Source organism: Melospiza melodia, chromosome 6 (assembly GCF_035770615.1).
Source record: "Melospiza melodia melodia isolate bMelMel2 chromosome 6, bMelMel2.pri, whole genome shotgun sequence".
Taxonomy (NCBI): domain Eukaryota; kingdom Metazoa; phylum Chordata; class Aves; order Passeriformes; family Passerellidae; genus Melospiza; species Melospiza melodia.
Window position 1 is genome coordinate 47,581,978 of NC_086199.1, and position 144,179 is coordinate 47,726,156.

The 144,179-nt window shown below is 38.4% G+C and overlaps 1 protein-coding gene across 1 annotated transcript; it reads right to left on the bottom strand.

Annotated features, from left to right (window-relative positions):
* Window positions 1-23,073: 23,073 nt before the first annotated feature.
* On the bottom strand, window positions 23,074-103,757 carry METTL15 (methyltransferase 15, mitochondrial 12S rRNA N4-cytidine). The gene is given in 6 exon segments (XM_063160541.1): window positions 23,074-23,642; window positions 31,342-31,520; window positions 34,287-34,478; window positions 72,949-73,085; window positions 103,388-103,706; window positions 103,708-103,757. Coding segments are annotated over 6 exon segments (1,323 nt in total). The 3' UTR covers window positions 23,074-23,196.
* Window positions 103,758-144,179: the final 40,422 nt, after the last annotated feature.

Below are 144,179 nucleotides of genomic sequence, written 5' to 3' on the forward strand. Positions count from 1 at the left end.
ATCTTTGCACTGCCCTGAGACCAGGGTCAGCCCCCAGGCCCCTGGGGAGAGAAAGCTGCACCCTCCTGTGGTGGTGTTCACAGGACTCCCAGGACAAGGGAAGAGATGAGAATCCTGACCCCATGTTTCAGAAGGCTGATTTATTATTTTATGATATATATTATATGAAAAGAAAAAGCTATATTAAAACTATACTAAAGAAAGAGAAAGGAGATATCAGAAGGCTAGCAAAAAAAGGAATGGAATGATAATAATCTTGTGACTGACCAGAGTCCCAACACAGCTGGACCTGTGAATAGTCATCAAGTAGAAACAATTCACATGAGACCAATCAAAGATGCACCTGCCACATTCCACAGCAGCAGATAATCATTGTTTACATTTCCTTTCTGAGGCCTCTCAGCAGAAAAAACCCTGGAGGAAGGATTTTTCAGAAAATACGTCTGTGACACCCTCCATGTGTGTGTGCCTTGGACCTGATCATCTCACCACATGGCTGAATTCAACATCTGTGGATACCATGCAAAGGTGCTTTTTGCTTCCTTACCCTGGACCATGCCAGCAGCAATTCAGCCTGCTGCAGTGATGCCATGAGCAAACACATACAAGAGATTTCTGATCAGGATTTCCTGACTTTTCCTCCTCTGCCCCAGGAGCTTGCCCTAAGCAGAGGCAGGGGACAGCAGAGGATTTGCAGCCCACTGGTGCAAGGTGACCCTCACAGTGGTGCTGAGCCCTCAGTTAGAGCTGATGCCTGCTCTAACAGCCTGTGAAAATCCCCTTTTAGCTCCAGAGCCTTGACAGGGCTCCAGTGCACCCCCAAACAGGTAACTCCAGCTTTTAAAAAACAGCTTTCATTTTTCTTGCCTCTTTGGGCATGTGAGGCATGTGCTTGGATCCAGTCTTGCCTAGGGCTGGAGAGTTCCTCAGTAGCTGGGTACATTTCCTTAGGCACTCCAGCAGCCTTTGAGTGGCTGCACACCTGAAGGGGTGAATTAAAAGTAAAATATTCTCTTTTAGTGGCATGTAGCATGTAACCATGCATCTTGCTGTACATTTAGTCATCCCTCTATGTGTGAATAAGCCCTCCTGTGAAAGAGCTGCTCTACTCTGGGCATATTATTATGATTGACAGGATCTGTCAAAAACCATGGTGAGGTTTTTGGCCTCTTTTCCTCAACTTACATGTAGCAGAAAATGATTTTTTCTAAGTAGTAGAAAAGTTAATAAAGCCACTAGAAAGACAGCTGACATAAAGAAACACAGGCACTATATTTTACCTCTCAGTACTGGAGAGTCTCAAATTTGGCCAAGCAAATCTTTGTCCAACTCATTCTTTTTTAAACAAAGAAGCTTTACACATCTGAAATAACTAAATAATTCCATAGAAGCTTAGATTAAAACTAAATGAGGCTTAGATGTGTTTCTGAACTGATTTTTTTCTCCTCATCTGGTTAGTATCTGGAGTCTTAGAAATGTCCATGTCCCAGTTGCTTAAGGCAATTCCAAGTCCCCAAATTTTGACAGCATCCAAGATTTCAAGCCACAATCATAGAGTAGGAATTTATTCTCCTGAATAAGAGCAACATGAAGCAATCAAGTGTTCTCAGCCTGCTGGGTGCATACAGATTTAAAGCTACTTCTGCCTTGGAATTTTTGCGTCCCAGCAAGGATGGGTTATTCCATAGAACATCAGCCAAAGCAGGGCATGAAGTAATTGTTCACACCAAAGCACACACAGTGAAGATTATTGCTAGCCTTTCCATAGTCTTCTCCTTCTTTTTGATTGATTTTTTTTCTCAAGATCTATAGCTTTGTTTTCTCAGCTATCAGGATTTTCTCAGGTTTTTTGTCATTTGGCTACTTCAGGCTTACCTTTTCAGTGCATTGGGTGCCCCTAGTTTCTCCACCTCTGCAGCTTTCAGCCCAATGCCTGCTCCCAGCAGATGAGACCAAGATAACTCAGCTAACAGGTGATGAGATTGTTGTACAGGTTGATGCCATCTGCAGCTGAGCTCACCTGTGAAATTATTTCCCCAGAGATGTAAGGAGTCCCTCTGAAACTCAGCCACAGAACACACAGGCACAGCACAATTCACAGAATATTCTGAGTTGGAAGGGACTCAAAGGGAGTCCAGCTCCTGGTCCTAGGCAGGACACCCCAAGAGTCACATCTTGTGCCCAAACACTTGGCATTGTCCAAGCCCTTCCTGAGCTCTGCCAGGCTGGTGCTGTGAGCACTGCCCTGGGGAGCTGTGCCCAGTGCCCAAACACCCTCTGAGGGAAGAACCTGTTCCTGATATCCAATCTGAACCTGCCCTGCTTCCAGGCCATTCCCTGAGTGCTGTCCCTGTCCCACAGAGCAGAGATCAATGCCTGAACCTGCCCTGCTTCCAGGCCATTCTCTGGGTGCTGTCCCTGTCCCACAGAGACCAGTGCCTGCCCCTGCCCTGACTGAGCTCCAGCCATCCCTGGGTGCTGTCCCTGTCCCACAGAGATCAGTACCTGAACCTGCCCTGGCCCACAGAGATCAGTGCCTGCCCTGCCCCAGCTCCAGCCATCCCTGGGTGCTGTCCCTGTCCCACAGAGCAGAGATCAGTGCCTGCCCCTGCCCTGGCCCACCGAGATCAGTGCCTGCCCCTGCCCTGATTGAGCTCCAGCCATCCCTGGGTGCTGTCCCTGTCCCACAGAGCAGAGATCAGTGCCTGCCCCTGCCCTGGCCCTGGTGAGGATGCTGAAGGCCACCATGAGCTCTGGCCTCAGTCTCCTCCAGGCTGAGCAGACCCAGGGCCCTCAGCAGCTCCTCACACTCTGCCCCCTCAGGGCCCTTCCCCGTCCTCGAGGCCTCCTTGGGATGTTCTCTAATGGCCTCATCTCTTGTTTATCTTGTGGCACCCAAAACTGCCCCAGCACTCGAGGTGAGGCCACCCCAGCTCAGAGCAGAGCAGGACAATCCCTCCCTTGCCCTGCTGGCCATGCTGTCCCTGATGTCCCCAGGTCAGGGCTGGCCCTCCTGGCTGCCAGGGCCCAGTCCCAGCTTGCCATGGACCAGGAGCCCCAGGTCCCTTTCCATGAGGCTGCTCCCCAGTTTACACATCCAGCCAGGGCTGTCCCAACCATGTTGTCTTATAGAGCATTTGTTGTCTTAGATACCAAGGGTTCTATTATCATTATAGTGCAAGGATTCCATATCCTCAGAGTTTTGTACCTCTAGATGTTTCTTGCAGTCACCTCCTCTAAGCACTGACTGCTCATGATCCTTACAGCAGCCGGATCCCACTCTTTTACACCACTGTTCTTATTGGCTACAGGTGTGGCCTGTTAAGATCAGGCCTGCTCCTAATCTTTAGTAATTGGTCCAGCTGCAGCTCACTGGGGGTAAGATTACATTCTGCATTACCTTAATTTACCCATACTATATCCCCCTACACCACCAGGCGCAGAAATTGGCACTGTCCTTGCTGAACTCCACATGGTTTGTGATCGCCCATCTCTTCAACACCTTGAGGTCTCTCTGCAGGGCGTCCCTGCTTTAGGAGAGTCAGCAGCTCCTTCCCATTGTGTGTCATCTGCAAACTTACCTGGTTTCTCTCCGAGTCCTGTGTGCAGCTCTCCCCAGCACTGCCAGCAGAGGGTCAGGGCCAGCGTTCCACACACACCATCAGTGCCCATGTGGATCCTCTTCATGCACATCTCTCAGCACCAGGCTAGAGCTGACCAGCTTTGCAAGTGGTCTGGAGGACAGACAGCAGGATTTATGTGTCTGTGGTCACCCTGCTTTTCAGAACCCAGGACATTGCTCTGGCTGCCCTGGAGGACTCAAGACCCTGGCAGGGGGCTCAAAAACCTTAGCATGGAGTCACAAACACCTGTGCCTTTGATTTTAACCCATGGAAACAATTACCAACTTTGTGTGAGGATTTACCAGCCACAAGGGTTTGAATAGAAAAAGTAGAATTTTAGAGTTTTAGAAAGAAAGTTCAAAAAGCAAAATAAAAAAATCTAAGTGTCTCCTGCCTTGTTCTTGTCCTCCATCTTCTGCTGTAATGGTGGCACCTTTAGATTAGTTTAAGATAGAGACAAACTATTGGGAAATTATTGTAAATAAAGTACAGTTTTAGTATAAAAAGTTTATAAGTAAGTTTTAGTATAACAAGATAACACTGCCCCAAGGGCGGTCAATGTGCCTCAACCTGGCCTGCCAGACAGACCTCCATAAGTCTGAAAAAGAATGTATTAAAGAAGAGAAAATAAACAACCTTGAAAACCAAAGCTGAAGAATCCCAACTTCTTCAGATGCAAAGCTAAGAAAAAAAAACTCTTTAATACCTCGAGAGTCACTTCCAGCAATAACAAACCCAAGACCTGCTGTCACACACAACTCCCACCTGAACCTGCCAGGAGTGTCCAGGAAGGACCTGGGCCAGGTTCTGTGCAGACACATCCAGAGAGGCTCCAAAGCAGCAGCTAGACCAGGCACAGCCTCACCACGTGAGGCTCCTGCTGTCCAAACACAGTCTGTTCATGTGTTTGACCCTGAAACATCAAAGCTGCCTTGCTGCAGAGACCACCTTCACCAGAATCCAGGTTGCAAAACCTGGAATATTTGGTTTTTAAGGTCTACTTTAAACACAATATATGCTAGCGCTATCAGTGCCTTGCAAAGGTGTGCAAGAGACTCTTATAATTTGAATGATCATAAAAAATACTTTCAAAAGTGTGTGTTATCATTTAGAAAAATTTTAAAAAGCCAACAAAACAAAAAGACACAGAAGAATGAGGTTGTAGTAATATACCAAATTATATCATTTAGTAATAATATACTATCTTACCACTGGATAAAATAAAAAACCTGATCAAAGTAGTCTTTGAAAAACACTGCTAAAAAGTTTGGCATTTAAAGTGACAGTAACCCTCAACATTGCTGGTTTTATTCCTACATATTTTTTTTCCTCTTAAAGCCATTGCAAATTTGTAGGACAAGATGGGAAGAACCTGCAGGAAAATACTTTGTAACATATGAGCTATGCAGGCTATGTAGGCTGATTTCATGTCTCTTATTTTAAAAGTCTTAGTGATTCACATTAGATTACTTTCTAAATTTATTTGTTGATAGAAGAAAAGCTAAAAAATCTCCAGAAAACAGCCTGCCACTCAAACCCCTGAAAATGAAGATAAGAGCAAGTGTGGATCATCAGGGTATTTAATTCTTAGTTTTTACCAAACTTTTGCCAATAAAATTTTAAAAATTCCAGCTCTTCCTTTATTTCACTTCAGGTTATTTAATGCTGAAAAATCATGACTGGAAGGTTTCATGTAGAGTGTTTCTTAACTTAATCAAATCAGCTAATGAGGAAAACATCCCATGTAAGTCTGAAACGAATTTTTGGGTTACGAGAAGTTCGACAGAAATTTTGAACTTCTGTGGTTCCTGTAAAGCTGAACCTCTGAACGAAATTTCCAGATTACATTTTCAATGTACCAATAACAAATGTGTTTAAAGGAAAGTGCCAATTTAAGAATTGCACCTGAGATTACAAGCACAGTGCAGCGTGGTCTCCTCAAGCATCACCCCGAACATATCCTTCCCTGTTCCACAGCTTTTCTGAGTCCAAGCTGTGATTCAGAAAGAGAAGAATAGTTCAGGGGCAAAGGCAAGGCCTGAGTCATGCGGGCTCTGTGGAAAGAGTTGGTGTATCATTAAGCAATAGAGGAGGAAAGGATAATTGATACAGCCATGGGAGGACAGAGCCCACATCTGTGCTCTGTGACTCAGCAGCGGCAGCGCTGCACACTAACAGCTCCAAAACAGGTGGGGTCTTTCCAGAGGAGATTTGGCAATTTCTTACAGCCCAGAACATCTCTGCAGCATCACTCACATGTCAGGGGAAGTGATTGCACTACAGGAGAGAGTTTGAGAAAACATAGGGCCTCTTTGTGACTTCTGTGTGCCATGCAGACTACAAACTTAGCACTACATAAACAAAAATCACCTCGTAAAGGGGAAAGAAAATTTGAAGCATCACAGACAAAGAAGCTGGAGTTTAGCAATGCCATTTGCCACCTCAGTTCTGCCATTTTAGTTGCAATAGTTCCATTATTTTCTCCACACCCCTGTTCACACATGGCTCTTTCAAACCACGGGCACATCACACTGCAGCAGAAACACAGACATTGACTCATCTTGATTTCAACTAAACATCAGCTGAACATGGACAGGAAACATAACAAACTCCTTGGCTTTCTGGGAAGAAAATGGGTGTGCTGGTTCCCACTATTTTCAAAAGAAAACCCCAAGAGAACACGGCTGGGAAGAAGAAGGTGACTCTACCAACATTTTCCATTTCCAGCTACTGAGGAATCAAACATAAATACCAGAGGTCAACGCAATCTAATGACCTAAAATGAGAAATTGTCTTCTTTTATTTCATCCCCCTGTAGTACAGAAGAAATCTTTACATGATAGTTGCCATTTCTTCATCAAGTCTGACTGGAAAAGCCACCTATGCATCACCTTCCGAAAAACCTGGGCAGTGACATAACATTCACCCTTACATCTATTTATGCTAATTTTTTTGCCTTCAAACCACCCCAGATTTGCTTCCATCTCTCTCTTTTTCCACGTTCCAATTATTTCTATTCCAACATCACAAATCTCTGCAATGGTCATTTGTGAGCCAGTCTCTCAGCTGTCACACGGGTACAGGTGCAAGACAATATTGCAATAAATGGATTTACAAGTGCAGTCCATTACTGTTGTTAGTGGCTTGTAAGCCCTTACATTTGAGGGCTTACAAGCCACTAATATAGGAACTTTCCTTCATTAGCCTGGCTTCTTCCTCTTGAACTAAGGCCTTGTCTTTTCAAGTACCCTAAGGATGGCCATGGTAAATAATGACTGTCACATTCATATTTTCTGAAAAATCCCTTCACCCAGGATTTTTCTCCTGGGAAGCTGAGAAGCTTCAGAGAAAAGGGAAAACAATAATTATCTGATTTGCTTCTCCTGTGTTTTGCTGCTTTGGAATGTGTTTGGAGATTGTTTCATGTGAATTGTTTTGACTCTTTGGCCAATCGTTGCCAAGCTGTGTCAGGACTCTGGAAAGAGTAATGAGTTTTCATTATTATCTCTTTAGCATTCTCTAAGTATCCTTTCTGTATTCTTAAGCATAGTTTAGTTTAGTATGCTTTAATATAATATAGTATCATAAAATAATAAATTAGCCTTCCAAGAACATAGCCAGATTCATCATTTCTTCCTGCCATGGGGCACCACACAAATACAACAAATGACAAAATATTTCTTCATGGTGTGTGTATATGTATGCACATATGTCTGTATGCATACCACACCTGCATACACATACCATTAGTTTGGGTAAAACAGCACAGATATAAGAACTTTGTGTCAGGTAAACAAAAAGTGCAGAATTCATCCAGAAAAAAATGAAACAGAGATGGAGGAATGGCCAAAACCTCCTCCACTTATTTTTCCTGTATCTTCATTTTGGGGTACAGAAAAAAACCAGCAGAATTTTCTTTGCTTCTACTTAAAATCTGAAAAAACCCCCATGCTTGTTTTCAAACACATAGGCAACTCTATTTCAGCATTCTGACCGAAAGTATTTCACATTTTCCAATGGTCATCATTTGGAAGAAGTGCAATATTCTCATTAGCGACAAGCTAAGAGTTTCCAACAAGCTGTGCCTTAATTCAGTGACATGAAGGGAAGAGAGAAATAGAATTTATGCAGGGAAAAAGGAGAATTTGAGAAAAAATGCCCTGCCTCTTGGCAGGCAGCAACTAAATGGTACAACCACGTGAAAACTGCTTTGTGTAAGACAAAGTGTTTATCCCCTCAGTTTGCATCTAAAGACTTTAGCACCAATAAAGACTTTAAGAGTGGCAATTAGCATAATTTCAAATGAGTTACTTGAGCTTGGATTTCACTGCCTAAGTGATGCTTTACTCAACAGAAGGTGTTTCATACACACACAAACCAGAGTTTTATTAGAAATGTGGTGGGTGTTTTATATTACAGACAAAGTAACATGCTAATAAAGCTGGAGTTAGAGCTATAATACCATTTTGAGACTGTGCTGGTGCCACAAGAGTTTTGCAGCAGAAACTATATTGTAACTATATTAATAACAGCTCTGCTGTCAGTTAGCTCTCTATGTGCTTGCCACTTGTAAATAGCTATAGATATGTGTAAGCCTACCCATATTTATGATCACTACATATTTCTGCTATTTACCCTTTTTCCTCATCAGAAATGACTAAAAGGTTAAGGAGATAAAGTGCACCAGAAGTTTCCTCATCCCCCTAATAAACACTGGAAGGTGAGGGAATTTAAAAATACTCTGTTTGCTATTTCAGATAACTCCAGCCCTGTGCAATAATCAGTACCACTTTTAGCAATGCCTCTCCACAGATTTTTTCCTCAATCTGACAACTTGACTTCCCCTGTGAGAGGAGGACAAGCCCCATTACAGAGCACTGGAAATATCTGCAGCAGATGGATTGTTATTAATGGGAAGACCAGAATTTGTTTATAAAGGCAGAGGTGGCACAACTCTATTTTTAAATACAAATTTAATTCATTTAGAAAAGAATACCTGCAAGTTTAAAGAAAGTAGACTGCTGAAACAGGTGATAACACTGTTAGTTTTAAGACCTGGAAAACTTTAAATAAAGAAAGATACAGTTACTTAAACTCTGCCAATATGATAAAAGAAAACAATAATAAATTTCTGCACGAACATATTAAACCCACACATGAACTACATTTCAAGGAAAGGAATCTTTCCCAAAACAGCCACTTAGGTTAAATGGGAGGAAATTATGAAACTGAATCACAAATCTGTAGGCCTCATGTTCATATTAAAAAGAAAAATAATAGGAACCAATCACCCACTCTTTGCTTTTTGTGATTGCTATTGCTTATTTATTTTTTTTAAAACCTAAGCAGGGAAAATTAAATTTTTCTACTAATGAGTATGTGTTGTCTCCTGTGAAACTCTAGTGAGGACTTCTCACAATGTTCACCACAGCTATTTTAAATTTACTGCGTGGGCTCAAACATCCTGAATGACCCCTTGAATGACCAATGAAAACACTCATTCTGAAAATACTTTTTAACAGTTTCAGCTTCTGTGCATCTTTAACACCCAGATAAGAGAAGCTTGCTAATAAACCTTTTTCCTTTTCCAATTTTCTCTTCACCAAATGTCTTGCTGTGGGTTGAGCGAATTATTGCCACATTAAAGCCACCTGCAGTGCTGGGCTGTACTTGAACAGCAGCACCTACTTACCCTGGCTGTTAACACCACTGAATATCATCATAATGCTCTTGGAAATATCAGTATTTAACCTAATTTATCCATTTGTGCAGAGATAGAGATGGGGACCTTTTCACAAGTCCCTTTCAAAGACTTGTGTTCATCCCAATGAAGTTTTTTAATTGATTCCCTGCAGAAAGCCAAATAAGGAACAACCACAGGCAAAACACTCACCAGAGCCCAACCTGCATTTTGCAAGCAGAACTGGTTACTTCTAGTAGAAAAGTTGGGTCAGCAAAGTCTGGATGGACAAGGAGAAGGAGAGGATGCCTGGGTGAGCAAAACAGCCACAGGCAGCCTGCAGCACAGAAAAGAGAGGTCATAAAAATAAAACCTGGCAAAATGCATTAAAAAAGGGGTTAAAAATTTAAATAATATGCTTATTTCTGCATGCAGACACACATTTCATAAACTGCTTGTTGAGCATCAGATAGAATCTCACATGGGTATTGAATTAGATTCTGAATATTTTTCCCTACACATCCTGGTGATCTGGAACATTTCCAAAATATTGAGATTATCAGGTATATATATATGGATATTTGGATATTTTTGCAAACAGGATTTTAATCTCATTTTTTCTGCATGATGGGCCTTGCCATGGACCCACTGGTGGAGAGATACACCTTCCATTTATTATTGCAACTTGTGCAGCTCATTGTGACAATAAAAACCAGCACGGCTGAGGGCTTTCATCCCTCCATAACCCTGGGTGGATTTCTCCAGGCCAGTGGTTAATTTTTTTTACTGAGACTTTGATACGTCTTAAGGATCTGTACTTTGTCCCTTAGAAACAGCTTTTTAATTAACTTATTTATTTATTGGTGAGTGTAGATGAGAGGAAAGAAGCAAGGGTAATAAGGGAAGCACACACTCCCAGCCTATTAACCTCTGCTATTGAGAAATGCTCCAAAACCCTCTTAACTTTCATCTTTTCTCTCTCTAGATAGAAATAACCCAATGTTTTACATTCTGTATGGAGGAGAACTGACATCTTTGCCAGCTAATATCTGCATAAAATGAACCCTAGATCAATAGGGTTTTCTATTTACAGACATCTCTCCCAGATGACTGATTCTCCAGCAGATAAAACTCAGGAGAGATGAGAAATAGTTGTTGAGATGCTGCTGGAGAGGGGCTCCATGGCCATTTCACATGAAAGACTACAGGGTTCTAACAGTCTTGAACCTTCTTGGACCAAGGCCTAAATCCCTGCATTTGCCAAAACTGTGCCTGTCAACTTCTTTCTGATTTATTTTAACGTGGTGCGCTCCTCTGCTGCTCATCACACACTATAAATCATTCTAAATAGAGGGATAGCTGCCATGACTGCTATAAAAAGACAATTGCAGGCATTGCAAAGAAAGCAGTTGAAGATAAAACATGAATTGGTATTTAATGACATTTTGACACACTTGCAAGTCAGCTGAGGAGCTATTTGAGTAGAATATCACTGGTGGAAACCCAAGCTGCCCCAGTCAGGTTAGCCTGTTCAGGAAAAAAAGGTTGTGAGGGAGACATGGTTTCCCCTGCTGCAACATAGCCAAGCTAATAATTTTTGTTGAATAAGGATTAACAGCTCTGCTTTAACTAAATTGCTCTCATTTCCAGGAGTAACATTCATCTGCGCAGCTTTTACTAAATGAGCTATTAAAACAAATTCACATCAAGTAATTACAGATTGTGTGTATTTAAGATCATTATTTTAAGTGAAATCACAGCTTTTCCTGTCACATTCAGGCATCTCAAAACCCTTCAGGCCTGCCTAAGCTTTATCCCTGGATTTTGCTGCAATAAGGAAAATGTTATTGTTGTGCCATTGCCCATTTTTGCCACCAAAAGCTGTCAGGGCATGCAGTGGGCTGCAACTCCCTTGGGATTTGGAAAGGCAGCAGTGGCCGCAGTGAATGCAAATAGAGGTAATAAGAATTATTAAAGCCAACTGGATACCAGTCACACACATTCTAACATTTCTCAACTTTTCTCCCAACAACACTTGAAAGCCTTAGAGCATTTCAAGCTGCTGGATTTAACACAGGGACAGATCCCATATAATTGCCAACTGCCCACCAGCATAGCATGATTTGGGGGAAAAAATGGCAGCATGACTCAGGCAATTTGAATTCTGTCTCTGGAAGAGATATTCCCAAAGAAGCATCTTTCAAGTGAAACATTTCTCTCCACTGCAGAAGATATACCCCTGCAATTTACCCTGCCCAGGAAAAGCTGAGTAATGGACACAGCTTTTCCTGAGAGTGATGAAATGATCCTCCTCATCCAACAACAGCCCTCAGCCTTCATGGCTACCCAAGGTAACTGTAAATTGCGCAATCACCAATTGCACCACGTCCTGTCAGAGGGATCCTCAGCACCACTGAGCAGTCCTGGCAGGCTGCAGCTGTCTCTGGCATTTCCCTGCTTTGCCATGCAGGATTGCTTCAGGGACAGCGTGAGGGGCTGCTCAACTGCAGACCCCAAATCTCCAGCTGTCCCCAAAGCCAGTCTGGTTCTGGCAAAGTGCCTCCTGTTGTGGTCACCAATTGTTGTGGTGTTGCTGAGGGTCCCCACGACGAGGCGAGAGATGAGAATTGACTCCAAGTTCTCAGAAGGCTGATATTATTATATTATATTATATTATATTATATTATATTATATTATATTATATTATATTATATTATATTATATTATATTATATTATATTATATTATATTATATTATATTATATTATATTATATTATATTATATTATATTATATTATATTATATGGAAATGCTATACTAAAACTATACTAAAGAAAGAGGAAGGAAACATCAGAAGGCTGGACAAGAATGAATAATAAAATCCCATGACTGACCAGAGTCCTGACACAGCTGGCCTGGGATTGGTCATTAAGTAAAAACAATCCACATGGAACCAACCAAAGATGCACCTGTTGGTCAGCAACCTCGAAACCACACTCCAAGCAATCAGATAATTATTGTTTACATTTCTTTTCTGAGGCTTCTCAGCTTCTCAGGAGCAAAGGGATTTTTCATAAAATACTACAGTGACATCCTGTCACTCAGCAGCCTCCTCTGGAAATGGATTGACCTAGCATTCAAGACTAAGGAAATTGCTCATTGGGAAAAATTGTGATTACAAAGCTGGATTGATAAATCTTTTCACACAGTCCTTTAAATTCAACAAGAACCTTACTAGGATATTGTTGGAGTCTGAAATGCAGGGAACTCTCAGAACTTTGGGCCTGTAAGCCAAAGCTTAGAATTAAACCCAGGATTTGACCTGAGAGCTTGGAAAAGGCTTGCAAAGCTTAGAATAAACCCAGGATTTGATCTGAGACCTTGGAAAAGGCTTCCAAACTCAGGTGCTGGAAAGGATTTATAATTTAAAGCAGAAACGTAAGAAGCTAAGTAAAGGAAAATTTAGAGTTTAAGATATAGAAAAAAGTAGTTACAGAGGTAAACAAGGAGTTTAGCACTGTAGGTTTGTGTGCCATAACATGACTGGCTAAGAAATCTTACACTGTAACATGGGCCCATAAGATGAAATTTTGGTGTATTGGGTCAAAAGTATAAATATCCTTGTTGGCAGTGTTTTATTGATCAATAAATCCTTAAAAGATCCTATAGCTGAAGATCTTGTGACCTTCTGAGCCATAGAGTGAAGTTGTGAGCCTTCCTGCCTATGTAGAAGGTAAGAAAAATAAATCCCATCATCTAAAAAAACTCAGAGGTCCTGTCTCGAATTCTTTGAAATCTCCTCACAGGATACAAAGTATAAGAAATACTTTCAAGGATGCATTTGTAATGGCTTACATTTAAGAGAGGCTTTTATGCTTCAAGGAGCAAAAATTGGTGTGTTGAAGATGACCTGATCAGCTGATAAATCACACATAAGCAGGATGTAGCAATGAGCCTTTTTCCTCCAGTTCAAACCTTTGCATACGTCTCCTGGAGTGGAAAACACAGGGCAGGGGAGGATGGAAAATCAGAAGCAAGGGGCCAAAACTCCTAAAAATCAGAATCAAGGGGCCAAAAATGCCATGGCCATCCTGAGGGAAGCCAGAGGGGATGGCGGGTGGAAAGGAGTAACGTGAAACTTAAAGGAGGGAAGGACAAAGGGGGAAAATAGAAAAGGAAAATGCAGAAAGATTCTACTTGACTATCACACATAGTTCTGGGAAAGATAAAGGGCTTGAATTTGCATGGTTTTCTCTGCTGCCATGAAGGCTGGGATTCAGCTTTAATGTTTCAGGAAAATTGATATTCTCATGCCCAGGGGAAAATGTGAAGCACCATTAACAACAAAGGTAATGAGTGGTGTCAGCACTGAATCTGATGTGGCGACTTGAACACAGCAACAATTCATAACTTTACATGCAAGAATAAGCAGAATTACAAGTGAGGCTTTTTCTTAGAGAAAAGAAAAGCCAAGTTCAGCACAGATACTGCACAGCATCACTATCAAACGAAGGGGAGCAAACTGTGAGTGCCTGCTGAGGAATGCCTGATATTCTGTAGGCTATGGGGAGTGCCGGGATCAATGGCAGGTCAGGTGGCACCCTGTGTGAGGGGGAACATGAATGACAATCACTAGTTCTATTGAGCAGGCAGCATTAATTCTGCATCCCTAATACAAATAATGAATTACTTCAAAGGAGAAACCACAGCCCGAATTCTTAGATGTTTATTTCTTCATCAAAGTTAAGAATAAAACAAAACCCCAAACAAACAAACAAACAAACAAACAAACAAACCCCAAGCACTAAACAAAACAGTGCAAAGTTTTCTTTGCTGAAGACAGTATTTGGAAAAAAAATGAATTGTCTAATTGTCTTTTCTCTGGAAACCCAACCACTTCGTAACATTTTATTCTGTACAAAGGGTGCTCAAAGGAAACAGAATCCTGAAAACAGCTAAAACTTGACTAGGTCAAATGAAATATTTGCCAACTGCAACTATGGGAGTGTATAAACTGTGAAAGGCCATTTTAAATATGCTGTTGAATTACTGAGCTATTGGGAAATGTGGTATTTAGGGAGGGCTGTGCTCCCTTTGGTGTACAACTGGATCTAATGGTCACTGCAAGTAGATTCATTAATTATTTTTGTCTCAGAGACAAATGCTGACTGCTGCTGATTGTATCACTTAATTTCAATAGAACAATAGCCAGCTTGCCTGGAGGAACAAAAGTTACCAGGTTCAACCAGCAACCAGAAAAAGCCCCCTATGCTGATCCTGCCTTTTCCAAATAATTTGAGATTTATTAATAAAGCCTAAAGTCAGCGCTCTGAAAAGTAAGATACTGGCCCACTGTAGGGGAGGCTGAGATTTTAATCTCCCAGTCAGTCAGGCAGTCAGCCATCACACGGATGGCTCCAGCAGTGCTCCTGCCCAGGTGTGCAGGCTGCAGCCCAGAGCTGCTGGGTTTGCTTCAGACACAGACCTGAACAATGGGCAGGGTGCTGGGGAAAGGCTGGTGTGACAAATCCCCAGCCCTCCCTTCATCACCTTGGCTTCTCCAGTGCAGTACAAATACATGGCAGGGCATTTGCCGAGCTCATTTAATTCATCTGCTGTGGTGGTGTTCACAGGGGTCCCAGGATGAGGGAAGAGATGAGAATCCTGACTCTATGGTTCAGAAGGCTGATGTATTACTTTATGATATATATTATACTAAAACTATACTAAAAGAATAGAATAAAGGATTTCATCAGAAGGCTAGCAAGGAAAGGAAAAAAATGGAATTATAATAAAATCTTGTGACTGACCAGAGAGTCTGAGACAGCTGGACTGTGATTGGCCATTAATTAAAAACAACCACATGAGACCAATCACAGATGCACCTGTTGCATTCCACAGCAGCAGGTAAACATTGTTTGCATTTCCTTTCTGAGGCCTCTCAGCTTCTCAGGAGAAAAGATCCTAACAAAATGATTTTTCATAAAATGTGTCCATGACGATCTACTATTTTACAATTTCACATCCCCTGTTAGTTTTTAACAGCCTGAGTAACAGGGATAACCACAGGACGTGTGCTGCTGAGGTACAGACCTCATGTTTTTTACAACAGTGGAAACTTCTCCTATCTGTAATAGGTGCAGCAACACCAGAGACTAAATACCCTTTTATCTCAAATAATTTTTCTGTCATACTCCTGCTCTTCCAAAGAGAGGCAGGAAAAAGAAATATACAAGCTTCAATTCCAAGGAATTTTTAAATTATAACTTTCCTAACTTTAGTTTTCTAAAACCCACAAAGCCATTCTAGAATGCACTATACACCTGTGAACCTGCCTCCACATCCAGAACTGGTTCAATTCAACATCATCACGTTCAGTCACTGTCACACACCTGCTGGCAGTCAGCCTGCACTGCCCCATTCTCAGCAGAGTTTGTTTTGCAGAGTTCCAAGTCCTTTCTGCTTCCAGAGAAGCCCAACATCAGCCTACTGACCTTAACCCCTGCTCTGCCAGCTCTCACTGCTCACCAAGGTTCCAATTTCCATTTGGGCCACTTTAGAAAGAGGCATTCACATTGCCAGGCACTGGAGCAGGCTGCCCAAAGGAGTGGCTGAGGGATTTAGAGACATGTCACACCTGCTGTGGCACTGGGGGGACGCAGTTTGGGGATGGACTGGGCAGTGCTGGCATGACCGAAAGGTCTCCTCCAACCTCCACAGCTCCATCATTCCACAGCAAGGCTGCACCCACAGCTATGAGCTGTGCAGGTATTGACAGGCAGGCATGTCTCATTTCTCCTGAGAATGTGACTTCTGCACTGTATTTCAAAACAGTTTCATGGAATCTCCATTTTCAGACACTTATCAGCCAAGACTGTCAATACTCATTTCAGTTCTTAGCAATGTCTACAAGAGATGCTCTTCAGTGTGAAACTACTTGATGAAAAAAAATGTATATCTATAATTTACAAGAAAGATGTGGAGAGATGAGCTTAAAATACTGTTCAAATTAAAAAAGAATCTTTCCTGGCCTGAATTGTTGATGACTAAGTGATTACTAAGCTTCCACAGATTTTAGTGTACAAGCTATCACGATGCTTTGAGTTTTTTTTTTTTTTACAGCTACTAACTTGTGCTATGACCTTGTTAATGCTGTGTTTCTGTGTTAATATCATTAGTATAATTATAGCTAATAGAAAGTTCTAATAACATGGTAAGTCTAGCAGAAACCTATTCTGAGCTCTGGTGTACCTTCAGTACAAATATATACCACAGACAGATAATATTTTCTATAGTTTCTTTGCCAGAATCACATCCACAGACTGGAACTGAAGAGATGACAATGGAGTACATAAACCCTAAGTTTTTATTTAGGTATTCCAGCATGTATAAATTTTAAGATGTGATTTATTTAGTGTCATTTATTTTCATTCCAGTTTCTCTCATATTCAATAATGTTTCACTAATGTTTGGGCATATTTTTTAAATGAATGGTCAAAACCATGAAATGTATTTGCCACTGTTATGTCTGCAAAAATTGTATAGGCACTAAAGAATAGACAAAAGTTTTATACATACATATTTCATTCTAATAATAATAATCTTATTATAAATTTTGAGAAACTGCACAGGTTTCTTTTTCTGTGTTTTAATTAGGCACCTCCATTGAAGTATTTTCAGCTAAGAACACGACCCTTTTGCTCTTTTAAAATTCCAGTTAAGGTAACTTAAAACAACTACAAACTTGTAAAACAAAGTTATCCCCATGTTGTTGTCATGTTGGCAATAAAGACGCTCCCCCCCTGTGATCATTTGCAGGTGCTCTCAAAAGACACCAGAGGCACTCCCAGGACAGACAGAGGGAGCTGTATCTCCAGTTTTCCCCTTTAAAAAGACATCTGTACACGAGCTGTCAAGTTTGAACTTGCAACCATAAAAACAAATTAAAAAACACCCTCTGGCTTGTTTTTCACCATTACAGCCAATCAAATTAAACTTGTAAAAGCAACAGGAAGAATAAGATTTGCCTAAAGATCATGGTACAATGAAGAAAAGTTTAGCTTTTGTAAATATTGCTATGTCATTAAGAAATTTAGACAACTGATGACTTGCTCTGTTTTTTTAGCTTTGATTTCCCATGAACAAATATTTGCCCCTTTTCCTGATTTAATGATGTAATGGCAATACTAAAACACATGGCATGTCATCAGTGAAACATGTCAAGTACAAAAGTATTATCTAGCATTAGTTTGAATAAACTTCTAAGGACAGGTTTTATGCTTCACCAAAAAAAAGAAAAGCCCTTCCCTCTCATTCACCTGAAACAAGCTTAAAGAGGATCCAGAAAGGCAAACACAACTCTAACTGCAGAGGAGACAGAGGGAAAACACAGAGATCATATTTAGAAGCATGTATCCCTTGCCACTATTCCATCTTTGTGCATGAGGAGCCATGCTCTGCATCCACGTGCAGACACTGAGCTCTCCCACTGCTGCTCTTTGTCCCCAAACAGGCAAAACCCAGCAATGAACAGAAAAACTAACAGAATACTGCATATGTGAATTTCTGTTAAAATTGGAGATCAACCTCATAAAGAAAACTTTTAAAGACTTTTCAACTTTACTGCCTATATCTTTTAAATTCAACATACTTTTCCATTCTATCTTCTACACGGTCTGGGTGAAGGGGAAGGGAAAAAGCTGTTCTACATTCATTTAAATTATTTGCAAGATTCACTTGTAGCAATGAAGTCTTAATTAATCCCCAAAATCCTGCTTTAATTGCAGTATAACTCCAGTGTAAAATGGCCTCTGCATTTAATTATATTTCTGAAAGATTTATAAACTTAATTTCAGATTATTTTAACTCACAGATAAGTTTTAAGCAGGTGCTTTATGAACAAGGAAATGTGTGGATATAAAGACTGACTTCTATCCTCTTGAAAACCCTGCTGTAAATGGTATTACATCTACTGAAGGGCTCTTTCTTGAGAAGAGCATAAGGAAACCAGGCCTGAGCTCCTTTCTTGCTGTGCTAAAGATGTTAAGCAAGGTGGACAGCAAAAAACTGACTTATGAGTTCATTATTTCTCTGTTTATTCAAATTTGTCTCATTTTTCACCAGTACTTTTGCACTAAAACCAGTGAGTCACAACTGATTACTTAAAACAACTAATTTATTTTAAAATTTAAATTAATCAAATCACCAACAATCTGTGTCTTGGGCTTCTTATTGCCACGCTCCCACCCCCTGCACATCAAATTGCCTTTGCTGCCCTTTCCTGAGGGCACAGCTCTGGTGCTATACAGCTCTCCAGTTAACACCGTGCCTTCCCCTGCACAAAAAGCAATCTCAGAGCAATTAAATGAATCATTAATAACCACAGACACGCTGCTCTAGGAAGCAGAATGCCAAACACCTGATAGAACACTTGCTGCTGGAGGAGGCACTTGCTGAGGGCGCTCACTGAAGCCAGCATTTTCCCATTTGTGCCCCATTAGGAATCCTTCCCCTCCAGCTTCCATTGCTCAAATACCTCCACACATCCTCACAGAAACTCACCTTCCAGACTGGGATTTTGTTCAAGTCAAGTGGCAATCATAACTGTAAAAGACACCTGATAAAATACTGAACTGTGAAAGCTAAAAATAAAAAACCCCAAATAACCCAAACTGAAGAGATATTAATTCCTTCTATTACTTGCATTATGAAACAATGAAACTCATTATTTTTCTTCAGGAAGCAATAATTGTCAGTAGGCCCTCACTGGCTGTAAATGCAGACAGTTGTGTTTATACTGTTAAATTATGTTTTAAATGTACTGATTTTTTATTTTAAATGTCATAGTCACAGGATAAATGTGCCTACTTTTCAAATAATTATTCTGTGCCAATTTCTTTACCAGGCAGGTACTTCTGATGGCATATCAACTCCTACAATAACTTGGATTAACTAATTAAATCCCATTATCTAGTAAATTCAATAGAAAGCATGTTTGCATTGTATACAAACAGTTTTATAGCTGGGTTTCATCCTTTTAATTTTTTTCCCACTCTTTTAAAGTACTAACCTGAAAAGATACACTCTTCAGCAAAGTGCTCTGCATGCACATATTGAATGGCACCAGAGCTGCCACATGATGCTCTCCACAATTATTGCATTTTTCTATATTATAGAATATTGCATATTCTGTATTATAGAATATTGGATATTTCTACCCTTCTTGTTGTGTACAGGACCACATTCTTGTCACATTCCCTGCAAACACAGCCCACAACCTTTTTTTTCTTGATAGATAGATGACCTTGCATTTAGCTGTATGAAAATGTGCATTGCTTAGGTGGGATGGAAGTTTCTAGAAATGATCACCTGTACCTTGACAGCAAGCCTTGGATTCCAGCAAGACATTTAAAAAGAAAATTATATTTAAGGTTGCTGTCTCCTCCTTAATTAAAATTTTCAACTGTGCCAAAAAACCAGTTAGTTTTAGTAACATGACATACACACACAACATCAGAAAAATTTAAGGTATGCTCTGCAGACTTGTGTTCTGCCAGCAGGATCAGTGTCCAATACCCTGCACAGAATTTCATGTGGCTCACTAAGTCACACCATCACAGAGTGGTTTGGGTTGGAAGGGACCTTAAGGATCATCCATTCCCTGTCCCCTGCCATGGCAGGGACACCTTGGTCACTCTGATATTTTCTGGAAAAATCCTCTTTGCCCAGGATTTTTCTCCTGAGAAGCTGAGAGGCCCTCAGAAAAGAATGTAAACAATAATTACCTGATTGATTTGGAAGGTGTTCTGGAGGTTGTTTACCAACAGGTGCATCTTTGATTGGTTCCATGTGAATTGTTTTTAATTAATGATCAATCTCAGTCCAGCTGTGTTGAGGCTCTGAGGAGTCACGGGTTTTTTATTATTCATTCTTGTCTGGCCTTCTGATGAATCCTTTTCTCTTTTTCTTTAGTACACTTTTAGTATGCAAATATAATATAATAAATATAATATAATTATAATATAATAAAAGAATATAATATAATTATAATGTAATATAACATAATATAACATACCACAAACATAACATACATAATATAATATGACATAATATAATATGACATAATATAATATGGCATAATATAATATAATATAATATAATATAATATAATATAATATAATATAATATAATATAATATAATATAATATAATATAATATAATATAATATAATATAATATAATATAATATAATATAATATAACATCTCTAATATAATATATCTATATTATAATAATAATAATAATAAATAAATCAGCCTTCTAAGAACTTGGAGTCAGATTCATCTCTCACCTTGTCCTGGGACCTTCACAAACACCACACACCTCCCACTGTTCCAAGCTGCTCAGAGAAAGGGACCCTCTAAAGGGGAAAAAATAAAATCAACACATTATGTACTGTCCTGGCTGTGCAACTCCAACCTAAAGGCAAAGAAAAGCCTCTTTTCCTAAATCAGGGAGCATTTACACAACCCTGTATGCAGTCGTTCAGTTATCCTAAGAAACTGTGCCTTTGAATTTAGCTGTGAGAAGTGTGGATTTTAAACAGTGTTTTAAGCATAAGGAATTTTAATGTTTTCATATAATTTCTGAGGTATCAATTCTGCTATAATAATTGGATGGTCTTTCCCTGAAGTGTGTCCTGAACAAGGCACAGCATGGCACTACAACTCTTCTGAGCCTATGCTGGAGGCACAATTTTTCAAATCTACAAATGAAATACATTCCAGTATGAAATCTCAGCTAAAAATAGCCTTAGCTATTTATATTTAATGTTTGCACAAAAAAAAAAAAAATCTGTCTATTTAGGGTACAGTGTGTTGTCTCAAAAATGACAAGAGTAAGCAACATTATTTGAAGTGGAATGTTTTATTTAAACAGCATGTATAATGAAGCTAGTGGAAAAATATTGAAATTTCAGAAAAGAATGAAATGCCCATCATCATTTAACTGTTATTTCAGGTTTGTGATAGATGTCATCATCTATTGTATTTGGGTGGTGCCCCATGGCAGGAAAGAATGATGAATGTGACTCCATGTTCTTAGAAGGCTAATTTATTATTTTATGATGCTATATTATATTAAAGAAGACTAAACTAAACTATGCTAAAGAATACAGAAAGGCTACAGACAGAAGGCTAAAAAGATAATAATGAAAACTCGTGACTCTTTCCAGAGCCCTGACACAGCTTGGCACTGATTGGCCAAAGAGTCAAAACAATTCACATGAAACCAATGAAACAATCTCCTGTGGGTAAACAATCTCCAACACATTCCACATGAGCACAACACAGGAGAAGCAAATCAGATATTTATTGTTTTCCTTTTTCTCTGAGGCTTCTCAGCTTCCCAGGAGAAAATCCTGGGCCAAGGGATTTTTCCAGAAAATATGAATGCCACAATCATCTATACCTAAGAAACACATTATATGACTTACCTTCACTAAGGAATTAAATATCCAGCTATTTCACTATATTGTGTATTAGACAGTGAACCTAAATATCAACTTGTGTCAGTATGACCCAAAAAACCACCAGGAAGTCATCATTTACATCAACACAAAGAGGATGCTTGGTCAAAATCAAGTTCAGAATGATCCAGTCAGTTGCTCAGGAGCCAGTGTAGTGGTCATTTAGCTGAGTCAGAAATTGCATTTTTTCATTCTACCAACCAAGTTTCAGACATCACAAATGAAATCCTGGTACCAATTTGATTATTTAAATTAAGACTTTTTCCTGAAGAGATGAGTCAGAGGTCAAAGAAGTTGAAACTTGTACTATTTTCCATTCATTTGTAGCAAATAAAACTAGAAAACCAGTGGCCTCTTAAGATAAAATATAAACCCCAAACTAAATTAAATTCATAGTAACTAAACAAGAAATTATGTTGAATGTTCTACAGCTGAGTATAGCACCCAAACAGAAAGCTAGTGTTAAGAGTGAGCCTTTCCTAAAATAATTTAATACTTACCTCTTAATAAATGATCACCAGCAAAGGAGAATACTTCGTAAGGCCCACAACATTGCTTTTTTGATGGATTAATTATAATTCCATCAGCACCTAAAAGTTTTAGAGGATCTGTGCAAAGGAGTTATGGCTGCAGGAAGAAATTCAGATGATCAAGTACAAATCTGACTATTTTACTGTAGCATCCAAGTGCCAAAAGTGGATTTTTCATTACCCTTTTTTCACACCCAAGACACATGTATTATTTATCATTAAACAACCAGGTGATCACTCAGACATAAATACTTACTTTAAAAAAGCTAAGAGTCCATTTACAAACTGCTGGACAGAACATGGGACGCTGAAGTCACTTTATTTCAGAATTACCTCTTGTTCCAATGGCATTGATGCAACAAGTTAGCTGGGATACAGAAACAGATATATAAACAATTCTTAGGTTAGTTTAAACTTACTCTAGACTAAACTACACATCTGAATCAGGTGTGTGAAATCCACCCCCATAAAAATATGTCTCAATTAGCTACTGAATTTAGACTCTTAATGCCAGGATTTTGAAATTAATCTAAAGGGAATACTATAAATACATCAAACCTGCAAATTTTATAAACTTGGTGTTTGATGGTCTTTTAAAAAATGATGTCTTTTTTGTATAATTAGTGACACCCACTTATATGCATATAGTTTACATTTTCATGCTCTATACTACTTCCTAAGCAAAGCACAAAGAAGCACAAAGGTAAGAAAAAAAAGTTTTCTCACAGCCTTCCTTTTATTTTTTCAGTTTGACAAATATCAGTTTGACAAATGTCCAGTTAGCATTCTGGAAAACAGAATTTCAGGAAATGATACAATCACATAATCATATATTTTCATTTAGAGTTTAATAGCAGCTCTTAGCTTGGCCGACCTTCCTCTTGGGTTTGTTTGAATATCCTTGGCCTGGGGTGTGAGAACTTTTTTGTGCATAGAAATCCACTTGGAGTTGGATTTTCCACAGGGAGATCCTCGTGTGTCTTCTCCTTTGGAGGCATTTTTCAGAGCCTGTCTGATCTTCTGCTTTGAGCCAAGGTTGTGTTTCTCTGTCATGTCAATGCCATGAAGGAAACGTTTGATGATTCGATCTTCCAGGGAATGAAAGGACAGGGCCACAAGGCGACCTCCAGGCCTCAGGAACTTCTCAGCTGTCTTCAGCCCTATCAGGAGTTCATGGAGCTCATCATTCACAAATATCCTCAGGCCTTGGAAAGTTTTAGTAGCAACATGCACAGGTCTCTGAAGCAAGTCCTTCCGTGCGTAGAGCGCTGATGCTGGAAAAGCACCTGTCACACATTTTAAAACATGCATGTTAATAAATTCTTATTTCTACATCTTGACATCCACTCGTGCAAGATGACTTTAAAGGAAAGCATAGTCAAAACTGAACCTTGAGCAGTGAACTTCCTTCTTTGTAATACATCTTTATTTTATGTTTTGAATTCATATCTCTGAACACGATGTCTATTAAACTAATATGCTTTGTGGTTGGGTTTTTTCCCTAGAATCTTTTAGAGAAGTTCCTTCTCCAAAAGCATCACCAATTTAAACTAAAAAATAATGGCTGAAATCCAGATAAAGAAAAAAAAAAGATAGGACAGACAAGTCTCACTTTACAGCTCAGTGTAATCAATGTCAGCTTGGAATTTGTGGTTGTGTTACACTTTTAAGGAAAAAAAATTAATGTACAATGGACACAATCTTACCTGTGGCTTCCAGATAACTGCATTTCTTCACAGGCTGAAGAATGTCTACCTGGCAATAACTATCTTTCAATGAACTACCTGAAGTTTAAAAGAGGTATTCTTGTTTGGAAATAGCAATTGTTGAACTCTATGCCTGTGTTTCTTCAAATGTTCACAAAAACCCCTCGAGAAATTTAGAAAATGCAGCTGACACTGCTTTGTTTTCACGTGCCTACACAGCAGAATGTGTAAAGGTTTGTTAGACCTAAAATCACTAGCTTAAATATTTTTTTATTAGATGCACAAAACTCCCTCTTCTTTTCCTCAAAATTCTTATGAGTTAAGTTTTTGTAGAGACCAGAATTTTGATAGAAATTTTCATATATCAAAATTTAATGTATTTTAAGCTTGAACTTTCATTATATGGATACAGAACAAAAAGCTAGAGAAGCCTGATTTGATGGATTTTAGAGGAACTAAAGTGCAAGAATCCTGTAAGATCTGTGAAACCAGAGTAAATTTACCATCTATTACCTAAGTGATCACATGAGTCTGGTAAAGATAAATTTAATAAATCATGCTAGCACATAAGTGGACAGTTATTTTTCTAAACAAGAGGCAATAAAATTGGTATCTATGCATTAGAATGCCCCAATTTCATGTCAGTGCTAAGTTACAACATATTGAAGCAAAGAGTTTGAAGTAAACACAGCTCACAATCAAGTAACTGATATTCTACAGAGTGAAGTGAAAGAGGGGAATACTGTACCTCTGAAACTAGTTGTCTAAATTCAAATTTGCATGGGTGATTGAAAAAAATTAATAGAGATATCATTATTGAGAGGCTCTCACAGAAGAATTTATTAGTGTAACTCTTGAGAGTTTTAAAGGTCAGATTTTTCTTATGTCAGAAAGTGTAAGAGTTCACAAATCATATCACAAACACAAAAGCAATCTCAGTCTTCAGCAAAGACAGAGGAAAATAATGGGATTTTAAAAGTCAGTTGTTATTAACACAGCCATTATCACATATGCTATGTCCCTAAGATATGTTTCTGCATAATTGATTTTCCTACCCACCTTGCTCCTCTGATCTCCAAAGCTAACAGCTCCTGAATTCACTGAAGAGACCCTGTTGTAGCTGTGGCTACTTCCAGTCCTTATAGTCTGAATGCTTCAAGACAGAAAGTGGCAACAGGATTGACTTGTCCCAGCCAAGGAGTGCACGTGAATTTGTGGCCTGAAGCTGTCTCACAAAACAATAAATAGATGCAGCCTGCAGGAGTGAGGCTTCTCCATCATTTACCAACTCCAGAAAAAGCTACACTAGCTGGTCAATGTAATTCCTGTCCCTGAGAACATAACTTGCTGTACTGACCATGAATCACAAACAGAATGTGTGCTCTCATTGATGAGAGGTCACAAAGCTCGTTTTGATGAGAGACCTCAATTAAAAGGAGAGCTAAAAGCCATAGAGCATGAGGAATCCCAAGAAACCCACACCAAGCTCGTGCCTACTGGCAGGCCTCTGTTTCCATGTCTCTTTGCACACCTAAAAATGGGTTCTTTGAAAATGGAGCCCTTGGAACAGCCACTGAGTGCCAGCTGTGTGTGATGAGAACTGTCTGATAGCATAAAGGAAAATCATGCCAGGCAAAACAAACACAACTTTGTTGAAAGGCCAAGTAACAGCCACCAGCACTGGTGGGATGCTCACAACTATGGAATGAATCAGATTAGAAGAAATTCTTCCCTTTGTGGATAGGGAGGCACTGTAACAGGTTGCTCTGTAGATTCCCCATTCCTGCAAATGTCCAAGTCCAGGCTGGACACAGCTTGGAGCTCCTTGGTCTAGAGGAAGGTGTCCCTGTCCATGGCAGGGCAGTTGGAACTGCATGGGCTTTAAGGCCCCTTCCAACCTAAACCATCCTATCCATCTAAATTCAACTTCCAAAGGCTTTGTAAAAATGTAAATGGACATAGTATGCTGATACCTGGGCAGGTTTTCATTGGTCTGCTCATCAGCACTGATATTTTGCAACTGCAGTGCTGAACAGATGAATAAAAGAACAATGACACTGAGGCTATTAGCATGACTAGGACACTAACACTTTGGGAGGTTCTTCCACTAATCCTGCCATGGCTGTTGAGTGCAGTTTCCTCCTACAATAACCTTCTATGACAATTAACTCTGACATTAATTTACCACTATGAATAATTTATCACACACTGAAGAAAAATTAATTAAAGCCCAGATATATTCTGTAAGTATAACTCAACCTTACATGCCTCAGATGAATATGCTCAAAGAGCACTGCAGCTCCTGTAATACAGCACAGAATACTAGTATTCAGGAAATTGGTAAAGAAATGCAGCTACTTTGCAGTTTTATGGAACCAAAACCTCCCAGACTAAAACCAAAATCAAACTGTTTACATGTTCAAAGACTTACTGGTCTACTGTCAAAGACTGGAATTAACTCATAAATGGAATCTCTGGTTATTCCAATCTGGTTATTATTATTATATATTAAATTTAATTCAGGAAATTGGTAATGTTTATTATTATATAGTAAATGTAATTCAGGAAATTGGTAAAGAAATGCAGCCACTTTGCAGTTTTATGCAACCAAAACCTCCCAGACTAAAACAAAATCAAACTGCTTGCATGTTCAAAGACTTACTGGTCTACTGTCAAAGACTGCAATTAACTCATAAATGTAATCTCTTGTTATTCTGATCTTTTATATATTATAAAATTACATATTAAATAAATTATACATTAAATGTAATTTCTGTCACACTGGTCTCCAGCTTTTTAGCCAAAGCAATAGATTCTGATCTATGTTTCACAGGTGAAAAATTCCCCTATCACTCTTAATCCTCTAGTTCAGTTAAATCAAAATCTATTTGTGCTTTCTGCTTAGGCGCATCACTTCTCACCCAGGCCCCTCCAGTTACCAAGACACTTAAAGAAAATCCTTCTGGTAACTGGCTGTTCAATGCACAAAAACATTTTAAAAATTAAAAAAAGAATCTGTATGGGAAGCTTGTAAAATGAATTTCATTCATAAAAACACCACGCTTTTGGCTAGATGAGTGCTTTAGAATCCCAGTGAGAGAAATATCCATTTTTAGTTTCAGGATGCCCTGATGATGGTTAGCACTTTAAAAAAACAATCTAATAGACTCTCACGTTGAAACGTATTGAAATTTGAAAAGCTTGTGAATGGAATTAGCAGTGTGCTGTGCCTGTCAGTAGGAACTATGCAAGTCCCCAGAGTGTGAGGGAGTGGGAGAGTGTAAGAATGAATCCAGAGGCTGCACCTGTTGGCAGGAATTCGTCTGTTGAATTAGCTCTGCATTTAATAAGTTGCTGTGACGCAACCAATGTCCTTTTGTCTGGGCTCCCTCAGCACAGTGCTAATTCTCACCCAGCTGAAATGCAGGCAATATTACAAATTCCAAACTGATAATTAAAGCCTGTAAAAGTGAGCCAGTCTGAAAGAAATTGACTTCACCAATTAAAGCTCTCTTTAAACTTTGAAAAATTTTTTAACATGTCATCAACTCCTTTCAAGTTAAGGCCAGATGATCACATGATCTCAAAATTGTCTGTTCATAGATTATGTGCCTTAATAATGCTCAGAAAAAATAAATTTTGGACAAAAATGAATAGAGAAAAAGATATATTGCCCCCTGAAAAGAAATCAAAATAGACCATTAGTTGTACAGGAAAAGCATATGAAAATTACATCCTAAAAATTTCACCATTTTTAATGAGTTTTCCTGCACATGCAGTCAGAGCTAGTATTTCCAAACAGCTCAATGAAGTACAACAACAGACATGATGAAGTGCTTCTTAATCAACTTTCACACATCTATTCACTACTCTTCAGCTAAGAACTACTGATTTTCACTATTTACAGAGCACTCAATGCTGTAAACAGCTCTGTGAAAATTAGAAACAGTGAGAAGAGTTCCACTGTGCTGCAGGAAAAGATGCTGTTCCCCAAACTCCTCCTACTGCAGATTCCACAGCTCCTAGAGATCCTATTTAACCAGATCAGAAGCTTTTTGGATAATATTTATAAACACCAGGAGGAAGACAAAATTTTTAATGCTGTTTTGTTTTCTTGGGGTTTTTTTTAAACTACATCCTTCACTTCTATCTCCCAGTGGATTAGGAACGGCAACATGTGTTCTAAGCTTTTAGGGGGTGGTAGGAAAGACCAGAAATCTAGCATTCTATCAAAAGAAATTAAATTTTCCAAGCTCAGGTTAGTCCAAGTCTAGATTCACTGTGATTCTGATGATCAGCTGGACCTTAAGATAAAACTTGGGAGCTCTGGAACATCTGAAGCCACAGTAATCAATAAGAGGAGAGAGAAATACAGGCACTATACAGATTCTCAGATGCTGACACCCAGCTTCATAGGCTAGATTGTTTAGCTTGTGTTCTGGTTCCTGTACCAGGCAAAAATGATGACCCTGCTCTGGAAGATAATCAGGCTTGCAGACAATCTGCAAAATCTAAAACACAAGATTTTTCTCTTCTAATTAATATTTTATTTTTTAAAAGACATAACATTTAACTAATAGGTCACAAATCTTACTCTGGTCAAGTCCTGAATTAGTCAGTGGTTTTTTGGGCTGTGCCATCATGAGGTTTCTGTAGCTGTGGTCTCTGGCACTGTAGCTCTGGCTTATCACAATAACTTCACCAATATAATTCCATGTAAGAATATATGTTAATTACAGATGATAAATGAATCAAAATATTGATTATTTTGAAATAATCAATTATTTCAAAAAAATATAAAAATTATGAAAAATTTCTTAAGGTTTTCTCAATCAGATAAAAAACTGATAGGATCCACCACAGTGCTTCCTTACTGGATAAACCAAATTAAAACTGGAGGAAGTTTTATGCAAACAGGGATCAGTGTAACAGCTCTAAAATTTCTATAATTACATGTGTACTCCCAGAAAAGCACACCAAACATATATATTTATTGTCTTGGATACCTGACTTGTGGATCAAGAAGCTCTGCAAACATAGCAGGGAATTTAAAGGGAGGACAAAAAAAGTCCTTCTCATTGTCACAGCAAGGGAGCATCAACTGCTGGCTCACATGAAACATGAAGGGATCTCCAATTGCTGCCTTGCATACACCTGCATTTTCATTCCCTTACTTTCAGCTATGGCACCAAATTATTTCAGAATTACTGAGTTGCTTGTGTGTAACAGGTTATCTCTTTAACACAGTGGGACATTTGCTTCCAGCTCAGGGGTAGTACATTGCCTTGTCAACACTATTTCAAAAAGCATGGAATATATTTGATAAAGCTCACAATTGTTATTTCAGGATATTGCTAATGACAACATAAAAAATTTAAAAGCTTATAAAAGCCACATAGTGCTTTGTCTCTTTTATTTTTTATTTTGTTTTAAGATAGGTTATATTCACTGTATTTATAGCAGGGGCTTACAACAGCAAGCAGTGTCTTCAGGTCCTTTTATCACATCAGCTGAACTTTGAGCCTTGGTTGACTGGGCTAAAGCATCCTGACTTCTACAAATCCAGACTTTCTAATTTCTCCATCGTTAAATTTAAGTGCCTTAGACTTCCAGTTTAAGTAATACAAATTTTTAAGAATACCATAAAATTTTTAATCGTCTTCAGGATACCAATAAAATATTTTACACTGTTCTCTGGCAAATGTTAAATTTGGATTAGAATTTTAAAGGTCTGTATTCAAAGTCAGCAGTTTAGACTTATTTGTGACAAGATGTGGTGATTTTCATCATTTGGGTAATAAAAAAATAAAAAACATCCTGATGCTACATATTATGTTAATGAACAGGATTCGCGTGTCTTATGAAAATTTTTACTTGAGAAAACAAACAAAGGTTCTTGATGCAAACATGCTCCTGCTTAACTGCATTTTCTTTCAGCTGTTTACAGTGAGGAGCAAGGAAGATGAAGTGTTTCAATAGTCTCTTCAGGCTGATCTAGTTGGCATGCCCAAGGTGAAGCAAGCCATGTATTGCTTTGTGCTTACTGATTCTTTAAAAGACAGAAATTATCTGATTTTACTGGTAATTGGAAACTGCCATGGTACCTCCCCTTAAAATATTAAAATACAGACACTTAAAACTAGGACAGATATGACATATCTGGTATTTGAAAGGATCAATAGCCAGGGATAAAGAATACCCAAGGCTGCTGTCATTCTGTGGTGTATGAAATGATAAATCACTTCATGTTAAATCTATTATTGAACTAATTGTCAAATTAAAATTAAAAAAAAAATTTAAAAAAAGAAAAAAGAAAAAAAAAAAAAGAAAAAAAAAAGAGATCTGACATCAGAGCAGAAGGGGCAGGATTAGACCCCGCACTACTCCAAGGACAAATAGATCCCTCTGCGACTTGGCAGGGATTAATATTTCCTTCCCTCCTGTGCAGAGTTAACAAGGGTACCTGTAGGGGCCTGAGTAAATATATGTATTGTAAATATATGTATGGCAGTAAAAGATCTCTGTATTGTAGAAGTGACCCTGCCCTGATTCTAGTTATTGTAAATGGGCTGCAGCTGTGATGTGCTTGATTGGGCAGCAGCTGTAGCCTGTGGAGCTAGCTGGGATAAAAGGGAGTGAGGCATTCAGAGAGGGGCTGGAGAGGAGCCCTGACTGAGGAGACAATAACAACACTGCTGTGAAGATTACAACATCTGGTGACCCCGACGTGATGGAGAACACGCAGCCATAACAGAACACCGAAAGAAGGTATGGGACCCCCTGACATGATAGAAGACAGGACAGCTGAGAGCTGTGGCAGCCTGAGAGCTGGGACTCTAGAATATAGTATGGCCTTTGAATCAAGGAGCTGTAACAGCAGAGAGCTGTAAGACTATGGCCTTTGAGGAAAAGAGCCTGGGAACATCTAGGGATTTGTATGTATTCAAGACAGCCGAGAGCTGTGGCAGCCTGAGAGCTGGGACAAAAATGTGTATTGTAATTGTATAATTGTTAAAAGAAAAGGGGGAAATGTAGGGGCCTGAGTAAATATATGTATTGTAAATATATGTATGGCAGTAAAAGATCTCTGCATTGTAGAAGTGACCCTGCCCTGATTCTGGTTATTGTAAATGGGCTGCAGCTGTGATGTGCTTGATTGGGCAGCAGCTGTAGCCGATGGAGGTAGCTGGGATAAAAGGGAGTGAGGCATTCAGGGAGGGCTGGAGAGGAGCCCTGACTGAGAAGATAACAACACTGCTGTGAAGATTACAACAGGTACCTGCCACGATGCTGGCCAGCTGCCTGGTGCTGGTGATGGGGTAGATGCTGCGTGCCTGCACGATGGCAGAGGCAATTCTCCTGGCGTGCCGCTCCTCGCCATACGCGCTCAGCACTGCCGCCAGCGCCCGCCGGTCCAGCGCGTTCACCACGTCTGCGGCCGTGGCCATGTCAGGACACCTGCACACACAGCAGCAATGGGTCCAGTTAGTGCCCTGAGGGTAGCTGCCAGGCACCAGAGGTGAGCTTCCATGGAGCCACACAAACACGCTGCCTGGGAGGGGTGCACGTTGGAAGGGCTAGCGCTGTGCAAACAGCTCGCGCCTTCTACATCCCCTTCTCTTGCTGGTTGAGGTGGAGTTTGTCCCTTAACTTCAGTTAGAACAGTTTTAATTACCTAGTGTTGTTATAAACCATGCTTCTGCCTTTAAAAACCCTTTCTCTCGCTGGTATAGGTAGAGTTTGTTCCACAACTTCAGTTAGAACACTTTTAACTACCTAGTGTTGCTATAAACCATGCTTGTGCCTTTCAAATCCCCTTTTCTCACTGTTCTAAGTGGAGCTTGTTATTCAACTTCAATTAGAACAGTTTTAACTTCTAAGTTTTATCACAAACCATGCTTGCGTCTTTTACATCCCTTTCTCTTTCTGATCTAAGTGGAGTTTGTTCCTTAACTTCAAGTAGAACAGTTTTAACTTAAAAATTCTGTTATAAACTATGCTTGTGCCTTTTAAACCCCTTTTCTCTCTGATCTAGGTGGAATTTGTTCCTCAAATTCAATTAGAACAGTTTTCACTTCCAAGTGTTGTCATAAACCATGCTTGTGCCTTTTAAAATCCCCTTTTCTCACTTGTCTGAGTTTGTTCCCTAACTGTTCAGTTAGAACAGTTTTAACTTCCAAGTATTATCATAAACTATGCTTAATAGTTTAGAATAAAGAATTTATTGTATGTTTTCTCTGATTAGTAAACCCACAGATGATGTTCATAAAATACCCTGAACTATTTTATGTAGCCAAGTGACAGAAATATAAATACATAGATTGAAGGCTTACACTGTTTAAATTGTACTGAGTTCTCTAGTTTATATGACTAGCTAATTTCTATTATCTCAGGAGAGTATTTGTATATAGATTCTTATGCCTTTTAGTGAAAAGTAACATTAAATTAAGAATAAATATATTCCAGTATCATGCTAGGATGGAAATTGTGTGACCTTTGTCTTTAGCCAGATTTAGAATATGAACTTGCCTCTTATGGGTTCATTTCAGCCACCTTGCATCATATGTTGTTTTCTAGGCAGAACTGATTTCAAGGATCTTTTATTTCAAATCTCCTGCTATGAAAACAATTGCTAATGAAGATAATTAAGCATTACTTTTCACTAAAACGCATAAGAATCTATATAGAAGTACTCTCCTTAGATAACAGAAATTACCTAGTCATATAAACTACAGGACTTACACTGTTTAAATTGTAATAAGACTTCAATCTATACCTATGTATTTACATCTCTGTCATTTTGCTACTGAAATAGTTCAGGGTATTTTATGAGCATCATCTGTGGGTTTACAAATCAGAGAAAACATACAAACTACCTAATAAATTCTCTTCTTGGCTTTCAGGCATTTTTTAGTCCCCTGCAGTATCTTACAAAAGATAAAAAAACTTGGAGGCAAGTAGTATCATAGCAACAACCAGAGTGTAAGGCTTTTGTTATGCCTCAGGTACTCTTTGTTCTGAGGCTCCTGTTCTGTGTCTGTTTTCTCATGATGCATCCAAATTACATGTCAGCCTGGGGTTCAGATTCCTGGAATCTGAGGACTGAATCCCAGGAGAAACATGGGAGCATTTTGCACAGGACCAGAAAAAGCAAGTATCATGAAATTTGCTCTGTTAAAATGTAGCATTAATATGGTAAGCTAATTCCTTAGAAATTGAGGCTTCCCATTGGCTCTTGTGGGCAGTGAAAGAACAAAAGGCATTTCTTAAGACACCACGCTCATCAAAACACCAAGAAAAAATTGCCCTTCCCTGTCATGTAATGTGTCATGCAATTACAGCCATCACCCAGACAAGACAGATCTTTGTTGCTTGCGCAAAAAGCAGAGTGCTGCAGAAACACATCAGGTTGTCTGAAGATGAAAAAGACTGCATAAGTGGAAATTATCACTCCACGACTAGTTTTCATGCTCTTGAAAGCACTGAACACCAATCCAAATTTAAATAGAGGTGATTTACTCAGTAACCATTAATTTGACAATTAAGTAAGCCTGATGTGGCTCCTACACAAAGAGAAAGGAAGCTTATAATTTTGCTGGCAGAGCTTACAACAAATGCATGGCATGGAAGACAATATCACACCAGCATGCTAAAAGCAATGTGGCTATCTGATTTAAGCTAGCAGATAAAATGAAGAGGATTTTATTAATTTATTTTTATGATGTTCCTTTCACAGAGAAGCAACTGGATCAAATGGTCATTGCACAAAAGAGGGATGCCCTTCCTTTCCTGAGGGAGCAGCTGGACCTGCTCAAGTGAAGTTTCCACAAACAGCAAGTGTGGCAGAAAAGGAGAGGGACTGCAGCAAGAAGTTGTGAGCCTGCAGATCAAGTGCTGGCAGAGAAACTGTGGAAATAACAGGCCTCTAAAAGAGAGAGGTTCCTGTAACTGTGTACCACATACTCCAAAAATGCTACCATTTAAAGGTGCAGTTAATCACTCACCACTGGAACCTTCCCCTCATCTCCAAGAAGACAAAGACAACCAGGGCTGAGCACTGAGACAGGAAAAAGCTTTTTTGGCAAAAGACAGACAGGACACTCGTGCAGTATCAGATGTGGTTGGAGGATAAGAATTCTCCATTTTAAGAGGCAAGGAAACGCACAGGGGTTGCACAGCAGGCAGTTTTTGAGGTTCAAAAAGAAGCGTTCTATTATAGCGTACCTGTCATGATCCATCCTCATGTCCAAGGGCCCATCCTTCTGCAGGGAGAAGCCTCTTTCAGGTGTGTCTAACTGCATGGAAGAACAGCCAGCATCCAGGAGAACTCCGTCCAGAGTGCCTGGCTCAACCCCAGATGAGATTAACAAAGCCTCTGACTGGCTGAACCTTCCCAGGAGAGGCTGAAGCTGGTTCCTGTAAGAAAGGAACAAATGAATAGCCCCAAGTTCAGTTATAACCTTGCCCTCTCTCCCCCTTACACAGTAGGAATTAGATAATAGCACTCAACTTGTCTCAGAAGCAATAATTCTATTCCCCAAGTAATAGTTTATGTCTTTTCTTATGCCAACATTGAAAACTGGTCCAGAACACCCCTCAGTGGCTACTTCAGCTTTAACTCTTCAGTCTCTTCCTGCTTTATCTTGAAGTAATGGAAAACTGACTAACATTTAATTTTTTCAGAGAGCAGGAACTCAAGAGGACACCTTCAGCAGCAATGTCCTGACTACTGAAGTACCTGCTCTGCCCAGCAGGGCCCTTAGTAAAGCTAGGCCAAGGTGCAGAAAAAAAAGATCTAGAGAAGCAGACAAAATGGAACAAGAGGGCACAACCCTATGGTTAGTATTTAACCAGCAGGAAAACAATTCCAAGCTCCTGTCATGGGACCAAACACGTTTTTAGTGGCATTTGTGATTTTAAAAATAACTGGGAGAATGAGGTGCACTCAATCACAGGCAGGTTAAACCCTCAGTGCATTTTGGATTTAGGCACCTGATGACTGCACAGAGTGGTTTAACATGCACTTTTGTGCTTACTGCTCTTTCTTGGATTCAAAGTGGTTGTTTCTTAATGTTCCCATGCTGACAAGGAAAAGAGGAATGGCAAGGGATGAGGGAACACACCTTGGGCACACGCACACACGTGTGTCCAACCACACAGAGCTCAGCAGTGCTGGGACAATGGTCAGGATGGAATTCCTGGGCGCAGTGATCCTGGTGGGTCTGCTCCAGGATGTGATTCCATCATCTCTCAGGTTTCCATTGCTCTCATGGGTATCTAACCCCAAACTTCTGGGTTTTGCCTATATATAAGGTGGCTTACAATTACACAATTTATTTTCTCTGTCTCTCAAAATCTAAATGGGTTTCACAGACTTAGAAAGATTAATCAACAAAACTGCTGCATTTTTAAGCAGTACCTGAAAAGCAGAACACATTTCTGGAAGCCACTGCCTCCATGTGGAGAGGAAAAGCTCCATTGAAAGGAAGACACTTACGAATCCAACCACATGGAAGAACACTCAGCTAACACAAGGCTCTCCTCATTAGAGCAGGACAAATCCACCCAGCAAACACAGCACAGAACCTGGGAAACAGTGTGAATGGACAGTGTCCACCAGGGATAGCATGATGGAGCACACAATCTGGAACTGGTTTCTGTCCAGCCCATAACTGAACACAGCTACTCAGCATAATAAGAACTGACAGCTCCTGAAAAGCACAAGGATCCACTTCAGGCACTTAACAATTTAAGCTACCTAGTTAGATAGTTTTGAGATTGTATTTCCTCCCCAACAAAATGAGGGGAATTTCCTTGAAAATGCATACTACTTTTTCCAACTGGGCAGTGTTTCTACCTTCCTGACTTGTGCAAATGAATGAACTTTAAAATTCCATATGTGGGAAATGAAAATTAAATGAGACCTGGATAAAACTATAAATTGCCATTGTCCAGATCCCCAGCAGCCAGTAATCCATGTCAGAGGCTCTGAAGCAGTGCTCTGCCAACCCATCTGAAAAATTACTCTAAACATGTTTTTTTATTGCTATAAATTGTCTTACATTTCTTTAAACAAGCCATAAATATGTGGATAGCTAAGATGTTTGTGACAGCTTTTGATTTGTGATCTGCCAAACTTTTGTGATAAGGCTAATTTAAAAAAAGGAGTAAATTTTGAGTACTAGAAATTTACTCTTTGGTAGAGAGATGCTTCAGCTGAAAAAAAAAATCTGGAGCTTGCAAATAAAATAAAAAAAAGATTGAGAAATTATTAGATTGACATTTGATGTCAGTCTTTCAGCTGTGTGGAATTACAGCTTCTGTATATAAGGTGTTTGTTATGCACTGCCTTGTGTGTACCAATGATGGATACAGGAATCCTGGTGATTATAAATTATAATTAATTATAATATAAAATATAAAATATTTTATTAAAAAGCAATACAATATTAGTAAATAATTTATAAATTCTCACTAAAACCAGCTGGTTTTTATGAGGTTATAATGAGTGTATTACAAGGTTCAGGCCAACTCTCTGGATTCCTGTTCCTCTGTGGAACAGAAGACACAAAACAGTTTTAAGCATCTTGGCTCTCTCATACCCTTCCATTAATCAAACCAAGTGCACAGCAATGAAGGATTTATCATCTTATGAAGGGAAACACAAATATCAACTCTCTTTTTGGTCAGACAGTAACTATGATAGTGATGAAAAGGCCTAATCCACTAGATTATAAGCATGACACATTTATTTGAAATAAAATATTTTACCAAGAGTTCAGGACATTTGTTAGAAGATACTCTCCCCTAGTCTGCCATTCTTTATGCCTATATTCAAATAAAACCTGCCTGTTACACACAGGATTTCTCAAAATATTCTTAATTTTCCCTCAACTTCCTTTTGAATTCAGGTTTTTATTTACGTGATCTGTAAATCCACTTTGCAGAAAAATCTCAAATAAATAATAAATTAATAATAAAGGTTAAAAACCTTTATATCCCTACAGTCACATGCCTTCTGCTCTACCTAGGTGTGCAGAATTCTTGCCACTTTCTTTTTCAGCCTTCCAATGTTTTCTGTGGTCAAGAGAAGATTTATCTTCTATGACATACTTACCTAGTGTGAAAATCTATTACCCTTTCTTGACTTAATTTATTGCAAAACCAGTGCTCAGTGGAAAAAGCAGGCAAGGTAAACCAGGGAACATCTGTAAACACCAAGAAAAACAGCCAAGCTTATAGTTCTGAGTGGCCTGAGAGGAGAGAGCACATCCAAACATCACAGAGCAAGACTGGATGGGGATTTTCACCACTGCCGACACCTTGGAAAGCTGCTGGGACTACAAAGGGTCCCTGTAATCATTTTAGGCAGTCTTAGAAGGTTAAAACCTGACTAAACCAAGTTGCCTTGCTTAAGAGAAAAGATTTAAACTTGGTACTTGAGCAGCATTTTATATATTCAGAATATTTTAGAAACATAAAAAAAAACTATGAAGAGCTTTTAGCTCCTCTTTTATAAATGGAGAAACAAGACTTGTAGAGCTTAATTTTTAATGACTTGAAGCTACCACGTAGAAAGCTAAGACAATTTCAGAAACCATGGTCTGAGGATGTAAGAAAGCAGAAAATACCTGTCACATTGGCTCTCCTTTGGGGGGTGGGTATGGGGTAATAGCATGGCAATTTTTCAGCAAATTCCCAACTGCTACAGTCAAGCTTCTCTAACTTCTCAAAATATTCAACATGTTCACTCCCCCTTTAGTAATCCTGACATTCTACAAGAAAAATGTGTGTACGATTTCAAAAGAACACTGGGAATATGGACAACCTGGGCTGTTTAAAAAGAATTACAAGTTATTCACAGCAACTAATGTTGTGGGGCCCCAGTAGATTTTCCTGTGCAACAACTTCAAAAGCTTTCAGAATTCCTGGGAAATAACACAGTTGGAAAATATTATAGAACCTTCAGGGTTCAGGTCCTTTGTTCAGGTCGTAGCACAGTATTTTATTATATTGTGACACACAGCATAGTAATTCTGCTAGACAGGGCTTGATCCACACTTCTCAAGCACAGGAAAGAGCAGAATGAGAAAGAGTTCAACATCTCCTAAAGTATTTCAGGCTCGGCAGGTTTCAGTTAATCTCTGGTATTCTGCAATGCTTTATAAAAATATTTATTTCTCATTTTACTCAGTTGAGAGGGATCCACACAGCAAAAAATAAAAAGTAAAGCATTAACACAGCTTTGACAAAATAAATGGAATCTTTTCTCTCATCTAATTTCTCCTGATTGCCACAGACATTGACATGACATCAGTCAGTCAAGGAATTTCACAGAGATGTACAATGATGCTTTGATGGTGCTTCAGCATTTTTTATGTATACACATTAACACTTGCTCCTGATGTTTCACTATTACTCCACTTCAAAATTCAGTGTATAAACACAGGCCCACCCCTTGTGAGCAGTGAAAACTACATTTCACCCAACCAGAACAAATGGTTTCTCCAGGAGAAGAGAAAACCAAGTTTTCCAGCCAGCTCTTGGCACTGCACACCAAACAGGGAGACCAGTGTGGTGCTGGGATGCAGTGCCTGCACTGGGATTGCCATCAGGGTGTGACGGTGCTCACAGGGGCTCTGGGATGAGGGAAGGGGTGGAGATCTCACTCCATGTTTCAGAAGGCTTGATTTATTATTTTATGATATATATTACATTAAAACTATACTAAAAGAATAGAAGAACAGGTTCTCATCAGAAGGCTGGCTAAGAATAGAAAGGAATGATAACAAAGGTTTGTGGCTCGGACAGAGAGCTCGAGCCAGCTGACTGTGATTGGCCATTAATTAGAAACAACCACATGAGACCAATCACAGATCTCAGCTTCTCAGGAGGAAAAATCCTAAGGAAAGAATTTTTCATAAATTGCTGCGACAATCAGGCGGTCCAGCAGCCCCAGCTGTGGTGAGGACGCTGGCACAGACCTGGTGTGACACTGCCTCCTCACCTGGCTGAGGTCACCCACAGCTGTCACTCTGCTGCCATTTTCACTCCTGGCTGCACAGCCCCAGGCACACCCAGAGGCAAACTGTGAAGCATTCCAGCCATAAATCCCAGCAAGTTCCAGCGCTCCTGCCTGGGAACTGCGGTGTGTTACTGCACCTCAGTGCAACATCCCTCTCAAAAAGTATACCTGAAAATTGCAAAAATCTTTACATTGCCTTTACCAAATGGAAAACTGGCACGGTTTTCATGCCTGCCAAGTGTATTGGTTTGCATGGCCTGGTTTGGGCAGTGGGGGGCACAGAGGTGGCTCCTGTGAGGAGCTGCTGGAAGCCTCCCCTGTGCCCAGCAGAGCCAGTCCCTGCTGTGGGACAGATGCTGGGACAGGGACAGGTGCTGGGAATGCCTCTGGGATAACAGAGTGAAGGAAAAATCAAAGCAAAGCTGGGGGCCAGTGTTAATTCCAGCCAGAGGAGAGGAGGAGGAGAAAGTGAGAACACGAGAGGGAAAGAACTTGGAGACACCAAGGGCAGTGGGGAAGGAGGGACAGGAGGTGCTCCAGGGGCAGAGCTGGGATTCCTCTGCAGACCCTGGGGATGATCAGGGTGAAGCAGCTGAGCCCCTGCAGCCCCTGGGGATCCAGCAGGGATGCAGGGATCCACTCACAGCCCCTGAGGATGCAGAGACCCAGGAGGGGATGCAGAGACCCACCCACATCCCGTGGAGATCCAGAGGGGATGCAGAGATCCGGGGGGAATGCAGAGATCTGGGGGGGATGCAGAGATCCACCCCCAGCCCACGGTGGAGGTGCCCAGATAATTTCTCCTGGTTCTTATCACAATCCATGAACCCTTTGTTAAATTTTCTCTCCTCTGTCCAGCTGCAGAGAGGTGTGAGTGGCTTTTGTGAGTGGCTGGCATCTGGCCAGGGTGAAGCCAGAGCAGCAAGAAAAAAAGGGAAACCAAAAAATTATGGCATCTATCACCTTATAAACCAACTGTGTCTTTGCATTTCTAGTTTTATATAAAATAAATTACAGATCTGTGGAAAGCCCAGTAGCTACTTGAGAGCTAACAACTCAGTCTTGGCTGTGTTTTGTGCAACAAAATTACAAACTGAAATCGCAGCCACTGATCAACAAAGTCCTAGGAACTGGAAGAAGCATACATAAAAACCAATTTCCATAAAACCAAGTTAAGATTGTCAAATTTGAGGGCTACAATGACAACTGTACTCTGTCTGAGAATCCCTGAAATGCCATTTCAAGTATTTTTAAACTGGTAAATTTTACTCACCACATATTCCCACTTAAGAGCAGAGAGCATTTAAAAGGCATGCATACATTTGAAAAGTCAGCTGTTTCTCTCTCCTGAAGACATCATATAACCTGAAGACATCACAGCAAAAAAAAATCCCAACAAAAAACAATCCCCCCTTTTGGTATGGAGTTGTAGAGCACCGAGCACCTTACACTGTCAGAAATGCTATCCCAGGAGTGCCTTTCTGTGCCTCCTCTTGCCAGCTGTGTGTATTTCTTACACCAACCTCATGGACCTGGTTATTTCCTGCTTCAGTGGTTCTCCTCCAGCTCCCTGGAAAATTTCCCCTTCTCCTTTCTCTGCCACCTTCTGCAAAGTGATGCAATCCTTCACTCCTCCTTTGCCATTAGCACCAAATGAGCCCAAAACTTAATTTAGAGGTTTAATGTCAGAAGTTTGTAACAACCTCTCAAGCACATCTGCTCCAAACAGACTGCTCACTGTTTAAATGCTCATTTTTATTTCTATGTGAAGTCTGGGTTCCACTGTTCTGTCCACTAACACAATTTCAGCAAAAAACTGCTGTAGAAGACACTGTTCCAACTAAAGGAAAATATGTAATTTGTAAACCAAGAGCACAAACATCAAAGATGGTTTCCATTGAGTGTAAATCCAAAATCTGGCCATATTAGAAATCTTCCACAGCAGGTATACTCAATCTCATTAAAATAAGGATGAAAATTTAAGTTCATAATGGACAATGTGTCCTGCTACATTACAGATTAAGGAGGCAATTCTTTTCCTTTTTCTGGGAAAATCAAAAACTAACAGAAAAAGACAATGGAGGCAAATTTCAAAATTACACGTCCCACCAAAATTTGAAAAAAAAAAGTTTTTTTTAGTTTCCTAAGTAACATAAAGTTTTGCTGCATAATAAGAGCAAACTTTATGCAATTGCATCTCGCCATTAAAGCCTTTGCTATAAAAGATATATCATCATTATGAGTGACACCTTTACTACAGAATATTTGTGGCACACATAATATGCTGCCATCATTGAGATGTGCAAAGAAAACCAAGCTGTCAGAATGATCTGCCTGTCACTCATAGGACACAACAGTTTAGAAAAGCCCTGGTTTCCATTGGGATCTCAGGTTGGCAATGGCCAAGCTGGAACAGCTGAGTTATCATCATCATCATCACCTCAGGACTCCCAAACACTCAGTGAGCCCCCCTCAACTTTATTGCCAATTTTAACCACCCCAGCACAAACCAGATGAATCTGCCTGTTCTTTCACCTCTCCTTATAAACTACTACCACCACTTCAACAATTACTGCAACAAGTTTTGTTGGACCTTTCTGCTGACAGTTTGCACAAACACTTTTAAAAGGCGAATATCCAACTCACCGCTCAAGTTCTAAGATTATTTTTTCACTGTAAGAAAACACTGCAAAGCAAGTTTTCTTAGAGCTAATCAATCTTAATAATGATATTCTTTTTCTACTGGCATCTTAAAAGACAGCTGGATAAAAACTGCCTCTCCAGCCCACAACAACCCACACATAAACTCACAATTTCACTAGAGACACAATGGTACTTAACTGAACTCAAAAGCAATGCTGCTACTGGCCATAGAAGGAAGGAAGGAAGGAAAGTTCTGTTTAAATCAGTTACCAGTACAAAACAGAAAGAAATTCTGGATGTACACCAGCAGGTTGAAAGGTACAAATTACCACCAGGAACATAAAAGCTGTGTATGAACACGTTTCAGTCCATGAATGTAAGAACACTAAAATCTATAGCAACAAGCATTGTAGACAGAAGTTTTTCCAACATGCAGGAAAGAGGCAGATCTCTTTTTTCCAGGTTAACACACAGTCACAGAGGAATCTGAGAAAATTGTATTGAGTGTTGCAGACTGGAGATAAGGCACAAACTCAGATTTATTACTCAATCATCTTTACTGATCAGTTACTGAATAATTGAGATCAGGTATGTACAACGACCACAGTACCATATGTTACAGTTTAAAAAGACAAGAACTTGCCTCAGTTTCGTCTCATTTGTTGAATGAACAAAAAAAAAAGTGTATTTCTCTAGTACCTGCTGTCCCCCACTGCAACATTTCAGTTTCTGAATATGTTTCTGTCTTACTTAAATCAGTAATTTGTCACCGTGATATTTTCTGGAAAATCCCTTCACCAGGATTTCTTCTCCTGGGAAGCTTCAGCTTCTCCATATTTTGCTGCTTTGGAATGTGATTTGGAGAACTGTTTACCAAGCATGTGAATTGTTTTAATTTAATGACCAATCCCAGTCCAGCTGTGTCAGACTCTCTGAGTCTGTCACAGGTTTTTATTATCATTCTTTTCTCGTCTTCTGATGTCTCCTTTCTCTTTCTTTAGTATAGTTTTAGTATATAATTTCTTTTAATATAATATCATAAAATAATAAATCAGCCTTCTGAGAACATGGAGTCAAATTCTCATCTCTCACCTTGTCCCAGGGACCTCACACCACCACAAGTAATTAACTATTCTTTCTTTGCCAAACCATTTCCTTGTTTGAAACAGCACTTAAACCTCAGAACACTGAGGATAAATACATCCAGCATCAAGAATTCATTTATTACAGATGAAACAAGTAACTTTTTATTCCTTCCTGCTCTTCTTTTCTAAGCTGAGCCATAGAAGAACATATCTACAATTGGAATTGACTCTCACCTCAAGCCCAAAACTTTCTGCCTGTTCCTTGGACAGCATCCCGTGCTCCTGATTGTGGGGAGGAGAAATCACAGAGGCAAAACGCAAGAGAAATGCAAATTAGGAAATGGGGCATCACTCAGCCACAACTGCAGTTTGCTCTCCTGTGCCTTGGCTCACACCAAATCTTTGCCTTGTCCAGACAAAGCAACATGAGCTCTGCATAACATTACAAATTCCATCACATCATGGTGTTAAAAGACAGGCCAGCAGGCAGTATTTTGTTCTCTATTCCTTTCCCAGTGGCTTTTAACATGCTCCACTACCCAGCAGTGAACACCACCAGTCACTTAGGTTCCCAGGACAAGCCCAGTGTCTCACCTGCCTCTGGTCAGCTCACAGCCCACACGAGTGAACCTGACATGTTTTGCCACACCTCTTAACTCTGAGTCTTTCCACCTGCTGCCTTGTGGGGTTCTGCAGTTCTCCAGAAAAAAAAAAAAACTTCATTTTCCCTTTATTAGGTAACATAGCCTAAAATCAACAACAAAAAGTCAACGAAAAGTCAACCAAAAGTCAACCAAAAGTTCAACCAAAAACCATGCCACCCACCAATATACTGGCTTATTTTGATAATTGATGAATAACTAAGTTGCATCCTTGTGGCACTGCACTGGTGAGATCATCTGAAATGAGGCCAGAGTGACCCCTATAACCAGGCAGAAACTCCACACCAGAAGATTGCTTTGCTTCCACTACTCACTCTCTACACAACTTTACCTTGTTAAATTGCCTTTGCTACTTCTGTATTTACCAACTCTGAAAATTGCTCCAAAGTATGAAACATTTGAAAATCAAAATTAAATCTATATTTGTTTCTCAGAACATTGCAATCCAATCTTGGGAAGAAAGTAATGTGCTTAATCCTACTAAAGGTTATAACATGTATAATACTGTAATCATAATAAAGATTATAACATGTATAATAATATAATCCTGCTAAAGATTATAACATGTATAATAATATAATACTACTAAAGGTTATAACATGTATAATAATATAATCCTACTAAAGATTATAACATGTATAATATAATCCTGTTAAAGATTATAACATATATAACAATATAATCCTACTAAAGATTATAACATGTACCTGCATAGTGAAAAGATGTGTGTAAAATATTATAAAGTATTTTTTTACAGGTAAAAAAAAATGACTTGTTCATCAAATGAAAACCTCCACAAAGTCATGATTTCCAAATCCTGCATATGTAAACTTAGGTATATCCCTCAAGAAAACCTCAATTGCAACAGTAAGCATTAAATTTTGGAAATTAAATTTTGGAAAACTACCAAGGGTACACAAAAGATTATTATTATACATTACCAACTCTAAGAATGCTTTTGATTGAAAATGCTTTCTTAAAACACAAGTTGGCAGCTATCCACTTCCCCAGTGACCCTGACCCTTTTTTCTAGTTTAAAAATGTCAATTTCAGAAAGGAATCCTAACAATAAAACCAGTTTGTTCAGGAGCCACGAGCATCTTGGACACCACCAGTTAGCATCCACGTAGAATTGTACAGACAATTCTATATTTAAGTCTCATTCTGTTACATCATTTATTAAGTGCCTTGTTATAAGAGCTGGGAAATTTAAATACATCCCACCAGTGACAATCTATTCTGACATTCAGTGTTCCCTGCACTGACATTTTTACTTCATAAAAGTCATGAAATGCTGCATTCAAATGAACTTCCCTCCTATAAAATGAACATCCAGAAATTGTGCACATTATCTTTTAAGTCAATATCAGAAATAATAATTTTTTTTACTGAAATACCCTAGTCTCAACAATGTTATTTTTTCTGCACAGAGACTACATGCAGTCTAATTACTTGCCACTGCAGATTACAACATAAAGTCTGAAACTGTAAGTATTTGAAGAAGTAAGAGAACTTTCAACTGAATAATATTTGCTCCTGAAAGTACACATACAATTTTAAATTACTGCTCTGATTGTCTCTAATGGGAAAATATATTCAACTGAGATACACTGAGAAAAAAAAGAACAAAAAAGCACCCCATTTGTGAAATAAGACAACATTCTGAGGGAAAAAAGGAAAAAAAAAGCTCTACCAAATATGCAAGGTAAGGAAACAGACATAATAACCAACACAATCACATAATCAACAGTTAAAAAGATACCATAAAGACACCTTATAGAAGTAGTAACATGAAAGTATAGAAGTATAGTATAGTACAGTATAGTATAAAGTAGTAATATCAAAGTATAAAAGTGTGGCAGACCATGAGAACAGAAGGTGTTGCATAACCCCACCTAAAGTATCATGAGACATAATTCTTACAACTCCATAAACAAGAAAAAAAAATATTTGCAGCAAGTTTCTAGCCTAGAAGGGGAAGTGTCAGCCCAGCTAAATTTGTTGCACGTGCCCCAGTAAAGGAGGGCAAAGTTCCTAAAAGATTACAACGGATAAATGTGATGAGCTCAAAGCACCATGCGTAAAAATATGTACTAAATATGTTAAGAAAACCTCTGAACAACTGAAAAAACCCTTGCCTCAGCTTAAAGTTCATCACCTGGACATAAACATGAAAAAAAGGAGCAGCAAGTTTCATTTGGCCATATGAACAGTAAACAGCTGTGAAAAGGGAAACAAAACCCTACAATATGCAAGCCAGAAGTCTCAATTGGAATAGAGAAGTATTTAAAATAGAATAGTAGGACTTATCCAGAGTTTGGTATGACATTACAGGAGCCTTGTCTAAAACAGAGGAGCTCAGAGTGGAACTGGCACAGAGGAGCTGGAACAGGACGAGCAGAAGTGAGAGATTATGAAAAGATTAAAAAACCCCAGACTTGTTTTGCATGCAAAAAAGGAGGGCAAGAATAGATGTCAATATTCTACAGCAAGTATTTTAAAATGCCAATGAGAGAAAAGAGCTAAGAGATATTAATAAACTATTACTTAATTTTCTTCAATTAAAATTAAATTAGGTAACTACTTTAACTGGAAATTTAAAAAAAAACTTTCATATAATGAAAAATTAGACTCTGGAATAGCTGGAGCACTGCATATAGAACTCCTAATTACTTTTAAGACAGAGCACAGGGGAGGAGATTAAATTATGCAGTGGCTTATAACACCATGCAATTGGATTCAGTGCTGTAAGAAGTCTCTTACAGCATGTTTATATTTGAGCAGCTATTGTAATTCTCCTCTGAAAAGTTCACCCTGAAAATGTTTATGTAAACTTATCACGACATATACACATTACACATTTTACATGTGTATAAACATACTCCAACCTAAGAATAACTTACCCCTTAGGTATAAATGGTTCCTTTTATTTTTAGAAACCCCTTAACTGGATGCATAAATACAACATTGGCACTGAAAAGGCTTCTTTCTCTTAATTTTATCCAAAACAGTTACTGGGGAACTTTTAAACAAACATAACCTTGATATTGACTGGCAACTGCTATTTTCTGATAGAAAACTCAAAAAATACATTGCTCTCAGATGCAACTTTTTCTAGCATATTTTTTATGCCCTTATTCAGAAGATGAGAAAGGAACTTCCAAATGGAACTTCCAAACCTGCCACAAAAGGATAATTAGGACCCCAAAATCAACAACTTTTGATTGTTATTGAAGGAAGAGTTCAACAGTTCAAAAGTTGAGTGTCTGCTTTTCCATAGGGTGCAATAAAATACTCTAAACGCATTAACTTAATGTGATATAGAAGGAGATAAAAAAGAAATTCCCAAACAAAATCCCAAGTTATTTTAGTGCTATTTTTAAGTATAATTCTACCCAAATTGAATTTAAAAAAACAGGCACCTCAAAGAACATTTTAGCCCTCTGCTCCATGGCTTGGGACTTTGCAGGCTATATTTATTTCTCCACGCTCATCAGCAGGTTCCCATCTGTTTTGTAAAGCAGCTGATTGCTCAATTAGACAACTACTTTCTAATATGTCCCTACAGGTTAAGATCCCATAAGTAAAATAATTACAGGCAATTTTCACATCAAGATGAACGCCCTTCCAGGTGCTAGAAAACACAACATGATCCTGACAGCCTTCAGAAAACAACTACAGTCCACTCCAGCATTTATTTAAACTCAAGTTTTCCAAAACTGGAATTAGGCAAGAATCCATTTGATCCACAAATGCTCAGACTGTTGCAGGGAATTTTTTTCTTTGTGTGCCATCTTTTGACCTAGTATTTTGCGGAGAAAAGAAGAAAACCCCAAAACTTTGTCAATGTTGTAAAGCTTGGTATGTTTATTACAGCTCTGGATGCATGCGGAGATTGCTCTCCTCAAAAAGGCATGAGTACCTCTGGGAACTTCAGGTCTCTTTTTATCTCTCTCTCAAATACATATGCATACAGTTTCACAATAGGTTCATACATGTTCATTTTTATGGGTTTCGTGTGACTTTTACCGCTAGTTCCTTTTGATCAGAAAGAATTCCGAGGTCAGGCTGACTTGCCCTTACAGCAGTCTCTGTCTCCTTCTATCATCTTCTGTCTCCCTCCCTTTATCTCTGTCCTTCACTGAAGTAACTTCACTGAGCTTAGGCCTTGCAGTCTGGCTAAATAACTATGGTTTCTAACCACAGACTCAACTCAAAAATGTACATTTCACCTAAAGTAAAATGGATTTTTATCCTGGAAAATTTTCACTTTGCTTCACTAGGAATCACAGATCTAGGAAACAATTTGCCAAAGAGGCCTCCAGAGATGTTCCAGCCCAAAGCTCAGTGCAGACCTAACTTAGGTGGGCTCCCCAAGGCCAGGTCCAGCCGGACACCTCGAAAGATATTTCACAGGAAACCTCTCCCAGTTCTACAGCCCTTCTGGCCCTCTCCTTCCCTGACACCTGTAACTGGAATTTCCTTTTAACTCGTGTCTCAGAACCCCCACCAGACTCCAGCTCTGGGCCAGCCCTTCAGGCAGGTGAAAAACTCCAGTGCAAATTGTTCACAAAGTTGGCAAAGGGTTTTCAGTTGTTTAAGTCTTCAAAAAATACTACGGATCGCTGATCCTGGTTTTAGTTTTTTTTCCCTAGAATTACCAAGACAAACTTGAGATTAGGATGTAGTAACTGTGTATTTAATCAAAATTATCAAAATCAATTAATACACTACATAAATCAAATTAATTTAATAAAAACACAAATTAATAAGAAATTAATCAAATCAAATTAACAAAATAAAATTAATAAAAAATATAAATGAGCAGTTTGACATTCCCCTGGAAAATTCATTGTTAGCTGTGTTTTGTCACATAGAAAGCTAAACAGTTACTCTTGAATCATTTACATATTTACTACAAGCAGACTCATTTTCCATATCAGGCTACTATTTTATGACTTAAGAGTTTTTGATGTTGGGTTTTTGGCAGGATATAAAATAATTGCTTATTGTTACCTGATGCCATGAAAAATTTAAGAATCAACTCTAAACACAAGCTGGTTTACATCTCAGTATTCCTGCATGTTCCCAAAATAGATGATTTTTCAGTTCTATTATGGTTTTCTTTGGAAGTACCAGTAAATTGAATTTCATTGCTCTCCATTTGCTACATTACTTTAAAAAAAAAAATCATTATTGAGCAGAATAACTCCCACTGGAACAAAGTCTCACTTCTGTTACTATACAAACACATTTCTGTTCCTCTTCCCAAGCTGAACTACCGAAATCATTATAAATACCAATACCAGCACTTCAAGTGGAAAAAAAGACCTTTTATTTAGAATAAATGCCTCTTTGCCAATGCAAAACCATGAGTAATCCATTAAATCCTTCAGAGTACTGCAGATGGCTCCACTGGTGTTCCCACTGTGTGCTCTGGTAACATTTCAAATCACCCATGGGAGATGCTAAGGAAACACTGTCTATTTCATTTTGGCAATATTATGATGCCTTAACTGGAAAATCTCTTCCCTAAGCTGCCATACCATAAGAGTAAGTATATCTCCATTTGAGAAGCTCCTTTACAAGACCTTTAAAAGATCCCACCTTTCCAACAACAAAATATCAAATGAAACCAAGCAGAATTGCACAGAAGCATCCACTGGAAGTGGTCAATGCCAGGACAAGCCAACCTTCTGCAAATCATTGCCACCAACCTGCTGCAGCAAATTTCATCCCCACACACCACATGCACCACCACTGACTCTTGTGTCATAGCCACAGTGTGGCTGTGGGATTTGTCACAGAGTGCATGGCTCCATTGGATTTATGAAAGTAATCCTCAAGTGATCCCATCTTGGAATCTCTGCTGATCAGAGTGACCCCGAGATGAGTTAGAAAGTCTCTTTTCCCAACCCGGTGGTTGAAGAAAGAGTCAGAACTCTTCTACTCTCATTCTCAAGGTTGTTTATTGTTTCTTATCTATAAAATTCTTTCTCCTGTCCAGCCAAGGTCTGCTCAGCAGGACAGACAGAGGCACTCTGCCTGCCCTCGGGGCAGTGTTATCTTTTTATACTAAAAACTACATGTACACTATTTACCATAACTTCCCAAAATCTATTACCTGTGTTAGACAGTGAGCTTCTACTCTAAACCAATCTAAAAATGCCAACATCACTATCACAGACACATTTTATGAAAAATCCTTGCCTTAGGATTTTTTTCTCCTGAGAAGCTGAGAGGCCTCAGGAACAAGATGCAAACAATGATTATCTGTTGCATTCAACAGGTGCATCTGTGATTGGTCTCATGTAGTTGTTGCTAATTAATGACCAATCACAGTCAGCTGGCTCCGACTCTGTCTGAGACACAAGCCTTTGCTATTCATTCCTTCTTTTTCTATTCTTAGCTAGCCTTCTGATGAAATCCTTTCTTCTATTCTTTTAGCATAGTTTTAATATAAGATATATAATAAAATAATAAATAAAGCCTTCTGAAACATGGAGTCAGATCCTCATCTCTTCCCTGTTCCTCAGACCCCTGTGAACACTATCACAAATCACAGCAGAGGATGGAAGTCAACAAGAAGAAGGAGAAAGGCTGGACATGCCCAGATCCCTCCATCTTACCCCCTGAACCCCCATTCTAAAAACCCAAAAAAATCTATTTCTCACCCTGTGCCAAACTATTATTCTACTTATACTTTTGTGGCTTTTAGATCTTCATATAAGGCAGGTAATTTGCTCCATGGGTCATAATCAAAACCACAGGGGCATCTTGGGTTCTGTGCCAGCGTGTCTGAGCCCCTTGGCAGGGGTCCTGGCAATCCAGGCCAGCCAGAGGGATGTCCTGAATTCCAACAATCCCAGAGCTATTGTTCTGTCTCAGAAATTGTTGTAGTGTGTTCATTAAGTTCATTTAATTCCTCCCCCATTTTATGTATCTGCTCCCCCCCATTTTGTGTAAAATGGTTCTGCCCTCCTCAGTTTTCCCGCCACAGCCCTGCCAGTTCTATTGTCAATCTTTTAGGTTGTATAATTCCTCCTCCCCCCTTTTCCCTTATATGTATGCCTTTTCTCCTCCCTGGGCCAAGTCAATCACCCCCCACTCCACCTGGTATTCCAGAAGCTTCTCCTCTTTGGGGGTTGTGGTTGGCTGTGGTCCCGGGGCCCCTCCCATACCTGGTACCTATTGGGCTCTCCACTATGTCATTTGTGTTAAGCTCATCCCCTCTTCTCCCCCTATTGGTCTTCTGTAAACCCCTCCCGGATCCACCCTTTCCCTTTATAACCCTGAAGCACCCTTTGTTCCGGGTCATTCGCTGATACATCGTGGGCTTTCCAATAAATCTGTTTAGCCCCCAACGAGTGTCCAGCTCCTTCCTTCTCGTCGTTTAGCAGCGATCCAGTCCGCAGCCAGCACAGCCTGAGGCCTTACGACGCCGAGGGGTGCTGGCAGACTGTGCAGCTGGGTGTCGGCCTTAACCTCAGCTAGCCGGACTCTGACCTTCTCTGTCCTTGAAGGACAAATACACCTCACTGCAAGAAATGAATCCAGAAACCATGGCCCAGAAACCTTCCTTCCAGCGGGTCTGACTGCTCAGCACCTCCTGCATTTCTGCTGACTTCCCTATCACAGCCCATAAAATGGGTGAATTATCTGACACACGGATTATTAACACCTTGTGGAAGACACTGCCTGCCAAAAGGGCTCTCAGAGAGTGCTGGTGCCATCAGATGTGGGGGATAAAAAGCCTGTTCACCTCTCTGTAGCTGTTTGGCATCATGCATTTCACAAAGGAGGAGCTGAGCCAAACAGCTCAGGCAAAGGCTTAAATCACGGCAAAACCACACTGGGGTCTTCTCAAAACACGCAGATCACTCTAACAAGTATTAGACAAACACTCGGTATAAAACGGAGAAAAGAGTAGAACCACGTTCTGCACATTAAGGGTGTGGCACAGCTTCTTTACAGATGCATCCACCAGGAAAAAATGCTAACACCTTCACAGTATAATTAGCAAAAGTCTGATAATCAAAATTAAGTCAGGTAGCCAATGTGTCAGAGAGTAACCAGGTATCTCCTCAAGTACTGGGCCAAATTTTATAGCAAGCGCTTTAAAACGAGGAGTCAATAAGCTGAGAGAGATCCAGAGAGCAGCAAAGAAGCAGGCAGAAAACATGAGTCACGTGGAAACACTGGAAGCTGAGCTTTTGGTTTGTTTTTCTTTGTGAATAAGGAGGCTGGAGGGGATCTGATGGTTATCTCTGTACAAGTTACTAAAAAGGCTTCAGCATTCAGTCATTCTGCATGCCAAGCCAGAGCAAGTCAAGGAGTGCTTGGCTGAAATGGCAGAAAAGGAGCTCTGAGCTGGACGTTGGGACAATTTCTTCATGTATAAACCACAAGAAATCACCAAGAGATATTATTTATGCAATTCCTGTTATTATGGAATGCTTCTAGGAAGAGGAAAAGCAAACAGTGTTTAGGAATTCCAGAAGTACATTAGATTTTGTTCTAATTTTGCAATTTATTGACAGTGCTTAAAGCCCTTGTTTCCAACATCCATTATTTATTTTATTTGAATTTTCTTTTGGGAATCATTCGGGGTTTAAGTTGTTTCATTGCTAAGTTTGATCAGGAAATCTGCAGTTAAATTTCAAGTTGGCAAGTTAAATTTCAAGTTGGTAACATCTGATTTCACATCTTTGGAAAAGTGACTGATGAAATTTTTGCCTGTGTCACTCTGTTCTTTCTTGTCTTATCTCCTGATACTCCTGTAACTGCATCAGGGCTTTCTTTACCTTACCAGTATTTTTATTTCTTTGTATTACAACAAGGACACAGATAGTTGGCATGCTTGCCCATGGAGCAGGGGTTGGAACCAGACAATCTTTAAGGTTCTCTTCCAACCAAAACTATTTTTTGAGTCATTATTTGGGGTATTTTTAAACAGGTATAACACACAGAACCCATGTTTCTTTCCGAAATCGAAAATTTTGGCTCAAAGCTGAACGTATGAACATAGATGTTACAAAACAAACAAACAAAAAAATAAAAGTGGGTCATTTCCAGTCAAATCTGAAGGGAGCAGAGTACACTCAGAAGCCTTTTCACTGATTGGTTTAATGATGAAGTGGACAGAGAGGTGCAAAGCCACAGCTCTTTCCATGGCGACTCTAAGGCATGCCACATATGTTTCTGTAGAGCAGAAGCAGCAGCTAGGCTGTAATGCACAACCATGCACAACGTTCAGGTTTTTCCCCTCTAAAAAAACTACCAAAACCTGTCTTTCACTCAATACATCTCCCTGAACTGCACATTCCTGAAGATGTACCCTGAAGCTCACATCAAGCTCTTTTTTGGCTATCCCTGACTTACTCATCAATTTTAACTGCTGCTGTCCAATGGCCAACTGATATTTAATTTCTGTTCTTTGTATTTTGCCTGTCACATCCCATATTTGCACCTCTTCCATTCATTTTATCTCTGTCTCATAATACTCCCTTCAATCATGAATTATTCAAACCACTTGTTTTCTTGGTATTTTTCTCATCAGAACTTACACATAGCTCTTGTCCTCTAGACTTGCTTTTTACCCTTCAATTGCTCTATTTTCCCAATTCTCCACATGTTCATTCATTCCTTGCTCTCTTCCATATTCTTCCCTACTGCTTTTCTACATCTATCAAGGCAATCCCATAGGCATTCTTGCAACATAATAATTTCTATGGTCTGTGAACAATGAAGAGGTGTTTACCACAGAAAGCATCACATAGAAAACTTTTCCCACTTCCTAGGAATAAAAAAATTTGTCTTAGGATGCTTAGTTCTTGCTATTGTATCTAATTTACCAATGTATAACACAAATAGTTATGAGCCAGGCTTCTTTTCCAGTATGATACAGAGAGCGATCAAATTGAACGTATTGATGTTCATTACAAATAAATCCCACCTAAATGATATGAAATCACTGATATTTTACAGTTCTGCACAAATGAAAATCAGCTTTTTTAGCTCATTAATTAAGCCAAGTTTTACCAACCAGCCACTGGAGCTGGAGGGCTGAAACTCAGATTTGTACGTATGATTCAGTTCTTCCCAAAAAGCTCTCCACTACAAGAGCTCACAAACTGGAATTTAAATAATCACTTGTGAATCTTGCATGTCTAGCTCAATCCAATTTCTCATGGAACAGCAAATGTTAAGAAAATTAATCTGAAATTAATTTGTGTATCATCAGTGTCATGTATTAGAGACTTTGTTCATTCCTGTGCCCATGAGAATACAGGGTGGCTGAATTACAGATATTCTCCTATACAGGGTAATGTATTGAAGGAGATTAATACTGTCAGGCAGACTACTCTAAGAAGCCAGCATTTGTGATAAAAGTACCTCTTTGGGAGTGGGGATGAAGATGGAAGGAATGCTGAAAAAAATCCAGCAATTAAAACTACAGTGAAACTGTGCAACTGCTGCCTGTATGATGACATACAAGAACCTTAGCTCATGATTTTTAAAAAATCTGCCTGTCAGGGATATCCACATTGCAATTATCTGTATTTTCTACAGGTTGTGAGAGCCTAAACACAAACTCATTTTGACCAGTTAATTCAGAACTTTAGCAGTCATTACCCTGATCTCTTTTTTTACAACACGTTCTCCAAGAGATCTTTTCTTCAATTTTTGCATGTGTAGTAGCAGGAGAATGTCTACAATCATTATTCAGATATCCAAAAACTACTGTTCCAAATGTTGCCTAAACACCTGCAAGCACCCAGGAAAACCCAGCTGAAATAGTGAATTGTAATTTAAAACTGGATTAACATTAGAATGTAACTCTTAAATCTGAGATTTAAAGTCGCTTTCCATCTTCCAGAAGTAGTCAGCCCTGTATTCACATTCCCAGTCAGGCACCACAGGCAACCAGAGAGCTTCAAAAGGTGACTGTTCCAAGGAGAAAAGGCTGTTCCTACTTTGTTTTAGAGAAAATATTGGAAGGATCATTCAGAAAGACAACTGAAATTTTTGATGTGACAAACTTTCACTGCCAGGGCAATGACTGCACAGGCATTGAAAGGAGATTCAGGACAAATGTGCACCCAGGAGGAACCAACAAGGCTTTCTGGGAGACTTAATGCCTCCTCCATAAAATTACCAGACAATTAAATCCTTTCTCCCTCTCTAATTGCCTTCCTGTTTTTCCCAAAGAAACTGGAAACACTTCCTGCAGTTTTCCTTCTCTTCTGGAATATTTTCTCCTTTTTGTTTCAATGGTCTCCAAATTTTGCCATCTCCTGGGCAGTCCCTCCATTCAAACAACCCCTTCTGTCACGGGCCTCACAACTACTTTTTTCTACCTTCAACAATTTTCTCAGCCACAAAGAAAATGTTTGTCCCCATTAACTTGGTAAGGTTACAGCTTGGTAAAACACAACAAAAGTCAGGTAAAGAAAAAAAGACAGGTAAAAGTCTCTGAGGTGCTGCACCCAGAATATCCAAAATACAGCAGTGAGGGATGTCAAAGGTTCCACAGATGCAAAATAAAAGAACCAGGAACAGAATATCCAGAAAGTTTCCCTCTTGTGGCTGCTCAAAAAACAATTGTTGGCCTGGAAATCACATTACAACTAAATTACACATAAATGCAGATAGCTGATACTTTAAGATCAAGCAGCTTCTATTTGCTTGGAAAATCAGGATGTAGCTGCTAAATTTAGATTGCAGCCACAACCTTTAATACAACACGTTAAAGTTGCCCTCTTAAAATAAAGATCAGAGCCTTGAAGAGAAGCAGTTTTTGCAGGGAACAACATACGACAAAAGCTGGTGATATTTTCACTACTGATACAAAGAACAAAGTACCATTAATAAAGTGCAGGAATGGAATAATATCCTTATATAAAAGAGCATTCCCTTCCAAAAAAATCCACAGCACACCAGCAAAGCAACGAGTATAAAGCATTTTGTAACTTCAGTCAACAGGCAGCTCTGAATTCATGCCTGAATGCTCAGTGCAGATCACCAAGCCCTCAGGAGAAGATCACTGAACATCACACAGAAGGAAAACACATCTGGTGTTTTCCAAGTCCTGCTTGCAGACATTTCTTATGCAGTGAACCAACAAGGATGAATCGCATTCCACAGCACCTTCTCATGCAGCTGCTCCATCCCTCTTGGTGTGTAGGGTCTACAAAGTTGCTTAAAAAATATGCTACCAAATGTGCTTTAAAAAATATGCTACAAAACCTCTTAAGGGCTGCTAAAGTTTAGCTTTTAGAGGAAAAAGGCAGCATCAGAAACCTCCAGTGGAATTGCTCTCCATTTGCAACCAGCCCAGCGCCTCCACACCTCCTGCATTGTCACGTTTTCTGAAAAATCTCTTTGCCCAGGATTACTTCTCCTGGGAAGCTGAGAAGCCTCAGAGAAAAAGGAAAACAATAATTATCTCATTTGCTTCTCCTGTGTTGTGCTCATGTGGAATGTGTTTGGAGATTGTTTCATTGGTTTCCTGTGAATTGTTTTGACTCTTTGGCCAATCAGGGCCAAGCTGTGTCGGGACTCTGGAAAGAGTCAAGAGTTTTCATTATTATGTTTTTAGCCTTCTGTAAGTATCCTTTCTGTATTCTTTAGCATAGTTTAGTATTCTTTAATATAATAATATAATAAATTAGCCTTCTGAGAAACATGGAGTCACATTCATCATTCCTTCTTCCCAATGGCAGGCGACCTCACAAATCCAAGATTGCATCTTCCCAGTTCTCCCTACCTGGCCCCTCCAACATCCTGCTGGAGCTCCCAGGCTGAGCTGAGAGGATGACTCAGCTGCAATGACATTAAATCCTGATGATGAAGTCTCCTGCCTCTGACAGGGCTGGACCCCTGCCTCCCCAAGCACACGTGTCCAGCCAGCAGGAGAGCCCAGGTGTGGCCCCACAGAACCTTTTGGGAGCTCTGAGTGCAACCATTCACTCTTTTTATTTATTTTTTTTTATTATGTTGTTTCTGGAAAGCTGCATTTAATAAGTCATAAAAAAGATCCCTTCCCTTATTTCTATCTTGAGAAAGGATCCTAATTGGCTAGAGCCAGTCATAAAAATTTAACCGTGTTTCTGAAAACACGAGTGCCAAAGGGTAATGCATCTCTAATGGTTGCCAGTGGAATAAATAGCAGTTCTGACGTCAGAACTTTGTTACACTCCAATAACTGGCTCATTTGGGGTTTCAGGTACAGCAAGTTACATGTCAGTTTTAAATAAAGTTATAAAAATAGAACGCACAGTGAACCATATTGCCACTATGCAGCCTGAAACTACATGATTTATGTCTAATGAAATATTAACAAAGGTGACAGAGGTTATAAAAATAGTATTTTCTATCTCATAATATCCTATTACTTAGATTTGAGAGGGCAAAATGAGGCAGATACAATTTTTCTTTTGTTTTTCAAAACATATGGCCAAAACCAGAGTAAGCAATTTTGAGTGAAAGTGACATTTAAAAAGTATTTATAGTACCTTTACCCAGAAGACAGCATAGTAAAACCCAAGTTGTAAAAAATCTGCATCTCTGAGTCCTGCTTGAATAAACACATTAGGCAGCAAAGAAGCTTTGTCTTTTCATTCTTTCTGCAGTGCAGCAATTAAACAAATTACCCTTTCATTGTGTACAAGATGACACCTTGGGCTGTGCCTGTACAAATAAGAGTTTAATGGTTCAGGGATTCAGCCACCCAGCTGATGGACAAAGCTGTGGTGCATGGATGGAGCTGAATATTTCAGTTTAGGAACTCGAACACACAGTACTTAACACTTGGAATTAGGGGCATGGTGGAGCTGGCAGCGCTGGGTTAACAGTGGCACTTAGAGGTCTTTTCCAACCTAAGTAATCCTATAATCCTTTACACAAAAAACAAGAAAAGTTTTAGATGTGCCAACATGGCTGCACTCACAGGGAAGAAAAGGACAATACTCTTAGGGTAACACAGAAAGCCAGAAAAGTCTGAAGAAATCACATTAACTCCAGAGCAGTGTAGTAATAGATACAATTGTCATTTTTGACCTGTAGGCTCTCCAATGTTCAGTTCAAGGATATTGAGACATTTGTACCACTCCATACAGCCTCCAAAGCAAAGGGAATTCAAGGAGCCCCCAGCACTGCAGATCAGAGATCACACACATGAAATCCCATCCTCGTAAAACACAAGAACCAGAACATCCAAAAAGTTGTAAAAGGCTGCTGAAACACTCACAAGTTACCTACACTGACCTAATCTTTGGGCAGGAAAGATTTAATAATTATAGGAGCCTGTAAAAGAATGGGAGTAAAGTGTGGCACCAACTGAAACAATCTGCATTTGTAATCAAATTATGTAAGTATCAGAGTGGGAAATCTAAGATAAAAATTTTGGAGTGAGAAAGGAAATTTTGCCACAAGTCTTCTTCAAAAAAACCAAGATTTGCCTTCATATAATTGAATGCAGTCAAGTAACCTGGAGGGGAGTGTGGCAAAAAAAAATATTAATAAAATCCCCTTGTTTCACATACAACAAAACTTGGTCTCTTTCAAAGGCACTAGCTATCATTATTTAAAGGTTTACTAAATATTTGCTCTGATTTGAAAGGATCACAAGGTTTAAGAGAGAAAGAGACCAGAAGAAACTCTACCCTTTAGTCAGAAACCTTCAATAGGTCACAGAAACGCACGTGCTCTTCTAGTCCTGAAATATTTGAAATATTAAATGCCTTCCTGCTGTAATGGCAATCTTCAGAGTGACTTAGAAGTAAGAGAAAAAAAGGAAACAAAAATTACACAATACTAACATCCATTTGAGTGGATGTTCTTGAGCAAAAGCTATGCAGTAACATTTGATAAATTGAATAATTTTTGCATTAAATATAAAGAGGAAGGTTTAGGTTTTACATGAAATTACCAACAAAAAAATCTTTATTTGAATTGGTTCTTTGTATTCCTTACAAGAAAGCAATTTTTTATAGTATGAAGTGCAACCAGTAATACTTATTTTTGCTTCTACAATTTATTTTCTTTGTTCATCAGCATCAACTGCACCTCAGGCTCCTGCTGCTTATTGTCCTGGTCAACTTTAAGCCCTTAGGTGACTTGTTAGCAAATGATTTGGAAATAGAAGGTGACACAAAGGCCATGTAAATCCTTATTAATTATTAACTCAAACTCCAAACCACCTGCAGTACCTCCTAAAGTTGATTATGGGGCAGAAAGACATCAGAAAGCCAAAATAAAAAGAACATTCTGGTTCTAGTTAAAGGGTGCACAGTTCTTTTTCATACAAACTCTTATTGAAATTGTCATTCAATCAAGACTAAAATATTCCAAGACAAAAACCCATTGGATATGTGTATTAAAATTGTAACAAGCTGTGACTGGATTGAGCATTGCAGATGAACTGTGTTAGGGTGATGACTTAGGGTATGAGTTAAACCAGTAAATGATAATTCCCTTTTCTATTTAAATCATTTAACTCTAGAATAAAGTCAAATATAAGTATGGAATCCCTCTTAGCTCAGGTGAGAGCAGAGCCCAGGACCATGTGCTGCTTTCAGAGAGGGGCTCCACCTCCCCATGCAGAAATGCTTGCTAAGAAACCGTGAACCACAACTCTTTTTTCCCAGTCCTTATCACAGACAATATTGAAACAAAGTTCTAAGACACCATTCATTCCCTGCTTGACTTTTACACAGGAACCTTCCAAAAATCCTTCCAGTGATTCAAAGGAAAAAAAAGTCTTATTTAAACATTATAACCTTCTTTGAAAAAATGACTTTGAACCTATCATCAAGTTGCTTATTATTTACAGTACAGGTTTTGCTTTTCATTGGTTTGTCTTTGTTTTTGTTTTTACTTTAGAAGGCATATTCAAACAGTTTCAAGTCAGCTATAATTATTAGAGGGTTTGCCATCATTTATATTCACAATACAAACAATATTTTTAAAAGAAACAGAAGCTAAGTCCAACTTCATCTCTGACAAGGATAATGCTCTCTGATGAATTTAAACAAAGCTGTCAGTGACACAACTGACTGAAATTCATCTAAAGAGATAATTTTTGAAATTCATCTTAAGAGATCATGTGTTATGCAAGTTACATTTCTCCTCAGCAGCATCTTTCAAAGACAAACAAATAAATGACAAGTTCTATTTCTCAAAAGCACTTGAAACTTTATACTACTAAGAGTATCAGAAACTATATTCATATTATAACTTGAAAATGGAATTGAACACTTCATGAAATGAATCAATAAGAAAGTGCTAAGCCAGGTTGACACATGACAAGAGGGAACACTTGTAGTAAACTACACAACACCAAAAATAAGGAGTTGGTAAAAACCTTCTGGTTTTAGAAACAAGTATTCCACAAAAATTTGACACTTCAGGTGTCAGAGCTCCTGACACAGCCTCAAACAGATTTTGGAGGAATAACAGTGAAGGGTGCATCAACAGATTCTTTTTCATGGAAGCAATACAAGAATCTAATAATACTTTTGACCATTGATCCTAGATACAGTGACACCCTGCAATCCAAGTCTTGAGGCTAAACTGCAGAACTGGTGATGGTAGCAGAGGAGACAACAAACTAGAAACCACAGGATCCAGGATGTGAAAAATGCGTATTTTATGATTGGCTTTTCACAAATATTAAAATGAATGTTATATGTGTTGTGTTAGAAAGTTATGATGTATTAATTCCCTTAAGTAGTGTGTTAAATATGGTTTTAGGTTATAACAATGTTAAAATAGAAACTATGCTATGTAAGATACTTTTTTAAAGGAAGGACTTAAAGGAAAGCAAGATAGCAGCCACGGGACACCTCTCACTCTTTCAGAGAAGAGAATTTATTGCTCCATTATCAGAAGAAATTAACTTCTTCCTGCCTTGCTCAGCCATGAAGAGCTGTCAGGATTCAGAGGAAGAAGTTGGACTGACCAGATGGAATCCTGTGTTTGAATGGAATTTATGCATCATGTATGAGGTGTATGAATATGCAACAGGCTGGTTTTTTTAAAGGTTAATCCTTTGTTAATGGGTGCCCTTTTTCAGACTCATGCTGCCCAGAAAAAGGTATCCAGATAATCTGTAACTCTTTGTTTCTATTGTCTCATATTGTCCTAATCCAAATTGTCCAAATTATTATTACTCTAATTGTATCACTATTTTTATAACCATTTTATTACTATTAAAATTTTAAAAACAAGTTTAGCACACAGGAGACCTCAGCCTTTTGAGGGAATAGGTAAACAGGAGGCCCTTCCTGGCATGAGAAGGAACTCAGGACAACAGGTCAAAGCCCAGGAACAATTCCTGCCATGTGCAAGGGAATCCATATGAATCCACACCCATATGAAAACAAAAAGATGCCAGCTTGGTTGAACAGGGAAATGCTGACTCTGTCAAAGAGAACAGGGCCAAAAGGAAGAAGCAGGGCGAAATACTTTCAGAGAAATCCTGAGCTGGACTTAAGAATACTTTTAAGATTGGATTTAAGAATGGGTTTAAGAATCTGTCTGAAGCAGAAACTGCAAATGGACATACCGTGAAGATCTCGAAGAATGGCCCAGACGACCCAGTAATTAACTTCACTAAAAAGGCTGAGGCAATTAAAGCTTTGGCTGAGTATTTCCTGGCAAAATGTGCCCACTGTCCTTGCCCAGGAGGGAAATGTGCAGCACCACAGCACAGGAGCACCAGTGAGTGTCACACAGAGCAGCTGGACACGGACACCAGGCCAGAGCGTGTCAGGAGAGCCGGCTCGTGTCACAGCTCTGCCAGCTTTTGGGCAAATCCCTATAACTCTGACAAAGCCAGTGCCATCCTAACTTCAGAAGAGCATCAAGAAGGATTTTCCAGAGAATCACAGGCTGGCAGAGCTGCCTTCATCATTACACACTGCATGAAGTCTGCATGAAAACTATTACCCAGAACTCGAAGAGCTAAGATGAGAACAGGCAATATCGGAATAAATGAGGTTTATCCAGGAGTGTTTTACCTTAAATAAATCTAACAGGCAATATAGAAATAAATGAGGTTGATCCAGGAGTGTTTTACCTTAAATAAATCTAAGAGAAAGTACCTGCCTCTGTAGGTAGCAGATAAACAGTATATTTAATTCCATTTTAATACATTTCCTCTGTTACCTTGGTAGGCAATGTTAGACCCACAAAATATGGGCAAAAATCTGGATTCAAGGACTGTTGGTGCATTGGATCAAGGTGTGACTTGGGCCTCAAAGTCTAGCAGGAGGAGAGAGTTTCCTTCCAGAGACAAAAACCTGCCTGAACGATCCAGTGTTGAGTTGACAATTCAAAAGCAAGATTCAGCAATTAAAGGGATTACACTGCCTCTCTGAATGTAGAATTAATGCATAAACATTTTTATGTACCATAATTTTATTACATATTTATCTATTTCTATGAAATGTGCAACACCAAATCATTGAGAAGCTTCCAGATTGGCACCCAAATATGGACATTTCTTCTTATAGTAATGGAGATAGGGGAAAACAAGACATTTTTAGTTCTGCACACTTTTATTTTTCAATGTTTAATATCTTATTAATTATGATAATTAAAAATGGAAAAATATTCCTTTGAAAGAAATTCCCCTGATTATACAATGAGATTCAGTTCTTGTTTTAAGCCATGAAGTCATTGCAAAAAAGGAGTAGTGAATTTTAAGTTTTTAAAATTCAGTAACATTTTTTATTCACAGTTCTTGCTATGACAGATCTGAATTTATAATAAACTAGTATCTCAACTAAAGAGCTATGAAAAAAGACATCAAATTAACACCAAAAGCCTACAGAGATTTCCTTTTCAGTCCATTTTTTTAATCTGCAAAATATCCAAGGAAATACTACTCAAGATTTCCTCCAGACATAGTTTTGGTGCCCTGTCCATCAAGTACGTGACCCTGCAAGACAAAGAAACAGATGAGACCAAGAAAACCAATGTCTGCTGCTCTATTCTGCTAAATTCCCCCATTTTGTGTCACCAGAATAACTCAAGAGGTCTCATCCACTTTGTTCTACACAACAAATATTACAACCAGCTCAAATCCTGGTTTTATGACAGGTCATATCATCTCCTCATTATTACCAGCCATTTTAGCTATTATCTAGTTAATCTATTTGAAAGTTTAGTCTTTTTTAATCTTATTTTTAATCTATTTGAAAGTTTTAAAAGTCTATTTCAAATCTAAAATCTATTTGAAACCCAATGGGTTATTTTGAAGGCAAAAGAGAAAGCTATTTTGATTATGCATTTTATTTTGGGAAATCTAAATATTTTTCAAGGCATGGCATGCTTTCCAAACAGGCAGAAATAAGATGATTTAAACCACACAAGTCATACCATAACCACATATACCACAAAAATCCTACCTTAAGCATACTGTAAAAGTAAACATATTTGTGAGGTTCCCCCTCATTACCATGATAATAATTTCATTACCACACTAGCATTAACCTTTGTACTCAGCCTTTTCTTAGCTGCTAGTATTGACATATATGCCAGATTAACCTGAAGGACATAAATTCCTGCATAAGAAAATTTCACTTACATACCCAGATTTTGTTAGCTTGAAGTAAAAAGTTGCCCTTTATACTCTCAGAGCAGTATCCAAGATGGCCAGCTCACTGTGAGTGAAATAAGATTTCTTGCAGCATGAAATTTAACAAAGTGACACCACTGATTATTCAAAATGTTCACACAACATTCAATACTCACACATTTTTGGTCCTGCTGTTTGGAAAAGTAACAAACTACACATTCAATTCTGCCATGACACATAATTTTTACTTATCTATAGAAAATTAATTTTACTTATTTAAATTTAGAACACCAAAAGGTACTAGCATAATTTCATGCATCACCAGATTTTGGCTTAAACACTACTGAATGCCAGAAGGTATTTAATTTTAATATTGTACTCACTGGGTGCTAACATCCACCTAAAAGCAGAATGCAGAAGGGGTGGAATCCACTCACACATCTCTCCAACCTCAGTCCAGTCTGTAGTGCAAGGAACCAAAACTTACCCTAATATACTCAGGTGAAGGAGATTTTAAATAGTTAAATTGCAGTAGCCTCTAACATCTCGTACCACAGTGACACTGACAGAATAAACAGCACCAATAACACAGATTGTTTGTGCTGGTGAGATTTGACACCCCTATTATTCCTTACAAATCTCTCTGTGTCAACACCACTCAGTCAATATTGGTCTCAAACATTTGCACCATTCAGTGGTGGCAAGGCCACAGGAAGCTTCCATTCCAAATTGCTGATTTTGGAATTTTACACCGAAAATCTTTTGAATTTCACACGGAATTTCTTCTGAATTTCACACGGAATTTCTTCTGAATTTCACACGGAAATTTCTTTCGAATTCTACACGGAAATTTCTTTCGAATTTCACATAGAATTTCCTTTGAATTTCACACAGAATTTCTCTGGAATCTCTCTACCCAAATCTTTGCTTCTTGATCAAGCTAAGCTGATGTATTTTTCAGGCAGCCAAATACAAAGCAGCAATTAAGTACCTGATTTTACTTTCAGCCCTTTCAATATTCTGTACAATAATTGGCACAGCTGAGTCACGAAGACTAGAATCAAATTAAAATGCAAATTATGTTTATTATCATGACAAGGAAAAACCAGAATTATGTAGTCAAAGTAATTCATTTTTATGGTCTGTGTCACCTATATGCATGATCCTGATGCTTCTAAGAATAACAGTATCTGAAGCCCGATGACTCAATCAGAAAAATAATCTGGATTTCTCTGTACGGTTTTATATTTCATAGTTAAGTGTGAAGCTCAGTTCTGATACAGAAATCTGTTTACAAATATTTTCATTTAGTTACTTCTTTTCCTTTTTATCAAGTAGAAGAAATAAGATTATGAATCAGAGACTATCAGCTTTTTTCTTGGGTTAATTTAGCCACTTAGTAAATCATATGTTTATCTTAAATACCAGCATGACTTGACCGTCTCTCAGTAAGTGACAAGCATCTTTTTGTCCACACATTGATATAATTTATATAATTTCCACCTTCACAGGAAACTGCTGCTGTCTTCCATCCCCAATGATTATCATCTATCTACTGATGAAACCAACTTTTGTCTGTATTGTTTGATACAAGGAGGAGTATTTTAAATCAGTTTATGTCGTCTTGATTTGTGCAGAGTGCTTTAATGCCTCCCACTGTCAGTGAGAGCAAAAATAAGCTAAATATGCAGCCTGGTACAAAATTGCTAAGGCATATGAAAATAGTATCGCCTTATCTAGACAAAAAGTTATGTAGACAACCAGCCACAAAAACCTCCTGATTGGAAATTATTGCCTTCCTCTCTGCCTTCCCATCAGAAAGAGTTTTGCTGTTATGAAAAACTGAATTTTAGAAAACATGAAAGCAGCACTGTGTCAGTGTCCTTTATGAAACAAGGATTATTTTCATAAAAATCAAACTGTAAATCCTTGTTACTGTAATGAAAATAAACCCAGAACTCAACTGTTCATCTGGAAAAAAAATGCTTCAGCTGTTTATACGATATTTCTAAATATTTTTGAAACATATGTTATAAAGTGTTAATAATTAGAATTTAAGTTCTAATAATTAGAATTTAAGAATTTTAGTAATGAGATAGTTACAAAAGTAGTATGAAAGTCCTTAAGTCATCCAAACACCTATATGAAACTTTATCATCAAAACCAAGGAGGAAAATTGGCTGAAAGAAAAAGCTGATGTCTCCTTTACAGATCAAAAAAATGCAAAGATTATTTCAGTATGGTAACTATTTACTTGATGGGTATTGAAAACACTTCTTCCTCTTAGAAAAAAAATCTACAACCCAAATTAAGCCTCAGAGAACTGTTCTTAGAAATACTCCTAGCTTAAAAGCTGTAGCAGTAAGCTCTAAAGATTTCCTGAGCACTTTCATACCACACTGATAGAGATGACTTAAAGAATGAGAATATCATGAGTATGTCTGAAACTACCACTGGTTAAAGCAACACTTGATATTGCAGTCCATCAAGCTGAGCTAACAGGTCCTTAAAAATAAATTAGGGATCTGGACATTTGTAGCAAAAAGGAACTCAAATTACTCACATTCAGCTCCATCTCCTTAACCAAGACACAGAGGGGTTTGCACTTGTTTGAAATTATTTCTGAGACTTTTACCCCTCTCTTGTGGCCACAGCTCTCTTCACAGAGAGCAGCAGGCACAACTTCCCAAGGACTTCTCCTGGAGAAGCACAGAGAGAAGAAAACAATTCCCATCTCTATTCAATGCTCCTGTTGTTTGGCACGTGTGGAAGGTGTTATGGAGATTGTTCACAAAGTGATTTGTCAACTGGATTCTGCTGAGGGTTGTTTGGATTCCTTGGCCAATTGGATCAAAGCTGTGTCCTGGCTGTCTCAGACAGTCATGGGTTTTTCTCTAGTATCTCTTTTAATATAGTATCTCTTTAATGTGTAATTTAATATAGTGTTACTGTAATATAATATATTTTAATAAAGCAATTGTATATAATAAAATAATCAAAAATTATATATAATATATATAGAATATTATATTATATATTAGCATATAATAGTATATATTAAAATTATTACAATATTATATAATAATATATAATATATTTATACATTATAAATATATAATTAATATATATTATATATAATATACAGATATGCAATATTTTTATATATAAATATAAATATGTGTATATAAAATAAAGTACAACATATTCTTATAAAGCCTTCTGGAGGGAAAAACAAAAAAACAGGTGGAAAAAGCTACCATTTTCATTGCCTTCTCCGGGAAAAATCCTGGGAGAGAGAATTAGGTCTCTCTCTCTTCAGAGACTATGAATACCACATTCTCTATTACTTACACGATGGTTCTGTCATTCTGTAAGGGTTAGAACCCTCAATACTGAGAATTTTGAGCTTTCTGTGCTCAGAGGCACAAAACTCAGAAGAGAACATTACGTTTAACCTAAAGCTACAAAGGAGGCTTCCAAAGTTGGTTAGTGGCACTAGGATTATGGGTTGTAGTTGGTTAGAAGTGGATAATGTCACAAAGTAAAAAACTTAAAGTTTAGGGCTTTAGAATATAGTAATAAATATGAAGCAAAACAGATGTTTTAAAACAGAAACAAATTTTTCTTCTTTACTTTCATCTTCCTTCTTCTTAAGTTTAAATAATATTTTATAATTAAAAAAGTCTGCATTGCGGACTTGAAATAATCAATTAAGTTTAAAAACAATTAAGTATAATTTCTTAAATAACTTAATTTTAAAAAACCTTGTAACAAAAAGTAATTAACCATTTTATACCTTACTAATGAAAAAACTGCAGAACTCACTGCTGTAGAACTGTAACACTAAGAAAAACAATAAACACCTAAATCTGAAAACGAACTATGATCTCATGCTTTCAATCCTAAACCCAACTAAAATAAAAAAAGAAACCCAACAAATAAAAACCCCACATGTAAGAAGTTAGCATTTCAGAGCATTCCTAGAAAAACAAACTGTGATGGAAGAAAACCAACTCATCCTCATGAGTGTTTCTTTGTTTCCTGATCTCCACCTGTGCTCTAAGAGGTGTAGCCTCTCCAGCCAGACAGGAATGGAGCTGCCGGACCTGTCCCTCCATTGTCTGAGGACATCTAAAGCTCTCCGGGATAATCCAGGTCCATGGGCAGATGGATCACACTGATGGGGCTGATGTGTGAGGCTGGACCAGACCACATCCTGAGCTCTCTCCCTGTGGGACTGGTTTTGGGATTGTGGCACAGTTTGGGAATGGCACTCCCCAGTTGGGTGCTCCAAACCATCCACTGCTGGCTGATGCCTCAGGGTTCAGCTTTTATAATTTCACATTCTGTGCTGCTTCAGTGTGTGGGTCTGGGCTCCACATTCAGGGATGGTGAGCTCTGTGCCCAGAGCAGGGAGACAAAACAATTCCTGCTCCAGCTGGGCACCAAGGACAAACGATCCCAATCTCAGCCCCAGAGCACAAACCCCGTGGGCTGCAGAGAGAAAAACAAGCAGGGTGGGAGTGCCTGGGCTAAAGCTGGAATGGGACAATGAACTGCAAGGTGCAAATGGAGCAGAACTGATCCCAGGGAGAGAGCCCGGGAGCGCTCGTGCATTTTGGGGCCACTTTGGGTCATCTTGGGTGCAGCCCTGGCTGGGCTCTGGTGCTGCCCAAGGTGGATCCATGGAGGAGATGCTTTGAATCAATCCCTGCTTTATTCTGTAGCTCTGTCCTGCCCCTGCAGCCTCCCCAAGGCATCACTGCCACCCCCTGTCCCTGCAGCAGGAGGAAAAGGAGAACTGGAGGCGCAGCAGATGAAGATCACAGGCTGGGCTGAGAACAATTGACTGGAAGCAGCAAATGAAATAAGAAAATGAGCAGCACTGGCAGCAATCCCAGTATCAGGGTGCACAGGAGAGGTAAACAATTCACACACAGGCATTTGTGACCATGTGGAACTCCACAGGCTCCCCAGCACCCACCCACACCTGGGGGAGACCCCTCCCCTCCCCACCCTGCCCAGGATGCAGGGTGCTGGGGAATCACATCCAGGTCCTGGCCACGTCCCTCCTGGCAGCTGCCAAAGTTAACCCGGCTGGAACCAGGATATGTTGCAAGAGAAGCTAAACCAAAACTGATAAATGTCAGTTACCCACAAAACTAAACCTCGCTTGATGTAAAACCTATCTTTTCTAAGATTTTTCTACCAAAATAATATGATTAAGCAGCTTATTCAAAAGCACTCAGATCAAAATCACATTATGTTTTGGTACAGAAATGTGCTTGGCTTTCCTACTCAAATGTTTTGGGAAACAAAATAGAAGCCATTAAAGTAATATTTTAATGTTAATGGCATTTGAGGGTCTTTTAACTACCCTCAATTGACTTTTTCCACTTCATATTTAAGGTAGCTCGCTTCTCTTTTTTGCCTGCATTTGGGAGACAGCCAGATGTTGACATACATGGAGAATTCTTTAGAAAGAAATAACCCTATAACTATTTAAGTTATACTTATATGCAGTCAAGGCACCATTATAATGAATATGCCTTGATTGCAATTAGTTGTATTCCTTATACAACTACAGTTAAAAGCTAAATAAAGAGAAGCACCAATGTATGATACTCAGCTGCGACTCATAAGCACATAAAAAAGCTTATCAAAATTTAAAAAAACCCTGTTTTTTCTAGAACTGGAAAAAAAAAAAATCTATTTTCCCCAGAGCATACAATGCCCAGCTGATCTATCACTTCTTCCCTGCAAACTTTGTATAATTCTGAAAGCAAAATCCACAAGCACGCCCACACCTCAAAATCACTTTACCTTAAAAAATGGCATTTAAATTTAATGATGAATTCTATACTATTTATCCATACTTTTGGGGCACAATTTCTCATTCTGCTCAGAGAATTACAAAGCACACATTTTTTTCCCCTCTGCACGAGCTCCTCATACTTAAAAATTTTCCATGCTGTTGGTTAATGGCCAGATTTCAGCCACCTCTCCAGCCTCTTTCAGCCCTTTCAGTGGGTGTGAAAGGGTTTATTTGGAATATCTGGTGCTACTGCCTGAGTTTTATCTTCTTCTCCTGCATCCTCAGCAGCAATTCCCAAGTTGGTGGCTTCCCCAGAAAGCACGTCAAAGGATTCCCACCCACACACTGAATATCTAACAGACCCTGACCCATTTTTGCCTTATTAAAGCAGCACTACATGTTTAAAAAAAAAATAAAAATAATAAGCAGCAACACCAAATGAATGTGAGAGCTGCAGCTGGAATTCCTCTGCCCTCTTCAGATTTCAGCTATGATAAAACCGCTAGCAAAAAACAGAGGCACATTTAAAGTGCAAACATCAAATGTAGTTTTCCTCAGTTTTCTCCTCCAGTGACTTATTACTCCAGCTGTCTTTCAGTTAAATATATGGAGGATTTCATTTATGAGTTCTGAATATAGAAAAACCCCTTAATTTAGCCACATTTATCCACTGTTGCCACAATGCCTTTGGGTTTATTTCACAGAATCACAGAAATAAATGCTGAGGTTGGAGGGAGCTCTGGAGACCACCCAGTCCAGCTGCCCTGCCCAGACAGGCTCACCTGCAGCAGATGTGCACCCCCAGTGTACACAAGTTCCTCCTCCTGTCCAGGTGGCACTCGCTGTGTTTTAGTTTATGGCCATCAGCAATCCAAGCCACACAGTGAGTAACCATGGGAATTATGTGATTTCGCTAAGATTACTGCCATCTAACCAGAATAACCAATAACACACGCAGCATTCTGGTTTAAGCAGGGAAAAAATGGCAACAGAAAACTCAGCTGAAGCATGGCTGTCAGTTTGCCCATTGCATTCACAGCTTCAGCCAGTGAGAATCAGATTTTACTGGTGATGGGTACACAACAGCCTCTTCCCCAGCTTGGTGCTGTCATCTCCAAAGCACAGGAGCACTTGAGCAAGTCAAACAACCTCTCCCTGAACAGGAGTGCCACAAAGAGGAGGTGGAGAACTGTCTGGAAAGTGGAGGATGTTTCCAGCCCTGTCCTGCAGTTTTTCAGTGAGGTACATGGAGGGCACTGCCTCAACCAGAGGGACAGCCCCACATTTCTCTCAGACTGCCACTGCCATTCCTAAGGTAGCACAACTATTTCTGTGGCTCCCTGGTGAGCCAGGCTGCTCTTTCACCTGAGAACAGACCTGACCACACACAGATGTCTCCTGGATCAAATCCCCAAGCTTTTGATGCCCATATGGATTTGAACTGAACTGATGCAAGGTTTGTTTCTAACACAGTGCAGAAAATAGACAATAAAATCCCATAATGTTAGACCAACTATCTTTTAACAAATATTGAAAAATATCCATTTATTAAAGCTCTATATCTCAGAAATAAATCCCTTATACTCAACTAATTTGTAAGCAAGCACCAGCTTTACCTTATGTCTCCTTTCTCCTCTTAATTTGACAATGGTTTATGCAACTGACTTCCCAGGGAAAGCAAGTTTACAGTTAGCACATATAGAACATTGCTGTGCCATAAATTCTAACACAAACCATTATAAGAAAAGATAGTATTTACCTTATGAACAAGGACTCACCTGTTCTTTCCAATAGGAAGGACAGAAAATGAGGGAAAAACACCAGAGCAAAGAAGAATATGGCTTATATTATTATATCCAGGTGACATGCAGTCATCTTTCAATGATCAAGATTTTTCACCAACACTATGTTATTTAAGGATCCACTTCATTCTAAGGATAACTTGCATCCACTAAGGTAGACACCAGCATCAAAAATTAGACCCAGACCTCCTTTGTCTATTAAACCATCATAAGTTACATCAACTGCTATGCAAAGTTCATCTTTTCTAAGCAAGCAGAAAATTACTGGAGTCAATTATTGTCAGAAGAGCACCCAATACTTGTCAAATGTCCTCATCTATCTGGAAAATGAACTTTTCAGATCCAGGTTTGCAGAGGGTTCTTTGAGATAAACTTATACCGACTCACAGGACTGTTCATTGTTGGTTTATGTTGTGGTAATGTTTCTAGAAGACTGGGGTTTTTTTTCCATGACACAAAGAACAGAAGACTTTACAACTCCCATGACACTTGGCAGAACATGTTTGCAGGCTTAGCTTAAAAGAAAATGGACTTTACTTGACAATACTCTCCACAGCATTCTGTCAAAAAGAGCATTCTCTGGAGAAATAACGGAGGGGAGAGGCATTCCACAAATTTGTAAGTATACACTGCATGTCACTTCAGCCCAGAGAGAACTGAAAATTGGGAGAAATAGATGCAAGTGGTCTTAGAGAGCAAGATGGCTAGAAAATAAGCTATGCACATGCCTGCATTTCTCCCACTGGGTCTCTGTCCAACACACTTGAAAGGAATGCATAGTTTAGCCCTTTATCTTAGAAAAGCTGAGGAACGCCTTCTGCATGGCGTAAATATTACTGCTGCCCCAGAACTCCTCTTTTTGTGGGAAACATGACTGAAGAACCAGGTGGTTTTTCATCTGCCTCTTCCATATTTCTTCTCACTGGAAATATTTACTTTTCTTCATTTTAAAGCTCATTTTGAAATAACGTTTTCAACCTGACAATGAGTATTCTCTCCTTACTACCTCACCTAAATTTCTAAAGTCTTGACTACTTCGCATTATTTAATTTTGTATCTACACATTTTTTCAGATCTGAAAATGTCACTTTCTGAAAAGCTCACATTCAACTCCATATACTGCACACTTTTGCACCAATGCACTGATGTTCTGAGTGGGTTCTTTCCCGAATTAAATAAAGGAGCAATAACTTTGCATAACTAAAAAAGATGTGAAAATTTGCACTTAGCAATTGTTCATTTAGCAAATTCAGCACTCTTATTTAAAAAGAAAATTGAAGCATAAGCTATACACAGAAATTGTAGCTTATTAAATTGTTCAGTAGTTTCTCAAGCCAGTGGCAAAATACTTAGCAAACCCAATACTGAATTACAATTATTTTGAGGTTTTTAAAATTAAAATATTCATAATCCATATTTAAATGACCTAATTATTTTAAGACCTATTATTCCATCATTTTTGTGAAATTCATACCACCAAGATATGTTTTTGTGCTATTTGCAATCAGAACCATCTCAAGGCAAACAGAACACATGAATCTTTTTAAAACCCCCTTTTAAATATAAAATCAGCTACTTGATGCTTGCTTAAAATGAAACCCACAAAACACACGTTGAACTCCAAAACCCCAAGAAGCAGCTTCATGCTCTCACAAACAAATTGATTTGGATCATCTCCTATTCAACAGGGTGCACACAGCACAGAACACTATTCCACAACAAGACATTAAAACTATAAAATATATAATATATATATTTATATATATTATATATGATACTATATATTTTATATACTATATTTTATTATATAATATATAAAATAATATACATATTATATTTAATACTATAATTATATCATAAAATTATGTTGTGTTATGTGTTGTGTTATGATATGATATAATACATTGTATTATATATTATATTATATACAGTTATAATATAAATATATAATATATATAATATAATATACATATTATTATATAAAATATATAATATATTTTATATATAATATATATTATGCCTGTATAATATAATATTTATAACATAATATGTAATATAATATGTAATATACAATATATTGTGTAATATAGTATATATTATAATATAATTATATTATATAATATACTGTATTGTATATTATATTATATTATCTTTTCTATCATATATTATTTTATATTATAATATATAAAAATATATTAAATTACTGCTAAAACACCCAAGTACCAGCCTTATCCCAGCCATTTTTATAGGACAGGAGGAGATAACTCACGGGTAGGCTGCTGCCAGCTGCTGAGCCATGCTGTGAGCTGTGGGGTCCCTGTCCAGGGCATACACTGTGATGTCTCTGGCTCTCTCCAGGAGAGCTGCTGTGTGACCTCCAGCTCCAAATGTCATATCCAGGAAACACTGGGGAGGGAAAACACAAACACTTTCACCTCAGAGCACTGACAAACTGATGGATGGTGCAGAACTTAAGTTTGAAATCCCCCTCGTGTACTAGAGGAAAACACACCGTTGCCTTTCTGGAATTGTTTCTTGTATTCTGACATCATTGCAATTCTACAAAAAATAATCTCTCACCGTAACAAAACTAAAAACAAAAAAGAAAACCAAACACCCACAGACAAACAAATAAAAGCACCAAAAAAAAAACCCCAACAAAACCAAAACAAACTAAACCAAAAAACCACCCCTCCCAAAAAAATACCAAAAAAACCCCCAAAAACACAACAACAAAAATACCCCCAAACCTCTCACTGGAATTCTTCAGTCTAGGGAATACATACTAGCAAAAAGAAAAGAAAAGGATTGTTATTGTTTTTGTGACATTGTATCTAAACCAAAGTACAAATGTCACTGCCTCTCTGCACCTTGGTATTGCCATAAATCTTTTCTCTCAGCCCTGATTGAACTGACCTCTGTTGTTGAGGGAAACTCAAGCTAGACCTGAAAAACAAATTCTCCATATACTTGAATAATAATATTAATATTTGCATGGGGATTTTTTCCCACTTCTCAGATTATTTTTTTATGTGAAACAGGTTTTGAAAACTATTTACCAGTTACAATCATATTCTGCAGAAATTGATATGAACTAAACTTATTCTCACAAATTATAGGGCCCAAGGGTAAAAGCATTTTTTTAAGTGAATTTTTTCAATCTAACTCTTGAAAGAACTAAGATTCAACCAAAAATTCCTTTGGATAAGAACAGAAATTTAAAGGCAATGAAGAAGAACTAAGAGTCAACCAGAAACTCCATTGGATAAGAACAGAAATTCAAAGGCAATGAAGAACAACTAAGGTTCAACCACAAACTCCATTGGACAAGAACAGAAAATCAAAGGCAATGAAGACCCAAATATCCAGAACCATTTTTTAGAAAGCAAAGACTTCTATATCAAATTCCCCTCCCCAAAAAATAAATAAGACACTTATGAGACTAATAATCTAACTCTACTGTGCCTGAAACAATTATTTAACACAATTTCTTCATGCTATACTATCACATTTCCTAAGCTTATTTTCTAGAAGCAAAAATTTCCTACAATATTTTACAAACTTGATGAAGGAAACAAAATTTAGTGGGTGATCACCCAATATTAAGTTGCATCACTCATATGAAGAAATAAAGCACTGACCCATAATTTTTTGTAAACAGTATCTGTAAGACAAATCTGTGTTACAGAGAACACATCATCCATTCTAAACAATCTATTTAAGCATTCTGATTTATCTTCTGCCAAAAACAAAAGCATACTCCTTGAAACCAATTTATAAACACAAAACTGAAGCAGTTAAAAAATGTGGTTGTTTCTTTAACTCAACTGAACATAAGAATTTAGCTAAATTTTAAATATACTTGCATATGCTAAAAACTCCAAGCATGTTCTCTCTAAGTTCTCACATACTTGTAAGATTCAGAGAAGCTTTCTTATTAAAGACTCCCATCACTCTGGGTTTTCTTTGCATTGTACTGTTACTTCTACTACATTCATAAAAATGCAACACTGGCTATTGAGTGGGATATTAAACTAATTAGCTACTTTTTTATTATCATCCTTCAATGAAAATGAATATAAGAATGTAATTTTTCACTCTGCATTTAGCTTAGCAAATTGTAAAAATGAACATGCATTTTAGAAAACTAAAATAAGAATCCTAAAAATAAGCTAAAATAAAAATCCAAAGTAGCTAAATATCTAAAATACAAATTCTCCTGAATTACTTTCAAAATTTCCAGGGTATATATGTTATGCTTTGATTTCCACTCAAGTTATTTCCATTTAATCCTTACCAGAACTAATGTACATAAGCAATAAACCTCTAGCTTTTATATTCTAGTTCTGTAGGGAAATCCATTTAGAAAATCCCTTTAGAAATATGTGGAGGAGCAACAGAAAATTAAAACCAGCTTTTTTTTTTTTTTTTGCATAAGATTAACCCACTCAGAAATGCACTCAAAAACTTAATCACAGCAGTCCCAAGTGTCATTTAGGATTACACTTATTGTGCAGCAACACATTACAATCAAAACCAACCTAAACTACATCATAATTCCTCTTGGAAAAAAAAAAGTTTCATCGGCATGAGTCACATCTTCATAGTTGGGTTTGGTTGTCTTGTTTTCTTTAAAAAAAACAAACAAATGCTCTTGTTCTTTATCATAGGTACAAAACTAGGATGAAAACTTTGAAAAAAATCAGTATTTCCTAAAACAGACCTACAGTGTTGGCAGGAAGAGTCACGGAAGGGATACGAAGTGTCAGAAGACCTACTTCTATCTTTAAAATAAAATACATTGAAATAATAATTTTATTCCACTTTATTCCACTTCCACAACTCACTAGCAAATTGACTTTCCAGAAAATAGTCTTTTCCCACTAATATGTTTAACTACTCATTTATTTCTTGCATGCCTGCTTGTCTTCTAAACATCTGACTCTTCTTTGGTCATCTCTACAAAGTACAGAACACATGTGATGCTTCTTTCACCACCACTCCTACAAAGTCCTTGGTTCCATCAGGTTTGAACAGCAGAACATGAAAAAATAAATTAGGGACCTTTTTGGCCAAGCTTCCAGACAATTTTGCTTTTTAAGCAACACATAACATTGAGATTTTTATTTCCAGATGAATTTTTGAAGATGTTTACAAACAGGACAGCAATGCTGTGAACGTGCCTTGAGCTGTTTGTTTTCCAGCATCACTCTCATTCCATGGTTATGACAATGGGAAGATGCCAGCAGCTCACATCCCAGGCAGCAGAGCAAGAACTTAATGCTACAACTCACTTTAGAAGTTTTTTGACCAATCACACAAAGCAAAAGCACATCGACAGCCGCTCTATCCAACCACTATAAGCACACGTACCTTTGGTTAAACACTGCTTGCTTATTTCAAATACGATACCTGCTTGTAAGCCTTAAACACAATGCACAGAGCTCCATTATTAAGCTTCAAACTTCCCAATACCTTCTAAGATAAACTTTTCTGTAGCTTGGGGAGCTTTACTAGACAAGCATTAATACACAGACCATCGTTCTATTTGTCCTTGCTTTTCTACTTACATAATTTTTCTGCTGACCAATCTCATGGCTGCTGCTTAGCTCCAATCAGAGTTCTGCTGTCTCTGAGGCCTGCCTTTTGCAGCTTTCCCAAAACCCTCTGATTTTATGGATTCCCACAATGTTCTAGCTCATTCAAGAACACTTATATTTTGTTTAACAGTCTTACCTTTCCTCACAGACATCTGCTTCTGCTTTAATTCATTTTCAATTTGATACACTTTAAGGTTGACAAGCCCTTTACACACCCTGCTTTTTAACAAACCACACAGCACATGTTGAAGATAAACCAAAATAAACATTGGCATTGCAAGGTGGAGAAGAGAGAGAATGGGGTGGTTGTGCCATGGCACAGTGACAAACTCCCAGCATTGTGACAGCCCTGGGAATCTTCAGTGAAGAACCCAAGCTGTGAATGAACACAAACTCACTGAATTCCCCTTTCTGAAAGAACCAACACACACCCCCCCAAACCTTTAAGCAACACCAGCCATGGTCTTTAACCTGAGAGCACAAGATTTAATCCACATCCACTGCTGTCATCCTATTGCAAAAGTTCCGTACCTCCTTGGTGATTTCTCATGGGCAACTCCTCACAGCACTGACTCCAACTCCCTTCACAGCACAACCAGGAAACTCCAGCTCCCTTCTCACCCAGCTACCCCACTCTTTCATAGCACTCATCCTCATTGGACACAGCTGTAGCCTGTTAAGGGCAGGCTTGTTCCTAATCTTTGGTAATTAGTACAGCTTACAGGTAGTGTAAGACTACCTTCTGCACTATCTTTATTTTCTTACATTCTATCCCTCCACAATCCACCTCCTCATAATCCAGCTGTTCCACTCAAAAGCTACACTCTGCATCTTGGATCTGAAAAAAACAAACAAACAAAAAAAAACCAACAAAACCAAAACTATCACCTTAAGTTATCAAATAGAATGATTATGATATTAACATGACCATTTTGGAGCATTGGTCAGATTAGAAATTAATCACTGTAATATCCTGCTCCATAATATGCTTCTTACATATTCCTTCCATCTTTCACGCCTGAAATAAAAGATGCATCATTTTCTTCCTTCCTCTTTCTCTCTTGCCTACTAGTTTTTAATCAAATGAAATTAAATGACATTTTATCCTCCTGGTCCTATAAATACTGGGAAAGATTATTACATGAATTTCTCCTGCAGTGACTCACCATTCCATTGTTAAGTTATGATAGTCCCATCAGGGTCCCCATGGGAATTTCATAATCAGTTTGTGACTGCAGGTTTTAGAAAGCATTTGGCTCTTTCATGACACACAGAGAGCAACAAACTAAAATTTCACGGCTTTAATTTTCCAGCTAGCTCTACTACAGTTAGAGAGACACAAAGAGTTGGGGCTCACCATTTTGGTATACAAGACTTGGTACAGAAAAGTTCTCATAATAAAGACCTTTTAAGCATTTCATTTTACTATGGCTGATTTGGAATTCCTGTAATGATTATGTTCCACATGTGATAAAGTTTACTCCACAACACTTGACAGCTTTTGTGATTTTGTGATTATTTTTCCTTTGCTGTGTAACAAAATGAGATTGCAGAACTTCCACAAAATTGAGACTCAAACGTGACACATAAATTGAAACATCATAATGCTGGTTTTTAAAAGCTCACAATTCCAGTATTTTCCACTCTCTTCTTTCTTTACATTTTAAAGGCAAGAACTTTATATTCTTTTTTAAGTAATTTGATCCTTTAGATGTATGACTTCATTTTCCCCTAATTACTTCAAGCATTCCACCAGATGATCTTCCAAAAAGTGTTTTTTCTTCCTCTGACAACCCTGACGTTGTCGGAAAGAGGACTCTGACATAGTGGACAGTATCTCCAAAAGATTGTGGCAAATTGTACCCTGAGACATGCTGAGTTAGGATACAGGATATGGCAAACAACCTCCTGTCCTGGGCATCAGTGCCCCATGAGCAGCCTCTCTCTCCCCATCCCGTGGGACAAACTCCTGCCATTCCTCTTTTTGTCCAGGCAACCTCTCTGGCTCATTAATACATTGTGATAAAGATCATTAATACATCCTGATAAAGATCATTAACACATTGTGATAAGCAAGCACACATAAGGCATTTTCCATGGCTCTTTCCAATAAACAGAATTAATTTCTTCTAAAACCAGAAAAGCTGTTATTGCCCAAAGAGTGACCTTGCACTGCATTACTATTTAGTTCTATTAACAGAATTTATTTAGTTCTATTAATTCTATTAATTAATTCTGTTAACTGAATGTATTTAATACTATTAATTCTATTAATAGAATTTATTTAATTATATTAATAGAATTTATTTAGTTCCATTAATTAAATTTATTTAATTATATTAATTATTTAATTTGATTATTTAATTCTGTTTATATTATTCAATCCCCAGTCCTGTTTATCTACTTTTTTGATTAAATAAAAATTAAAAATCCATATTGACAGTGACCATCTTGGGCGCCTTCAGCAAGTGTAATCACCTAAACCATTTTACCTCCAAGTTCTTTCTCTGATAAAAAAATAAAATAAAGAAAAATCAGTCTCGAAAGAACCTTCCCAGAAAATGCTGATCCTTCCTCCAATGGTTTAATACACAACCACAAGGGACAGCCCCACAATTACTGCCCTCTGAAGCTCCTGCTGTTGGCACTTGTCCCCTTCTTGCCTAAAAGAAACATTTCATTGAACGGCAGCCATTCGAGCACAGTGAGTAAAGCATTTTGCAGTACTCCTCCCAACTTAAATGCTCATAAGAATCATCCAACAACACGAATGCCATGTTTAAAATATGAGCAGAAGAAAAATTAGCTTGCAAGAATCCCACCCTTAGGCAGTACCACATCAATGCCATAGAGAACATTTTAATTTAACAGTGATCCATGCCTAATGGAGGATTTCCATCCAGAACTGGGCTGCACAAGTGAAGAAACCAGAAACTAGAAAGAAACCAGATTTATCTGAAAAAATCACAAACTAGAAACCCAGAACTTAGTTCTGGGAGAAAATAAATACAGCCACAAACCGTGCTGCAACAGCTGAGAAAACAGCCCCAGCAACCCACCACTCATTTTTCATCTCCCAGAAGAGTTGCAAAGAACAAAAATGATAAAATTAGTATAGTTTCAGTTTTAGCAATGATGAAATAAGTATAGTTTCACTTGTATCAATGAAATGAATATATTTTCAGTTGTATCAATGTTGAAATGAGTATATTTTCAGTGTTAGCAATGATGAAATTAGTATAGTTTCAGTTTTAGCAATGATGAAATAATATTTTCAGTTGTACCAATGACGAAATGAGTATAGTTTCAGTTGTACCAATGATAAAATTAGTATATTTTCAAGAAACTTGCAGAACATATTTGTTTTGAAAATGGCACTCTTACCACTTTTTGCAGGATTGTAAAAAACACCCACAACCAGAGTACTGATTTATTTAAAACATATTACGAAGGAAAAACTAAAGAACAGCTAGCCAGCATCCAAGCTATGCTGCCTAACATTTCAGCTCCCTAGAAGAAAAGGAAATACCTGGAAACTGCTGCCTGAAGAAAGAGAAATTAAATGGAGACTCTCATGCAATTGGCATTCACACAAATGTCGAAGTAACAATCTTTTTTCTTGGAGTATTATTATTATTACACTGAGTAGTCTAACATAGGAAAGTGCACAAAAACACGATGAGAGAAATAGGTTCTGTATTATTTCTGTAATATTAAAGCCACCATCAACCAGTGTATTCCAAGCCAATCAAAGCTAGATCACAGTGCTCCTCTCTGTTTTTACTGATCTTTCTCAGTGGGATGACAAGCCAACATTTTTCACAATAATAAATTTTTCATACTTGAAATGAGAGCTGGTGTTTGCTTGAAAATGCAAAGAAGGTCAAAGTAAAAGGATGTTTGTTAAGGCTAACAATAAATATTTATTACTGCATTGCCAGCCACTGTTGGTCTGTATTAAAGTTTTTGTTCTTATTTTATTTGTATCTATTCCATCTCTTTGTGGAAAAAAAATCCTGAGAGCAGAAAAGCAATATAAACAAAACAATCAACACGTTGCAAGATGCTTTTTGCTACTTCATTTTTCTGATGTTCCTACGATGAGTCATGTTCTCGAAACTCGCTGTCTGAATTTCCTTGGTATTCACAACAGAAATTGGTCATTGTCACAACACAACTTGTTTTCCACTCTGCTTTATTTTCCAAATATCAACTCTAAGTGCAATAAAAGACATCTGACCTCTTGTTCAAACACCTTGGGTTTTCTACAGCATACTATTTTAAGGCACTCAACTATTTAATATACACCAGGCAGAATGAGCTGAATTGAAGTGTGGAGCATTGACAACAAATTCTATAGGAACTTTTTCTAACAGTGATTTTTTTTTTCCCAAGAAATAGCTGATCTGCTTTATCCTTTTATTATTACATCTTTCACAACTAATCACTGCAAAGGTATGAATAGAGACATGGTAAAAATAGTTACTGTTGTCAGTGTTTCTTGAATAAAGTACACAGACTATTGTTTGGGCACATATTTAAAGTCCACTGTGAGAAAAGGCAATCTCTTCTCATTCCCTCAGGATTTTATTTTCCTTCTGCAAAGCTCAAAATCGAGAATTAATGTTTAGCGCTGGCCTTTGTCAAGACCAACCTCACTGAACCTATAGTTTCAATAAACACAGAGAGAAAATTAACCTGAAGGACAAACGAAATCCACACTCTTTTCCTTCTAAGAGTAAGGAAAAATACATCCAAACTTCAACTTCTTTTCTTCCAACTTCAAGACCAATTTCAGCTCCAGTGGATGAGCAATGATTTTTCATCCTAAAACACATCAGGTCTATATGGCAGCAGATAGGAACAGAAGTTCTGTTGCTTTGAAATCCATAATTTTCACCCAAATTCAGTCACTAACATTTCATTCAGGCCTTTCTAACAGCTATTCTTTGGGAGATGGCCAAAAGGTACAAGGATTTGTATATTGCTGAGGTTTTTCTTTAATTCCACTTCTTTATTACATCATCAAACCACTCTGGATTGACCACAATGCACCTTAAAAAGCAGGAATCTATGGAGATATTGAAGTGCTTTCATTTTAATATAATTGCCCAAGTGGACAGAGAATCCAAATTTTTTTTCAGAAAAAAACTTCCCATGTCACTGCATGCAGCAACATCCTACATGACAATTATAGGAACAGAAAAATATGATTATTCCCTTTTTTAATGCTATTTGAAATGCACAAGGAGCCGGTATAGAAAGAGAGTTCTGTTCAGGACATGCTTACCAACAAACACTAAAATCACCATGTTCAGTAATTTTAAGTACCATGTGATGATACAATTACAAAATCAGTATATTTTCAAGAAACTTGCAGAACATATTTGTGTTGAAAATGGCATTCTTTCCACTTTTTACAGGATTGGAAAAAAAAAACCCCAACATATATTCCATTTTTCTATATCAACAAAGAAAAAGCAGACAAAACCATTTTGTCCAAATTAATTCACAACCACCAAAAACCCAATTTCACAACTCCAAAAGCCCTGGAAGAGCAGAAATGGGGTCTTTATGGCCATCAAGCCAAGCAGGGGCCAGCACACTGAACTTCTGAGCTTTGGGGCACGAGCACACAGGTTCAACAGGATGAATTCAATGGGATGAATTAAATTTGAATTCACTACAGGATGAATTCAATAGCATGAGTTAAATTTGAATTCAATATATGATTAAATCAATAATATAAATTCAATTTGAATTCATCCTAGGATGAATTCAATGGGATCAATTCAATGGGGCCAATATTAACCTTCTCTGCCCAGGGAGGGCTGAAGGCTCATTTGAATGGTTATGCAAGATGTACATAGGGACGTGCCAAGTGCTCAAGGGGCAATGTCTGGCAGCAGAAAATGCGTTTTAATTAACAGAAAATACATTCTCAGAGGATGCAATGCTCTAATTCAGACATTTTCACGAGAAATTAATGAAAGGAAAAAAAAACTTGTTCTGTAGCAAAGTGTTTTAAAAGAAAGCAAAAGTATCATGTTTATGTATTTTCACCCTAATAGCTGATCTAAACCTCATTTGCTGCTGAAGTTGTTCACCAACAAAATGAACACTACATTTCTCCTGTCCTTTTTCTCCAGGTCACCTCCAAGGCATGCACAACTCAAAGCTACAATCCAGATTTCCACAAACTGCTGATTATATATATATACGTATATATATATATATAAAATATATAAAATATGTCAGTGTATATATACACACACATATATGTCAGCATTATATATATAATATATATAAAATGTAATGTATTATATATTATACATAATATAGTATATAATAGATATATATATAATATATTATTGAAGCTGGAGCTCTCTGACATGCTAAACATGTCAAAAGTATTGTTTAGATATGCTGAAAACAGCAATTGAACAATCAAGTTTCGCACATTAAAGAAAAAAAAAATTCTAAACGTTTACCACATATTCAACATGTGCATTTCTTACAGCACTACATGTGCACTACACATAATTCTGTCCATCATTTCCCACTAAATCAGAGTCACCATTTCATCTTCTTTCTTATATGGACTGTGAGCTTTTTCAAAGAAATCTCACTATCAGTTTTTGAAAGCACAGCAAAACACGTGAGTCTAAAATTATTATATGAGATACATGCAGAAAATCTTGGTTCTGCAGCTCATCACTTTTGAAGCCACATGTCTTGGAGCAGTTTGGACAGATCATGGCCAAATATACCAGAAACAAAAAAGAAAAAAAAATTGGGACTGTCTTTTCCTAGCATATGCTCTGAACAAGTCCAGAAAATTGTAATAACCAACAGGAAGCTAAATTTTAATTGTATAATAACTGTAAGGTACAATTCTGTCAGATATAGAAAGGGAACCATTCCAAATCTCCTCACATAGATTCTATTTCAGGCATCATTTTGCATTTTAAGTTGCTCACAATTATTTCTGAACAAACTTTAATAGTCAGTGTGTGCAGCAAATAAAAGAACTTGGCACAAAAGGAAATTTGAACCACTCCCTTAGGTCGCTGTGAACATATTTATGTATGAATAAAAATAAAATAAAAAGCAATCATTTCAAAACCTAGGTAAGTGAACACTTCCAAACCAAAAAACCCCAAAGCTATTAATTGCAGAGGCAGTGCAAAGTCACAGCCAGGTAAAGTCACTGACAGCAGCTCAGTTACACAGAGCTCAGTGTTGGCTTTGGGACACCTTATTATGGGAACAAACAATCCATTGGAGAGAGACTAATGGAAGTGGGATCACTTTTCCTCTGAAAGACACATGGAGTCTTTTTTCTGTCAACTCAAGTTCATGGCTGGACTCAGCTTACAGCTCTGATCAGGCCAGCATGCTTAAAACCTCACAGTGTTTAGGAACCTCACAAATATTCTCCTGCCAATAGCTAAAAATTACCTTTATTCTAAATAATTACTATAAAAATAACTGTTTATTATTTATTTATTATTTTAATCATCATTATTAGTTCTTCTCACAATTCTCAATTTATTTGAAATGTAACAGCGTAATAAAGCTTCAACCAATTAAAAAAGAAAATCACAAACACACAAAAAAATCCCAACCCTCACCCACGGGCCTCTCCAGAAGAACACATTCTGCTTGAAAAATTATGTATTTTTACTGTTCATCTTGGGCTGAAGTGTAAATCCAAGATCATAACTTGTACAAAGTTGCCAATTCAATTATACTATGACTCAAAGTTGCTGTTAAGAGTAATTTGCCCTTCAACATCAAAAAAATCTACTCATCCAAACATTCTAAACAGTTCTCTCTTAGTAATATTATTTCACTTAACATTCCCTACTGAATAAGTAATGGCTATTAAAAAAAATCCCAAAAAAAACACAGACCAAAAAACCTCAGCATATTTTCAAATAAATTTCAAATACATTATTCTTCTCCAAGAGAAAGTCAAAAGGCAGGAATTTGGGAATAATTTGCAATTTGATTTTAACATATTTCATGCAATAAGTTTAACTGTTTTTCCAAATATCAACTCAATGAATGCTTTTCTCTCTCCACTTATTTTCGTTCTCTGTAACTCATGGAAGAATACAGGTTACATTAGTTCTCTTTTCCAAAAATTCATAGAATATTCTTGCACCATGGTAGAATTCAGCCATATATTTATGAAATACCGACAAATATTTTCAAAGGCTTTACTTTATTTTGCATTAAAATATCTCAAAATAATTTACAACAACCTTATATTTTTTGCAATTCTATAGTATATTTTACAGCAATTGTTTACCATATTGTAAAAAAAACCCTATAACCTTACTGATAAGGTAACTAACTATAGCTGAACACAGTCACACTCTAAAACAAGTGGCAGCACAGCTCATTTTTCATTATTTAGAAATGCAGTGCTACTAAACTTCATCCAACAGGGAAGATTTAATGACCTCCAACACACTGTAACTGGAGATGCTCATATTCTCATCCAGCATGCAAATACTATACACTAATACATAATTAAAGAACAGGCAGTTACTGATTTATCTTTATGTGAGATCAGCTTTACAAAAAGGAACATACTTCAGGCTCACAGGCAATTAAAACCAGATTAATTTCCTACCACAAACATGAGTTCCAACTCCTAGTCAGAACAGCAGGACTTGTAATGTGCTTTTATACCCTTTATTACATTAATACAGCAATCAAAACAAAAACTGTCAATCACCCCTGACAAAAATACTGAGAATACAGTCCTTGTAAAACTGTGCAGTATAATCTATATAGTATATTCATATTTATATTTGTTTTCATATAATCTATTGATTAGAGAAGTGATCTATTGATTACTTGGCCCTTCAGAGCACAAAATTCAAGACCAGGAATTCCCAGCCTCTTGTGGAAATTGCCCAGGTGGTTCAATAGTGGCATAAAAAGTCTCAGCAGAATGCAATTATAGCAATAAATATCTTTAAAATGTTGATGTAAGCCAGTGGAAAAAAAAAAAACCCACAGACATGCACAATCTGCCATCTGAACAAGAGTCCCTTTGCTTCCATTTTAAGGCAAAAACATCCTCAATTCCACCAGCTGTGCACTTCAATACAGAATGCCATGGTGCAAATCCCAGAATGCAATGGCATGACGAAATCAATCAAATTTTTAGAGTGGAGGATTTATTTTCTAAAAAAAACAAGATATTCAGCTGTGAGTTACAGAAAGCATAAAGAAGTGGATTAAGAACATATTAAATCACACCTTGGGCTGAGGCTGTTGAGCTAATTGGTTGTTTCCATGTGACAATGAGATGCTATCATGAACCAAAAGCTGAGCAAACTCCACTCTCTGATAACACTCTTTGTTTACCAACAGAGCACTGCCTGTGGCAGCACGCTGCACAAGGAGGAGCTGCTTTGGCTCACACCTGTTGGTTCCCAGTGGCTGAAACGAGGATTACATCTAATTACACAGATTAGATAGAGGCAGTATTTTAATCAGCTGGTTCTAACACAGCAGTGCTGCAAAACTCAACAAACGAGCCCAATGACACTGAACACCCTACTGTAAAAAACTGCTCTAAAAATCCCCAGGAAACACACAGAAAATAAGACAGCTTTTACCACAAGAAGAGTATAAATGCAGTAAACTTGCTTGCTCCCCTTTGTCTGGTATTTATTGCCTGCAAACAAGTTGGTTTACACAGTTTTTTATGGTGATGCTTGTATGCCATGATCCTTTATTAGAGATCAAAGGAATTATCACTAGCAAATCTACCTTGCTTTATGATCTGCACACACAGAGGATGCAGTTCTTTTCAAACAAACCTGTTATCTAACTCAAGATCAAGCAAATGAATATGATAGAGTAGGGAAGACCATGCAGATAACAGTATCAATTCCATGCAATTACAGATAAGCAGTTGCATCCTTCAGCACAAAGCAATTAAACGTGTTGATTTAACTATCTTGGAATCAACATGCACAGATAGATGGGCCTGTGAGTTTTGTAACTGTTAGCTTTACCCTGTATTTTCATCCAAAAGTTAGTTACACAAGAAGAGAATAATTAAATAATTATAGTATTAAATCATCTCGTCAACAAGCAGAACCTGAGCCACCAAGTGTGCTCTAATCCATGTTAGACACTTAACAGCTCCAACAGGACACAGGATTAAGAGTTTATCTTAGTGGGATACATTTTCTTCCTATTGAACTTCACATAATTTCTTATGTTATTAAGCTTATTTTAAGATGGGAGCACTCTTCTGTTCTGAACACACAACATCCTCATGCAGGTGGGTGTACCTAGGCACTCTGCCTATACCAGCACCACACAAATGAGGGCACACCAGAGGTGCTGCTGACCCAGCTGAGTTGTCTTCCACCTCCCTTCCATGAGAGGAACCACTCAAGAATAGTCACATCTACTCTAAATACATGTCATCACCCTAAAAATCTCTGTATGGAAAGCTTTAATGCCTTAATGCAAAACCCAGCACCATTATTGCTTTTCTTGTTTTTCTTTCAACGTCGTTGTTGTTTTTGATAACTTGGCCCTTGAATTCCACTCTTTGGCTTTCAGCATGGATATATTTTAATATACTACTCAAATAGAAAACTAGCAACCTGACTTGCTGAGCAAAAATAATGACATTCCTAAACTGTATAGGAAAATGCTTTACAGAATCATAGAAAACATAGGACTAAGAATATGTTTCCTAGTGTACTTAATGGACTGCTTGATAAATTATTTTAACTATTACAGTATTTGAAACTATTCTAAAGCTGGTACCTTAATTGTTTCATGCCCTAGTAGGTGTTAAAATTTATTTTCTGGATTTTCCAAATGCCAGGTTCTGAGCACTTATTCGTGCCCACTCAGAGCCAGGTCAACAAGACAGAATTTTTTATAACCTTTGCTGAAATGAAGTCTTGAGTCTCTAATTATTCTCTCCACCAGCAGATAAAAGACTAACAAATACTTCCAAGACTGGTGCTGCTGATGCCACTTAGTGATTTAAATTTTTTCCCTTCCTGCCTGGAAAAACAAAGTAACCCACTAGAAATTTTGTGCAACATTTGTAAATTTGTAAAAGCAATCCATTGACCACAGTGAGGCAAAACCACTGGCTGTGACATGCAATGCATCCCTGTACACAGAACACAACCTCTGAACACTCAAGTGTTCTACTAAGTACATCATCAGCATTAATTTGGTGGTGTTATGAAGAAAGCATTGTCCCACACAATTCAAAAAACATTGTTTGTTAATTAGTGTACATAAACACTCCTGAAAAGTTACTCCATCTAAAGCAAATGACAATCCCACTACTGGTGAGATTTTCCAGACTTTTGTACTGAGATACAAAAATCCCATTAACAGGTGAGGAATCTTGTTTCTTTATCTCCAGTACTCCAGTTTACAGCAATCTGATTCTGCCAAGCAAATTCTGCCTAATCCAAAGAATTTTGAAGTGCTAAAACCCAAAAAAATCTATGTGCTAATGGTGTGTGAGAAATGGGATGAGAACAAATAGATTATCACCACTTTTAACTCTATTACCAGGATTACATGAGTAATATTTTACAAATTTACCAACTTTATCACCAAAAGTACTGCTGTAGCTTGTACTACTGTACAAACCACGATGCAACAGTTCCCAAATTATTAAATTCAAAATCCAAGCTACAACTTTCCACCACAGCAATCTTCTCTTAAATCTCCTACACAGAGCAAGAAAAAAAAAAAACAAAACCAAACTCTTCCATTTCAGCTAAACTTATCTGATTTTACCTAGAAACAGAACACTTCCAAGTAGAGCTTTATTCTTCTCAGGTGAATGCTTTGCTTTAAATCTTTACTGCTGTCTTTCAAATTGAAAAAGATGCTTTGAAATATGCTGCATTTTACTCTTCAAGAACTAATTCTATTGCTAGTCTCTCGGACAAATATGATTTTGGTGACCATATTCAAAACATCTAAGCTTCTTCACAACTGATGAAATAGAACTAATACCTACATGACAGAGTTACAGCCCTAAAACTACTCAAAAATTTAGTTTTTAAAATGTAGCTAACATGCAAAATCAAAATACTAAACACTTTAATAGAGAATAAAACTAAATTACAGAAACATAAAAACCTGTTAGAAAAGGAGCAAAACCAGATAAAACCAAGATAAAGATAACAAAGGAAAAATGCAGGAAGAAGGAAATCATTTAGAAAGGAGGGAGGCTGAAAAAGAACTGCACCAGTAAGGCTCACACTCCTAGGAGAAGGTTGGTATGAGGGAAATCTCCAGTCCAGAAAAACAATAAGGTCACATTCAAAGAACAAATTTCAGAGCCAACTGATCATTTCAGGAGAGAGCAGAACACCTTCCATCACTGCTGCTTTATATGAAACCAGGCTTAGATGAGGACAAGAAAGTAGGAAATGTGGAAAAGAATTCCCTTAGGACACATCTCTCTGCTCCAATAAAACATCCAAAGGCTGCAGCAGTTTTCTGTTGAGGACTATTAAAATTGTTTTTATACAGCTGCAGCAGATGGTATGATTCACTTATCTCAAAATAAAAGAGCTCAGGGAACTTGATGATATTATCAAGCATCAAGTTAGAACAAATAAAAAAGTGCCTTTCATGCAAATATTGAAACCATGAATAATGTGGAGAGAAGTCCAGTACGTAACATACTCTGTAGAGAGATGGAAGTAGAAAAAAACCACGGTGCCAGTGACTGTCCCAGCACATGTCACAGTCAAGAGGGCCACAATGCACACCAGAAAACTTCAGAAAGCTTCAACTCATAAAAATAAACACCTTACCTTTTCAGGAGGCTGCAAGGGTCAGTCCATGCAGAGTAACACCTCACCTCTTCAGGAGGCTGCTAGTGTCTGCTCTCTTTGTCCCTCAGCCCAGCCTTTCATGCCCTCCTGTTGATGCCCTGCCCCTGTGTGCCCTCTGCTCCCTGTGTCATTGCTCAGCACCCCTGGGCACCCCATGGCTCCTCACCTTCAATAGCATTCACCTGTCCTGCAGAGCTGGAGACAATTGGGGATGAGGCTGGGCCCCACTCCCAATCACCACAAACTCTGTGCCCACAACTGCACTCTAGCGAGTGCACTAGTAATTAACCAACACTAAACCCACACTGTGCAGACCTGCAATCTATTAAAGCATTAAAAGAAATTTAAGTAATTAAAATACTTCAAATACTTGCTTTTTATGTACTCAGCCCCACGCCCAGTCATCACAAACTCTGTGCCCACAAATGGTATTATACAAGTACAACCCCCAGCCTTCCCCCTGCAAGGGAGTCCTTCCATGACTGTTGTCAGGTGAAGGTAGCACCAGGAATAGAAAATAATCATTCTCTCCCTTCCCCTTTTCTCAGGCTTCCATCAGCAGCTGCAGCAATGGAATTTTGGAGTGCCAGGAACTGGACACCTGGCCAGGTGCACTCCTGATGTGAACCAGTGCTGTGGCACTGATGCTCCTGTGACTCAGCAGTGTCCTTCCATCTAAAGATCTTCAGTGAGAAGAAAAACTGTTCAAGAGAAAAAGAATTTATCATCAAAGAATCTTCCACCTCCCTCCAATCTCTAGAGAGGCCTTTGTTCACCATCCCAGCTTCAGCATTCATCACATTTGGAAGTCGTACAGCCTTTCTTACAGATCAAAATTATTGTCTCAATAGCTTCTAGAAATAAGAAACTCAGCTGCAACCAGCCATTCATTTTCTCACTCCTCTGCTCTCAGTGGGGACAAGCAGGAGTCTTGCACAAAGCCTGCAAGGTTTGTTTTCTCTAATAATGCAAATGACCAAACAAAAAAAGAAAAAAAAAAAAAAAAAAATATATATATATATATATATATATAAAATCAAACCTTGCTTTCCTCCCAGTGCTTTAAGGTAGTTTTATTTTCCTTAATGAAACAGCTTCAAGACATGTCCTGTTGTCCCATGTGCCCCATCCAGCCCTTTGCCTCAAGCTGCATGGTGGTAAAAACCACACACACACAAAGGAACTGAAGAACAGGAGAAAGAAAGGCTCAAATGCTACTGGAAAACACTGCTCATTACCTGGGGATGGTGGGCTCACACATGGACAAAAAAAACCCATTTATTATTATAAACCAAGGCACAACACAAGATCAACACCAAACATGAAAATTACCAACACTGAAAACGTAATTGGCAAGACAACACAAAAAATATATTTATTTTTAAGTTTGAGTTTTAAAAGGCCTTGAATGATGCTTTAAAGAGTTTAGGAATAGGGAAGAAACATCAATCAGTACTAATAGGACAGTTCTTAATGACTTAAAGTTTAAAAGGTCCTCAAAGGATTCTAAACATCTGTAAGTGCACAGGCATGGTAAAAAGCATAATTACTGAATATGTGACCTAACAGAGAAAAAAATCCAAACTGAGTACTATAAAAATCAGAGAGGATAGTAAAAGATAATGGCAACAACAGGTCTATTCAACAGAAACATCTTACACCACACAAACTTTAACAGCAAAGAACAATTAATCCAAGTTGCTAAAACCAAAATACTTCAGTGGGATGGCAGTCAGTAACCCAGAGCTGACAACTGTGCTTTAATTACATTTGAGACTGTTACCAATTAGTTAGTCTGCAGCACTACAGGCTTCATGCTATGACTCAGTGCACTGACTCATTCAGGAAAACTTTCCTACACAACTACCCGGGCACCCACAAGGATGCAAGATCAAAAGGAAAGTACTTACACTGACCTTCTTAGCAAAAGTCTTGTTTTAAATTTAGATGACCAAAAGCAGATAATGACACAAGTGCTCAAGTAGGCTTTTTGAAAGGGAGACTTTCAGGAGCACTGTTTTAACTCCATTTCAGATCAACATCTCAAAAAATCAAAGTACAAATAATGCTTTGTACAGTTTGAGGCTGAAGAAGCACATTCTAAATCTGGTTTGTTTTTTTTTTTTTTTTAAGATGCTCAAGTAGCATTATTTACTATTAATAAAAATATCTACCATCAAAAATCCTGTTTTCTGTCACTTAAGAGTCCTGGCTGATTTGAACAGTTGAAGGCTGAAATTTTTTCTGTGTTAGAAGTTGGAAGCTGATGGAAGGGGGTGGCAAAGAGTGACAAAATATCTTCAGCCATCTCCTTGTTTTGGGGAAGAAAAACAACCCTGTGGTTAGATTTTTGAATTTGAACAATTCTACCATTGCACTAAACAGTAATGGGATTTTCAAGTTTGGCAGTGAAAACAAGAGGAAGATAATCCTAGGTGAAAAATTCTTCTATTGATATTCACACAGACCTCCAAAAACTTGTTAAGATTTCCAAGTAAAACTTCTGTGCCAGGCTCTGATGCCAAAGCTGCAAGTGCAGGATCCTGGAAAAGGATGTGTTAATTATTCTCATCTGATCCAAGAACTTGAGAGTTTTATTTTAGGCCTGGAAGGAATTGGAGGAAGAGGTAAGGCTCTTGAGGGTTAAAATGAGCATGAATATTGCAATTAAGAAATATTTTTAAATTAAAGCACGTTTCCTCCAGAACTACACTAGAACCTACAAATCCCAGTATTTAACATAAGGTTTTAGCAGGTGAAAAAGCTGTAACTCAGAACAGGCACATGTCATCTTCTCACAGCAAAGACAAAGAGGGACAACTTACCTAAGATTGGAACTACACCAATCAGTTGGACTACCAAGTCGCACAAGATGGGAAGTGGTAGGCGTAGGAGTAATTAGGCATTATTTTCTCCTGTGTGTTTTCCCTTTTGCAGTTAATTTCTCTCAGCACAGGTGTTTACTGTGTACTTTCACAAGCCAATTAAACTCAGCAACATGGCCCAAAAAAAGAGACAGAGAAAAAGCTGCATTTTTTTCTGGCATGGGAGTGTGTTCAACTGATGTGCAGAGGACAGGGAGGGATAGGAGCTCAGGGAGTGTTGGGACCCAGGAAATCCCTCTGGCTGCCCAGGAGGACCCTGGCAGGGGGCTCAGAGACCTTGGCACAGAGTCACAAACACCTGTGCCTTTGATTTTAGCCCATGGAAACAATTACCAACCTTGTGTGAAGAGTTACAGGCCACAAGGGTTTGAATAGAATGATAGTGAATTTGTCACAGGGTAAAAAGTAGAATTTTGGGGATTTAGAATGGGGGTTCAGGAGACAAGATGGAGGAATCTGGGCATGTCCTGCCTTTCTCCTTCTTGTCCTCCATCTTCTGCTGTGATGGTGGCACTTTTGGATTGGTTTAGAGTAGAGACAGACTGTCTAACATAGGTGATAGGTATTGGAAAATTATTGTAAATAAAGTACATGTAGCTCTTAGTATAAAAAGCCAACACCACCCCAAGGGCAGGGACTGTGCCACAAACCAACCTGCTGGGCAGACCTCAGCGGGTCAGAGAAAGAATGTTACAGAAAAGAGAAAATAAACAACCTTGAAAAGCAGAGCTGAGGAATCTCAACTTCTTCTTCAGTCGCGGGGCTGGGAAAAAGACTTTCTAATACCTCAGGAGCCATTTCAGCAACACAAAACCCCAGAAAGGAGGTGGTGACACAGGGGAGAGCAGGGATCCTGGACCTGTCCCCTTCAGTGGCATCACTCCACTGCCTTTGTGCTCAGCTTGGCTCCTCCAGCAAACCCTCAGGAACAATGCATCACCTCCATTCCAGCTTTCTTTCCCAAAGTAACACTGGAAATGGCAACATCCAGGCCAGTAACTGAGAAATGCAGCCAGCTGACAGAGGGACACTGGAACTTTGGCCACACAGCCCCTGTGACACTCAGGAGGTCACCACACCAAGCAGGTAGATCGTGCTGCTCCTCCTTTTTCTGTCTGTAAGATGAACAAACTCTGGATCTGCTTCCCAGGCACGCTGTGACCTCACCAGCTGCAGGTGGATGTCCCTCCAATGTGCTGCAAAGCTCTCCACCAAAATGCTGACCACCTCTTGGAAAAACCAGTCAAAGAGGCATTTCTGCTCAGGCACCCAAAGCACAATTTCAGCATTGCTGCCTCTAAATTCTGCTAAGTAGAAGCAATACTACTGTGCTACTTTATAAGAGAGCTGTAAACATAAATTCTGTGTAATGAAATTGAATTAATTCATCTATAATCTGTGGATGATTTGAAGGTTGTAGGGATATAGTTTAAGAAACAGAAGTCTAAATTCAAAGCAGAATTTGAACAGTAAACAGCATATAAGACATGTCCATGAACAAAATATTTTATTTCCCCAGCACTGTCTGGCTCTACCTACCTGAACAGGCCAGTGGCAGGAGAGTCTCAAAGGACAGAACCACTCTTTTGTCTGGGCCCCTGCACAAAGGCCAGCAGGTTTTACTCCTGATCATTTCCAAGGTCATTTTCTTTTTTTTTAAAAGTGTCCCTAGATTACAGTTTGCTTATAAATTAAATGCCAGCAGAGGTCAGCATTCAATCCTGCTCAACCATTACCCATGTAAAAAATTCTTCATCAAAAAAAGTGAGAAGTCAAACAATATATACAAACAAAATACACACTATGTATGCTCACTCCCAAACTCACAATTAGAAGATTTAGCAATTGGAGGTCCTCTCCTTCTGAGCACTTCAGTCCCCATTGTAGAAAACGGAGTTTCCTTGGAGCTTCCTCCCCTTGTGCTCTGCCAGTCAACCCTGCTGAATGAACAGGGCCTGTGTAAGCTGAAATACCTGCAGCTCCTCACAGCCATTGAACAAGGACTGCAGGCTAAATCTAACAACTCAAAGCCTGCCCATCCCTGGCCAAATCATGTGTCTACAAATTTCCATTACGTTTCTCCATCCTAAGCACTGTTTCTTTGGTTGACTCAAGATGTGACTTAAAATGGGTAAGTATTCTGTGTCCTCCCAATTTATCTCAAAATTATTTATTGCACCTACCACTATGTCCTCCCTAATGCATGCACAGACTGACCACGTAGAGAAAAGTTTCTATTTTAATTTTTGCATAACAACCCAAGAATGTGTCTTCAATTTCCATTAAATATACAAGAATTAAAACTGCATACTTGTTTTATGTCTGACAACAGGCAGGGTTTTTAAAATTACATGAAATAAAGCAGATTGTTAAAAACCATTGGCATCATGAGACATGATACATAAATTACTTGTGAGAGAGCAACAAAGATTTGTTAGCAGAGAAATGTACTTTTAGAGAAATGCTGGAAGAGTTGTACTGTTTTTCCAAATGATCTAAGACACTACACACACTCAAAGTCTCAGAAGAAAACATTATTAAAACATACCTTGCTGCTATTCACATGCAAAAAAGAAAAACTATCGCAGAACTAAGAAAATGAGAGGTCAATGAGACCAAGTTATTCTTGCATTTTCATACTGTTTTATTCAAATTTAGTAAAGCAATATTTGGGCTTCAGCATGCTAATAACCTTCGCTTTCTCTTAGGAGAATTCAAAATATTTTGCAAATAAGTTCTGTGAAGTAAATCAGACATAGCTGCTTTTCAACTGGAGCACTTTGGTTTTTAATCACCCGCTCAAAATCAGAAGGGAAAATAATATTACAAATCCAGTGAATCACACACTGTCCACAGACACCTTGCTGTGCTATGCTCCCATCCTGAGAAGCTGTAATTTCCATTTGCATTCTGTTACTTCTGTAAGAACTCTAAAAATGAGAGGTGACGTTCTGATGTCATCTCAACGTCAATCAGTAACAGCACACTGCCTTGCTGCAATAAAATTCCTTAACAATAAAAAGGAGCAAAAAAGGAACTTCTGGAAAATAAAAACATCTGCAGCAAGAAGTGGTTGAGGTTACCCTGTAGAGCAAAGCCTCACTACAGGTTTCCCTGCAGTAAACTGGAAAATGTTTTAAACCTATACAAGGTAAACAAGCTTTATACAAATCTCTAGACCCAGAACCAATAAGGTGCTTTAGATAACACCACTATGAAAATTATCAGCAGCTACTGATCTTTACAGGCATAATTCCCATCCAAAGCTTGCTCAAGTATCCAAGAGCTGAACTTGTCAGTGAAAATATTATAAAGGGATTAAAAGGCATTTTGCAGAATGACATGGCCTGCCAGAAAATAAAGTTGACCAAAAAAGCAAAAATTTACAGTTCTACGTTTTTGCTAATGGTAATAAATTACACCAAAAACCCTGTTTTTTTCTAGCACCTATGAAAAGGAAATGATCAAATTAAGTACATAGCAAAGAATTTTGGTTGCAAGCAAAAGGTGTCTCCTATCAGTTCTATACAGTTCATGTCTTTCACCTATGTAAAAAGTTATCACTTGTATTTTCAAAAAATAAGGCCTGATAGGTAAAACATAACTGGACTAATTTTTCTCCACAAGTAATTTTTGACAGACTATGAAATGATAAAAAAGTTGTTTACACACCAAGTCTAACAACTTACATCGCAAAGAGAATATAAATGAACAGTTGGCATTTTGCAGGCAAACAGCCTCCTCAGATCACATATTAAGTACAATATAAAATGATTTTCCAGTATTGGCCTATTCAGCAATTCAATGTAATGCAAGCATCAGTTCCCATTTTCCCCATTCATCCCATTGGCACATCAACAGAGGATGCTGCTAGATTATATTAGTGTACAGCTGAAATATCTGTAACATCACTAAGTAGGCATATCCAAGAATTTCAGAGACTTGCACCATCAACCATCTCTTCATCATTTCACACAGAGGACAAAAAAAAGATTCCTATGGACACATTTTGCAGCACCCATCAATCATACCCACTTAATGCCTCAAAATCATTTCCAATGTATTTTCTTCACAAGGGTTCCACTTTCTGATAACAGCTAAATATGAGACAACACATGAACAAAAGTGAACAGGTTTTGTATGAAAACACAGAAAAAGGCATTTTACCTCTGCTCTGTTTTGCACTTCCCCCTTGCACAAGAGGTAAGAGAAGCAAACAAAAACCACCACCTGCCTCTGCCACCTGCTTTTAGACAGCACTGGCAGACCTTGCCTCACTATGCATTATTTACTTCACTCATTTTCCTAAGAGTAATGTTGTCTGGAATTAGATTTAATGACGTTATGACTCAAACACACCATTATTAACATTTCCATAGGAAATTAAAATTTCAGTGTCTGAATGACTTTAGATAATCATCAGACTTAACAAGAAAAAGCTGACTTCCTCTGCCTAAACTCAGAAGAAACTTCTTTCCTCAATTATAACCGAGGAGATATTTAAGATGTAATGACAATTTTTCAAAGGCTCAAGTAAAAATCTAATTCTTTATCATTAATGGCGAGCCAACCCCAAAAATGCCATGGATGTGGTTTTGGTAAGCCTTGGCTGCCAAGTTCCTACAGCAATTTGACATTAAATAATACCATTTTAATACAGAGTCAGCCTGAAACAATATTCATTTATTTCAGGGACATTATTAACACAGATGAATTTGTCATTTATTAAAACAGTTATTAGAAAAGTATTTTCCCAAGATGCTGAGCATCAGCAAACATCACTGGAATGAAGATAACATGCTCAGGAAGTCTGGGAAAAAGAAAAAATATTTAAAAAAAAATCAGATCACATGTATACATGCACCTTCAGATACCTGTTTAAACAACAAATTTAGTAGCTTAACCTCTTAATCATCTCTTTACCCAGGTTAATTCTGTGCAAAACTACTCCCAACAGTATAAAACACAAAATATGAAAACAAAACCTGCAGATACCTCCCATGCTCCACCTCTGATCTTCAATCGCTGATAATATTCTGTGTGATAGAAAAAAAGTCTGCATTTCTGTTTGCAAACTCAAATTCAAATATTTAATAAGAAAGCTTAGCCAAAAGGCTGACTAAAGACACACAGTACTAGATGAGGAGGAAATGAGTAGCTACATATATTAATTATCACCCTTTCTGAGAACACAGGCTCACTCAAGTTAAAATTTAAAGGGCTTAGATTACTTTCTGGTGAATTTTATTAGTTTTCCCCAAGAGGTGCAAAGACTAATGCTGTCACAACAGCCAAGGAGAGCATACACAGCGTCACTGCAAGCTGAGTCACCCCAAAGCACTGAATCTTGCTTTATTATAACACAGCATCTTAAACAGCCTCCTGAAGGGCTGTCATTTGTTATGTGTAGAGCAGGAACAGCAAACGAGCCCAGCACCACCACCAAAGCAGATGTGCACATCTGCAGAGCTGTTTGCAGCAGGCAGCCCCTGCCCCCTTGCTGGTCTCTCTGGATAGAGCAGCTGCAGGCAGAGAAAGATGCAAGCTGGTGAGAGGTCTTCTGCTTGTGGCTGCTGGTGACATTTGGGTATGCCTCCAGAGAGCCGGGATGCGGCTGGGGAGATGGGGAGGTCAGGCAGATGTGCAAGAACTACAACCTGAACATTCTTTTCTCTGCAGCTGTAGCCATCAACTTACTCTTCCTCTCATCCAAGTATTCTAGTTACTTCCTCTCTGAAGACCTAATTCTGGAAGGATAAAAAAAGTAAAATCTGAAGGGACTTCTTCAGCATGCCTCATTCATATCCTGCCATCAGTCAGCTCCAAACCCACGGACATGTTTAATTTCCTGGTACCACAGTCTCATCACTCAGCAGTACCAGCTTCAACACAGAGAGCAGTCATGCAGTGCTCTCAGATAAATCACACACGTTTTCAGTCACCTGCCAATATGGAATTTAAATGCCTGTACTTTTGGAGGGCCCACTAGGGAAGTCAGTAAAACAAGCAGTTGAGGAGCGAGACCTCCTCTGCCTCCTCAACTGGCAAGCTGTTCCTGAGTATCACCTCCTGTCCTGTTCTCTTCCCAGTCCCCTTCTGTCCTCTCTCATGCTGGGATGGCACTCACACAGGTGCAGATACTGTAAAACACACATGACATTCGTTGCCATTACACTGTCCAATAACACTCCTTCTCCCTCAGCACATTTTGTTTTGCCTACATGTCACAGCACAGAGCAATTGGTTCAAAGTCAAGGAACGTAAGCAAATGGGGTCTGCTTTTCCAAATCTGCATGCATACACTACCATTGCAAAAACAGACAGTATCAGTATTTAAAATAATAATAAATACCTGAAGCACTATCTCTTGCACATCTTAGTCAAAACTATTTTGAGAGTGTTTTCCAATTTCATGCACTAACTTCAAATGCTAACTTCACTAAAATCATCCCTCTTGAAGTATGATTTTAGCCAAGTATTTTAAACAGCGCTATCTGATGAGAATCCATTTAACTTTCTTCTAAGTAGACACATCCAAAAATAAAGATATTTTGCATAGATACACATTCTATTGCATGGACATTTTATTACACACTTCCACACGCGGCTGTGATCTGAGGCCTGGCTAGCCACTTCTGTAAATTTACAGTATGTGCAGCCAGGACATCAGGCAAGGTAAGAGTGACAGAAAAAATACACAGGAACTACATGATCAACTGAAACAACTCTCAATATGCCCCAGCAACACCCAAGCACCGCAGGAAAAAAGTGTGTTCTGGAATTCCTAGAGTATTTTCAGAATTACTTTATGTTAATTTATTGACTCGCAAGTTTCTCTTACTTCCTTTTTTACAACAATCACTACAAGGCTCACTGTGCTGCTGACAGAGAAAAATTAGCCAAAAAAATTTGCGTATGGAAAGATATTTTCAGCATGCTTCCCATAAAAAATAGTGGTTTCTACAATAAAGAACATTATGCAATTTGGCTGCTTTACGTCACCTTATTCATTTTACAAGTCCAGTGAAAAACAGGCTAAAACAATAAAAATTTTTACTACATCCACGTGTCTGTAGTGCTTTTCTAAAACAAGTATTTAATAATTTACCTCATGATGCAACTAATATTCCCTTCCAAACTTGGTATTTTGGCTGCACTTTACCAAGCACTCATACAACTTGAGAAGTCAGAATTAATTTTTCCAGATCCCTTTTCAATTCCTCTTTACTTTGGGCACCCAGCAGAAAAGTTCAGTTTTGAGCACCTCTAGCATAAATGGCTCACTCCAGTTAGAAGTGACTTGCAGATGGCTTGGGAGGTGCTGTGAGAAGCCTGGTCACCAGCACCACCTTGTAACTATTTATACAGCACAACACTTGGAAAGCTTTGCCACAGAACAGAAGTCCCCTCTGCAGGGTGCTGCACAGAGAAAGGTTAGTTCTGCCTTCCACTTCCACTTGGTACAAGGCAGAGGGAATACTGATGCATGGACAATACACAGAAAGTAAGAGAACAATTCCAGAAGTGACTCTGCTTTCTCCCAGCAGCAGTGTCCCTCAGCTTCCTTCAGGTGTGTTCTATTGCCTGATTAGCTCTGCAGAAAGGAAGGAAACAACCATGCTCCAGATCAAAACCCAAGAGTAGCAACAGAACCTCCAGGATGTGCAAAGCTGCCTTCAAACCTGAACCCCAGAGCTCCAGCAGAACCTCACTCACAACAAAACAACGTCTGGCTGGCAGCAGTGTCTTTTCCTGTTATTTTACAAGTCCATGCTCAGACTCCTTCTGAAAAGAGAATAATTTGATGTTTGGATGTATGAAAATAGTAACTATCCTGAAAACAAAGCAGTATGTACCTGAAAGAGTGAAAGGAGAGCTCATGGCAAAGCTGCATGTTCTCAGGAAATACTTGTCTCTTTCTGGAAACCAACACATGGCTTCAAAGACAAAGAAATAATAACACAGGGACACACACATGATTTCCAAGAAAATAAAATAACAACATGGGGACCAACACATGATTTCCAAGACAAAGAAATAATAACACAGGGACACACACATGATTTCCAAGAAAATAAAATAATAACACAGGGACCAACACATGATTTCCAAGACAAAGAGGATACCTCCTTCAATGAATGCCAAGTAGCAAAAATAATCTGAATAACATCATGGAGAATCAAAAGGGAAATACCCCAGTAAGTCCTGGCTAACTCAAGATGATGTCAGATGAGATCTCTGTGGAAAATTATCTGCCTTCTTGTTTTTTTTATACAAATTAACATCATGAAGTAAAATAATCATCTACTATTAATGGCTTAACCACTCAAACACTGGAGGAAATGGAAAGGTCTCATTCATTATTTCTCACCTCAAGTTTGACCACCTACCATTTCATTTACAGATACTAAAAAAAGCCCAGCTTCTAGAACTATCATAAAACAAATCATACTAGCAGAGCTTATAGTATCTCCATTATAGTCTCTTCTAGATCATACTCAACCATGGATAAAATCAATCACATAAAACCATAGATGTCATCAGGTTACAGGCTTCCCCATATAATCTGAATAGGGTATAATATTTGCTTCTCTTCTAGTTGGAGTTTAAAATTTATATATAGAAGTATTTGTTGGTGGAGCAATATAATTTCCTAGAGCTTTGCAACTCAAAAACCTTGAAGATTCTCATAAGAACAGTTACAATTTCAGAGTTTCATCCTCTGGCATTCATATTAGAACTCATTACTATTGAAGTTATTTTACTTAACATTATAGCCACAGTATGTGGAAAAGATCCACATCTCTAGTTAAAATAAACATGAGTATTGCAAAGGAAAAAAATAGGAAAAAGTAGGTTGAAAACTGGGGAAACATGCTTCTGGATGTCCAAACATTGATTCAAAATAGGTTTGGTTCTTTAAGAGAACAGAGAATTGTCCAGACTACTGCAAAACCACTGGTCAGGTACTTGGAAACAACACCCATGGACTGAGAAGACGGAAATGTAGTGTAATCAATACAGTAAACTTAAAAAGGAAATTACTTATGTGTGGACTGAGTGCAACAGACTTTTCATTGAGCAGTGAGGTGGATTGGTGAAATCTAATTGGTAGTCCTGGCTTCAAAGACAGAACTACTACAGGGACTTGGTGAAACAAGGCAATAAATGAGGATTCAAAGATAAATGGAAGTATTATTGCTCCAACTCCTGACACACAGATTCCCCAAAGGAGACAGTCAACAAGAATATTCAGTGGGAGGGCACTAACATCTTTATCTCAGTGGTGACTCACACTTAAGTAACATTTCCTTTCCTAAGAACCTCTGAAGTTAAATGAAAATCCCATTCAGTGACCATAACTATAGAGAGAACATCATCTTTCTAATTAGATTTTTTTATATTGGTACCTCCTTGTCTTAAGACACAAGAACCAGAGGCCCAAATCAGCTATTTTATAACAAAGAATATAACTCTATTAAAGCTGAGCAAAGGAAATCTTTATGTGTGAGGAGAGAATAAAGCAGAAAAACTGAATTCCAGATCAGAGCACTGCGTTTCCTGCCCACAAAACAAAGTGTTCATAGACTTCCTGTCATGACTATAACCTTAAAAATATAAATTTCTGTGATCCTCCCAGTTGACATGCATGTTAGCACAAACTGATTACCACCACTAGGGTTAGTGAGGAACTGTCTCAACCTGTGTTTAGACTTTCGGTGACACTAGCAAAACTCAGCTGACACATTGCATCCTTTTGCACACTGCTTATTTTTCAAGGCTTCAGACAGTGCTGTGAATACATGCAGAAAAAGAAAACCAGAAGTGCAGAACAGTTTGCAGTTGCAGTCCTGCTGAACAGGTTGGCAGCATTACAAATGCTTGTGTTTGAGGTAAACACACTTGGGCTCTCTTATAGCAGTCATAAGTAGTTCACTACCAGTTTAGGAATCTGAAAAACCTGTACACACAGACCTGAAAAAAATCCCACCCCATAATAAGCTATTTTACAACCATAAATATTTAAATTAGAAAAAGTCTTGACGGGCAGTAATAGTTACTCTCCACAGTTCATAACCTTGGAGAGTTTCTTTTACAAGTTCTGTTGCCAAATAAGATTTTCTACATCAGCAAAGAGAGTCTAATGGATACTGACTTCATCAGGCTCTTCTTATCAAGGTCAAAATTTACACAACTGGAAAAAATATTTCACACAGTGTATCACAGTTTATGTGTTCATTTAACGTGTGAAAATGTCATCACAGTTCTGACATCACAATGAAATCTGAACTCCAAGTTCCTTATATATTTCTCTAATTTAGGTGTCTTCAACAGCAGAACACATGCAATTAGAGCAATTTGCATGCTAATGTGTATCAACACTATTTGCATTTTCAGTGCTTCTTCAAAGACTTAAAATTGATACACAAGGCAATACAACAAGATTTGACTCCAAATTTTTGATCACTGAATCCACCTCAAACTTGCTGTATCATTTTGCCACTGTTGGACCGTGCTGTTCCCAAATAAAAATATCACACTTGGACCTTTCTACTTCTGTGCCTATTGTTCCACTCCTTGTAGCAAAACTGATAACTGTGAAGGCAGTAAACTTGAGGCAGCTCTTCAGTTTCACATTTCTGGACAGTTTGTTCCTCTAGTAAACATTGATAACCCTAAACTAGTAAGGTTCTATGAAGCTAAGATAAGCACTAAAATCACAGATCAAAGTACCTGAAATGTAAATGTTATTTAAGAATTTACATTATTCAAGAAATCCTTTCACGTCAATACTAAGACCACCCAGACAAAAACATTTCCCTGGGTATAATTTTTTTTCCAATTTTTTTCAGGTGTTACCATTTACTACCCCAGATACCAAAAGCAGAGCACTCACAGTACCACCCAAACCAGAAGGCTTGAAACAGGTTCTCCATGCCAACGAGGCTAAACAATTTTTAAAACTTACATACTTACAACCTCTTATCCAGGAGGAAGAGGGCTCTTCAAAAACTGATGAGATAACCACACATGAGAACTCTCCTCTGAGTTATTTACATAACCTTAAGAACACACAAGTGCAACTCAGAAAGACAAGCACAAAAGCAACAGAAGAGTCAAATATGACAGATTTAATAAACACCACCTGCCTGGGGATTCAGGCACACAGACACCAGAATTTTATTAGTTTGAATACAGAGTTTCAATGTGAACTTCAAAACAATTAAGAACCTTTGAAAGATACAGCTGATTGTTTAAGAACATCCCTTTATTCCTCTAAACATAAGTCCACACTCCACGAATTTTTCTGCTGCACAGTTAATGGATCAGAGATGTCAATTAATCATTTAACTCACCTGACCAGGCTGAGGGGATAAACAATTAACAACCTCCTCCAGCATCACTGGTATGTGCAATCTTCCAGAATCACTGTTCTCTGTATTTTGAGGCAGCTCTTCAGATTCACATTTCTGGACAGTTTGTTCCTGTGACTCAGAGTCAGAAAGCTTTTGTGATGAAGAATGGATCCTTCTGGCCAAACCAGCCACATTTACTGAGTTCAGTTTCAACTTACTCAGAAACAAACATTTGCAAAGTTGGCACAGATTTTGAGGTACCATTTTGGAGTTGATCAGCCTAGAAGAGCAGTAGATGTTGGGAATTACTTTCAAACAAATATTTGTTTAAATAACATAGAGGAAATGCTATAGGCAAAGCTATACACATTCCAAGTTGGGCAGCTTTATAATTATGTCACATCAGCAAAATGTTCCCAGAACTTAGATTATCCACAAATCAATCATGTTCAAGCAGCGAGCAGATTCTTTTCACCATCAGATTTTACTTTTGTTGAATTGCCCTTGCCAGAGGCTACCAATACTTTGCCCATAACAATATTGCCATAACAATAAGGATATGCTGAGAAAGTTACTCTGCTGATCATTTAGGCTTTAACAGGGCAGTAATTCCCCCACCTTCAATTTGAAAGTGCACATGGCTAACTTTGAGCAGACACACAGATGTGTACTTTGCAACACTCCCCGGTGTGCCTACAGAAAACGTGTAGAAAACACGGGCATTACCACGGTGTGCTCTGCTGGCTCTGGCTGGGCTGCAGTTCATTCCCTCCCCAGGGGCTGAGCTGGGGCTGCTTTGGGTTCCTGCTGGGCACAGCAGCGAGGAGACACAGCTGGGGCAGCGACCCAGGGGACTGAAGGGATTCCCCAGAGCAAAGGACACCGTGCTCCAGACAGAAAGGGGCAGAGCAGGATAGGGGTGGTGGCACGGGTGTTCCCAACCATGGTGACCATTAATTATCACCTGAGATGGGCCCTGCTCTCCGGAGATGGCTGAGCCCACGGGAAGGCTTTCCTTGCTCTGCCCTGCTTGTCTGCACAGCTTCTGACTCTCCTGCTGAATTCTCTCCATGGCACCGCTGAGTTTGTGCCTCCTGTCCCTTGCCCTTCCGTCCTGGCCGCTCTGCTGAGGGCGAGGAGCGGCTGAGCCCCGGCCGTGCCCCCATCCCTGCCCTGCCCTGCGGGAGCGCGAGGGACGCTGCCCACAGAGAGCCCCCTCCTCCTGCACCCCGGGCATCTCCTCCTCACGGCGAGAGCACAGTTCGTGTTTTATTTCATTTCACACAGCGCACGCCCCCAGGGGCAGCCTGAGGGGCACGGCTGCAGGCCGCCACCGGCGCTGGAGCAGAACCAAAGGCGGCGGGGACAGAAACCCCAGCCCGAAGCGCTTTGGATCGGAGGCGGCCGGAGCAGCGCCGCGAGGAGAGCCCGGGGGGCTGGAGCCGGACACGCGGAGCCACAGGCGCCCCTTCCCCGGCAGCCCCGGGAGCGCCGCCCTTCCCTCACGGCCGCCCTCATTCCCTCCGTGCTCCCTTCCCTCCCGGCCTCCCTTCCCTCCGCGCTCCCCTGCCCTCCCCGCGGGCCCCGCCGCCGCCGCCCGCGCCCCTCAGATCCCGCGCACGCCGCTGCGTGCCCGGCCCCACGCACTCACCGCCGGCGCCGGCGCTCTGCTGACGTCACGGCGCACAGCCAATAAGGAGGCGAGGAGCGCGGCATGTCCGCGTTTGAATTGCGCGTCCGGTGGATGGCGGTTGGTGCGGGACAGGGACCGAGACGAGTGACGGCGAGAGACCGGGACTGTGAGGGCACGGCCGGGGGCTGACACCCGAGAGGAGCCGGGAGGGGCTCGGCTGAGGGAGACGAGCCGGCCCTGGAGCGGCAGCGGCGGCGCTGGCAGCCCTGCTCGTGTACCCTCCAGGGGTGAGCCGGCAGCGCGCTGCCAACAGCAGCAATGGGCTGTTTGAAGGGAATTCCGCTTTGGGGCCGGTTACTGCATCCCCTGCGGGGCACGGTAACGCAAATCCCGCTTTAACTCTCTTTAAATGTACGCGCGACGTGCCTGGCTCAGTCCGGGGAGGGCGACACGGGCAGCTCAGCTCCTCTTTGTGCTGAAGGACAAAAAGACTGCTCGCCTTGGTCCGCAAAATGCGGTGTCTCCTCTGAAAGCTTGGTCTGTATGAAGGAAAGCCTGTAAGCCAGTTGGTAGTTTACATTCTGAAATAAACTCGAGAATTCCCTGGGGCAGTGCTGGTTGGTTCCTTTCTGGAAGCGGCGCTGAGTTCAGGCACCTTTCGGTGCATCGCAGAGTTCCCAAAGTCTCCTTGGGGCGGCCCTTGGGCCCAGCACAGGGGCCTGAGCAAACGTGGGAACTGCTGGGAGGAGTGAACGGCTCCTATTGCAAATAAAACCTCTCTTGTCTGCTGCAGAAAGGATTCGGCTGCTGGACCTGAAAGAGCGCTGGGAGCGGAGCTGGGGGGCAGCAGGGATGGCTCCTGCCAAGGAAGAAGATGTGTGCAGCCATGTCAAAGTGGTGGTGCGAGTGCGCCCAGAGAGCCAGAAGGAAAAGCAGGGCAGCTTCAGCAGGGTGATCCGTGTCATCGACCAGCACGTGCTGGTCTTTGATCCTAAGGAGGAGGAAGAAGTCACCCACAGGCACACCTTTAACAGGATTGCACCCATACACATGAGGACCTGAAAGGACCACCCAATTCCTTCCTCCTAAAAAGCTCCAAAAATGCAGGTTGTGTAGGGGACTATCTACACGACATGTAGTTCATTCTAAGGCTATACTGGAAAAATAAAATCTTTCTTTTTTAACTAGGAAAGAGCCAGTTTTATAGCTATAATTGGTTCCCCATAGGGGAAACAGTACTGTCAAAGCAGGAATAACAAATGGAATATTTGCTATTTATTTGTTTTACTATGAATTCTTTACATTCCCACAGCCTGAAAGTCACAGCCTGCCTTCAAATGTCTTCAAAACTACAGGAACAATTTTGTGAAACCCCAACATGTGAACTTGGTGTCTTCTACATACTTTCAAGGCCTTTCATGTATATATCTCATCCATCCATCCATCTTCCTCTTTTCCAGAGGAAAAAGTTTGTTTTTCTATTCAGGTGATCGAAGCCAGCACTCTACATTCAGGAATGTAAGAAAAGCCATAACACAGAACTAAATAAATGCAGACAGATTTTAAAGTATTTTAAAGTTACAGTATTTCATCACCTTATAACTTTTGAATGATAATGATCTAAATCTTTAGAAAATTTAAAAATTAAAGTTGCAATTCTCTTTAACTGCGTAGAAATCAGAATCACATAATTTGTTGAGGCTTCCAAACTCTTAGAGCTGCCTTATTTTACAAGAAAAAGTTATGAATTGACCACATGAAACTTGCATTTAATGGAAATAGAGACTGACTCCTAATTGCCTGTTGCAAGTGAGCACTAGAAATTGGATTTATTTTTGCATATTGCAATCTAAATACTCTACTTTTTGATATTACTTATTTTATATATTATTATATATTGTTATATATTTTTAATTAATTTATATTATCAGTTTTTATAATAAAAATATCAGAAAGTATGGAAGAAGACTATTTTTATTTTTTCATACTATTTACTAGTATTATACTATCAATATTTCTGGTGTGTGTTTTCCCAGAGTGTTACCATGTTTTAAAATGAAGCAAAAAAAATGGTATTATCAACTCCTAGCTCCATTAAATGAACCTGAACTTGAAAGAACACTCTGTTCTCTATAAATGAACAGTTTTAAGTGCTCAGGAAGCTCCTAGTGATAAAAAGCTTTTATATGATACCAATGAGTTAGAAACTAAACAGTGTTGACTTTGATTTTTAGCAGCCCAGATAAATTTTATTTTCATTATAGAAGTTGAAAGGATGATGAACAGGATTTGCTTCTGGAATTTTCTATATTCCTTTATATTGTTTCTAGTAGGAAGAGAGAATTCCTACTATATTCTTCCTATTCTACACGTCAAATCCTCTTTCAAAACAGAGAACGTCTCATATTGGGCAAATCAAATTACTTTTTTTTCCCCTTTCTTACTTATGGTCTCTGAATATTATTGTTGACCTATGGTCTCTATTATTATTATTATTGACTTTTTCACAAGCATGGTCCAAACCCTACAGATCCAGGTGCAGTCAAGTGCCTACACTTTGCACATGGCAGAGAGTGGGAATGGATTTCACTCACTCATTTAACTATTTCTGTGGCCAGGGGCTGGGACATGCTCCTGCAAGTCTTGGATTTCTGATCCTTACTGTTTTCTGCAGTGACTCTGTGTTGCAGAATGCCTGCACAAACTGCAAGATACAGTACAGCCCAAGTGGTTTCCTTCCAGATTTGCTGGGAGGCAGTGGGCATTTTGTCATCTTTGAACCTTGTGAGGAGCCTCATGACTCTTTGTAAAAAAAAGAATAATTTTTCATGTTGAAGAAGCTTCTTTGGAAGTAGAGAATCACTCACTTAGCAATTTTATTTCCCAAGAGTAATAATAATAAAATAATAATAATAATAGAATCCTTGTTTTTGAAGGAAGCATGGAAAGGATTGGAAAAGAGTGTTTCTCAAAGCACACCAAAGTATTTTTAGAAAATAAACCCAGAAAGAGAACTGGAAAAAGCACATAGGCAATGGGTTTAGGTGCAGGCATCTCAATTCTCATTTCTATCCTAGACAGCTAAGGCCTTTACCAAATTTGCCCTAAATACCTGGATGATGTGTGTCAAGCTGGAATTTAACAGGGCTGGGAAACAGGGCAGAGGAAAACAAATAGAAATTTATCAGGAAGCATCAGGGGCAGGGCAGAGTGTGCCAAGAGCTTTCCTGATAAAACAAAAAACTACTGTATTCAGGCCAAAACATATGGAGCAAGGAAGAGGAGGAGCTTTCTGCAAGCCAAGCATAAAGAGGCACTGCTCCTGAACTTAAGGAGCAGCAGTAGATGGGATAAGAATTAAAATGACTTTTCCTCTGATAATTTAACAAATATTTGCCATGATCTTTCTCAGAGCAGAAGGGTTTATTGGAAGAACACTGTGCTCAGTGTTTCTTAAGAATAATTCCTTTTTTTTCCTATTCTGATGCTATTTTGGCATCGTGGAAGGTACAGCTTGTGTTCAGTCTGTAATTTCTGCCAAGCAGAGTTGTGAATCTCGTGACAAACAGCAGCAATCAAACTGCCCAAATGAGAGTTTCTACCACTTATTCAACATCCCTAATTACCTACACTAGGGTCTGCAGACAGCCCCACAGCACAGGAGTGAAGGTGAAGGTAAGAGATCCCAGGTTTGCTCAGGAATTTGGCTGCAAACATCATACTATACATACTATACTATACATACCATACTCCAATCTGCTTTCTATTACATTTTATTGTGCTTTGCCTCTCACCATATGGATCTGGCTGACATCCCAAGGAACACAGAATGATATATTTAGGTATATGGTGAGGTAGCTTCATTGATGATGGGATATTTTGAAATTAAGGTGGTCTCAAAGATTTCCACAATTTGTTATTTTTCTGGAATATATAACATTCAAACAATACCTTCATGGTCTCCACATTGTTTTTAAAATGTTTGCTTTATGAATAAAAATTTAACTGTTGTTTTTTATTTTTAGTACATCTAAATTAGCTTGTTTAAAAAAAGATGACTTACTTGAAATTTTGACTTCTTTAACTGCATATTGCTGTGATGCCACTTGTGAAAGAGCCTAAGTTTTGAGAAAACATCTGCAAGCTAGCCACCTCATAAAATTGCTGAATTTCACTTGCTGATGCAGAGCCATGAAGGAGCAGCACGCCAGGCAAATCACATCCCTCCTAGAAAGAACCAGATGCATTTTTAAGCCACTGTGGCAAAGTTTGCAATTCAGTTTATTACCATCCACACTCAACACAGGACTGACCTTCTGTTAAAGCTTTGCATTCTCCTTGACCATCACATTCCATCTCTTCCTCATGCTCTCTCCTGTTACTTTAGATCACTTTGGTTTTCCTTCCAAAAGCACATCAGCAGTAGATTGAATGTTTTCAGTAACCCATATGTGATAAAGCTGTAGGAATTTCTGAGTTGAGCCCCTGCTTGGTCACTTCTTGGCAGCTGGGGCTGTGACAGGAGTCAGCAGAGTTCTCCATAAGCAAAAAGTCCAATTCCTTGGGATGACTTTTTCTTGCAGCATCCCTTGGGAGAAGTTACACTTTTCATTTCCAGCTCTAATAAACACAGCCATGACGTGAGTGTTTGAAGAGAGAGAGCCCTGCAGTGATGCAGGCAGAGCACAGGAAGGGCAAAGAGCTCAGAGACAGGGCTGGCACAGAGGTATTGTGGAATTCACTGTGCAAACAAGAGATGTGGGGCAAAAAAAGCCAAATTTATTGAAGTGTGTGTATGTGGGGAAACTCCCAGCTCCAAGAGTGGCATATTAGAACAAATTCTACATGCACAATGGGGAATAAAAGCCCCAAGGTAGTGATTTCTGCCTCTTAATTTTTAGTGTATTATGTGGTTTTTTCCCCTTTGGTTGAAGGGTTTTTTTTATTTACTGCATATATGCTGAAATATGTGTGTGCTATCTAATGTGCTGTTTCTCTCAAAACAGTAATTTAAGATGAATCTCATTAAAGCCCTTCTTCCTGAGCAGATAAATAAAGTGCTAATGTATTTTTAATGAGGTAAGGTGATTTCTTGCTGTGAAAATGGGCCTAGACCTGTAAAAACACCATTTTCTTTCTACCCAATGAGGATAATGATGAGTTTTTATCAATGCATCATTGTCCTATTTGCTGCTAAGACTGACCTAGTGAGCTACATACAAGAACTAGGGACTCCTCTGCCAATAAAAAATTCATTGTTGCCCTTCTGAAATTGAATTGTTTCATTGTTTGAATTGCTATGAAGCCATTATCATAAATTTCCACAATCTTGTTTGAATTACAGATTACAATTTGGTCATGTTTCTTTTTTTTTGTTTTTAAATTTAAGTTTCCCAGCTATTGTTGCTGATCCCATTCAAAGGGATGCCCACCAGAACTGGGGGGCATTTATTTTTGGGGGGTTTTCTGTGCTCTGAATAATTTCTTGTGGTTGGAACAACATCTGACCCTTTCTTTCTAAAAAAAAAAAAAAGCAAAAACATTTTGTCATGTTGAAGAAGCTTCTTAGGAAATACAGCATCTCTCCCTTAGTAATTTTATTTCTAAAAGGTAATAATAGTAGTAGTAGTAGTAGTAGTAATAATAATAATAATAAAAAATCCTCATTTTTGAGGGAATCTTTGGTTTTTTGTTCCACCTTGAGGGAAGCATGGAAAGGATTGAAAAAGAGCATGCAGAGTGTTACTCAAAGTACAGCATCACAGTATTTTTAGGAAATAAACCCAAAAAGAAAATGGAAAAAACTATGTGAAATGCCACTCCTGAAACACAGAAATTTCCCCACAACTGACTAAAACCAAAAGAAAGTCATGAAGTATATTTTATCCTTTATCCAAAACCTTCAGAACCTCTTTGGTGCCATTTAACACAGAGCAATCTGGGTACTGGAAATTTATCTTTGTATATCTGACACTTCAGATTGCATTAAAATAACACAAGGGAAAAAAAATCCATGATTTTGTGTGTTTTTACATTATGCTGAGGTATTTCAAGTTTTATTCCCTGAATTAATTAAATTACTTTCTGACATTTGTATATTATTATTACAGTAACGTTTTGGGTTTGGCTTTTGTTTTTTACCTTTTAATCATGTTAACAGATATGACAGACCTGTTGCAAATTTGTCTGTGGGACTATCCTGTCTTTTACACTAAAAAAATTTCATGTGTTCTTATAAATACTAAATAATATTATAATAAATTCCATATTCTTCTTATTGCCTCCCTAATTTTTAATTTATAGTAATCATTGGATTCTTGCTATACCTAAATCTAGCAAAGCTCTGAAGTATAGAGCTGTCTAATTTTACACAAGGCATTGGAGAAGTTCAAATTTGAAGTAAAATCTCTGCTTTTGATTACAGCCATAATGTAAGCAGAAACTTCTGAGGAAAAGATATCCCTTCACCAAAAGGCATTTAAATTAATATCTAAATGGTTAATGTGTGTTGCCTAGAAAAAAAAATAGATCTGAGACAATCTTGGAAACTATTTTTCTTTCATTTCCTATTTGTAGAAAAACTGCATCCATAAAATAATTATTGGCTTCAAATTGAACCTCAACAAGTGGCAAGAGTAATTTATGAATTATTGGCACTTCGGTTTTTTTCCATTTGGGACTTTTTTGGAAACATAGATATTTTTAGCAATATCTGAGACCAAATTATTACTTGGTTGATAATAACAAATACTGATCTAAGTGTGCAGATTCTAGACAAAGACAAGGGAACTTTTTTAGGAGCATTTAATTTCAATGAATGGAGATTCGTTTTGAAGAAAATTGAGCAGTGCCATCTTTTGTTGGAAGAGACGAACTGCAACACTCAAGTGACAATATTTGGATCAGTTTTGGTTTGTGCACGCAAATATGTTTTTTTTATCACTAATAGGACAGAGATTTTTTTCTTACTAAACACAAGAAAACACATTTGCTGCATTTGGCGATTTTTTTCTGAGAAGAATTCAAGAACAAACACTGCTACAAATAAAATAATACTAGACAGGTATCCTTCTATAAATGAAAACATTCAGGTCAAATCCATAGCAATTGGTTGTGTCTTTTCTAGAATAAAGACAATGCATTCGAGTTGGCTGCAGCTGACATTTCTAAGAAAGGGAAATAAAATAAAAACACTTACCTGTAACATTTTCTGCTGCTGAATCACACTTTTCTGAGAAGAGAGATCGAGTCAAGGGTGCTCAGAAGGTCTTGGCTTGCTGTTGTGCGGCTCAGGGAGGAAAGAGTAAAATGAAAAATAGCAGGTGAAGAACACAAAAATCATGGAAAATATTTCATATCTGGTTTTATCCATTCTGTGTGATGGGGACTTAGCAGGCACTGGTGCTTTATGAGCAGTTTTTAAGCAACTCAGTGAAATTTCTTAGTGTCTTTCAAAACTGTGAGTTCTGGTTTTCTTTTTTATCAATTCTATCAATTCTTCATTTCCTTAAGCATAAACACATGTCAGATCCATACTTAGTATTTTTTATCTATTTTTGAGAATTTTTACTTTCTTATAATACTCCTGAGAGTTCTTTCTGTAACATTTGTAGCTGGTAAAACCAGGACTCCTAAATCTGGATTTGACGGTCAGTCTCTTCCTGGAGATGAGCATTAGATTACCTACAGGCCTCTCCAGCTGGATTTCAGTACCTCAGCAGGAGAAGAAGAATGTTTTGCAAAAAGAAGAGTAGAAGAAAAAAATTCTTCAAAAATAAGAACAAAAGTAGAATATTCTTCAAAAAGAAGAGAGGAAGAATATTCTTTAAAAAGAACAGAAGAATATTTCTCAAAAAGAAGAACAGAGGAAGAAATATTTTTCAACAAGAAGAGCAGAAGAAGAATATTCTTCAACAAGAAGAGTAGAATATTCTTCAACAAGAAGAAGAGAAGAATATTCTTCAAAAAGAAGAAGAGAAGAAGAATATTCTTCAAAAAGAACAGAATAAGAATATTCAACAAGAAGAATAGAGGAAGAATATTTTTCAAAAAGAAGAACAGCATAAGAATATTCTTCAAAAAGAAGAGTAGGAGAAGACTATTCTTCAACAAGAAGAATAGAGGAAGAATATTTTTGAAGAAGAAGAATATTTTTCAAACAGAAGAAGAACGTTCTTCAAAAATAAGACTAGAAGAAACATGCACATTTACATCATATATTAAATGGATTTATAGTACATACACTGCACCACAGAGGTCCTTCCTTCCCACCACAGAAGAAATTCCCACGTGGAAGTGCAAGATGATGGAAAATGCTGGTGGGAGAGGGAGAGAAGTACCAGAATAGGGGAGAGCCCTCAATAACACCCTCCTCCTAGGCTAAAACCATCCTTTCAGGTGAACATCCAGTATTCCAATATATTCAGTTATTCCAATATAGCAATTATTCCAGTATATCCAGTGATTTTTCCTGAGCTGGGAGAACTGCCACCAGCCATCACAAACTGCAGCAGGAAGCACAAGACTTGGATCATCCTCTGCATCTGTGGCTGTAAAAACTCCTGGATATTCTCCGTCCAGATGCTGCCTGATCTTGAGCACTGAACTTATCTGAAGTGACAGCCACAATAATCCTGCTCTACCCAAGCCCCAGATCATCTAATTTCTTAGGGGTTTTTTCCCTCCCACTGGGAATATCCAAATCTTTACTAGAAACATGTCACTTCTTTACAAACAAAATGGTTTCACAAACCACTATCAATACTTTAATATAAAATATATCTTCCCTTGGTGTCTCTAAATTTACTAACTTACAGTTCTTGACAAACATTGTTGAAACTGATTTATTTAGTTCTTTAGAAATGGTCCACTTCCTTTAAAAATTATAGCATCAAACACTTCTTGTTGCTTTAATTATATTTACACACATAAATTTATGTGCATATATACACACATATATGTATATATATACACATATAGATTTAATATTTAATATATATTTTTGTACATATATGTGTTATATGTATTAGTATATACATATAATAATGTATATGTATACATTATTATATGTATACATATACATTATTTTATATATAATATATAATATATATAATATATATAATATATTATATATATACAAATACATATATATTTGTATATATATGTATATATAGGTATATATACATATATATGTATATAATACATATATTATATGTATTATAATATAATATTATGTTATATATTACACATATATATGTATTATATATTATATTTAGACATATGTATGTATAAATATGTATGTAATTATGCATCATTGTAAAGAAAATAATTCATAATTTCTGCAACCAATAACAAACACTAGAGTTTATATATATAGTTTATAGACCTTCATTTTTTTTATCTGTCAAGGCACCAGATTTAGTTATATTCCAGTAGCTTTTAGGAAGCAGCTTTGGAAAATGAATTATTTGCCACAGCTCATCTCATTAAAAAAAAATCTTGTAAAAATAGATATCAGAGATATAATATTTAGATAAGACCTAGACATATTAATCTTGCTTATTTCAAAATCCAAAACACGATTTGCAGAATAAATCTCTCCCTCTATTTCATTTTGATAAGAAATAATTCAATCCAATGTGTTACTAAATAATTAACACATTAATATGTTAAATCAATGAAATGATAGTATGGATTTTATTCTTGGTTTTCCCAGCAGGCTTTGCTGATTACAGTTTCACAATCTCAAAAAATGAACTGCAAAAGATTTCATCTGGTTCTAGGAGTAAGAACTGTACTCAAACAGCAAAATGTTAATGAGCACACCCCTATCAGTCAGTGTCTTTTGTGGACAGAACTTGTTCACAAGGTTTCACATGGTTTCCTTATTTCCTTGGATATGTGAGCACTGAATTTGGAAAGATCTGAGTGCCACTGATTTAAATCTTCTCTAAATAACATCTCTTAGAGGTTTGGCCATGCCAGTGCTTTTATCAATATTGGTACAACCACACATTGACAGAATGCCCTATTATTATTTTTTTTTACCAAAATAAATTTATTGGAGGTAGAGCTTAATACATTCTGACTTTCCAAGCAATTTCTGCATTACATAGGGTGGTGATGTTGGTGGTCTTTAACCTAAGAACATAAACACATTTGAGTGATGTAGGAAAAGTATTTTTGTCCGCAGTCAATGGTCAACTAAAAACAAAAAAAGCAAGCAAGATAAAAACGAAAAAAACCCCAAGTTTGTGCATGGAATGTCCCTTTGTAGAGCAGGAAGAGTTATTTTCCTCTTCTGTAGAAGAATAGAATTTTCAGGGGGGAAAAAAGGAAAAACAAGAGCATGGTAAGAGCAAGGACTGCCCAAAAGTCCTGCCCAGTTTTGGGGTTACCATGAGAATGGTGGTGGCTTTCCTGCTGAAGTGAGTGACAGGGGGCATTGCTGCCTCTCAGATCAGTTTTTCATGCAACAAAATTGACATTAAAGTTCCCAGCTGTAGTTTGTTAAAGGTTCCCAGAGTAAAGTCTTAGACTGAGGGAATGTTCTGGGCATTTTTTTTTTTAAGAAGTAAAACCTCATAGTTTTTGACACTGAATAGAATGAGCTGTTCCTGCACAATGCAAAACCCTCCTTATAACAGCAGGTACATGAAAAAGCAGTAAAATCAAGCAAAAAAACGATAGCACAAATCTCTTTTTCAACAATTCTAATGTATTTCCTTTCAAGACTGGAATTTTCAAGCTACCCCTCCATAAACACTGTTTTGAGAGGCCAAGCATATCCTACTGTGCTTCCAGAGCATCCATGGTCTTGCTCTGCCCTCACTAAGTTCCTTTTCCCAAGTAATTAGGTGGTACCTACTTGCATGCAGCAGACCAACCTCTGTCTCACACATCCATGCCTCATTTCCTCATTTACTGCTCTTTGCAGCCTTGTTATTTATTTTCTTTAATATTACACTTCCAGCTCTATAGCCAGATGAGTCACACTCATTGCCATCCACAGCAGCACTCTCCAAGGCCTGTGGAACAATAAAGTCATTTATAAAAGCTTCTCCAACAAAGTTACATACAGGGAATCTAACCTTTAGTTTAGTGGCACTTGAATTATGATGAAGCTCCATCCAGAAAAGATTATTCATAATAAGAAATAGAAGAACATAATGTATGTATACTATTAAAAAAAATTAAAAAGAAAAGAAATGAACCCACAACATCACAACATAATGGTGTGAGACACAGAAGCTTACAATCACAAACTCTTCTTCATTCAAAGCCAGAAAAAAATAAAATAGACTGAATATTTCAGAGCATTTTCCTTCCTTGCCATAGAAAAGGGGAGATGTAATTCTTAGAAATTTCTTCACTAAATACAGAATGACTGATTTATTTCATTACAACAGGAGAGCATCTTAAAATGTTGTCTCTCTTTATGCTGTTCCCTGTTCAGCTGCCATTATTCCACCTACATTTATTGCATTCTGCCATCAGAATTTGGGATAAGAAAGTGATTGCAACCTTCCTGAAAGTGACATCAACAGAGACAAAAAAATGTCTGTGTGGGATAAAAGAGAGGGGTTCTCTCCTATACTGTTTCTAACACAAAAAAACCAAAAAAATGTTTCTAGCCAAGAATGAAGAGATGCAGAACTCCAATAAAGAAGGATATATCAATATAAAGAAGAATATATTTACCTGTCAGAAAAGAGAACTCCTGTACTTTTTCCATGAAGAAAAGTACCATTGTTTCAATATAGAAACATGACTTGTGAAGGCATTGTGCATTCATTTTCTGTCATTTTAGCCACAAGTTTCATCACATTGATAATGAAAGGAATAGAGGAGATGGAAGAATTGTAATTTATTTACATTCATTTATATTGACTTATATTCATATTAATTGTGGCCTGGCATGTTTACCTCTCCCAGTTTACAAAAACATAAGATGACCAGTCCTGGTTAAATTTGTTTATGGGAGAATGACACAAATGCTCAACAGCATTCCCATGTTAAGAAAGCAACCTCTTATTACAGGTGAGAATTTTCCAAAAATTCCCCCAAAAAATCCCAATTTTTTGGCCAAATATCCCAACTTTCGTCCCAACAATTCCTAATTTTTTCCCCAAAAATTCCCTTTTGTTTTTTTGCCAAAAATTCCTGAAAAAATTCCTTACAGTTCCACTTGCTAGGAAAATAAAAATTACTCAACAATAAAAATTAACAATTCAGAATTCAGAGTCTAATGTTGTGTAGCTCATGAATTCTGTCAACTTGGACTTAAAATGACAAATAAAAACCTGAACAGACAAGCACTGCAGAAATGGAAAAATACTAGGTTTTGGTTTAATTTTTTTGTTAAAAACCAACCAAAAAAATATACAAAATTTCCTTTATGCAGTATAAAAGGGGGCAGTGAAATTCAGGAACTAGACTCCTACACTCCTCATCTTAAGTTTACAACACACATAAAATGAGAGTATTTTGTCAGAGCAAAAAGATGACTAGTTAGGCAACACAAAACCACTAAGAATTACAAACTGCTGTTTTGTCTATGGGAAGAACATCCCGTTCACATTTAAGAAATATTTGTTTCCTTCAAAATTAAACTAGTGCTCCATACAAATTTAAATAACATAAATTTTCACTAGCTTAAAAAAAAAGGAACCCAAACACAACAAAACATTAAAAGTATCATTTTAGTACCACTGCAATGCTATCAAAAATCAGAGCACATTTAATGCTTGCAGAGGAAGATGAAGAGGAACACATAATTTATACCACCTTAAAAATTTAGTTATAAGTTGTGTCATGGGAATAATATAATAAAGTTTCATTAATATTTGTTTTCATACCTGCAGATTTCTGGAGACCACGGCACATTACAGACCTGTGTAAATGTCACATACACAATTTTCAGCCTTCCTGTATGGAAAACTTGAAATTTCTGTAGTATCCTAAAAGGAAGATAATTATCTTTGGCTGTGCACTAGCATTTTTAACAAAGTCCTTCACAAAAAACTGCACATTCTGTAATTTTCCCCAGAGCTGCAAACTCTATGAAATGCTCACCATTCAGGCAGCACTCTGGGGAAGGATGCTGTGAGGCTGTGAATGTTGGGGACATTCCCAGGGAGATCCTCCTGGAGGGAGCTCAGCCAGTGTCCGCTGCAAATTGTGGGGATGCCTTGAGCAGGCTGCCCTAGAGCAGGGGCTGGACAGAGCTACAGAATAAAGCAGGGATTGATTCAAAGCATCTCCTCCATGGATCCACCTTGGGCAGCACCAGAGCCCAGCCAGGGCTGCACCCAAGATGACCCAAAATGGCCCCAAAATGCACGAGCGCTCCCGGGCTCTCTCCCTGGGATCAGTTCTGCTCCATTTGCACCTTGCAGTTCATTGTCCCATTCCAGCTTTAGCCCAGGCACTCCCACCCTGCTTGTTTTTCTCTCTGCAGCCCACGGGGTTTGTGCTCTGGGGCTGAGATTGGGATCATTTGTCCTTGGTGCCCAGCTGGAGCAGGAATTGTTTTGTCTCCCTGCTCTGTGCACAGAGCTCACCATCCCTGAATGTGAAGCTCAGACCCACACACTAAAGCAGCACAGAATGTGAAAAATAGAAAAGCTGAACCCTGAGGCATCAGTGGAACAGTGGTGTTGTCACCTTGCTGAGGTAGGTGATGTCTCCAAAGACATTGCTCTATGTTGCCTTGCCAGCTTTGAAGAGAAGCAGTTCTTCGCATTGGCAAATAGAACCAGAGTTGCAAAATCCACATAGGTAAAGCTGATAGTACCCCACTCAATGATTTAAAAATGGATCTTGATCCAAGGCTTATTTGCTCTTTTCCATCCAAGATAGTTCTATATTAAATATCGGTTATTCAAAATCAAACACCAACCTGTTTACTGGAGAAGCACCAACAATAAACAGCTTTATCTCAGCACTTGAATGATAATTATGCAGCCTCTTCTAACTTAAAGACATGCACTCAGCTCTTCCACCTTCTTTGAGGAGCCGGCACTGCTGTAATTGTACCCTGTGTTTGGAAATCTAACCATGTGATAGGACTCATGGCACCTTCAGTAATTAAACACTTATCAGAAGTAGGAGAGAGCACAGGGTAGCAATAAAAAAAAAACTAAATAAACCTGAATTCAACATAAATAATTTACTTCTTTCTTCAAATATTACCACCCTTCAGGGAAGCTTTCTTCATATTGGTGGTGCTTCTTTCAGTTCAGGCTTCATTATTGGGCTAGATGCTGTCTCAGATTTCTGATGGTTCTGCTAATTTGTGTCAATATTGAACTTAGTTAAGCAAAGAAAAAGAAAAAAGTTGTGGAATAACGTTTTCAAAATTCTCATGTTTGAAACAAGGATTAAGAATATTACGAATATGAGTATTTCATAGGAAGAAACTTGAGGACACGTTCAATGCTCACAGAAGGGATGAAGACAAAGAGTTGATATTTTGTAACAAGCATACTAAGGAACTGTTCTTATAGGACTTGATATAAAGCTGTTTTTTCCAAAATTGTGTATGGTTGCACTTCCAAAATCCCTTGTCCTGTATCTCCTTCTGCTTCAGGTGGTGTTGCAGTGAGTTTAATGAATGATACATGAAGGGTTGTTAGGAAGTTGTGCTGTAGGGAAAGACTTTTCTGAGTCACCAGCAGTGCTCATCTGCAGACTCATTAATTTGATTAAAATCACAGCTTGTTATAGGCTGCCTGGTTATGCAATTTTAAAGTGTTCCATAGTCTGAAATCTCATTAAATGAACTTTTATTTGTTAGCATGACTTTTCCATTTAAACTGCCACATTATTGTATTATTTGCATCATCACATGTGCCACAGGTCATGCATGTGTAAATCCTGCACCTAGGCAAAATAATCCTTCTCAAGCCTACAAGGAATTTAATCCAGTTTGCAGCTCTTTGGCAGGGTTTGGAATTATCAATCATTCAACACATGCAAATATTACATAGCTTTGGTGCTGGGCCTATGTCATAGTTTTGAAAAACTGTACTCTATTTTGAAAAACTCTTCATAGAGAGTTTTTCATAACATTAACAAACCCCCCCCCCCAAAAAAAAAACAGACTAAACTTCTCTAAATAAACTAAAAAAAAAAAATTAAAAATTATAAACTAAAATTTTTACATTTTACTTATTTACATTGTCAGTAAAAATTATTTTAGAGATTCTAAAAAATTTACTCGAGTTCTTACTGCTTTTAATTTTAATTGTAATTCTAATTATTAATGATTTTATATATAATTTAATAATAAAATTATTAATTCTTTAATATTATTAAAGTTTGATTTATGCCCTTTTAAAAATTTAAACCTACTTTACCTTTTTCCTAATCCTATCTCACAACAAAAAATAAATACCCTAGTAATTAACCAACACCAAACCCACCACACTCATTGATACATTAAATCAAAAGATCTCAAAATTAATAAAATCTCAAATTAACAAAGGAAAACCACTACAGGCCCATCTCTGTATCCAGTTTGAAAAATAAGTACCTAACCCAAAGGTACTTCTGATAAAAAAGCTTGTAACAGAATTTAAACAATCATTTGAAGCAAACTTCATTTCTTTTTTTCAAAAAGTAAATTCAAATAGGAGGCAGCTAAAAAAACCAATCTGAACAATTAGTTCCATAACTGCTTTCCTGAATGTACTTCTTTCCCTGGTGGCCAAAGTTATTAAGGTCACAGTGATAAGATTATTCTTTCTATGAATTACTCAGTATTACAAACCACAAGGCAATCAGCAATAAATAAAATATTACTCTGAATCATCTCCAGACATGCCAAGTCAGTAGGTAGCAGATAGGCCATTACAGCTAAAAAAACCCCAAAAACATGAGCAAAGCCAACTCAGTTCAAAGTTCCAGCTTGTATTACTCTTGTACCATCTATGAGCACCATTTTTAGAAGGAATATGTAATGGTTTGAGTCATATCCAGTCCACTCTCTCCAGTGGCTGCAGGAGGTTGCTCTGCGTCATCAGAGAGACAACACCACAAAGATGCTGCCAACACCCTGGAATGTGACTGTGTGTGAGCAGAGAGCTGTAAGGGAACATTTCCTTCCAGACCTGAGCTTTGGTGCTTGGGGAACCCTTGCTGACATGCCTGTCATGACCTGGCTCTCTCCTGTTGGGCTCCAGTTCTGCAGGGAAGAGCTCCTAGCTCCAAGTTCACTGGGAATATCATGCTTGCTAATCAGGAGATGTGAGTGACAGACAAATTCCAGCACTGGGGTGGGCTCCAGACCCTTCTTACCTGAGTTTGATGGAGTTCTCTCTCATAGACACAGCACATGCTCTTTCAAAGCTTGACATTTTTCCCAGTCACTGTAAAGTTGTATCCTGAAGGTAAAACAGAGAAAGAATTTTTCGCTTGCTGCATGGATCTTCTAAACAAATTCTGAAAATTTAGAGACACAAATGTTCCATGAGTGTTTGAAAGGAACATATAAAGTTAAAAAAATCCCATACTAACCAAGCTTCAATAGAAAGCACCTATTGCTGGTAAGGTTTTATTCTGAGCATGGAGCTTAGCTCCGTGGATTCATCTGAAATATGTCACATGGGACTTAAGCAAAGGGAAATCACTTTTCTGGGAAGTGACTATTACACCAGCTAAGAGGTTATCAGAGCTGTAAGCACAAGGGTTTACTTGGGTTATTTTTTGTGAAATGTGATGAAGTCCTGTTTTAAAACCTGGGCCATCCATCCCCATCAAGGTAATCAGGAAAGAACACCACATGGAGGAGCCAGTGAATTCATCTTTCTGGAGCTGAGGCATTTTGAGTTTTCTAGTACACACACATTCTTCTACCTGAGCACTGCTCAACTTACACCAAGAACAAGAGAAAGCTCTATCAAATAACACGTGAGAAATTTGGCAAATGCCCCACCAAGGCAAAAACCTTACTGGGATGCAGCTGAAAAGAGAAGTACAGTAGTTATAGGGCAACAGAAATGTCTAAATCACAGAGCTGAAAGTAATTTTGAATCAAAAATTAACAGACACAGAAATTAATTAGTGCAATTCAACAGAGGGATATTGCTCCTCTGTCCTGGCTCACAACATGCTGTTGCATCTCCATCCAAATTAACTTCTTTCTTTGACACTGTGATGGACCTTTCATCTGCAGCTCCTCTGCATTTCAACAAGACAAAATCTTGTCTCTGAATGAGGATGAGCTGAGCAGGCAAGGTTTGAGAGATTCATCCTCATGGATCTTGGAGCTGAGCAGCATGCAAAGTCATGCACAAGGCTGATCAAGGAATCAGGATTTTGAAAATGTTGGTGGTTTAGAAGTATTTTATTAGCTACTTCAATATACAGCTACAAAATATTGTAATTCTCAGAGTTAAAAACAAAAAAACAACCAGGGTTCATTTAGCACAGCATGGCCAGCTGGGCAAGGAGGGATTGTCCTGCCCTGCTCTGAGCTGGGGTGGCCTCACCTCGAGTGATGGGGCAGTTTTGGGTGCCACAACATAAACAAGAGATGAGGCCATTAGAGAACATCCCAAGGAGGCCTCGAGGAAGGGGAAGGAGTGTGGGGAGCTGATGAGGGCACCATATCCTGAAATTCTGTGAACACCAAAAATAAAAATCTGACTATGAAACAATGTGTTTTCTCCTTTGATGTGCATGACAACATCTCTCTCATACACATGGTTATTAAGTGGATGATCTTAACATTATATATTGCTTTTATTTTAAACAGGCTTTGTCCCTGGAATCGTGAACTATAAATCCATGGGCTATGGAATGGTTCCACCAGGAGGCCCCTCACCTGTACACTCACGGTGATTTTGCACCTGTAAATCATCATGAGTTATGTAGCACACTCATTATCAACTGATCAGAGTTTACAAGTAGTTCTAGTTTACAAGTAGCTCTAAATTTGCTCCAGGGAGCTCAGCTGAGATAGCTGCCAAGCTGTCTGACAGCAGCTGGTTGTGTTTTGAGTCTGCTTCTCCACTAGGCATATTTTAATGATTCTTTTTTCCCCCCTATTTCTGCTACAACTCTTGGGGGAGAATAGAGTTGGGCTTTTCATCCAAAAAACTCCTAGAAATTTACCTGCCCACCACTACTTGCAATTGGATTGTTGAAGGTGCCTTCCAGTTGGAACTATTGAAGTCTATTCTCTCCCATCCTGTTCTTCAAATAACTTACGGAGTTGTAGGAAATAACTAGGTCCATACCTAGAAATGACTTGTAAAATATACCTAAAAAATATCTAAAAGCTGTATTGTCCAGTTTCATTGATACTAAAATTAAAAAGTTTTCCTTATGTGGGATCTTACCTGATTTTACCGGCTCCAAGTAGATCTTTTAATTCCTCTCCACCACTGAGAGCCTGTTGAGTTTACATGATATCTAAGAGCATAACACTCCTATGAAATCTAAGTCCTGTAATTGTGCATTTCACCCATCACTCAAATTGACAAAGAATTCACCCCAGAAAAACAAATAAACCCCACAAGCAATAATTTTGCAATAAATTCTCAATATTGCACAGGAAATAGCAGGAAGAAGAAGAGCTCATTGATTGGTAAAGAACTAATCCTTTCAAAACCAGTTTCTAGAAGGCAGCAATTTTGGCATCAAAAGCTGGAGCAGCGAGTTAATGAACACAAGATAATCACTTTTCACTGGCTCTGGCTACTCTGTTCTTCAAAAGAAGTTGGGATGACTTCTTTTTCCTGGAAAGTAGTGGAAATGTGAAGCAGAAATCAGAAAATATAAGTTTCAATTTCTAGTTTGGTTTTTTTCCTTCAAGTGAAACATCAAAGTACGTGTCTGGGGGAAAAAAGAAACCCATTAATTGAACTCACTTTTTAGCAAAATTAGCATGACAAGGGGAAAAAAGTGTCCTCAGCTCATTTTGCATGAAAACTCAATCATCCAAGCAAAGAAAAAAAAAATCCCAAGATAAAAGTCTCACTAATGAAAAATACTGTAGGAAGACATTCATTTTTGAGAAAAAACATTTTGCTAGCTGGAGGTGGCTGGACTTGGATGGAAAGTCTTATGAAAGGAAAACTGACTGGCATCAAAGAACCATGGCTCAGTATTTATATTTACTTATTTTATTAGAATGAGCTTTGGAAAGGTTGTGCTTAGCACAGTTACATTCTTCTGGGCAAATTGCTATAAAAAATACATCTTGGAAGACAGAGAGAATTATTTTTAAAGCTACAGATGACATGGACTGCCTGAGTTCAAGAAGAGTTTGGCCAATGCTCTCAGGCACGGAATTTGTCTTATGGTCTCTAAGCATAATTCTACCAATAATGTTGAACTTTTAGAGAAGATATTAATTAATGAACATCCAGAATTGTAAAGAAATCCTTATTTTTCCTAAAGAAACTGCAAATTAATTGATATTCACGTATTAGTAAATGAGGCATACAAACTTTTGGCTTTGTACATAAAACATAAACTAAGATCACAAAATGATGGAAACCATACAGATATTTGTTATCACTGTAGCATTGTTCCTTCCAGAGTATCTCTCATCTTCTCAATGTTGTAAGACTTGACTTCTGGGAGAAAAAGGAGCCTGTAACCAAAGGCACCAGAGAATTCTTGAATTCTTACTTTTTTGGTACATGCAGAGCCTCTATTTAAAGTCTCATACAAAAGGTTTCTATAGAAACCTGAAGGACTCAGCCAACTGGCGCTGAAAAGATGGACCCTGAGGCCTACACAAAACCCACATGAACATTTATCTCTTCCACTGGTGCCTCAAGTCACTGATCTCTATCCTGCTTCAGCATCCATCCTTTATGCACACCATTGTCCCTTACACTAGCATGCCCTATCTCTGGAAATAAAACATTCTGGTAGCTGTTAAAAACATGGCTTTGACTCGGATCCCAAGGCTGGAGAATTGAGACTTAGCTCTGGTCTCCTTTCTGGCATGCACCATCTCCCACAACAGGTACTAGGAGCTTTCCTTTTTCCAAGGAGCCTCTTGTCCCATATAGAGTTGTGCTTTAAACTGTTACTCGCTAAAAGAGCAAGTATTTTTGGTTGCTTCTGAAAGTCATATTTCCATAGTGATGCTGGCAGAAATGTGCTGCACATCATGGTAAGTGAAACTTCACTCACTACCACAGACACTGCTCCCAGCTACCATTTTAAACCCAGTCTGTAGTATTATAAGTGCAAAACTCTTTTTTTTTTTTTTTTTCCTTGAACCCTATTTTAAGATTATGTTCATTATAAAGCATTCAGTCTCCTTAATGCTCAGGTTGTTCCCTGTTTCTAGGTTGGTTTGTTTGTTAGCTGGAAGCAGGTAAGGGCTCATTTCAGGGTTCAGCCGGCTGAGGCTACACAAGGGTTCTCTGACTCTTTCCTGAATGGGGAAATACTCTCCTAACTGTGCTGCAGCCCTACAATTGTCCTTTCAGAATGCTTCTGAAAGCATTCCTACCCTTGCAGAATCTCTTTCCATCCTGCTTGTTTTCATAGTCCAGATACACCAGGATCCTCGTTCCTGAACACTTTTCCCTGTGTTTCTCTCCTGGAACGCCTATAAATGTGCATGTTTTGGTGGTTGTCAGAGCCACGTAGAAATCCAGAGATACACTGGATTTTCCAAATCTGAAAGCTTTCAGTGAGAAGAAGGTGCAGCACAACAAAGGTGGGAGGCAATTCACCTCTGCCACTTACTTGGGGCAGCTTTTCCATGTGCTGGAGAGCACAAACCCCACATTTCTTGTGCCTATTTAGTGGGAGATGACTCTTGCACAGAATCTTTTTGTTCCTGGGAATATTCTCAGAACTGCAGATTCCTTCATTTCCCTAATTTCTATTATTTCTTTGTGTCTCAATTCATGCTGAAAAACATTTGGGCAAGAACTTCTTCCCGCTACACCCAGAAAAACCTGCAAGGAGGAGAGAACTTCAGAGTTCAACAGAAATGGCAATGTTTGACAAAGAACCATCTCTCCAAAAGACATGGAGCATCCGTTTCTCACAGAATTTGCAGATCTCCAATAATAGGACACACCAGAGATCCAATCCAAAAGATTATTCATACCATGGATGAACAACTCTCACAAGTGCTGTGGAGTTTGGGGCAAGTTTATCTTTGTAAAGAATTCATGACATCCCTCCTTTCAATCATCTCAGGTCCACCCACACTGACATTTCACAAACCAAACTTCTCTGTAATACCTCTCAGCACAAGGCATTTTCTACACATCTGTTCAGGTCAGCAGCAAATGTTCTCATTTTCTAGCCTGAAAAAAAAAAAACCACCACCCTCCAGAAAAGAAAAGAAAAGAATATACTCCCTCATCCTTATAATAAAGACTACTCAAGGTCAAGATCAAGAAAAAAGATTTTTCTCCTCATCTTCTGTCCTCCCCTTAGCTTGTGCAAGACTTTCTTTCATAGGGTGCACAATACATTTCCAATTGGAACTCTGCAACTCTTGCAAGTTCTTTTTCCCAGGGATAACCCAGAGCAGACAAAAACAAAATGACAGATAGTGAATATCTTTGTCTACTTCCCACTGCAAAAATAGGGAGCTGCCTGTTGTGGTGTTGTTGTGAGGGTCCCCAGGACGAGGTGAGAGATGAGAATTTGACTCCAAGTTCTCAGAAGGCTGACTGATTATTTTATTATATTATATTAAAAGAAAATTATAGACTAAAACTACACTAAAGAAAGAGAAAGGAGACATCAGAAGGCTGGACAAGAATGAATAATAAAAAACTCCTGACTGACCAGAGTCCTGACACAGCTGGCCTGGGATTGGTCATGAAGTAAAAACAATTCACATGGAACCAATCCAAGATGCACCTGTCGGTCAGCAACCTCCAAACCACACTCCAAGCAATCAGATAATTATTGTTTACATTTCTTTTCTGAGGCTTCTCAGCTTCTCAGGAGAAAAACCCTGGCGGAGGGATTTTCCATAAAATACCACAGTGACAGCTACCACCACAGAATTTAACTCTAAATAATTAAGTTATAGACAACAAAACAGTCTATTTCTTAAATTCCCACTGTACCTAACCAAGAACTGAAGCATGAGTTTTTCTCCTGTTATTACTGCAGATAAATACCACATTGGACTTTCCTGCTGTATCTTATTCGCCTGCTTTGTCTAGAGCAGGCTGTGTTTTTTCAACAATGCTGAGCAGTCCTCCCTGCTGATTCTGAGGCAGCAGTTGTGCTTTTCACACGGATGGAGCTCAGTGACACACTTCACTTCCCAAAAAGTGACAGGAGAGACAAGCAGGGAGTTGGAGTTGCCAAGGAGATACATGTCTCTGCTGCAGACAAACTTCTGTCTGTGATACTTGCTATATTTGATGAGCTGCCTTCAATGTTGGAAAACTACTCATGGAAAATACTTTGGTGCTTATGCAAAATCATTAAACATGCAAAAAGATCCATATCACTGTTTCTCTCTCCTTAGTATGATGCAATGCTAATTCACAATTACTGGTTCACCAAGAAAATTATTTTACAAGATTCTGTAAGTGTTAAATGTATCATTCTCCAATTTACAGATTTTTGTTTTGGAAGTAAAGTCACTTGCAGCTGGCTACTGTTTCATGGCATCAACTGCATTAAAATTAATTTATATTAAAATGAACTATTACCTCTAAACAAAGTAAGAATCCATTGCTGCTCTTTCAGAGAAAATCCCTCATCAGCTTCTGAATTTTATTACTGTACCACTTCAGTGCTGTGCAGAATTACTCATGAAAGAAAGCTGCTTTCAAAAACCCATGTCAAAGAATGCTGAATAAGGATTTCAGAGCCTTTTAATTAATTTTTAATCTTTGTTCCTGAGTATGGAGCTGATGTCAATAAAATTTCCAGGAGGACTCTAATTTATTTTAAGAAAAAATGGTCAGGTTTATGCCACTATTTGCTCCCAGGTATAGCTGAAATGTTTTATCTTAAACAGCCCAATAAAGTCAGCTCCAGGCAACTCATCTCAAGTTAAAAATACCAGCTCTAGGAACCAAGTACAAAAAGCAAAGTTCAGGAGACAGGAAAACAGGACTGAAACAACAGGAAAACCTGTGTTCAAGGTTCCACAGTGCCACTGTGATTTGTGCATATTCTTGCAAAGCCCTTAAACACAGGTATAATTAAGAGCTTAATTTTTAATTAATGCCACTGAAGGAAATAAAGCTGCTTTGTATTCACCACTCTTTTGAAAAGGTACAACGTTGTTTTCAGAACATTAAGATTTCAGAGAATTCTGTTGAAGATGATAAATTATAAATTTTTCAATTTTTCTGATTACATGGAATAAGAACTATCCCACCCCCCAAAAAAGTACCCTCCCACAAATTTAAACAAATTGACTTAAAACAAAATGCATTTTTACAACTTAAAATGTATTTTAAGATGGAAATCAATGGAGGACATTTAGATCTCAGTCAGAGAAACCAGTTAAATTCACTTGGAGAACCTCGTCAGATTTTTTGAAAGCATCAAGAGCTGCTTTGGGGAAAGGCTCTTTTCTGCATTCAGGGGAGGCATTGCTCACATTTCTCTGCTAAATATCAGCACATGTCCAACAGACTGCAGAATGACTGGTGCTGCTGAAAAAAGATCTCAAAAAGGGGTCATGAAGGGAACAGGCATCAGATTTGATTTAAGGACAAAATCTCCTAAAAATAACATGCCTGTGTACAATATCACTGCAGCAAAGGAAAAATGGATAATTATAACAAATTTAAATTGAGGTCTCCACAAAGGAACACAACACGGACAATTTTGACATACTAGGAAAAAAAAAATCTCAAAATAACACACACCAGCAATGTTTTAGACCTTTCTTTTTCTGAATATTCTGCTAGGGGCAGTAGTATTTTTTCACTTTGCCTTATGAAGGAATGAATGAATTGACTAATAATATTTTTAAAAATTAATTTTAAATGTATTAACTTGAGAATGAATTTACTTGCTGAACAAAGGTTAAACAGAAATTAAAATCCTCTTCGTTTCTCAAGACAAAACAATTGAATTAAATTGAAAATGGATGAATTTATTCCATATAAATCTTATTCTGTGGTCTGTCGTAAAACTAATACGATCTTTTAAGTTTAATAAATTGGATACTCTTTCATCCAATGTTTTGATCTTTCTAATATGGAAAAAGAAGGCTTCTACTGAAGGCTGATGTAGACTGGAACCATCTCTCCCCTCTTGGAGAAGGAGCTGAGCAGAACAGGCTTCTCAAGAGGGAAGAACAACTTCAATAAAGCAGAATTTCCAGGGGGCCTTGCTGTATCAAAGTTATCATTCCTGACAGAGGAGCAGCAGATTGAAGGCTGTGACTAAGGACAACTAATTTTAATTGTGGATAATTAACCTTGTGACTTTCTAATAGTCCTCTAGCAAGAGATCAAATGCAATTTGGGAGCATTGCTAATAAGATGTTCTTAGGAAACGTTTCAGGGAGATTCTATTGTAGAGGAGGATTAATGAAGGTGTAAGCTACAGGGAAAAAAAAAAGGGGAAATGGAATAGTCCATAGTGGAGCTGGCCTTTGATACAAGAATGTAGGTGAAATTGAAAGATACTCATTTACATGTGAATATATTCCTCTAAAGAGGAAAGTAAACAATGAAAAAGAGTAAAAGTAAACCATGAAAGCAAGAAGGAAGGGAAGCTTCCTTGCTCTAAGCTGACAAACACCCCACAACGAGCCAGAGTAAGGCCAGCCCTGCAGGCTGATTCAGGTCCTAGCACTCAGCAGATTCCAGAAATCCACAATCCTGTTTCATCTTAGGCAATGCTCAACAAAAATACCCCTCACTTGTCCATGGGTGCAGCTTCAGCAGTAATAAAATTAAATAAACTAAATAAAACTTCTGGTGGTTGGGTGCAGCCCAATGAGCTCTTCTATGCCTTGCTCCTGTGTGCAGCAGCCAAATGCCAACTTATGGGTACCAGGCAGGGTCATGAGCAAACACTGGACACAGAAACCCTGCCTAAACTTCTTGCTGAACATCCAGTTTAATTATTCCATCATGCTTTAACTATTCTATCAATTCTTCTGTTTCTTTGCTCTGTTAAAGTTGTTTTTATTCATGATGGATAAAATCCAGGAGTATTCCAGGTAGGACTTGATCTTTTGAGAATCCTATCTTTAAATTTCAGCCAGTGCTGGTCTGATAGTGATTTTCTTCTTATTTTTAGAGAGTAAAGGTACCAACAGTGGATATTTAGCAAATGAAAGGTCTGCTTTTACAAACAATGACATTTAAGGTGGCATACATCATTATATCCTCTGAAACACAGAAACCTTGACTAAACTTCTTGTTGAACATCCAATTTAATGGCAGTCAAACTAATTATTGACCCAAAACACATCTTGCAAAGTATCTACATTTTCACAGAGCTAATTTCAAATAAAATTAGATAATTTTATTAGCTAATTTTCAATAAAGTTAACACTTTCAAAACAATGTAACATCACACCCAGAATAACCATTTCCAAGCAATATTAACATTTTAAATGTGGGTTTCTGGATATGAGACAAAGATTAGTCTCAAATAAAGGGAATAAGCAAGATCCAGGTTATTTTATTCTGTTCCCCAAGAAATTCACCTTGTATTTTTCTGTCATCGAGCTTTTGCTTTTTTTTTCTTAAGAAGCAAAGTGTCAGACTGTCTCCCAGGCAACCAACAATAGGACAAGGAGACCTTTAGGCGTGCCAGGAGAGGTTCAGGTTGGACATGAGGAAGAATTCCTTACAGAAGAGGTGATTGAGCATTGGAATGGGCTGCCCAGGGCGTCACTGTCCCTGCAGGTGTGGAAGGAGAGGCTGGAGGTGGCACTCAGTGCCATGCTCTGGGTGACAAGGTGCTCTTTGGGCACGGATCTCAGAGGCCTTTTCCAGACTAATTGATTCTGTGATTCCGTGATTGGGGCTACAAAGCTGGCACAGGATGCAGATCTCAGGGAGGTAGGACAGAGCCCAAACCCGCCCCTATGGGCCACAGGGTGCCTGCCTTTAGAGAGCTGGGATGGAAAACCCTTGGGCTTCGGGCTCAGCAGGACATGACCCACAGAGTTCCTTCCTTCTCTTTTCCTTCCTGGCCCACAGCTGTGCCACCCTTGCTGCCAGCCAGCTGGCACACTCCAATCACACTGACACACCTGAACAGGGAATCCCTTTGATGCCACAGGTTGCAGCTTTTATATTTTTCACATTCTGTGGTGCTTCAGTGTGTGGGTCTGTGTGACCATGTTCACAGGGGTCTGAGGATGAGGGAAGAGACGAGGATCCAACTTTATGTTTTAGAAGGCTTGATTTATTATTTTATGATATATGTTATATTAACACTATACTAAAAGAATAGAAGAAAAGATTTCATTAGAAGGCTAGCTAAGAAGAGAAAAAGAAAGAATTAGAACAAAGGCTTGTGGCTCGGACAGAGTCCAAGCCAGCTGACTGTGATTGGCCATTAATTAATTAATGAGGCCAAAGATCCACCTGTTGCATTCCACAGCAGCAGATAATCATGGTTTACATTTTGTTCCTGAGGCCTCTCAGCTTCTCAGGAGGAAGAATCTTAAAGAAAAGATTTTTCACAAAATATCATAGCTACAGGTCTGAGCTCCACATTCAGGGATGGTGAGCTCTGTGCACAGAGCAGGGAGACAAAACAATTCCTGCTCCAGCTGGGCACCAAGGACAAATGATCCCAATCTCAGCCCCAGAGCACAAACCCCGTGGGCTGCAGAGAGAAAAACAAGCAGGGTGGGAGTGCCTGGGCTAAAGCTGGAATGGGACAATGAACTGCAAGGTGCAAATGGAGCAGAACTGATCCCAGGGAGAGAGCCCGGGAGCGCTCGTGCATTTTGGGGCAATTTTGGGTCATCTTGGGTGCAGCCCTGGCTGGGCTCTGGTGCTGCCCAAGGTGGATCCATGGAGGAGATGCTTTGAATCAATCCCTGCTGTATTCTGTAGGTCTGTCCAGCCTCTGCTGCTCTAGGGCAGCCTGCACAAGGCGTCACTAGAAATAAAAAACATCCAAGACTAAATAAATTTACTTCCTGTTATGATGGAACGAAATGGCTGTGCTGCACCTGTTCTTTGGGTCCTGATAGATCTTTCATGGGTCTTATGAATACATTTCTGTTGAAGAAAGGCAGACTAGAATTATTCCAGTATAGGTCTAAAAATGTATAACAAATGGAATGTCTTAATGCACCTGTCCTGTGTTGTCATTTGATTTCAGCCTGTGATGTCTAACAGGTAAAATTCCTATAATAATTTTTTTAAATATTGACTTTTGGGATGGGAAATTTAATAAGAAATCTGAAAGTGAAGTGGATGATAGATTATGCAACCAATATGGAATTTTATGATGAAAATATATATGGTTTTGCACTTTGTCTCTAGAGAGAATCAGGCCCATAATTTTGGAGTAGAAATCATTAATATCCATTCATATGCAGACATGATATCTATATGTACAAAACTTGCTGAAGATGACCAAACACCAGGATCAAGACATTCCTCCCCAAACAAGGACTCTATACCTTGTTTTAGGGAGTAAAAGTAATTTTGTCTGACAGCAGAGGATACAATTATGTATGCCACCTTAAGTGTCATTGTTTGCAAAAGCAGACCTTTCATTTGCTAAATATCCACTTGTGGCATCTTTGCTCTCTCTGGAAAGAAGAGGGAAATCATTATCAGAAGGAAATCATTATCATTATCACTGGTTGAATTTTAAGCATGAGATTCTCACAGGATAAAAAAGTCCTGCTTGGAATACTCCTGGCTTTTATCCATCATGAATAAGAACAACTTTAACAGAGAAAGGAAACAGAAGAATTGATAGAATAATTAAAGGCAAAATTAAGAACAAAATGGCTTAATTTTCCAAACAGAATAAAAACTTTGGGAAAAGGGAGAAGCCAAGGAAAGAAATAAATTTGTTCCCTAGAAACATACCAGAGGAAGAAATCAGTCAGGGCTTCGTGAAAGGTCAGTGTATCAACAGAACAAATATGCATGAGCTGTCCATAAATAAGTTTAAAAGAAACCTCCTATGCATCAAAGGAGTAAGGATCTGGAAAAGATCCTCAGTGGGAACAAAAATATTTATTTTAAGATGGGTTTCCATTAACTTAATGGAGGCAGATAATGCAAGAATTGACAATGAGAAGGGTTTTAATTTGATGGTCCAGATGTTTCAATACACTGTGTTCCTGTTCTGGCCTTGGCTCCATCTCCTGCTGGTTACCCTGGTTTAGGTGAGGAGTTGGTGTCCACCACAAAGAAATCTCATTACACAGACATGGCATCAAAGCCTGGGTTTAAATAAACAAATGTCAAGCTATGACAGATGGGATTCAGGGAAGAATTAACTTCTCCAATTCCAGACTGACAGGAGCTCATAGATTTTCATCATTTCCACTCACTTAGGAGGTGAAAGTGGGAAGAATAAATAGACAGTGAAGTTTCCTTTTGTGCCTGATTAATTTGAGCTGTGTTTTCACCTCCCATCAGCAAAAAAAAAAGCAGAGTAGGGAAGATCCCCAGACATCAGTTCCCTGAGTTATGGAATCCCACTTCAATTTCTTGTAGAATCCTCTATGTGCAAGGACAGGCTGGAGATTACTTCTATCTCTGGAAATGTCAAATATGAGCTCACAGTATCCAAAGTTTCTTACAGAAGGCACACAATGCTGCTATCTGCACAGGATGATTTCAAACCATTTGTTATCTCCAGTTTTATCTGCATTAATTTTGAAAACATTAGCATGATGAGAAAGTAAGAGAACTAGGTGAAGCACATTCAAACCTACCAAAATGTTTCTGAAAACAGCTAAAATAGTCTCTTCACATGTGATGGAAATAGAAGGCTAAGAAATAAATCCTTGTGATGCTCTGGGAAGAACAACAGCCTTTTTCATACGCCAAGAAGGGAAACCAAGATATTCTCAATGCAGGGAGCAGCCAGTGCACTGAAGAGCACTGAGGAAGGGGAGAATTAAGATGTGTGTTCTACAACACTTGAGGATGCAAACTCAATTTCTTCAGCAGCTTTTGGTTTTTGGTAATACAAGGATATGTTTAGGGGAAAACAGTGTCCTGTCTGTAAAACCCACTTTACAGTGGAATTACTAAATTAAATAAAAATTGGAGCAAACCTGAGTAAGACATTTCTACAACTAAATGATAAATATAATGGGACTTAAAATATGGGTGTAAGTGGGAGCAGGGAAAAACCCCAAACAATCAGAGAGAAATAGTTCCTTTTTGAACTGATAAAGTACTCCAAACACAAATAAAGAATTCAATATATAAAATATTCCAGACACAAATAAATAGTTCCATGTATTTGAATAGAATGTCTAACCTGCAGCCCCTTCCCCAACCCACTAGGTAAATACTTTGCTTTACATCAAAGTTTAGGAAATTTCTATGGACTGAAAATGGAAAGAGGCCTTGCTACATTATTTGTAGTCCTAACTTAAGATTCTGAGAATTTTAATAACTTGGCTAAATCTTGTTTCTATTAATATAATTCTCCCATCTATCACCAAATGGAAAGGGTATTTCCCAAAGGACATAGAGAGCCAAAAGATAAGAATCAAATCTACATTTCCATAACAAATACCTAGATAATAAAATTTTCTCTATTTTTAATGTTGTGTAGTGCAATACAAACACGTACAAGTGTAGGTGGCTTATTTTGGTTTTGGGATATAGAACTGAACTCTGAAATATGATAAACATTTAATGGGTTCAATTTCACCTTTAATTTGAGTGCTTCTGTACTTGGCCAGAAGAGGTGGTTAACCATTTAACCATATTTTCCATACATTTATGCTCAAAGTGCACTGGTTTATGCTTTTAAATTTTCTTTTATTACAATGAAAGCAACTTAAAATTAAGTGTGGGAGGAATAAAAAACCACCCTACCCAATGTCAAGAAGAATATCAAATTATTGATCTGTAGACAGGAGGAAATTAAATATGGTATCCCCTTCTCATTTAAAAGAAAATAACTGCAACAACTCTGAAAAACTTCACAGAAGAAACAGATTAAAAACGTTGGCATGAAATGAGCCACTGCCTCAAATGTATCTTCTGAAGGAGTTTTATTTATGGAGCGCAGCAAGTGCAAGGATTTGTCAGGAGTGCATGGACTGAACTTTCTTTGCTCATCTTAACTTTTGTTCACGCACAGTCACAGAGACATTTCATAACTGTGACAGCCAAAATTGTTACTTTAGCTGGGAAAACAGAATTGTTTTCAGGGATGTATTGTCTTAATATATTTTGCTTCTGAAATTTCTTGAAAGCATCTCTGCATTTTATCAGGAGTTAGTTTAATAGGTGGGCAAAAATCAATCCATGATTTTTTTCACAGAGTGCTTAAAAGAACTTTTTTTCCATTCTGACAGCTGAGTTGTACTAATCTGACAAATTTTATCACCATTTAATATTCATGAAGGGTCAACTCAAACTCCTCACGTCAGTGTAAACTATTCGTATCTGTGGATACCTTCACACAGTGGCATTCCACAGAGAGCTTGCTCAGTGAAGAAAACAAGGAGTGAGGTTAAAGAGGCAAGGACCTTACAGGTGCTAGCAACAAGAAATTCAGAGCTAGAGACTTGGGGCACAGCCATAAAAACCAGTTCTACCTCAGCACAGCTGCCTGCAATACTCTCCAGCCTCTGCCAGAAAGCAGAACTCTTTTATTGACAGCAAGAGGAACCAGAGATGTCCATCCCTCAGCTCAAGTTTTCCTTTTTACATATCTATATTTTTTACATGTACTGACCCTCTGTGATTTAGGCAACAGTTCCATGCACACTGACCATCAGGCTGCCAGACCAGAGAGTCAGTGCCTCACTGAATCCCATCCCAGCCTTTCCCCCAGGACCTATTTCCAGTGCTGGTTTTGTAGCCAGCAGCCATAGCCACTCAGTTTTCAACTCTTGGGTATGCACACTCAAGTTCTGTATTGATGATTTGAGAGAAAAAAAAAGTCTTTGAAGGCTTGTGGATATTCAGACAACCAAAGCTTGAATGCTGGATGTGTAAAACATGGAAAATCCCTGTGTGGAAGGGATTTTGGCAGTTCATCTAGTCCAAACTCCTGCTCAGAGCAGGGTCAGCCATGTGATAAGACACAGTTGCTCCATTGCTCCAGAACTGAAGCAGCCATGTCTTGAAAAATCTCTAAAGATTAAGAACATACAATTTTCTTGGGCAACCTGTTCTACTGCTGCAGTCCCTAAGGTGAAAACAGCTTCCCCTGAGCCACAGTTTGAATATCTCACATTTCAATTTGTACCTGCTCTTTCCTGCCCTCCCAGGTCATAGATGCCTTCCTTCATGTTCAGCTGTATAAATATATAAGTAGGATCCTGTTTTCCAACACTGACACTACAGTTGTACTGAAGTTAATTACTTCCAGTGAAAGTATAAAAAACATGCTTTGCAATGCCTTATTCTTGCAAGTAGTTTCATTAGCAGTTCATTTAATAAAACCAACAGAAATATTAGCAAACCCACATTCCTCTATTCACTGTTTCCATTCCCACCTCTCATAAATGCTTTACAGCCCTCTCACTGAAAGAAAAGAAAAACAAATGGGAAGTGAAGAAGAATTAAAAACAAAAGTACATGAAAATATCTCAAAAGTTTAGAATTCCCATTTGAAAAATTAGAACAACTTCAGAACACCTTTCATAGCTCCATTGTTTTTTAATTCCAACAGAGCTCAAACCCTTTCATCACTATTCTACTTGCATAGGAGAAAAGGTTTCAAGTTCTAGTCTACCATGTTTGGCCTTCCTTAGTCAAGAAATTTAATGCATCTGCAGAACTGCTTGGAAGTCTTAAGACTTTTACTTATTCTTTTGACCAAGTGTGTTGGAAAAAGAAGCTTTTGTACCTACCTTGATTACTGTAGGGAAAGCCAAACCTGCCACAGCTGAGACAGCTACGATATCCAGAGCGTCCTCATAAAATATCAAAAAGCTTCAGCCCATACAGAGTAACACCAGACCACTTCAGGAGGCTGCAAGCTCTGCCCTTCTCCTTCTTCAACCTTCTATGCCCTCCTGTTGATGCCCTGCCCCTGTGTGCCCTCTGCTCCCTGTGTGATTGCTCAGCACCCCCGGGCACCCCATGGCTCCTCACCTTCAATAGCATTCACCTGATTTTCACAGCTGGAGCCCATTACCACAAACTGTGTCTCCAAAACACTAAAAAAAAAAACTCACAAAATATTACAAATAACTTGAATTTAAGATGTAGCATCAATGCTGGTTCTGTTATCTGTGACAGATATTTGGACATGAAATTTCCTTAATTGAACAGATTTATCATGGAATAAATTCTATGCAAAGGCCAACATTTTCAAATGTCAGTACCCAAAAATCCATCTCCAGGCACACAATTAAACAAGACGTAATTCTCAACTGTACATCTGTGTAATTTTAACTATTCTGTGAAAATCTCATGAGCTCCAAACAAGTTTATCTTTGTATTGCATGTATATGTAATGTCAAGATTCTGAGGGACTTTAGGTTTTGAGGGGAAGGATTCCAAGAAAACATTTCTACAGATAAATTTCCTCCTTGACCATGGACACTAAATAAATCTCAGCTGTCTTCATACCAGATTACATCCTTCTGTTCTTCACAACAGAGGAGACAATAAATGGTTGAGAATTGCTGACAAAAAATATTTTAAAGAGATAGTCAGAAAGTTCACTTTTGTGGATGGTGATGAATATATTAGGGATATTATGCTTAACTTATACAAAAAATGTTTCAAAACACCTTTGCTTATACAAATTGCAAAGGGTTTTAAGAATTTTATTCTTTCTTATTTCTGTAGAAAGCAGACATTCCTATTTTTTTCTCTTTTGTTTCCATCCATGTAGATCCATGGATGAAGTATCACCCAGACAACTGGAAGAAATGCTCTCCATTTTTTTATGCTAAACTCTTTCTCTTATATGCAATGATGTTTCAGTCAACAACGTGAGAGCACATTTCAGCAGATGTGTGTGCAAGTCTCCAGTTTTGCAAAAGGGAAATTGAGATATTAAACATACATCACAAATTTAGAAGAAAGCAGCTGGCTGACAAATCTTTCCTCTGATGATTCCTGTCTTGTTAGCTTTTTTGTAAGTCTCCCAAGAGTTTCTCTAGCTGCACCATGTGATATTTCACTACTGCTGTTTTCTGCTCTTGCAGCAAAACCTACTATTTCATCGTAAACAAATAGTGTTAACACTTGTGATGCTTAATGTTTTGTCAGTTTGCTCAGCAAGTGTGAAGAAAATGCAAACACTTTCAAGCCTTTTTTTTTTCATGCTGTCAGACTGCACTAAGTTGAGGAGATCTCCCAAATGGATGCTATTGGAAGCCGCATTTAGATTGTTTGCTGAAAAATTAAGAGTTGACACTCGTGTGATTCCTAAAACAGGCAGCACCTGGTTATTAACCCCTTTTTTTGTCTACTGCAACAAACCTTTTTCTTCATGAAAAGCTGTGGACATAATTTTTATGGCTTGCTTCCCAGAATGGCTTGCCTTACTTTCACTTCTGTGAATGGCCTCCCAGATATTCCTATGCATAATTTCTCCACACATGCTTTATATTAGATTTTGATGTGCAAATCTGTGCATGATCTGCCCAATTAGATATGCTTTTCAACACCTCAATTTTTCATAAATATTTATGTCTTTCGTCGCTTCATGTAATTAGTCCTTTATCATGGGGGGAATAAAAAACTGCTTGGCAAAAGATGGGTTTTCTTTTTTTTTTTTCTTCCATTGGTTCTATTCGTTCATCAGCCTTAAAGCAAGGAAAAGGTGGTTGTGTCCCACAAATTGTTAACCTATATATATATAAAACATAATTTTATATAATTATATATTATCCAGTTGCAATAACTTATACCACCTTTAACAAACAAGGGTAGCCTTGGGAAAAGCTGATATAAATAATTTGTGCTATGTACAATGACATGATTTTAGGGCTCAAGGAAGTAATCCTGGAATTACTGTCCCCTTGGTTTCAAAAGATGCTTGAGGTGCATGAAAACATTGAAAAGACAAAGTTCAATGTGTCTAACAGATATCCAGTGCTTTTTGACAGGGCCTATGCTCATGCTGCTAATCTAGAATTTAATTAAATGTTTCCACGGGTCATAATCTCCAAACCCCATGCATCTGTCTCGGGTACTCCACTGCACCTCAAATGGCAAGAGATGCTTCTAATGAAGAAACTGAATTAAGCCAGTAATAATTAATTTAAAGCTGTAAATGAGATGCAAGGTACCACGTTGCTCTATTTGGTATGAGAGAAAACAGAAAATCTCATTCTTGGGGCTGTCCCCTGTGAAGGGCTGAGTGTAGTGCTTGGGCCTTGATGGATGTGTGTGTGGTGCTGTTTGTTCTTTTTTAAAAGTCGGTTTTCTTGGGCACTTTGTAATTTAGAGGCTTGGTTTTTGTACCCTTCCTCACTTCCTTTACTTTTATACTGCTGAGTGAAGGATGTCACTAAAAAGGTTTTATAAGAGAAACAACAACAAAAAAAAGAATGCATTAGTAAACTTAATTTCTTATCTCATACTGGACTTCTGGTTTGTTTGGGGTTTTTTTTTCTGCTTCAAGATGATTTTTAAACAGACTTGAACAGCCCTTTACATAACATTGTCAGTTTGAACCAGATTTATTTGTCCAATGAAGTGTGTTTTATCAGAACATTCATTACCCTTTTTGAACATGGTGGAGTCAAGGATCAGAAAGCAATTTTCCTTCTTTCCTGTTCTCAAAACCATGATTTTTTTTAGTGAGGTTAAGCAGTGCTTTTTCAAATTCCCTGTGCTTGATGTGTCATCTATCGATGAGTCAAGCCTGTTATGCTGGAACTCTGAATACAAGAGTTGTCCCTCACTTTGAAAACTTTTGAAAGGAATGCTTTATTTTTTCCATAGGTAAATTTGAAATAAGTTTTTCTGTTTATTTGTAGATGTCATGGCCATACCCAGTGATACAAGGTGTTTGTATACAGGCTCTTCAAATATTCATGTTTGCACCATGACTGCATTGCCAAACCAGCTCTTTTTTTTGAAATACTAAAGCTACTACATCAACATGAACAGACTGGAATTTCTTTGCATTTTTAGAAACATCTGCTCTACATATCACTATGTAATATATCTATATATTTACTGTAAAAGAAATTAAGCTGTCACTTTGCTGCCAAAAATGTAAGCATGTGCAGGACAGCACTATTTTTGACACACTGCAGATGGAGTGCTTTAAAAAGGACAGTTCAGCCTTTGCAGCCACATATAATGGATGTAAACCCATCCTCCAGATAAAACAGCTCTGTGGAGTCAATGTTTAGTCTACCTTTCTGCTTTACACTGAATTTTATTTGTAACAGCTGCTTTCTAGTTCACATGAAAGCACTATTGATAATTGAAGGAAGAGCTTTGCATGTAAAATATGAATCATGTGTTTCTTTCTGACTGGTTTGGCCCCTTCTGTGAAATAAGGGAGTTTGAATTCACAGGTCCAAATTCCCAGGTTAATTCCCTCCTGAAACAATGTCAGGCTGAATGGGGTATCCTTTGAGGCTCTTGCTGTGAGACATTCCCAGTATGTAGAGCAAAATACCATATTCACAGGGAGAGACAGAGCCAGCAGGACTGAGACCCTGCACAGGGGTTCCAACACTCAGCTGCAGCATTTGTCACTTCAAAAAGCTCTTACATCCCTCATTCTGCTTGGAGAATTAAAGCACAGGGAATGCTGGAAAGCTTGTGGGAAGTATTCAAGGATTGGCATGCAGCAGGATGGAACAGAAGAGCAGGAGGGGAAGATTTGTCAGTCTCCCTAGACACCCATTTCATCTCTACAGGAGAGACAGTGGTCAAAACAAGGTATTTTTGGTTTTGCCTGATCCACCTCTTAATTTGTCCAACTCTCCCTCTTCTCAGCGAATGTTCTTTGCTGGACAGTTTTGGTGTGGTCCAGTTGCCAGAGGAGCTGATGGTCCCATTTAAATTTATGCTATTACTTTAAATCAGACCATTAAATAAATTGTCAATTAAAAGAACACATCTATTTTGCATCATATAAAAAGTTGAATTCATTCAGGACATGGTCAAAAATACCTAAAAGATAGATAATAAAACCAAAGTTTCAGACTATGTACATAACCATCACTGTAAAGTAGATATTCCCATTTTTAAATTTTATTTCCGTCCATGTAGATCCATGGATAAAATATCACCCAGACAACCGGAAGCAATGCTCTTAATTTTTATGTTAAACTCTTTTTCTTATATGCAATGGTGATTTGGACAACAACATGAGAGCACATTTCAGCAGATGTGTGCAAGTCCCCAGTTTTACAAGAGGGAAATTGAGATATTAAACACACATCACAAATTTAGAAGTATATTACAGTAAGTAGTTAAATATCTCAATTACTCTTTTTTGGAGAGGATTTTATGAGAAGGACAGGGTGATATCCCAGCATGGAAATTCTTCTCAAAGCTGCGTGTAAGAGCCAAGATCAACTTAGGTATAAACATTCTTCTCCTAAAATCTCTTTCTGCTCTGTCCAGGTTCACACTTTGTGTCCCACACAGAGAAATTAAGAGTGCAGCTCTGTGAGTGTCTCAGGCCAGCCCCTGCCCAGCCCCTTTTGCGTGCTCTGGTTCACACCAAGGGCTGAGCTGGGCTTGCTCTGGGGGAGACAAAATGGTCTTTGGCTGCAGGGCAGAAATGGATTTTTTCCTGCCCTGCTCAGCTGCAGAGGGGTGTCACAGTCATATTTTCTGGAAAAAATCCCTTCGCCGGGTTTTCTTCTCCTGGGAAGCTGAGAAGCCTCAGAGAAAAATGAAAATAATAATTATCTCATTTTCTTTTCCTGTGTTTTGCTGCTTTGGAATGAGGTTTGGAGATTGTTTATCCAACATGTGAATTGTTTTAACTTTATGACCAATCACAGCCAGCTGTGTCGGGACTCTGGAGAGTCACAAGTTTTTCATTAATATCTTGTTAAGCCTTCTGTATGTATCTTCTCCCTATTCTTTAGTATAGTTTATTATAGCATTCTTTAATATGAAATAATATAATAAAATAATAAATCAGTCTTCTAAAAACATAGAGTCACATTCTCAATTACTCCTTCATCCTGGGGATCCAACAAATCCCCCAGAGGGACAGGCAGCAGGACAGGACTGGAGCTGCTAGTGATACTAGATGACAAAAGCCATCCCATGCCCATGGATGGGTCTGCCAGCGCCTCAGCAGCAGGAATTCAGGAATTTCACTCTGCAGAGCCCCTCCTGTGCCTGCCAGAGCCATGAGAGGCACCACGAGCAGCATGTCCTGCCTATGCTCCCTGTCCTGCCTCTCTCACACAGCCGGGCACGGGGCTTGCTGCTCAGCAGCACAAGACATTCTCATCCCTTGGTGCCTGTGCAATCTGTCCCTGTGGTCTTCCCAGCCTTTACAAGCCCAGGGATGGGCTCATTTTTTCATTATTTGGAAAATAAAAAAAAAAGAAAACCAAACTGAACCCGACTGAATCGTATTGTACAGAGTAAAGCAGAGAGGGCTCTGCTGGCCCTCACCATCCACAGCACTCTGCTTATACCACCAATAATGCAGAAAAATAAATGCTTCTCACAGCTGACAAGTTTTTACTTTCATTTTTCTTCCAATAAATGATATTGAGTTTGTGTAGATGCTTTTTAAGATGAAGAAAAATGAAGGAAAATTAAGTGGTATTGAACATCAAAACATCACTTTAGCTAAGCAGCAGGATGTTTAGATCTTTTTGCTGAAAGCCTGTCTGAACTACTGGAAGCTCCTTGACTCTGCAAAATCATGCAAAACATTTAAAAGCAGGTCAAATATCAGGCACTTCAGCTGCCAGGAATTTCCCATCAGGAAAAAGGGGAGGAAAGAAGCTCTTCCATCATTCCAGAATGTAGGAAAGGCCTGTGCTACAGTCAGGTGAAAAGCTGGGGCTAATGGGTATTGTTTTATCTAAATTACCCTCCTAACAATTTAATTACATATCATTACTTTTTAATAGAAATAGATTTTGTTCTTTTTAAGCAAGACCTGTGTCTAGATTGTAAAGTATTCTGCAAATGTAGTGCCATGCATGCTTCCGAAAATCCTTATGGACAATTATGTGTATAGAATATTTAATTGCATATGCACATATGGATCATTTCTACCACTTGCATAGACACATCCCTAAGTGTTTGCACAAACAATCATAATATTTAGACATAATTTATTAGCTGGACAATTATACAAATTATATATTTGTATTTTAAACGAGTCCCATATTTTTATTACATTCCGTGTAATATCTGATCAACTCATTAAGAAACATGAGGATTAAAATTCAGGACTGTCTGGATGCATGCCTGTTACACTTAATTAATGATTGCTGGGAAAAGGATCTGAGAATTATCATACTGCATAATGACAAAGATCTACACAGCAATAAAAATATTCTGCACAGTAATTTAATAAGATTCACTGCCTTTGGTAAGCTTAAACAGGTGAAGCAAAATCCAGCATTTTGCATCATATCAGGGTTTGATTTCAGAGTTTTGTTTATAAAGGTTGCATGTCATTTAAAGGAAGGAGTAATTGTCATAGTAGGAAGGTGTAATATTACAGATTTCTTACAGCCATGTTTTAATGGCTTCAGTGTATATTAAATATTTAAACACATATACATTAAAGAATTGACAGACCAGCAGAAGATAAAAATGCTGCACTTTTGGTATAAAGATTTCAGCTCCCAACACAGAGCACGAAAGTAGAGTAACTGAGTAAAGTGTGAATCATCCTGCTCAGATGCTGAGAGAATGCTCAAAGGGTTAAGGATGGCAAATCACATTTTGTTGCTATGTGCAGCAAGGATAAAAATCTGCTGGAACCCCCTTTAATAGGTGAAAGGTGGTCTGAGCCAGCACGCACACACTGACGTCCAACCCTTCCCCAGAGGATCAATGATGTTTTTGTGTGTGTGATCAATGTAATATTCCACAGCTAAATTTAGGGACTCTGCATCCTATGAACATTGCAACT